Source organism: Diadema antillarum, unplaced genomic scaffold, assembly GCF_040938485.1.
Source record: "Diadema antillarum isolate AM-2024a unplaced genomic scaffold, OU_Dant_1.0 scf00000131, whole genome shotgun sequence".
Lineage (NCBI taxonomy): Eukaryota > Metazoa > Echinodermata > Echinoidea > Diadematoida > Diadematidae > Diadema > Diadema antillarum.
In genome coordinates, this window is record NW_027271020.1 from 847918 (window position 1) to 958143 (window position 110226).

At 38.6% G+C, this 110226-nt stretch overlaps 2 protein-coding genes across 2 annotated transcripts; one reads left to right on the forward strand and one right to left on the reverse strand.

The window, feature by feature from the left end:
• Window positions 1-9300: 9300 nt before the first annotated feature.
• On the forward strand, window positions 9301-24423 carry LOC139720617 (PRELI domain-containing protein 1, mitochondrial-like). Its single transcript, XM_071631973.1, has 4 exons — window positions 9301-9384; window positions 17855-18034; window positions 20338-20560; window positions 21170-24423. Exons 2-4 carry the CDS (start codon window positions 17946-17948, stop codon window positions 21470-21472), a joined length of 615 nt encoding a protein of 204 aa, XP_071488074.1. The 5' UTR covers window positions 9301-9384; window positions 17855-17945; the 3' UTR covers window positions 21473-24423.
• Window positions 24424-37089: 12666 nt separating this feature from the next.
• LOC139720618 (bone morphogenetic protein 2-like) lies at window positions 37090-85468 on the reverse strand. The gene is made up of 3 exons (XM_071631974.1): window positions 84988-85468; window positions 64952-65791; window positions 37090-37673 (listed from the first exon to the last, which is right to left on the reverse strand). The coding sequence occupies exons 1-3, from the start codon at window positions 85466-85468 to the stop codon at window positions 37414-37416; spliced, it is 1581 nt and encodes a 526-aa protein (XP_071488075.1). The 3' UTR covers window positions 37090-37413.
• Between the last annotated feature and the right edge of the window lie 24758 nt (window positions 85469-110226).

Consider the following 110226-nt stretch of genomic DNA (forward strand, 5'->3'; position numbering starts at 1 on the left):
TTACACACACACACACACACACACACACACACACACACACAATTATACATACAGTGTACTAGTCTATTTTAAAGATTGGCCAGAAATGAAGCACCAGAATGCTTCTCATACTTGGGGTTGTACAACCATTTATGAAATTTACAGTATGTTTGTTTGCTTTCTCATAAGAATGCAAGTCTTCAAATGAAGATTGTATGCTCCATGTCACCTTATGCTTAGTAATGGCTTCTGTAGTTACCAGTGTCTGCTGCAGCTTTATCTATAAGCTTGACTAGGGATTGTTTTCATGGACTCAAGTTACACACTCCCAGTGATTGTACTTGATTGTGTATTGTGTGATGTGTGCTTATTGATGCTTTCAACACATTTTCATGTACATATGCAGGGGGCGGATCAAGGAATTCCATAAAGGAAGGACCCCTTTACTAAATTAAAGATGACACACCCCTCCATCCTTTTCTTTTTATTTCTTTTGTTATATTAAACAAAAATAAAAGGGGGGGTGCGCCCGATGCACCCCCGCCTGGATCCGCCACTGCATATGTTTCAATATTCAATGGTATATGCACTATAATGCAACATGTGACTTAAAGAATTGGTTGATCTTGTTCTGTAGTGGGACTTTTTCGTAGTTTATGTTCGTAATTTATTTCATTAGCACCTGCGATGTTCCGCACGGGGGTTAACACTCATATAGCGAGTTTGACATAGCAGCGTCACATTTCACACAATAAAGCTGTAGTTTTTCTCATTGCTTATTTTTCGAGTTGGAGAACATCAGTATGTTTTCATGACATTAGCATAATTTATTCCTTTGTAAAGTACTGTGACATCTCCAACATTGCACTTCGCATTCTCGATGTTGATAACGTTTTTTTCTTTTCCACTGCTTCATCAGATTGTCCTTCAAGTGAGCAAGGCTCATTCACTTTGCATTGTCATTAATTAGTTCATTTTGAGAGCAGAATTAAAGTTCAACAAGCTTTTTTAAGAAAAGAGACAAATTTCATCTGCTTATCAGTTCTTTTGCGTGTCAGTGTTGTAGTGGGAGAAGGAGATTTGCTTTTGGAAGTCTTAGAATGAACTGTGGTGGGCTAACGCGTGATTCAAGAGCAGCCTTATTAGCTCTGTAGCCTCTCTATGAGAATATTCATTCATTCTCAGTCAAATCAATGTCAAGCTTGCTCACATTTTTCAAAAAAAAAATGAAAGTCCTCTGTAGCATTGAATTGTACCTGAAGCTGTACTTTTGGTTTTCTAGTTCCAACATTTATGCCATTTGAAATCAGTTCTTCCAAAAGTTAAGTGTAAACCTCAAACTATTAGAAATGACAACTACCGGTACTCATTAACTTGCAGCTTCATGTCTTCACCTAACCATGAGCAGACATGACAGGTACACAACAACACTGTCAAATGTTTCTGTGTTCGACTGTTGGCCAGTATGCTGTTGATGGTAAATGTTCGCTTATTGCTCTAAATTAAACTTGTTTATTGCTGACTGGATCCGTTGGAGGCACGGGAGCAGGGGGAGTGGTTGCTCTGGAGGTCTCGGGCGGCGGTGGACAGCTGGCGGCCCGGCGTCCGAACGTCGCCCTGTAAGTGGTACAGTTGCTCATGGTTCCCGGACTTGACCTAGGACGGATGGAGGGCCGGCAAGACTTTGCTGGCGGGGCAGGCGTGCCCTTGTAATGGGCGCTGGAGGTGGAGGTCCCAAAGAATGGTGCCGTCGGAGGCTTGTAGGTTTTGCAGATCTGCAGTGTGGGAGAAGGTGGAGCAAAATATCATAGTTTCCTCTATGCTCTCGATGTGCTTATGCTGTGAGAGGAGTATTGTGTGATGAGCTGCAATATGTAAAAGATGTAAGTGAATAATATCTACAACTTTGGCATATTGATACCAAAGAGCAATGCAAATTGCAACGTCAGTGCGGCAGTCTTGTCAATGAATATTGGAAGTATTAGTGACAAAATTGCGTGATGTACTACATGTACTACAAATTCTAACCAACTTCAGATCATTCTACACAAATGTACATTGTAAAAACACTTCAGGAATAAAAGTACCTTGTAAGATTCAGCTCGTTTCTCTTTGCCCCAGGGAACATAGCTCAGTCTGTACTGTGTCTTCCCTTCCATGGGCGTTTGCTTGTCCCCACAGGCTCCCAATCCATAAGGCGCATGCTCAACCTTGTAGGTCACACCACGACATTTCTCCCTTGGGATGACTCGATCCGGGTCTTTGAATGCCTCCTGCGGAAAATAAGGCATTGCATTGATTACGAGAGCCATTCCAGTGGACTCCCGTTATTACAAAGTCCTCGGACCGGTAGTTTTATTTTGTTGTATTGAAATTTCGTTATAACCGGACAAATGAACAATAAAAAACCAAGAGCCCATAATGTTGCAGCTTGAAGTTTTGGTTCTTTGTAACCGAAATGTTGTTACAATATAACCGTGTTTGTTATAATGGGAGTGCGCTTTATATATATGTATACATTGTTAATATATATATATATATATATAATATATACTGAAAGAAATTAGACTGAGTCGGACGTTGCCCTCGAACTTGTTCTCCCTTTTAATCAGTCGAGCTTGCGGCCAGTCATCAGGCCTTCCTCAGGATCTACCAACAGAATCGTTATTATCTAAATATCTTGATGCGTCATAATATGTAATGTAATATCACAATTATAATGCCAATATTCTGAAATATTACCTTTATATACACACAAATCAATCATTCAATTCAATACAGAAATCCAATCTAACATCTCATCATCAAAAATACATCATTAATTTAAAAAAAAAAGTATATATAAATTTAGATTCTTATATCAAACCGCTAAAATATGATAACCATATTTTCTTATAATTCTAAGCATAATAATTACAAAAAATAACAGATATAAACATATACATATATATAACATTCATATGTCTATTTACATTGCATTATATATATACATAAACACATACAGTCACACACCCACATTCATACACATATTCACACACACAAGCACACACATATTTCTTATTTAATATTTCAGAGGATTGGCAGTTGATGATGAAGTGAAAATGTTTTGCATTTTTTTGACGATGTGTTTGAGGATATAAAACAAATACCAGGTTATCATGCGCTATTTTGATCCTGCAGTGACAGAAATTGCACTATTTTTTTTCTTTTTTTTTTTACCTCGAAACCCACAATTTTCAACTAAAGGTTGTCAGTGCATGGCATATTGTGTTTACTATTTAAAGGGGTTTGAAAAGCACCAGTACCTGATAGCTCGTAACAAGATCGAGTTTTGCGCGTTGGGCTTTGGAGACAACCACCGTCTTGCCACGGTCTGCCCAGGGAGGGCGTGCTTTCCGATCTCCCACTGGGATCGGCTGGTAAGCCATACGATGTGTCGTTCGCCCATCAAACTTTGAAGCTGTATATATCGGTAAGAAACAAAATATGTATGTACAACAAAATAAGAAATTACCTCAATTGCCATTACTCCGATGTGACAACTACCCATCGGCGATCCTTATGTTAGGTTGTCTACCGATTCATAGTTTTGGTACTTTATAATGCCACCTCCCCAAAGGAGGCATTAGTTCTCAGCTTGTCCATCCGTGCAACGTTCTTTTCAAAACTGTAAATGCCAGCCAGAGATTGGTTTGCAGACAACCATGCCACAAGTTTGTAAGTGATTAATCAGTACAATATCCATATTCTTAATCATAACGGGAACCGTGAAAACTTGTAAAAGTGCGCAACTTATTTTTGCATGTCAAATTTCTTGAGTACAATGAAGATCTTATTCCAACATAATATTTTAAATCGATGGATTTGGGGCTAGATATTCATCATTGCTTGAATTGGGAATCTATGTGAGGGCTACAATTGCGCACAGTTAAAGTTTTTTTTTTTCTGCAGAAATGATAATATAACAATCTATTGAAATTAATCTTGGACTTACGACATATTTCAGCTTTGTTTTATTTTGCACAGCGAGATATTTTACTTCTTGCTAACAAACCGAATTTTTAGATATTAGAAGTGCTTGGGGTTAACAGGATGTCGAATTTGTTGAAATGCCGTAATTTAAGTTAGCAAATATTGCTTATATTTTGCTAGTCATAAGGTGCTGTTTAGTTGTTGTTGATGTTGTTTTTTTCGTTGACTGATCATCATTTTAACTGTCTCTCACTTTCCATAATCCACAGCTATAAAATACAAAATATTACAGGAGGAATTCTCACTTACGATTTCTCCTGTATGTCTGTTTTGGTTTGTAGCTCTGCTGGATATACGACATTTTGTGATTGACGAAGTCACGCCTAAAGACGGTGAGGCCGTCGAACGGTTCCCGCACGGCCTTCAACTTGCTCATGGCAGGTGGCGTTCTCTTGGGCGAAAGCTCTCGAGTAAAGGGCGCCACCTCTCGGGCCGGCATGGTCTTGGCCGTGAACTCGGCCCGGTGAGTCGTTTCGGTCTCGAACGGTTTGGAGTGATCAATGTGAGAGTTTTCCTCTGGTTTTAACGATGAGGCAGGGACAACGTTGCCGGGAGGACGAAAGGAATCCTGCAGAGGAAGCGTGGTACACAGACATACAAAATGGGAAATAAACGCCAGATGATCTGGACTGTCAAAGGCAACATAATGTGAACAATAAAGTGAAAACTCTGGTCCACGGTCCTGCTAAACTTGACATCATTACCCCGTGACCTTAATTCTTCTTATAACTAAGTTTGTCCGTGTTTTTTATATCAAATAAACGAAGTGATTAGACCGTTCGAAACGTTTTCCATACAGTCAAGTTCTTTTCATCATAGTATTTATAATTTGTTTTCTATAGTCTTACGGTCGGTATAGAGGACTACAGTACACGATTTTTTGTAAAGCAGCTCTTTAGCTACACTCCACTCACTCCCCCCAAAATAATATTACATTTCCATGTGACGTGGACATCCTGATACCTGTGCAGTGCTCTGGGCGCTGAACGGCGGTTTCTCCTCCTTGCCCAGATTATCGGCATGGCGTCGCGTCTCCACCTTGCACGCATCAAGCTCTTCGCGGTTAAACTCGGTGAAGTGCGCCTGATACACCGTCTTGGCGTTAAATGGCATAGCCACGGCGTGCTATAAGATGATAATGATATATCATACAAAATGTGCACCAACTTGTGATTACATTTCAAAGTAGATATGGCCATCGCGATTGCATATTAAGTAAATTTACGCAAAAGAAAAAAAAAAGACTTTGCAAAGACGAATCACTTAACAACTGATCGAGATGCACATGTTACGGGTATACAAAACTAAGAAGAAAGAGGACATAGGGAAGAGGTAAGTCGAGGGAAAATGAACGGAAATTAAAAAATAAAAGGAGGAGAATGAGCAGAAAAAGAAGAGAATTAGGAAACGGCAAAAACTGGAAAAGAGATGGGGGATTGGGGAGGAAAAGAAAGAGGACGAGAGTAGGACGAGGAAAGGAAGAAATAGAGGGGGATGCTCACCTTCATATCGTTAGGTTTGAAGGCAGGAGGTCGAAGACTTCCCCCTTTCTCCTGGAATTCGATCGAATAGGTTGTTGAGCTGTTCATCTTGATGTCGGGTTTGGTGAAGTCGGCATTTTTTGGCTTGTAGCTTCTCGGTTTTCCCTTCGGCTAAACATTCAAGTATAAGTCATTACAGTGTTATGCGCCGGACATTCAACCAAAAAAAAAAAAAGACCAAAAAAAAAAAATTTTCGATGATAGGCCTATCTATCTCTCATCATTAAGATTTGGAACCCTCGGACCAAAACAGTCAATACCGGTAACGTTTCGGCTACATTGTGATTACTAGTAGCATTGCTATAAACTTTAACTTTCATGATAACGATGATAACATTAAAACATCAACATTTACATTGGCACTTGCATAAGCGTTACAACAGGAACATTCTTGGAGTAAGTTATCAAGCTCTTATTGAGGTCACACTGAGTTTAACTTTTTTTTTATTGGACCCATTTCACGATACTCTATTCCCTTTCAAATTATTTTCTTACTTGAGATATTTTGATTTGGAACTTGCCTTGTGAGGGACAAAGGATCGATGAGTGCAGGAGACCATGTCTGTGGGGTAGCTCAGGGTTGACACACCTCGTATAACCGTAGGCCGCATTGACTTTCGTGGGGCCTGCCATTGGTGCGATTTGTATGCCTGCATGCAATTGACATGTAATAGTGGTTGCAGTCACAGGGCATATACACATTAAAAAAAAATAATGATATGGTCTCTGGTACAAATGTAACAGGGATCACATCATTTTAGGCACTAAAACAAAGGAAAAACAAGAGGCACATAGGAACGACAAAGAAGGGGAACGGAGAAGATGAAATGGGGGGGGGAGAGAAGAGGGCACACGAGGGAGAAGGAATAATGACGATGGTAATGATGATGGTGGTGATGATGATGATGATGAAACAAATATGAAGAAGATGAAGACAGTATACAAAAATAAAGAGAAAAGGTTTTCTACCATTCGCCGATTCGCTATACCATAGCAGTACATCTTAATGAGAACAGTGCTTCCCTAATGGTAGAAGCCTCCTAGTGCAGTCATCCTTAGAAGAAGAAAGTTAACTGCTACCAATCATACTGCTTGCATCATATGTAAACACAAGTCAATATCTCGCTTGAATTCCTTTTTTTTTTTCTTCTGAAGATATAAGCCAGTCTCTCAGCATTTGGGAACAAAATTGGTCTACGTTTGAAGAGTTTGAAGAGAGTAAAATGTGACACATCGTTAGGTGGCGGTATACCGGCCGTGGCTCAGGTAGATCATGATACTTACATCTTGATACTCCGTCTTGTAAATCTTTGCCTGGACTTCCGGGTTTCTGATGTTCGCCATCCGCTTACTAATCACAGCTTTTCGACTGCAGCCATAATTGGAAAGTAGACATCAACTGTTGCGATAGACAACTTAACTTGATGTAGTTGTATGTAAGCATAATTTTTCTAACAGGGTTTTTTTTTTTCAGAAGGGCCTAATTATAGCTTGCCCAATGTTTAGCTGAGGTTTTCTTGATATTAAAGAGCCATAAGATAATGTACACACTATATATTGCGGCAGCAAAATAGAACTGAAATAAGGCCATGTGGAATTAATGCTTTTTTACTAGGTGCTTATATGAAACTCGTTCACGAATGTGAACATATATATGCACAGATACGTTTGTAATCTTCATAAGTTATTATGAGTGATGTTACCAGAACTTTGAGAAACAAGTTTTACAATGTATTCAAGCATAGCGTCGATCCTTTCTCAACTCATGATAGCAAGTGACCTCAAGAACTCGTTGCGAACAATTCCAACTTTACAGACAAAATGCGGATTTCAATAAATTGCTAAATTATTACCATGTAGGGGAAACTTCAAGCCTCGAAACAAACGATGCAAATGCTGTGACCCTTGATGATAGACTTATAACTAAAATTAGATAGGCCTACTAAACTGTATTATTCAGTTATCAAAAATTTATAAACATAAAGAGAATGGGAATATATTTAGGGCTTAATTATATGAGCATCTCTGTGTAGGCAACTTAATGACGAGCTGAATTCACCACGAAAATAAATGAATAATGAAAAGATATAATGGCTTATTGCCCCCCCCCCCCCTGCAGAATATATTTCATCAACTGCTGACAGTAAATTTTTGATTCAGGGTGTCTCGTTGTTTTTTAAAACACAATTACTATTTCTTTCAGGAATTGTAATGCTTCGTTGAATGATAGTGTATGTAAATCATATTTGTTAGTCTAGATAGGCTGTTCATAACTTATCTGGTGATTTCTGCTTTCATTAAATCTTACTAACTTTTCTGTTTCCTTCGTGTATTCTTTACTTGTCACACTTATAAAATACCATGGTTCAATGATTGATCTGTACTCTACTTACCTCATCTTGTCTTCTCCTCTGTTTTCCCCGTTCTCTTGGTGGCTTTTTTTTTTTCAGGGCTACACTTCTCACAGCTATCACAGAAATATGAATGCTCCTTTACCGTTAACAAGCTTTGATAATGTCTTCCATGTATTGGCATGTAGTACAGTATGTTATTCCTGTCGCCATGCGCGATTGCGCGCTGGATGAACATGACATCACAATGGAGCATTTTTCAGCCGGAATCCCGTGCGTCTGTGATGCTATCACTTTTATTGTGACGTCACAAAGTAAATTCCATCTTTGCGCGTACATCGGCGTACCATATTGTGACGTTTTACTCAGGGTTAATACTAGTACAGGAGCTGGATTTTTCCTTCTCCGGGGCGCGTGTTTTCATTAAAGTGATCACATAAAAATCATTTTACATTATAAATCTCAGAATGGGGTGAGAGACTTTCAAAGAGAAGTAAAATCCATTTCATAAAGTCTCTCATAATTAATTGCATGTGTCTTTTGAGCGAAAAACCTCATAAGACTTTCATGAAACGGACCCCAGGATTTTAAAACCAGTGGCGGTTAAATAAAAGAAAAAAAAATGGGGGGGGGGGGGAGTCTCGTCCGCTCCCTTTAATTTTGTAAAGGTGCCTCCCCTTCCTGGATCCGCCACGGCTGAAAATGGAAATCTCTTTCATGAAACACCGACATTGTGCAGGGCACAGTGTCAGCGATGGCATCAAAGGGGACCATACATTGGAAACGATCATGACTGATGCATGCATCTCTTTTTGAAACTTTCGGATGTTTTCACGGTTCGCCAAATTTTAGTTTTTCTTGGATGTGAGAGTTGTCCCGAAAAGGGTCTACTCATCCACTGCGCTCCCCTGAGTGTAAAACAACAGTTTATCTATGTTAAAGATATGAATGTGAATATCCAAATAGTGACACTTTTGAAAAAAAGTTTTGGCTGAGAGAGAGAAAAAGAGGACGAATCCTGCATTATTCTTCCAATTTCAAGATTCCTTTCCTCAATTTGAGTCATGACACACTAGTCTGGACTGCGATGAAAAGCAATAAATACTTCTCCAGTCTTCTACAAAATTCCAACCAGAAAAGATTTGCTGCCTGCTCCTCGAAATGCCCCCCCCCCCCCACACACACACACACACACAATGTCCTAGGCTAGGCTGCATGCATGCACAGAACAGCGCACGCAGCCAGCTACGCCTTCTCTCCCCACCCCCATCCCAAGGTACAAAAAAGGGGCATTTACGAGTACTGTATTCGGTTCGACCATGCATATTATAAGTACATGTACATGTATGTACGGATTAATAAACGTAAAAACGTGCACGTACATCGAGTGCTGTCGCTTGACCCGACAGAGTAGGTGGAACAGAGCTTCTTAACTTGACTGGGAAAATAATGTTGCAGAAATCACTTATTTAAAGTACGAGGTGAGTTTTGGAGTTTGGAAGGATTTTCATATTCTACTCAGTTTGTGTGGAAATGCCGACAGTATCACTAAAAATTGACGCCGAGTACTGGCGCACGTGCTGTAGGGCTGCACGGCAATGGAGGCACTGCACTTAGAAGTCTGTGGTCCCTTGCCTATGGAATTGTGATGTACAAGTGTAGTAGACGAGCTATAGTACGAGTACAGTACCACCGGCACCGCAATAATTAGCCAACACTGCACTGTGTCGCATCGCCTCATGTCGGTCAGCGGCACACAGTAGCGTATGGGACTTTTGGCGGATTAAAGTGTTCTCATTCTCTAGTTTCTATATCCTTTCATTTCATTTACAAACAAAGAGCAAAACGTGGGTATAATTTACTCGGCAATCTTGTCATTGACACGACTGTTCTGTGGAGCTATGCATGGAGTGTGGTAGACTAGTCGACGACGTGTTTATAAATTTATTGCATTGCCATTGGCCATTATTGGCATTGCACTGCATGAAAAGTATTTTAAATTTTATAGAGTAAAAGTTACCGGCATTAAAGTAAAACCACCAGTTTTCGGACACTTGTTAAAGCTTTTCTGCAATATTTATTGAACTCAATTTCTCAAATAAACTAATACCGTAGTTATGGGTAAACTCGGCCTAGCGGGTAAAGTCGGCCGCCAGCGCGCACAGTACAATTTTATGTACTGTGCGCGCTGGCGGCCGACTTTACCCGCTAGGCCGAGTTTACCCATAACTACGGTACATAAATTTACAAAATTATATATATATCTACAACAATGTCAAACTACTTTTATCTCAGCAATGACAATGTTGGTTTTGTTAAATACATCATGAAATTTCACAAAATCCCAAAATATTATCACCTTGATAATCCACCAAAATTTGACCGGCCTTTCTAGAATCCGGACAGGTGCTATGCGCGTTCAATGTCAATGCACGTATTTAGGCCGCTGAAAAATTAGCCCTGCCATACCTTGTTGGCGCAAGGACAAGGTTGCATTGGGAATGTTGCGGCGCCTGTTGGTGTCCGAATTCTAGCGAGACGGCAAGCATTCTCTGTTGTGTGTAATGTTTGTGCCTGCCTGCCTGTTCTGTTCCTGAATGCCTATCTCTCCTAACATTAAATAAGTTCAAGACTTTGTAAGTTTAGCCATCTACAGTATGTTGTACCAATAGATCTACCTGTATTAAAATCCCCTGTATTTTTTTTCTGGTGCAGCTGAAGTTAGGATATATATATATTTTTTTAATTTCTGTCCATGCCACGGCCAGTGCAAGGGAAACAGCTACACTGTGATTTCAATTTGACATTTATGTTGATGCTTGAATATTGATTTTGGTACATTTGGTCGCCTCATAAGAAATGAGGTAGAGGTTGTACTACACACATTTTGCATACATACAGCTGTACATTAAAAAAAAAAAAGCCGCTGCACCATGGTTTGACCTCCTGTGCCAAAATTGGACAGCATGCAAACGCATACACTTTCACATAGGTTTCTATGTGTAATTGGCAGTCAAATTATGGGCAGCTTGCTTTACTAAGTGTTTTAAAGTGTGCATTATTTGCTTTGCAGGATATAACATTTTATAAATGAAAAGAAAAATTTTTACACATTATTGTATTTCTAGACATCTGTAAATAAGGTTATTAGACATTATATTCCACATACTAAGAATCTTGCTATAGGATTGGTCAAGAGCTGATCAGGTGATAAAGCGTAGTTTTGCCCATCACATCACCTGAGAAGAACAAGGTCACTTGATAGTACACAGTGCAACGCACTTTCCCTTCAGTGTCGCGCGATGCGCGCAGCAAATTCATTATTTTGTTATCTGCGTGCACATGTAGCCTAAGCCCTAAGGATACCTATAAAAGACAGCTATAAAACGGTTTCAGATATGGAATAAAATGGGAATTTCTAGGACCCTAGATGTAGAATATAAAGCAAATAATCAACTTTTAGTTTCAGGCAATGAGACAAACTATCACTTCCTCGGCGATCTGAATGTGTACGCTATCTTTCCTCAGCTGCACTTCGGAAAAATAGCTACATCCAGATTGCCTCGGAAGTGATAGTTTGCCCCATCACCTTCACCAACGTTGATTATTTGCTTACTAACTAGACTAGGTGACAGGGCTATCATGCTAATTTAAGTTTTTCTAGACCTCTATATTGTTACGTGAATTCTTAATAGATCTTTTGGTCATGGATACAACCGAATACCCAAGTTGAAGTACTCTGTAAACTTAGTAGTTAAGTGTTGATGATATTAAGCAATTGATGGTCTCGCGATAATTATTCAAAACTGAATTATGTCAAATCAGAATTTTTATATGTTCATTCTCAGTTCAGGCGGGGTAGTTCTCTCACAGAATTTTCTCTTGAAGATACAGGTAGTACTATCCCCATCTCTCAGTCCGTCAGAGATCTCAGAGTTATTGTAGATAAGCATTTGAACTTTCAACAACACATTTAAAAACTCATGTCCTGCTGCTTGGGGTATTTGTAAAATTGGTGAAATCGGCAAATTATTGGATCAGTCTTCCGCTGAACGTCTTTTTCGGGTATTGTATCTTCTCATCTTGATTACTGCAATTCCCTTCTTGTTAGTCTCCCTGCTTCGAGTATCACACCACTCCAAAGGATTCAAAATACAGCTGCTAGGCTTGTCACCATTACAGAAAGATCTGACCACATTACTCCAGTTCTCCAATCCCTCCACTGGCTCCCCATACATCAACATATCACCTTTAAAATCCCTCTCATTATTTATTATCATCTTGCCCCATTTTGTCATAAAGACTTGATTTCCTTCTGCTCCTCCACTTCAGCCCGTTTACGTTCTTCCTCCACTCTCCAATTATCACATGGTCCCTGCACCCGTACCCATTATGGTGATAGAGCTTTTTCTGTTATTTCTCCATCTCTTTGGAACAAACTCCCTCTCTACATTCGTAATGCTGAAAGTGTTGATAAGTTTATATCATTGCTGAAAACTTACACTTGTATCTGTTAACTCAAACCTAATTTTTGTTGTTGTTGTTGTTGTTATATCATATGTACATAATGCTGTATTTTACTTCAATATTTTTTTCCAGATTAATGCGCTTAGAAACGTCAGTGTTAAGCGCTATATAAGTGTTATTCATTGTCATTAGATAATTTTTCTAAAGGATGGGGTTAGGATAAGGCTTAGAGTTGAGGTTAGCTTGTTTATTGCATTTTTTTTGGAGGGGGGGGGTTGGCTGCCTCAAAGGAATTCTTTCAAATGAGACTGGGAGATGCTTTTAAATCTATACGTAAATCAATTTTACTTGAAAACAATTATGTAAGACCAGAAGTGAAGTAACATGTCCTTAGTCAGGATGTAGAACAAGATGCTTACAATTTGCATCTAGTTGTTTCAAGAGGCAAATCACTCTATACCCGTTTTGAGTCATGTAAACATCATATTTTTAGCAAAAACTGTTCCAGTATGTGGAAGGTTACATACGGGTAATCACTCTGTTGCAAAAGATGCAATGTATATGAGCCAAATTGTTTCTTTTGATCACGCATTTTGTTGAAAAGTTGTTTGTAATTCATTTGCACATAAAAGGACCGGTGTACTTGAAAAATCCAGCACTTAAAAGCATTGTGACGAGAAATGCAAACGTTGTGTTTGAGTGCTTCAGTGCTTCCTGAGGTGAAGTTTGTTTGTTTATTAGTGGGGAAGGAAAAAGCAATAGTTGTGCTTCATGGAAGACATTTAGAGTTGACAGTGGGGAGGGAAAAAAATTGCTCTGTACTACAGTATGTCCCAAAAAATATTACAACAGGGCCCTCCGCAATGATATCTTTCAAAATAGTGAATCAATCTAAATACAAATTCAGGATATGAAACTATAACTCCTTGCCCACATCTTACAGAAAACCCCATTCGATTTGCTTCAATGGTCAAAGAGAAATGAGGAATTTTATAGAGGATGTCGGGAATCTCTTCTGTCCAAGTTCTATTATTCACACACAAGATCATCGAAATGCTAAACTCGGAAGAATCTGATTCATGACAGGCTTTACAACAATCCACATTATATCTCTACGACCGCTTAACCAAATCGAATGGGGATTTCTGCAAAATAGAGCTAAGATGTTATATTTTAAGACCCTGAAGTAGCATTTAAGAAATGTAATCATATTTGGCGTTATCAATGCGAAAATCTGATTGTAATTTTTGGGGGGACATACCACAGTAAGTCGCCCCAAAAATTACAATCAGATTTTCGAATTGAAAGCACCCAATATGATCAACCTGTCTAAGTGCTACTTCAGGGTCTTAAAATATAACATCTTAGCTCTATTTTGCAGAAAACCCCATTCAATTGGGTTAAGGGGTCACAGAGAAATGTGGATTGTTTTTAAGCATGTCATGAGTCTCATTCTTCCAATTTTAGCAATTCAATGCTCTTGTGTGTGAATAAGACAGAACTTGGACAGAAGAGATTCCCGACATCCTCTACAAAATTCCTCATTTCTCTTTGACCACTGAAGCAAATCGAATGGGGTTTTCTGTAAGATGTGGGCAAGGAGTTATAGTTTCCATACCCTGAATTTGTGTTTAGAGTGATTCACTATTTTTAAAGATATCATTGCGGAGGGCCCCTTTGTAATTTTTTTTGGGACATACTGTAAATTGAATGCCTACGGTTGAGGTGGGTGGGAAGTGCAAAGACTCGCGCTCCAAGGAGCAGAAAAACACATTTTTTCTATTCTCTTCTTCATGCCATTGTGATGTCTGATATCTAAAAAGCACTTCATTTGTTTTCATTGGTCAACCATGCATTTAATACTTGGCAGTGTGGTACACTGTACCTTGTTCAACCAGGGAGGTGTTAGAAAAGGAGAGACAACTCTTGCTCTCCTTTGAAGTCATGCGCGGCACCGCTGAGAAGAAATGCGCTTAACTACAGGTGGGAATCAGGTGCTTTGACAAAAGAGAGCATCAATAATCGGGACTAGCACTCTCACATCTAGAAATACTTGCCCCTACTGCATTTCGCTCTCTCTCTTTCAATGTGATGGCAACAATGAATTTGTGTACCTCGAATTGGAGCAGGGAATCAAAAATGCAGTGTAAAACTGACAATTTTAACAGCAAATAGTTTAAAGGCACGCTGGTGCACGCTTTAGCGGAGTACTTTATTTGAAAGATCAAAATATCCCAGATTAAAGGATAGAAAACTAACATGCGGAAATGTGGGCATTATAGAAAAATATTAGGTTTTTAAGATGGCCTAATTTTCATTTCATTTCAATTTGCGCATTATGAAGAAACTAGAAATACATGTTTATAATATGGAATTCTTTCCTAAACTACTCTTAATCAATTTGAGTATTTCATTTAAAATTTTACGGGGAAATAAAGCTTGTAATTCAACGAAAGGTGAAATGCGTTCTTCGTCTCCGAACTTCGCCTTGCAACTAGAGCGGTGCAGCGCATGACTTCAAAGCGTATAGCGAAATGCTAGACATCCCATTGTAACGCTTTGAACCAAAACATGTGTTTGCATGAATTACGAAGAGTTGTCTCTCCTTTTCTAACACCTCCCTGGTTCAACCTACAGTGTATGTATAATGTCTCTACCACAGACTTTTGATATGAACATCATAACATGTGTGTGCAAAGTGGTAGTTAGACTATCCGACCATCATACTTGATCATTATGCCATTAGTGTATTAACCTGGTTCCTTGGTGCTATTTGGGCTTTGCTCAGTAAGAAGATGCAAGTCATTTTATGAAACTCTAATAAAGCCATGCTTCATTTTCTGTTGTTTGTAATTTTTTATTTATTTTTTTTTTTGTTGCATTCTTGTTATCAGAACTAAACAAAACCCAAGTACACAACCTCAGGATATTTTTGCAACCCTGATACACAAACATGCCTAATGTAACACACACACACACACACACACACACACACACAAATGTTGGCTGTCATCTGTACAAAAATGTAATTGTTCAACCATGTTGACATCTTAATGTGCCCTTAGGTGGTGCTGACCGTTTGCTTGGGATTTGTAGGATTTGACAGGCACATTTGAACTCAAAATGTTCCCAAGGCCAAAAGCATGCTGTTCTTTCAAGAGCCCCTTGAAATGATTAGTAGTGCTTTGTATTTTGTCGGTGATGGTACAATGGTACACATTGCCACCTCATACTGATTTATTATGCGTTTGTGCTCCCCCACCCACAAGGTGTATTTAGCCTCTTGGGTGGCGACGAGTAGGGCACAATAACACTTATGATGGCATGATTGTTCACAGACACATTCTACTCATTTCCAAATTTTCAATGGCTCTGAATCTCACCAGCAATCACATGATAGGCCTCAGCATTCACATTTTAGATTTACATTTAAAATTCAAACATTTACTGTTTATTTGTTTGGGGTTTTGGGGAGGGTTTGGGGGTTGGTTTGTTTTTTTGGTGGTGAGTTGTCAGGAATAGGCCACTTGGCAAAATACACTGAGGAAATAAATAAAAAGCATGTTTTTTAGTATTTTACCAGTATCAATTCAAAATTGTGCAGCTCATCTTCTCCATGTAAGTCAAGTACATATGTATAATATATCACTTTTCAGTCTCAGTTTAGATGACATATTTTTTATGCCTCCGCCACGAAGTGGTGCCGGAGGCATTATGTTTTCGGGTTGTCCGTCCGTCCGTCCGTCCGTCCGTCTGTCCGTCCGTCCGTCCGTCCGTCCGTCCGTCCGTCCGTCCGTCCGTCCTTCCGTCCGTCCGTCCGTCCTTCCGTCCGTCCGTCCGTCTTTCCGTCCGTCCGTAATGAATTTTGTGGACAAGGTAACTATCAAAAGCTGTTGAGGTATCCTAATGAAACTTGGCATGTATGTGTATTAGGGGGTGAAGTTGTGCCTATCAACTTTTGGGTGCACGTGCTCAAGGTCAAAGGTCAAAAGGTCAAGGTCAAATACATAAAATTTCACTATTTCCACCATATCTATGCAATGCCTGAAGATATTTTCTTGAAACTTAGTGTATGCATGTATTACCCAATTTAGATTCTCTGGTGAAAGTTTGGGTCATGAGGTCAAAGGTCAAAGGTCAAAAGGTTGAGTAAAAGTATTAAAACTTCTTTTTTTTCTCTGTAAATTGGAAAATTGTTCAAGGTATCTTCATGGAACATAGTATATATACATGTACTGACTGGCAGTGATTATCTAGAGAATGTAGGGTTCATGGGGTCAAAGGTCAGGGGTCAAAGGTCAAGTGCAACACTTCAAAATTTTACTATTTCCCTTATGTTCATGCAATGCCAGCAGGATTAGTATTTTTTTTTTTAGCACTTGGTGTATGCATGTGTAACCTAATAGAAATTCTCTGGAGAGTTTTTTTTCTTTTTCTTTTTTATTGCCTCAAAGGTCAAAAGGTCAAAGATCAAGTGAAAGTGCTGAACTAACTTTTTCCTCCATATCTCGGAAGTGGCTCAATTTATCGTGAAACTTACTGCATATCTATGCATGTTCTACCTGAAAGTGATTATCTTATGAATTTTAGGGTCAAAGGCCAGATGAACATGGTAACAATTTACTATTCAGTACAGAAATTGCACTTTTTCTCCATACTGGTACCATGAAAATTACTCAATGCATAAATGTATGAATGGGTCAAAGTCAAGTTAAAGTCCTTAAATCCCCAAATACATGCTCTCTTATTCATCCAATTAAACCAAGGTCAAGGAAGGTGAACATTCAACACATTTGTGACAAACTTGTCATTTCAATATTTTGCCAGTTTTGTGAAAATGTAATCACACATTGTCCACATGTACTATCTAGACCTATTAGGAGAATGATGCATTATGGCGGAGGCATAACAGTCGCCATAGCGACATTTCTAGTTTCACAGAACAACAAGGCCAGTCTAGAGCCACAAGCTGCTGTAGCCATACTATATATGTAGGGCCTACATTCTACGTATACTAGCTTAGCTTGCTTTTGTTCACAAGAGTATTATAACATTTGGCGCAGGCAGTGTATTGACCTGTATTTCATTTCAATTCCCACAATAATTTGCTTGGATGACAGATTAGCATAGATTTTTTTTTTTTTTTTTTTAAAGAAATCGGTAGGAACATGTAGCTGAAATCTCTCAAAAGTCATAGAGTTAGCTAGTATTTACTATCAAATGCTCTTTTCAGGGTAAATCATATGGAATGTGCAAATATCAGACACAACTTTCTTGTTGATGTTGTATGTGAATGCACTGAATATTGAAATTGCATTCTGAAATGTGTTGATGACTTTGTAAAAATCTTCCCCAAAGTTTCTCTCAATTTGAACGCAGACTGCTTTCCTCCACCTTTCTGTAATATTTTCCTTGAACTCAGTACTATCTATTTCAATGACATTTTATCCTCTCTTTTTTTTTTCTCTCTCTCACCCATCACAGGTTGGGAGAAAAAGGTGCATGTAGATCTGAAATATTCTGCTGTGAGAGTGAACAAGCCATAACACTAGTTGCAACTGTGCTTTCTAGAAGGATGAAGTACTTCACTTCAGCAACCATCTTCAAAAATTCATGGGACCAAGTTACATCAGCATTCTGGCAAAAGTATCCAGGACCATACAGGTATTGTTGTATGTGAAAAAGCAAACAAACAAACAAACAGACTGAAAAACAAGCAGTTATCTTTATCATGCTGCAGAATTTTAAGTCAAACTCTCCTCTGTATCATTTTTTTTTTCCCACCCAATTACAAGTAACTGTGCTCTGAATCTTATGCAGTACATGGCTGAAAGAATGCACAAGGATATGACCAGTACAGTGCACTCTCGTTATAACGAAATGCTCGGGACCGGCAGTTTTCTTTCGTTATAACGAAATTTCGTATTAACCGAACAAATACAATACATAAAAAAAAAACCAAGGAAACCACGCATATATCATGTTCAGTTTGTTTAATACTCATCTTACACTGTGCAGCTATGTGAAACGGGATGGTGCACTGTGCCTTTTAAATTTTGTTTGGATATTACATTAAAAGAGAGCATAAAATTTATGGAAACTGTGCGTGACACACGGAGCGAACACACCGTGATGTGAAGCGTTCGCCCATGCTTGTTCCGCTAGTATTTTCGAAAGCGATCCGCATTTCGTTGTAACGGAGCACATTTCTTTTGTTTTTCTTTGTCCGTGGGGCTTGGAAAAGACTTCGTTATAACGAAAATTTCGCTATAACCGTGTTCGTTATAAGCGAATTTTGTACCATGGACATTAATAGCGATAATATGGGACCAGAAGTTTTACTTCGTTATAACGAAATTTCGTTATAACCGTGTTCGTTGTAACGGGAGTGCACTGTATTTTATTGGTAATGCATTTATTATGACAACTAACTTGTAGTAACAATGTAAATGCAGTACATTTTTATTCAGTTTCTAATCTTTTTTTTTAAAGATTAGTAAATCCATGGCAGAAATGATTTCCTTAACCCTAACTAGGCCAGGCTATTTAGGGAGATGATAGAGCCGGGGGGGCTCCCAGGCCCCCCCCCCCTCCAGATCTCGGCCGTCGACCGCACGATCGCGACGAAAATTGGCACACACATTGCCTATGATGTAATCTAAAGTACCATGAAGTTAATTTTTTCAAAAATTATCATTTATACTAAATTATGCTAATTTATGCATAATGATGCATGAAATCAGACAATTTGGTATAAATCACTAAATAAAGCTCATAACAGGCACATTTTTTGTGTAAATATTTTTTTTAGTGTCCTTAGCAAATGTAAAAGAAAAAAATAGTGCAATCAGAAAAATTTCCTAAGTATTTTATTGTTTTTTGAATTTCTTATGTATTTCCTTGTTTTTTCGACTTTATGTTTTTCATTGTTTTTTCAATGAAATTTGTCCACGACATTGTTCCGAACAAGAAAATATGTTATTAATTGATTTTAATCGATAAAACCCCAAAATAATCATGCTTTTATGAAATTTGCCTGTAAACACAGTTTGCATACAAATTGTACACAAATTCACGTTTTTGAGCAATTTTTGGTCTGACATGCACGTGCATATTTATGCGCAACTTCGGAACCGCGCGTCCGGGCATCGCAAATTTGGTGTCAAAAGATGCGGGAGACTCGAAAGAAAAAAGGTCATGAAATGTCGCAGCGATAGCTTCTTGCGATAGCAATACATCGCGCGAAACGTCGCGGGGGGGGGGGGCCTTGGAGGCCCCCCCCCCCCCCCCCCCCCCCCCCCCCGGGCCTAGTTAGGGTTAAGACTGTAATTTTTGGTTTGCTATGTTTTGGCAAGGAGCTTGAAGCTCCTTGGTTTTGGTTAAGAAGTGTGTGGCTGATTGATACAACACAGTACATTGTACTAAGGGGGGATAGAAAAAAATATGTGAGGCAAAGGACGGGCTCATATAAGTGCTTTTAGACCACACCCCTATTTGAGAAGCAAATAACGAGCTAATCAAACTGTTCTGTGGCAGGAAATACATGTCTGTTCTGTGAATGTTTAGTGTCCCAAACTTGGCAACCGAATGAAATGCCTGCTTTTTCCATGCTAATAAGAACAAGCAACTACTGTAAAACGAGAAATTTTCGCGTGCATTTTAATTTCGCGAATTTCGCGAGCGCCAAAATTCGCGAAATTAAAATGCACGCGAAAGTTTTTGTCTACACTACATGCATTGAACACCAGGGGCAATTTGCGAAAATTTCATGCCACGAAAAGGGCTGTCAGCTCCAATTCGCGAAAATTTCATGCCGCGAATATATCATGTTTTACAGTATTGTATGTGGGCGGAATAATGGGTATGGATATTCATGTTGTGCAAAGTTTCTATGTTCATTCGGTTTTGTTTTGTTTTGTTTGTTTTTTTGTTGTTGCTTTATTCTCCCTGTGTCACTTACATTTCAGTAAGCATGTTCTGTCTGAAGACGTAGTCGCGCGCCATGTGGGGGCAGACTCCAAGCTGTACAGCATAAGGCTTCTGACCAAGACCAATCGAATGCCAAAGTGGGGCAGTTTCATCTTCGGGAATTACTCCAGATTTGTCTCCATTGTCGAAGAGAGCATTGTGGATCCAAAGGCCAGAACATTGACTACCTACACCAGAAACATTGGCTATACAAACTTCATGGTAAGCATGTCACATGGCTGAATATGATGGTAGGATAGGTCTGTGAGTCTGCAAAGGTCCATTCATCTATTTGTTCTTTTGTATAGTGAAAGAATATTTTGTACACGTAGCTTTAATATTTCTCTGTGTCAGGGAAGAATCAAGACGTACAGGCTCCAGCAAGTTTTTGAGACTTCCTCATGAGTTTCTAGTTTGTTCTTTTATGGGTAATGATATTTTTTTCATGTATTGCTTGAAGTGAGATGATAATTTTTTTTTCTCATGTACACTGATTTTCCTGTAATTGTCAGTATGAAAGAAAGAATAGTTTGGTACGTATATTATCAGTGGTATGTTAGTGAAATGTTGAGTTTTATGTTGACTGTAATGCATACAGCAGTTGTTGGAACAGATTGTCATGGAACATAAAAATCAGTAAGAGACATACGACTAGAGACAATCAAAAGAAATGATTAAAAATAAAAGGTATGCAGTTCATACATTCCCAACTTTCTGTTCAGAATGTTCATTCAATTATGACTCTAGTAGGAGTGAATCTGGTAGTAACAGACTAATGAAATGCCCGCTGTTTGCATGTTTGTTTTTCCAATGTTGTTTGTTGCAATACAGGTATTGGAGGAGAAGTGTGTGTTCAAGCCGTCACAGGACAATCATAGCTGGACAGAGCTTCACCGGTCCATCTGGGTTAACTCCAGCCTCTACGGTGTCTCCCGGGCCCTCATTGCTTTCGGGGTGGAGCGCTACAAGGCCAACATGGCCAAGTCGAACAAAGCGCTGCAGCACATCATTGATAAGCTCTACATGCCAGAAACTGTCCAAGACACACTACCTCAGGAGATGTCCAAACTCAGGAACCAGGCAACGGCCAAAGCCCAGGACATGGCGGCCCAGGCCCGGGGGGTCGTCCAGTGAAGTGCACCAGTGCGCCCCAATTGGCAGTGAATTGCACAGAGATTCAATATGTATATTTATATAGAGATGTATATGTGCGCGAGTACGACTATCAATCAATGCAAGTAGAGTGGAAGGCAGGTGGAGAATAATGATTTCAGTATGAGCAGAAGGAACATACAATCAAACCTGTCTTAGTGGCCATCTGTCTGTAGTGGCCATTTTTGTCATTTCCCTTGGGTGGCTGCTATTGACAGGTTTGACTGTACTGTAAAACAAAATTTTCACATGCATTTTAATTTCACGAATTTCAGGAGAGCCCAGATTCGCGAAATTTAAATGCGTGCAAAAGTTCTTGTCTACACTGTATGCATTGAATGCCAGTGGCAATTTGCAAAAATTTCATGCCACCAAAATGTCTTGCTTTACTGCAGTCTTTGGAGTGAGCTGAGGGCAACAAGCTTTGCTTGGCACTCAGGATACCATGATGTCTGTAACCAGCTCATGCGTCTGATTTCAAGACAAATGGAGAAATGAGTGAAATAACTGTGTTTCTCATTGCCAAAAACACAGGTTTTTGTACTTTATTTAACATCATTACAATTCTGTGGAGAGCTCAATATCCATACATAAAAATACACGCAACATAATACTTCTATTCCATAGAACCCTTTTTTTTTCTCTCGTATGCTACACTTTATATGTGATATATTTCACAATGTTTTAAATTTTCATGAACTTTGCAGATATGCAGTTATTTGAGAAATTTACATCTCATGGTCATATTGCCTCTCATAAGGAAGATGCCATGCATTGTCTTCAGGGTGGGGAATCACTCACTTTTCTCATGAATGGGGAAAATAATTGTTCCTCCTTCATTCACTGTGATTCTCAATCTCAAATTCAACCACACTCATTATTTACTTAGTTCCAATTTGCAAAATGTTATACTTGTGAAATATTCTGCATGTACAGCAAGAAATTAATCAGCTCATTTACTCTTATTAACTATCAAAGCCAAAGAAGTTGTATTTCAGTTACATGTATGACAAGAGAATACACCAGCTAACTATTCCTATTTGCTAAGAATTGCTTTAATTTTTTCTTTTCCTTTTTTTCTTTATTTTTGAACAGCGTCTTATTGCATAAAAAGATGAAATCAAACATGAGTCAGTTGTCAGCAAATCAGAATTGAGTATTCTGTTTGATTTCTGACTTCAAATTTTGATCTCAAGTTTTATGCAAAAGGGACCTCAAGAAGTTTTATTCAACCTTGTATTCCAATTTTTATACCCACCCGCTGATAGTAATATGCTGAAAGTGGGTAAAAATTCCAACCTGTAAGAATTTTCTCCCATTTATTCCTGTTCATAGAATTTTCTCCCATTTATTCCTGTTCGTAGAATTTCAAGGATGGCTTGTATGCAACAACTTATAGTGATATTTCCATTATTTGATTACAATGTGACTCTATGTTATAAGTAATTTCATTTCCACATATATGTGAATACAAATTGTATGTTACACCTCAAAGCTGATTTTCATACATTGCTCTTGATAACAAACACTATACAAATTGTACGACGAAATTCTGTTACAACAAAGCAAGAGTTCATGTCCCAAGATTATGTTCAGCTGTAGTGAAATTTTGGTTTAACAAAAACTGCTGGTTCCAAGAACTTCATAGTAATGGGAGTCAACTGTACAAATAAACCAATCAAACAAGCGAAAACCATTTCTCAGTATGATACATAATGAATAAAGTCATACCATCATATCATGTTGATTATTATGAAGTCATGTGTATACTGATACCGGTATATATTGCCATCTGTCATAATATATCTGTCACATTTCAGATATGAATTAATGGTAGCTTGCAAAAGCCCAGTTATAGAGCAAATATTTAGCAAAGAGAAGCGGTTTGTTTTCTACAGTGGAAGTAACTTCCTCTGGCGTGACTTGGTACAGTCATACTGTGTGATGCCAGATTGCGTAGTGTGCATTTGACAAATGAGGCAAGTCAGATTTTTGTATGTATACTGTAATATGTAGAGAGCAAAATAGCTTAAGTTGCAACTTGCCTTTGTCAGCACAAACGGCTAAAACAAATGTAAGCCAGAGTTAAGTTTTATTTAGTTCATTTCATTTCTTTTGTTTTCTCTTTAAAAAATAGGATTAAATGATGAAATGTCACAGATTTCAAGTTTGAATTTGAAGATCAAATATGACAGTGCAATGTGCTGGTGCAATTGTGCAACCAGCACCAAGTAAGGTGATTGGTCAGGTTACCAATGGAGCATTTCTTTCACCCCTCGAAGGAAATACAAATTGTACACTCATATTATGATCTTGGAAGCAAAAGCTGCATGATACAGGTAAGTAGCATGGTCTCATGGTTTGAAATACAATTTGTATATGTTGGTGTTTGCCCTTAAAGGGACATTCCAGGCGATTTTCATAATTTCACATCATGTAGTACATAAATCAACAGCTCCATGTGTAGATTTGTGGAATTTATTGTGGTTCTAGAGCAGAGAAACAATACTTTGAAAAACCTTAAACGAATTACACTGAACAAGGATGATGACATAGGAGGTTCACATATTCCAGAAATGTAGCAGTGTAATTCCATTACAATACCGCTTGCTTGCGAGTTCACCTGTTTATAATCTATGCATGCTTTCTTCTTTTGTTCTGCTTCCAAGAGCCCCAAGTCATGCATTCTAATGGGGAACCTGCCATGTCATCATCCTTGTTATAAATTTTGAAAATATTCTTATTTTTCATCCCAATTATCATAAATATTGAAACTCTTTCCTTAGTATAACTAATTTATAGTGGTTCAAATGTAAAGATATGAAAATCATCTGGAGGTCTCCTTTAATGGTTGTCACTTGGAAGTGTCTTCTGTTTCTCATGCCAATTTTTGATGAAACCTGTATGTTTTTAACATGTCAGGTGCTGATAGTTCTGAGGATTTGAAATTATGAGTCAAGCTCTGTTTGTTTCAAGCTCTGTAAAAGTTCTGATTTTTTTTTTGATTTTTTTAAATCAGATTTCAACTACCCAATGAGTCATGCACAGATATATAAGTCTGTGCTACTTCATGGGTCTCAGCAGGTTGTAACAAATGTGATGTTTGACCATATTATGTTTCATGACTGTTATCACATGGTTCATAATTCCCACTGTACAGTTTATACATTTTTGTCAATGACATGCTGCATTTGATGAAACAATTTATGTTATACAATTATCAATTTCTTCTTCATGTATGTAAGACGTCCTGAATGTACCAAAGTTGAAATATAACATTCAGTAAAGTGATCATTCAAATTTTGTTCTGTGTCTTCCAAAGCCTCTTACCAAGGATGTCAAATGTGTCTCTGCGTTTTGCCGCTACATGTACCATCCATTCCACCCACAGTCTTATGTCAGTAAATAAGGGACATTTCATCAAGTGTTTTGTCAGTGATTTTCACTGAAAAATTTGCTTTCAGCTAGTCAGATGCAAGGATTCCTGTAGCTTAAAGGGGCATTCCAGACGATTTTCATAATTTCATTGTGTAGTCCATAAATCAACAGTTCCATGTGTAGATTTGGGGAATTTATTGTGGTCCGTGAGCAGAGGAACCAATACTCTGAAAAATCTTAAACAAATTACACTGAACAATGTTGGTGACATAGGAGCCTCACATATTTCAGAAATGTAGCAGTGTAATTCCATTACAATACCACTTGCTTAACAAGGTCACCTGTGTAGAATGTATGCATGCCATCTTCTTTTGTTCTGCTTCCTTGACCCCCAACTCATGCATTCTTATGGTGAGGCTGCAATGTCATCATCCTTGTTCATTGCAATTTGTTGTAAATTTTGAAGACATTCTTAATCCTCAATCCAATCACTATGAATTCTGAAATTCTCTACTCAGTACAACTAATAGTTGTTCAAATTAATGTAAAAGTCTGAAAATCATCTGGAGGTCTCCTTTAAGAACAGTTGTCAGTGACTGACAAATTTTATGCAATGCTGCTCAGGTGAATTTACTCTCTCTCACACACACACACACACACACACACACACACACACACACACACACACACACACACACACACACAGAACAGAAAAAGAGGGAGATATAAGCATTCTGTGCATATGCAATTTAGGTAAGATACTGTTGCCTGACAAATGCTGGTGTACCGACACTCAATTAAGTGGAAATGGACTCATGTAAAGGACTTTACGACATGAATGTTGACGTAGTTGAATTGGCAGGTACCACAAGGGTGTCATTTCAAAGCTCTTGAGCAAGCTTCACGTCACCTCGCTGGTCCAATACAGGAATCAAGAACCACGCCATCCCAAGCTTGATGTTGTCCCTTATCTGTAGTGGTGCTCTTGACTGTGTGAGCATACTGCTCTATTGTCATTTATATCAGGAGAACAAGCATATTGCTTGTCTAGCAGCCAAACTTTGGAATTACCATAAGAAATTAAATTAGGAAATCCCCAACTGTGGCATTCGTTAAATCAAGATTCATTTTTTTTTTTTTTTTGGTCATTTAAATGTTCGTTATTGTTTATCAGGAGCTTTTGCAGTACAGAAGAATATGTTTTCATTGGTTCTCTGCTTTATGAATTGATATCAATTATCATTATATTCACCCAACTCTTCAACCTTAACTTGTTGGATAGAAATGCTTAAAGATACTATGCAGTGCAAAAAAAAAGTGTTGACTTGTATTGATTCATAATACAAGTACGTCGATCATCACTCGTGTAGCCAAAAGAGTATACAGCCGTATAGATATGTGCTATGTATTTTATAAAAATTTTTCTACAACTTCTTCAGATGACTTGGATACACCCACAGAATTACAGACTTTCCAACCAAGATTCTGTCAATGACATTATCTGCCAATCACTGGTTAAGTGCTATGATTAATAAAAGACAATTGAATGCACCTTCCCTGTTATGTACTGAACATAACTAATTGTATTTTTCTCTGCAATGTCTTTGTTACATCATTTAAGTAATTTGTAAACATGCAAGTTATACTCGTCTAGGGAATGGTGCATTTCAGCATCTTCCGTTCATAAAGTCCATTGTAAATATTTGCGCAATGATTGACAGATGATGCCATTGACAGAATCTTGGTTTTGAAGTTTGTTTTGAAGTTTGTTTGTTTGTTTTTGAGGGCGTATCCAAATAATCTAAAGGAAAATAGTGTAAAATTATTGTCAAATATAATTATGACACGCATTTAGATATTCATGTGGCCACTTAAGTAATGTTGAGGGTATCATGAATCGACACAAGTCAACATGCATTTGCGTTACACAGTTCCTTTAAAGCATACATCAAGCTTTCAAGGAGTTAATGTGTTCTCTGACGGTAAAAGTGGATATGAATGAAGTCATGCTTCAAAAAAACAAAACTCTTCCTCTGGTGAGAGAGGAGGGGAGGAGAGAGAAAAATGTGAATAAATGCACTTGTGCTTTTATTCACCATACGGGGAAACTGTCACATGTTCAAAGTTGAAGTGAAGAAATTCAATTAAAGAGAAAGTGACAGTTTTATCGAAAGCGGATAAAGAATAAAAAAGAAGTTATAGACGTCACATGTTTTGTAAAACATTAATACAATGTATCAGTCGCATTAACGTAAGCAACTTAACAAATCAGTGGAACCAATAGCCGCGGTTACACTGGCAAAAAAATCGTGTAAAGATCGCGATCTTTACGATCTCGGAGTTTTGCAAGAGTGACCGCAAACTTCCCGCGAAACTTCTCGCACAATTTCTCTCGAAACTTCCCGCTCAAACTAGGAATACTGTATTTGAAAGCTCGGCCTGAACCTTCGCGAAGATTGTCACGTGACTATAGTCCCTCGCAAGCCATGTTTGCGGTATCGATCGATGGTTTTCGGGTGGTGCCTCAATGGGATGTACCTGTGTGCGTTGTTAAGTCACAATTCATTAGCTGTCAGACGGCGTACTCCTTTCTTGCGCACGCGCACTAGTGACCCAAACTTTGAGAAGTTTTACTGTCAGTGTGGACGGACGACAAAAGATCTCGAAGACTTCGCGATCTTTACCACTGTGACCACTGCTATTGTCTCACGAATTTCTCACGAATGTTGCTTTGTAAAAATAATAATAAAAAAAATCGGCAGTTGTAGCCCCTTTCCTTTACTAAGACATTAACTGCTGAATCGCTCCGACTCAAAAACTAATAGTACTTAATGCAAAGTTTTGAACTCTTCATCTAGAATTCATGTGGAAAAGGGGAAAAAATATTGAATACATGTATTTGAGTTAAACACAGTGGGAGACTCATGATGCCATTTGTCAGCGCATCGTCTCATTTACAGATACATTTGTACTGGGAAAACAAGTAGATCGCTAAAACTTTTGAATTTTTGTTTTCAAACTCCTGCCAAACAACTTTTTTTTTTTGGGGGGGGGGGGGTGGGGGGTTACAATAGACAACATTGTATAGGAATCAGCGTGTGGGTTGGGCAGTTGGTCTGTTGCGTATGTTGCGGCAAGGTATAAATTCGGTATGTCACTTTGACAGCTAGTGAAGTGCCTAACCAACTGACAAAAAAAAAGGGAAAAAAAGGTTATTGCCCAAATATCTAGAATGAGCCAGTTATATACGAATTGGCTTATTGATAAATCAAAGAAGTATTTGACGGTATGCGTATATAAATCTATACCACCTCGTGTGCGTGCGTGCATGAGAACACAATGACGGTAGTCTGTTCTTACACAATATGTTCTAGTCCTGCTATCCATCGGGTTCGTGCATAAAATATGGTTAGGGCATGCATTACACCACAGTCACTGATCCAAGGGACAAGGACATAAATCATCACTTCATTCTGAAGTTTATTTTGTTAGAGTTACATGTATTAACATGTCAGAAGTCACAATTACTGTAGTTCCTGTCGTCTATTTTCCCCAAAGTCAATGCGTTTATTTTGTTAGAGTTATGAGTATGTCAAAGAGCACAATTAGTTTCCTGTAGTCAACATTTATTTTCAAAGTCGATGCGTTTGACTGCGTTATAACACAACTTTGATCTATATAAGATGACCTCAGATTGAAATAGCTAAAGATTTGTATTAACTTGGATTTATTAGATTAACTCACAGGCAATTTAAATTCATTGTGTGTGTGTGTGTGTGTGTGTGTGTGTGTGTGTGTGTGTGTGTGTGTGTGTGTGTGTGTGTGTGTGTGTGTGTGTGTGTGTGTGTGTGTGTGTGTGTGTGTGTGTGTGTATGAAAAACAAAAAAGTGTGTGTATGTGTATAAAAACAACAAAAAAGTGTCTGTGTCATCAGATGTGCGTCAGAGGTCCAAGGAAAGGTTAATACATGTATTAGTGAATGCAGATGCATGTGCTGCAAACAAAACACTTTTTTATGGAATGCACGGTCGAAGGATGAAATTAAACGCAATTACTCACCGGAAAAGTTTTCCAATCAAACGTGATGGTTAACTCCTCACCCTTTTATGATTAGGCCCACTGATACAGCTCTGTGGAAAAATAACTGGTGGTGTGGTAGATCGCGTCATAGCATAGGTTCTGTCCCTCTTGAGACGAAATTGTTGATCACAAATCCAAAGGCTCTTTAAAAGTCCATAGTATTAATATTGCTAATGCAGGTGTTTAACAAAATTAGGTGATCAATATAAATTTCTCACGTCTCTCTGTTAAAAAAAAAAAACATTGGAAGAGGTATAGGCGTATTTTACATAAATTTCCCGATATAGGCCTACATAGATTGCCTCTCCAGTGATCGATGACGAAGCATGCGATATCTAGTGCAAGGATATAAATTGTATGTGCAAGGTAATGCTCCGATTGCCTTGTATCGACCTTCATCTATACTTGCGATTAAATCCTGTGAAAGTGTACTTAGCATTATACAATTACATCAATACTTTCCGGTGGAATTTGGAACTATTATAGGCATTCCTAAGCTGTTGCTTAACTTCAATTTGCCTTTAATTCCAGACTGGTTGCAAAATGTCTGAACAGGGAAGGGTAAAAGTTTATGAGTACAACAGTGAAAATTTTGATCAAAATCTGATTCAAATAAGGAGAGTTATATGAAATTGTGAAGTTTCGCTAATTTTTTGCAAAACAGTTAATATGAATATGCAGGACTGAGTTGATGATTTCATCACCTCACAAGTTTCTATTGATCGTGTAAAAAAAGTGAGTTGAAAGTAGTTGAAAACATATCATTCCTGGCTGAATAACTTCAAAATAATGCTGAGTCTGTTTTTTGTTTCCTTTTTTTTCAGGAATGGAGACTAGGGCATAATTGCATTTGAGCAATAAATAGATAACAGGAAATGAGTATAACAAAAGAAATAACCGGAAAGTTCAACATTTCGTGTACGAACTATAAGACAACTTCACAGTAATTTGTTGTTACTAGTGATACAGCCCTAATTCTCGTTTCATTTTAGTGAAGATTTACAGTTCTATCTCTCTTTCTTTCTTTTCTTTTTTTTTTTTTTGGGGGGGGGGGGGGGGGAGGGCCAGGGGCAGATAAACTTGTGAAGCGATGTGGCATCTAATTTGCATTGTGGTCACTATTGATATAGTTTTGTTTCATGAAAACACAAAAGATTTAAGATTTCCATAGATTTTCTGTTTAATGTCATATAGAAACATCTACTGTGTGTGTGTGTGTGTGTGTGTGTGTTATTTTGAATTTCCACCTCCCTTTATGCTTAATGTACTATGTAGGTCTCCTACTTGTATAAATATATATATTGTTTAGAGTAATATAAATAGATTATATATATATATATATATATATATATATATATATATATATATATATATATATATATATATATATCCGTTTGGTATATATCCGTCGGGAATATGTAGTTTGTTGAGGATTGAAAAGTGCTCAATGCTGTAAAGCAGAGCATATTAGGCGTACCTGTGTTTTGGTGCCTTGTCTGCTACCGGCGGTTTCACGCTGTCGCGATCCTCAGGCAGACTGACAAAGTGGTGTGTTTCTGTGCTCATGTGGCGCGGTGGATCGGTTTGACGCATGGATGATTTTTCTTCTTTTCCGGTGTCTGCATTTGGATATAAGCTCTGACCTTTTATTGAGTGCGTTTTTGTTTCGGATAATGATGGCCTTCTCATCGAGGCAGAGGTTGCACAGGCCACTCCTTCTTAGAGTTAAGTTTGACTTTTTTTGGATGTCCCATGTCAGTGTGAACTTCACGCGTTTTTCTTTCAGGCTCCAGATGTATTTTGAGAGTTGGGTTTCGTTTTTGTATTTCTCATTCTTGATGGATTTAACATGATTCCTATATCTGTCTTTGAAGGTACCCCCCGCCAGCCCGTAGTAGCACTACATTACATTATATATATATATATATATATATATATATATATATATATATATATATATATATATATATATAATATAGATATATATACATACAACTTCCGTTTTATATTGCATTTGAGCATTAACTTAATGAAGATCAAACAAAATGATTGCAAAATATGCAGTTTTACGACAAAATTTGAGTAAGTTGATTACTATGCGCAGTGCCAGTAAAGTATTCGCAACTGCAGTGCGGCAACGGAAGTGCCTGACGAAGGACACGCGGTCATAGGTCAAACTCCAGTCATAGGTGAAACTCAGGTCACACGGTTTACACTCGCCGTCACATGCAATCACGTTTGATTAATTAATAGTACTTCGCTCGCCCACGAGTGATTAAGCAGGAGCTGAACCGTGCCTAAACTGGTGCTGCTAGAAAATCGACCTTCGATTGCCATCCAGATTTTATAGAATTGACCCGCGTGTACCGAGCCTTATACAAATTTGCATTTTTAGTTTGGCAACATTCTGGTCTTTGGTGTTGGGAAGTGTAAACTTGCGTGATATTTCAAGAAGTAAACATCTCTAGCGACGTTACTTTCACATGACCGAGATGTATACCTGGGCTTGTCCGTCAGATGCCATGTTTGACATTCATTTAACGTTGAAGGAACTCACGAGATGAGCAAAAGACATACAATATACGGATCATCAGCGAAAGAGGGAGACGTCAATCTAATGACAATTTCTTTCCGCGGCCGCTTTGTAGCTAGGAATGTCCGTTATAGTAATATTGTTTGGTAAGGAAATATATAGGTCAACAATTAATTGCCTAAAATGTGAGAGGGAAGGTCAAAGATCAATGTCAAAGGTCACCAAAAAAAGCTAAAATTGTCAATTTCTGGCACTGAATTCGACGAGGAATACTTTAGTGTAACGGAGAGAAGTAAATAACGAGAAAAAAAAATCCTTTGTGCAGAGAGGGTTAAAGGTCAATCTTCGATTGGTGGTCAAGTTCAGTCTACTTTATCAAAATACAAGTGGCGTGCCATATCTCTGTGACAGCATTGATGATTGTGAGAGAAGCATCCAAGTCGGATTGTGCTCAAAAGTCTTTAGTCAAAACTAATGAAACGAATTGCATTTTCCCCCCGAAATTTTCATTGTTTACACTACAATATCCCATATGGCCCTGATCTGGGCACCACTCACGTCCTGAAGAGACGAGACGGTATATTGTGTCACAGTCTTATAATAGCTTTTGGCTACTTGGACGTGCATGTCTATATAAGTACCGGTATATATATATATATATATATATATATATATATATATATATATATATATATATATATATGCGTATACATTGAACTTGATGGATTTTGGCATGTGGCAATCTATAGTTATGTCATTTAATTTTCTATAATGCAAGCTTATTTTTAGCTTGTTTATATGCCTGCATTGCGAAGCGACAATCAAAAAAAAAAAAAAAGAAAGAAAAAAAGCCCGTAATGATTTACAGTATTATATATGGTCTACGTAAATTCTGTTCGGCTATTGTTCATAATGCAATCACGTGACTAGCGCAGCGAGGATTGCAATTGCTATATCGCGATAAGTGACGTCATGTCAAGCAATATAATTCCAGGATTTGACTGTCTGCCGACAGGACTATAGAGAATGAAGTGATGTGTGTTTATGTAGACCACATACACTATTATACTATTTTATTATACAGTATGTCGCCCCCCCCCCCCCAAAAAAAAAAAAAGAATTACAATCAGATTTTGCATTGAAAACTTCCAATATGATTAAACTGTCTGAATGCTATTTCAGGGTCTAAAAATGTAACATCTTACCTATATTTCGCAGAATACCCCATTCAATTTGGTTAAGTGGTCACAGAGAAATGTGGATATATGTCATGGGTCTGATTCTTCCAAGTTTAGCACTTGGATGCTCTTGGGGATTCCTGACATGCTCTACAAAACTCCTCATTTCTCTTTGACCACTGAAGCAAAGCGGATGGGGTTTTCTGTAAGATGTGGGTAATAAGTTATAGTTTCATGTCCTGAAATTGTATTTGGATTGATTCACGATTTTTCAAGTTATCGTAGCGGAGGGTCCCGTTGACATATGGTCATTGCCATGTCTATCCTTGTAAAAGAAAATGTGTCTGTTCTTTAAGAGGTATATTTTCCCCTCATTACAATATTTTCCCTCAAATCTGTCCCGTTCGGGAAAATACAATCTCTTTGGGAAAATATAACCGCAGCGCGGCCCGCCGGGATGTCAAGTGTAAGATGACACCTCCAAAAAGGCAATATCTATATAATAGTCAATGTTCTAGGGGCGTTCGTTGTGTACCAAATTCAGGGTCGTGTAAGTGTGAGAATGTACGTCCATGTTGTTCGTATATGAGTGTCTTAATGCGATCTTGCTTTTGTTTTCGTATATGGGGGTTATTTTTAGGCAAACGTCCTGTTTCAAATAATCGAGAGATCTATAATCCGTATTCATTGAACTTACTACAATATACAATATTAGAGTCACTATGCATAGGAGGATAACAAAGACAACAAAAGACGCGTAAAGACTGCTAACATATAGTATTTTGAACTTATATATTTCATCTGTATGTTATATTTTTTTCAACATGAATAACATAGTAACTGGTTTACTGTCACGAAGCTTTATCACGAAGCAACATTAGCAAGGTCATTTGAAATTCACACATTTACCGTATCGTTATATTTGAGACTTTATGCCATCATCAGTTACTCTTATCTACAAGGGTCGTGTACACCCACTGACAGAATGTCATCTCGACTAAAGAGTCGATTCTTTTTACTTTTTTTATCACGCAATATAATAACAATAATGACGCCCTGCTACATCGTAACATGTTGATCTTCAAATTATACTGACATAAACGTGGACATTACGTCATAATTTCATCAGTAACTCCGATAGGATTAGAAATAACATCAAAGCCAGACAGAAAAAAAAGCATGTCCAAGTTAAGATACTGGTTACAGACACAGGTGAGAACTGGCCATTCGTAATGAAACATCTCCGATTTCTTCATTGAGAAATACTGCATTGCTTACCCTTCAATGAACTCGTGTCACCTAATAGGGTATATGAGGATTCAATCTCCATACGATTTACCTGTATCGTGCTTGTCCCAATCCGTGACATTTTTAATAATTATTGAAGACATACAGTTGTCATATAGACCTCTTCGAAAATTTTTAAGCCGCAAGTGGTAACACTCTTTTCTTTCTGTTTATCTTCTTCTTCTTCTTTTTTAATACCCAGTAATGATACCATGAGAACTACATACTTAAAGTCACACAATGTATGTCCAAGCTACAGTATGACTTAGTCCACTCCAGTTCTAATAACACGTAAGTGTTATGTGTCGTGTACACATAAAGATGATCTTCGATACATTCGATGATGTACATGTATGTGTTTGGCTGAATATATATATATATATATATATATATATATATATATATATATATATATGTATTCACTGATTATGTATATACAGAAAGGCTAATATACACACATTTTAAATATCCTTACAGAACACGTTCTTTCAGTGACTTGATACATTTAAGTATACATTCATAACATTAAGTACCTCACGTCACTGTTCACGCCTATAGATATAGATTTAACTTTGGTTTGATAATAAATACATCAAAAGCATATGTACATGCTGCTGTGTCTACAACAATGTCAGACTTGTCCGAACCTTGCAAACACGTTATGAGAGAAAAGTGACAGTATGGCAGGCGAAGTGTACACAAAATACCACAATATTAGACAAAACACAAATAGTTGTGTAAGTAGACTAAGTTTGACATTTTTTCTGCTGGTAAACATAATTAAGCGGGCGATGTCGGTGAAGGGATGGGTAAACAATACTAAGTATTACCGGGCCAGTATAATTCCCAATATTCTATAGTGTATGTAGTACTTATTTCACATGGCAGGATACAAATGGTACTGTCATAAGAATACATTAATTGATGAATGACACTCACAGATAATACTTTTCACGTCATAATGCTGACCCGACTTTCTAAAAAATACGAACACGTGTAACACCATGAAGAAGCGCAGTCACATTACCTCACCGTGGCATAATACTTTCCTCTTTAAAATATGATGAATGCGTGATTTTCTTCTCCTTTAACGTTTCCTACTCCTTCAATGTTTTCTACCTTGTCATAATTTCACGAATGCAAAAGGTTTCTCACGACACATCATTACACACCTATAGTTACAATCCAATACCAATGTGCTCGTGGACAACGTCAAAGTAAATAATTTGGCTGTTCCTTCAGGGAACTTCTTACAGTTAACGAAGCAAGAATGTAGTAGCAAAGCAAGATCAAAAAGGACAGCTTTTCACATGCCTTATATACCTCCCTCTTACACATAACTTGTTTGCATGCATCTCTTTTACTTGAAGTATTAAAAAAATCTTAAAAACTGTCTCGACACTCCATCAAATTGGCCTGTACAGAACTGAATAGAACCAGACCATTATGGCACAGTAAGAAGTTTACGTCGTATCACTCGGGTTTATTACCGGCTACATAATGTGCATTTGCGGGAGAATAATTTTGCATATTGCATAATATCGCATAACATTAAATATAATATCATTCAACATCTAAAATTATGGATGTGCTGCGCACAAGCATTTACTCCGAACTGTAAACATGATCATGATTGTGTCTCTTCCATTTGGGCTGAAATAAGGTTGCATACACAGATGCTAAAGTGACGGAAACATCTTTAACACAGTGTAATTCGTACTGGAGACGTGGAAAATTCGGAAAATTATTTACAAGAGGAAAGCGAGTAAGGACCGCCAGACTTATATAAATGTATCAACGTCGATTCGTCGGCAGTGTGTTAATTAAGACTATTAATGTTGATATGTTTGGTTCTTCTCCTGCGCAGTAAGACGTACGGCAAAATTGTTCGACTTGAAAAAAAAAATAGATTGGCAATCATACGCTAAAAATGAAAAATATACTAAAATGCAGTAGTGTCTATAGTCATCTATACGCATTAAATTTCAAGATTGTTCAGGTTACGGTTGTTCGATTCCTATCATCATTAATTTCAAAACCTCTGTGTAGTTGCAACGTCCGTATCAGGAAATTCGTGATTCTTGACGAATTAACGACGAAACGAACAAAACAAAACATGACAGGATGTGACACAATCACATTTTTTTCTTTTTGGTACGAGAGTGAAATTTCGAGAACATCAAATCAAATCACACGGCCCGAGTCTGGTGTAAAGTAATGGCGCAACTGGACGGTAGACATGGAAGCAATGTCAAATCTCTACAAAAATGATTGCTACCTTAGAATACAACTGAAAACTTACGCACAGTAAATGCAAGTGGTGTTGTCAGAGTTATGTCACCAAATATTTGTTGGGGTAAACGCAAGGGCTTCTTAAATTATCTGTGACTTATTTTTCTATTACATCTCACAGGCATCGACAAGAAGAGGGGAGAAAAATCAGATTCCTACATCCCCGGAACATACATCTTTCATAAAACAGGGAACACACCTGTCTTGTTTTTACCAGCAGTGAAATAAGGAATATAAACCTGGGATAAATTAAAAAAATAAAAAAAAAAACAAATGTTTCTAGCTTTTATGTATACATCATAGGCTATTTATCATAAAATGGTTATATGGATCCTACTCAAATGATTGGCCGAGAGCAATCACGTGACTAGTCTTTCACTTTGCCTAACATGCCCAGCGGGCATAAGTTTTACCGTTGACCGCGTACTAACGACCGCTCAGAAATACGCGCGTGATTGTGGCTTGTCGTAATCACGCTCACTGACGTCACATTTGCATACTTTTTAGCAGTGCGCGCTCAATCAGTTATTTACTGTAAACAAGTTCTAAGTTCGTTTTACAAATACACACACACACACATACACACACCAGACAAATACATCAGCAAACAGTAATACTTTAATAGTAGGCCCAAGACACACACACACACACACGCATAAACACTGCGCTTTCTATCAGGACTCCCTTCTCTTGTGGGCGTCCCCTCCCCTTCTCTACTGCGCCCCCTCTGCATGTGGACACATGCACAACACCCCCCCCCACTTCCACACACACACACACACACACACACACATGCACGCAGACACACGCACACACACATACGCAATGCGGCAAAAATATCACAGGTACATAGTAGCTCTAGTCTCTTTAGCGAAGCATGGCTTGTGAAGATTAATCAATAGTCTATCACGCTTTAAAGATGTCGCAAAGTTCGATACAGAATTCTCACGTTGCTCTTCAATGCGACAGAAAAACGGCTCAGATACTGAACTATTGAGGTGAACTAAAAGAGCATGGTTGATATCTCGTTTCCTAATCGGGAGACAGCGTCATCCAAACTTGACCCATGCAATTCTAACACCGACTTTTGTCAAGAAAAAAGTGTACTAGTAATTGACAACGTTGAGAACGTCTGCGAAAGAAGTCTATACACCCAATCGTTGAGGGCGACAGACCTAGTGGCAAGCACAACTCGTCGCGATCATGTCGTCGAACTCCTTGAGGATGACGTTTAACTCGTTGTCCATGTAGAGGACGGAGATTTTGTTGAAGCTGTTGGGCACGCAGCACGGGCTTGGGATGCGGCGTCGATCCCCGGTAGGACGTCGCAGCTTCTTGGTGTGAAGGATCGCCTGCACAGTAGCATGGTTTGTGGCGTTGAAGTGCGAGTCGAGCGGGAACGGACAAAAACCTTCACAGAAATTCCCGTCATATCCTACAAGAAGAAGAAAATAAACAGAGAAAAATAAATCGATGAATTCCACGATGAGAAACTACATTTGTAGCTCCTAATTATTATCATTACTTTTTTTCCCGGCGACTTCTGATAATCACAAAATTTACCAAATATGAATTGTTAGAAGTGATAATTGGCAGGGAAACTTCTCCTGATTTCCAGCACAGACTGTTCACAGGGTTCGCGTATCAAAGCATGGTCTGATTTCATCTTCGAAGCATTTTATTCTATGTCTTATTTTGGGTAAATCTTGGGAATATCACGAAAGTTTGACCACCAGTATCCCAGTATGGATCTTTCATGTGTCTTTTTTTTTTCGAATGGGGATGCATTCCAATCACGACATTTTGAGAGTAATGTGTATGAATTAATTTATATCATTTCGATACTTCACAGTGCATTCGAGTCCCTGTGAGAATGTCTATTTTAAGAGGTATTCAATCATTTTACAAGAATATCTTATCAATAAATCAGTGAATCAATCGATCAATTAATCACTCGATCGATCAATCAATCAATCAATGGATTGTGAAAAAAAATGTATCAGAGTGTGTCAAAACATATGAAACTGATGTAAAGTTTTGGTATAAATTTTGTACCCATTGATGTAAAGGATTATGAAATTGGTCCAGAGAATTTTGTATAAATTTGTTTGTATATTATGTTTCCCATTGATGAAGAGTGAAATATTCTTTAAAACAAAACAAAAATCAATCAATCAATCAATCAATCAATCAATCAATCAATCAATCAATCAATCAATCAATCAATCAATCAATCAATCAATCAATCAATCAATCAATCCAATCAATCAATCAATCAATCAATCAATCAATCAATCAATGTATCTATCAGTCAATCAAGCAAGCAAACAGTGAATCAATGTAAGCCTTAAATGAATGAATCAGTGATAAATGTATACCAGTTGTGTGTGTTTTAAAGAAAGAAGAGAGAAAAAAAAAATTGGGGCACTGTACAACAAATAATTTGCCCCGTATACCAGTTCTAAGCTCTGAAGGATTGTAGGGCCTACACGTGTGCTTAAAGTTATGTGAAAATATCGAATGCTGTCACACTGCCATGGACATGCACTCGGCTCTATCACAAACGGCAGCACACAAAACTTCTACCTTGTGCAGAATAGTTCAGTCATCGCATATCAGTAATGGTCATTGCCGAACCTAAAGCATGCAGACGACCTTTTCAAATGTGATCACAAACCAATCAGGAGGAGGGGAGAAGAAATGAACGTAGCCTGGCTAATAAGCCTGAACCATTGAGAGAGAATAAACCTACACAGATTAATGATGCCCCTTTATCGCCATCATTCTGACTGCTGTCTCCCTCTACGGCAATTAGTCGTGCAATGATGACAGAACGCGGTTCCGAGACTGCGCTGTCCGGGCCTTACACGGTTGGGGAGTGAAGTGGCTGAATCGGGGACAGCTACTGTGTGTGGAATTCAGCCATGGATTTACATTCTTCATGGTATTTAATCCCAATAGTATCATGTTCCATTGTGAAGAAATTCTGCCACCTTGCGATCTCCTACGCCGTAGTGTTTGTGGTCACAGTAGCAAGTTGTACGATTGAAATAATAATGAATCGTGACGAAGCAGAGACAGTGGAAACACAACTGCTAAATGTCCATTTATCATATCGTTTACCACTATCATCCAAGATCATTTGGGTTTGTGTGTGGGCGTGTGTGCAAAATCAATCTCAGAAGGCCCTTGTTATATTTCATGTTAGGAAATGCGATAAGGAAATCGTCAAAAAGATGGTAACCGATAGTCGGAATTAGAAGGAGATTCACTTGTGTGATAAATATTGTGTTGATTTTCAATACAAAGTGGAAAAAAATTGTGAAATAAAAGTCGGCAAAATGTGTGCACAAATCTGCATTTCAATTAATGACTCACCGATATCATCATTTAAACCTTAACCTTAAGATGCAAAAGGTCGCACCGCTACGTGCGTAGACCATCATGATGGTGGGAATGACCAGTATATATAGAAGCGCGATAGTAATTCACCTTCGTTTGAGCATTAGTAGATTGCGTGGGCGGCCATTAACTCGAATAGTATCATCGAGACAAAATTGAATAATGGCAGTACCTGAATCAAGGCAACTTGACTTCGACTACTGAATTTCCGATTTGACATTCTAATGCACATACGAGGGCAGCAATAACTTCATTTTTAATGTACTTTTCACTCTAACAAGTCTGGAGGTCTTATCATCGATATGGGCAATATAGGCACATGCCTCCATTATTACATCGTAATGTGGCGATTTTTGAGTCGCGGATCTGAGAAAAGTCTGCCGAAAAAAATTTGATGGAGGAGACTGTGAGCATCGGGGTTGCTGTGTGACACCAGAGAGCATATTACCATTGCCTCATGTCGATCTCTCTCTTTCTCTTATATATATATATATATATATATATATATATATATATATATATATATATATATATATGTATATATATATATATATATATATATATATATATATATATATATATATATATATATATATATATTGTGCGAGAGATAGTGCCCTTCCCTTAAGATTGATTAAAAGGGAGAACAAGATCGAGAGCAACGCCCGCCTCAAGTCTAATTTCTTTCACTATATATATATATATATATATATATATATATATATATATATATGTATATATTTTTTTTCTCTCTCTCCCTTCCCCTCTCTCCCATTATGTATCTATCTCTACTCTCTTACTTTCCTTTTCTTGACTATATCTTTCTATCTATACATTTATCTATCTATCTTTATCTATATAATTCTATATCTATATAATTATATTCAAATCAATTAGTAATTCTTGAGTCGAGTTGCTTTGTTGCGACTAGTTGACAGATTTACAACTAGCCTATCGTCGACGTAAACTATAACGTCGATGAAGGGCAATATGTCAATCAGTTTGCTGTTGTTGGATATATTATTATCTTAATCATTAATTCCTGTCAGAGCACGATAGTGTGACCACCCGAATCAAAAGAAAGCACTATGAATTAAGATAACTTATTCTTAGGTAATACCGGCCAAGAGGAGTATACCACCAAACTTTCTATAATTTTCAACCGTTGCCTTGAAGAATTCCGTTCAGTTATGAAAAAGGAGCAAAAACAAATACGTGTAATTAGACTTCATTTCAAATCCTTGTTATCTGTAGTGCTATTATTTCTAGAATAAAATCTTTACTTTTGACCCAAGGAAAGAAGAAAAAGTTACGACACCTGGAGAGATTTGCAAACTCTGTAACTGTTAGCCGTATACGTAATAGGGAAACAAACAACATCAGATCATCAAATTAAGCCACGTGATCTTACCTATCAATAGATGTTCAATTTCACAATATCATAAATGATTTATTTAAAAAATGAAATTCCACATGAGGAGGATTTCAACATGTGAAGACTACAAATGTTAAAAGAAACAAACGCAACTAAACAGAATGCGACCAAGACATTGTCCCATATATAGGTACCGACAGCTCAATTTACTACTGCATAGAAATATTCTTGCACTCTGATCCGCTCGTCTAATGTAGAGCCATTCCATTCTTCATCTTATGCCCTGCTAATTTGCCATTTATTTACCCAGTAATTTGTCGTTCATCGCACATTACAACATGAGAGAGACAAATTAAGTTTATCCGGCACCCAGACACACGACCTTTTTGAGCGAATAGCTTTCTCAGTACTGGACTTAGGCACAGACAGACACAATGGGACAGAAAGAAAAAAAAAAGAATTAAAAAAATTTGAGCTACTTTAAGATGGCTAACTTATACAACGTTGCAAAATGTAGGATGAAATAAAGTGAACTTCGAGAACATCGAGGTGGAGCTTTCTGTATGATCTCCACAATTTTGTTCGAGGCTGTTTTTCTCCGGTCACGCTTTAATCAAACATGAAGGGGGAAATGAATCCCGTTGACAGTGAACCTTGTATAACTTTCGACCTTGACCTGTTTCCCACAAAGGCAAATGTTAAAAGCAAAGAGATGACTCAAGAGAGCGGTAATTCTTCGAATCAAGCAAGCTTACAGATGTCTGCTGGGCATGAGCTCCCGAAGTCTGGCTGGCTGGCAACGAAAGATCGATTCCTCATGCAACGCCAGATTCATCGTGTGAGTTTAATGTCCCTTCATGAACTCCGCTTTTTTAATCCTAAACCAAATCTATTAATCGGAGTAAAACCTCCGCAGTATCCACGACGGGGGGAATTTATCACTATTCGTAGTGGGGGAGAAGCGGCCGAAAATCGCGCTCATTTGTCACTGCAGGATCTTCGGAGGACGGGACTAAAGAGTCCATCAGGGCTTCATCCACTTTAAGCTGGGTCCTCTCTTTGGTAAAATTGAACAATGGCAGGGACGAAACTCCCATTTATAGTTACAAGAGTACCACTCAGACATCTTGTCTCACAAAAATTACCCTTTGTAATCCCCTCTAACTGATCCCCCTTAGAGCTCAAGTCACAATATTTCATGGCTAAGTTTTTGGCTTTTTTTTTCTTCTTCTTCTTCAGTTGAGACGGGATGGATACTGATTTCGGCTGAAAGGTCAATTATGAGTAAGGAACTAAAAAAAGATTATCCTGAATAGGCGAAGACGTCGCCATTCACTAACATAAGCTAATCTAATAGCTCTCTCTTTCAGCTACACTAAGAAATGACCATCGATACAAAAATCATAGCGACAAAAAAACAGGCTTACTTATCCCGAGTTCAAACATGATTCAAGGCAGCCAGGGCAACGTGTCAATCAAAACTTTGTATGAAATCAACTTGGATATCTTGAGGGAGATGGACTGCTGGGTAGCAGATTAATTATTGAAATATGTCTTCATGTTCAATCCCATCATCGATATATCCATGTTTTCCTAATGATGATCCTTCATAACATGAAAAAAGCAAATACTCATGATTTCTAGAGAATGATAAAGAGTCACATGTGGTGTAACACTTTCTGTGTACCTCCATTTGTCCTATTTTGATTTCCGTTGGCAGATACAGCAAGGTCACACACGGGTTATGCCATAGTCACATGGCCAAGATGGTAATATCAAGTCCTGGTTTGAATGTCTCGACAGTGACGTCAAAATGCTACGCCAAAACTTTACTTATATTCCATTGCTTTCTTCAGAAATATAAATGGGCAGTTTTTCTCGATGTTACTTCTCTTCTTATGAAGTTGCAATATATATATATATATATATATATATATATATATATATGTACTTGTTCGATATGCTAAAGTGGGTGTATACAGCCTTTCTTCTCACTGCAACCTGACGGAAAGCTTTGATATTGCAAGATACATTGTCTGAACTATGTTGCGCAATATCGACTGGGTGGAAGCGAATACTTACGGTAAATTCCCATATTAGGGAGCTTTAGAGGACGCCCTTAGAGGAAAAATATGTTTTGCGCATGCGCAAAAATCGCTTATCAAAATCGATCTCCTGTCGTCTGAGTTTTAACTGCGCGTTCTAGGCCACTTTTGCGTCCGCAAATTCATGGCGTAGAGAGCTACTTGATGCACTTATCATAAGATGAAATATGGGGGCGCCATTTTACTTTTTGTAGGTGGCGTCTTCGCGTAATCTAAAGCTACTTTGCAACACCGACACGACGCAGGGAGAGTGGAGAAACGCCAACGCAATCGTCGCCTAAACGTCCGTGCCGCAAATCTGAAGCTCCCTATTATGAATCCGAACCAGCAACTGGGGACTTCCTCCCAATCAACGTCATATTGATAGCAGCCATCGATTTTTCCAAAATGCGACATGGTTACCCCTTATAGAAAAACGGGGACTGTTTCTGATTGCAGGTAGGTCCACGATTAGAAGGTGTGTATACCGTGACATAAAAAGGGACACCTTTTGAGCCAATTTACAAACACGCGCACACACACACACACACACACATACACACACATACACCATCGAACTTAATGTGCTGAGGTACGATGTAATAAAGAGTGCAGTCTTTTCTCCCGCAGGTCGTGCAGGTCGAGCACAGGTCTGTTATACTTCGGAGGCATATTGAATGCTTGACCTCGTAGCTATGGCACAAACCTCATCGAACATGTTTATCCTACACCAGCAAACCTTCGCATCTGTAGCCTTTTCTGAAAGGTTTACGGATGGTTCACTGTAGCCAAACCAGGGGTATCAATTGGCAATAGATAGCTTGAACGGTGATAATTGTATTTCAAATAGCACTTTTCACCAATCACGGAGCGCAACACTCTGCAAAATATTTTTCCCTGTGGTCAGAATATCAACCTTGTACTCAAACTTATACCCGCTTGTGGAGCGAGGCGGCCACCTCGTGGGGTAGGACCCTACACATTCTGAATCCAACTGACAATAACATTCAACTGCCAATTATGTACGTGCCCCTAAAGGTAGAGTTCAGTGTTTTTACGACATTGTCTTGCATTGTCGTGTTGTGACGGGTTCAAACCCGGGACCTTCAAACGAATGGCACTTGTGCAACTCACTCGACCACGACGGCATCGCCAACAAATCAAGTTTCAGCGGGTTGGTAGTTCGTCAACATTACTCATGTTTCGCTTGCATTCATCTCCGTGGGGACTGTAGTGTTTGTTCTCTTAATCTTTGTTTCTCTTTCTTAAATGTATTATTCTCTTCTATTTATACGGAAAAAAAGAAGAAGATATTTTTGTGTGCGGCTGACGGATGATTACATCGATTTCTAACTTTGTATGAACCAAGGCTGGTTTCATAACGCAATAACAACACATGTGACAAATCACATTTGTTCGAATGATTAATTCGAAAACAAGATTCAATGAAAAAAAAAAATGAATGAATGAAATTCCAGTTTAGAGGATAGATTAAAAACTATACTCGTAATGGAATTTATCACCCCGGGTGATTTGTTAATCGCGTGATGTGTTATTGCACATTTCTGACTCTCAATTGTGTTGAAAAAATAGATGTAATCTATACGATAAACTCACAAATCACTGTCGCCACAAACTATTGAGGAATTATTTTCGTTCAGTTGTCCTGGATAATACTGCAACTCTAAACAGTATGGGTAACATAGCAAGACCTGAGCTGGATAGCATCGATATTGCACAAGACTGGTGATAATCGCTTCAATAGAGGAGAATTGCCTTGTGTGTGATGTTTGTGTGGGTTAATACCACCCTACAATCTGTACAACACTGCCTTGACGCATTTGAGTTAACTTTTTTTTTTCATTTCTGTGATGGACAGTATGCATGCGCTCCTGCTGCCAAAATGATGTATTTATTAGATTCATCAAGCATCATCTTCAATGTGACATACTCTCCAGACTGCATTTGATATTCATGTGATAATATGAATATCGAATGCATTATCGATAAGTGAGCCAAATAGAATTCATCAGCTGCAATGAAGTCTTATTTGGGGGCCTATCGAGACAGTCATTCAACTCTGTTCAAAGTCAGCCCCATTGTTTGGTCTAGGTGAAACAACAATCGCTTTGTGCCAGTGTCAATAATGGCGGCAATATCGGTGGTGATCCGTGGTGCCCATTGCCATCAGTTTCCTTGAAACGGACCACTTCGTCCTCGCCTGGACTCTTTTCCGAGCTCCGAACCGATGTGACACCTGCTTAACTATGACATTGACCCTTGGTTGCGCCGAATTGTTCTGGGCTTGGTCTCGCCACTCGCTCCACGGCGCTTCCTTGCCCACGACACGCTCCACCCACCCCCAACGAGTTGAACGATTATTCACAAACACCTCAATTGCTATTCATCCTATGGATATATATTTTTTCCTCTCTCTCTCTCTCTCTCTCTCTCTCTCTCTCTCTCTCTCTCTCTCTCTCATCTTGCCGTGTATCATGGGCGATGCATGAAAGAGACAGACGCGCTGTTGTTCGACTGCCGACAGCGCGAAAACGGTCTTATCAGGCTCTCTCATTAATATCATGAGATAACAACGATAAACGCTATTACTACTCTCAATAATTACACTTTGGCCCATTTCTAAAATGCACGTGTTTTTTTTTCTTCTTCTTTCCTCAATCATGAAGAGGTATTAATGCTCATGATTGTGTCAGAAAGGCAAAGATAGTATTTTTGTTTCAAATTACTCGAAATTGCTGGCACAAGTTTTGCGGTAAACGGTAAAGTCGTGTTACTGAGAGCTTTCGTATAGGTGCCAACAGACAAACAATGTCATGTAATTGGGCAGATGTTAACAAGAATTGGGTTTTTGACCAAATTTTCGTCAAAGTGTGGTGAACCTGTATTCTTTACTGTTGTTAGATATACTCCAACTGGTATCACATAATTCTTTTTAACTGTAACTATCAACGGCCGCCGATACACAACGCACGCCACCGTGTTGTCGTGAGTGTTTTACTCTATCATGCCATAAAATAAGTTAAAGATAGAAGCCACCACCTACGACACTATACGGGGCATTATTCTGTAACTGATGTAGAGTTGGCATCCAACCATGAATCAGGGGACTAAAGGTGATCATCTAGCCCAGATTGCTTTGTCTTGCCCAATCTCCAGCAGCCATAGAACCGTTTAAATCCACCAAAGTCGACCATAATCCGTGTGTGACTTTTCCTAAATGAAGGACAGATTCTCACGAAAACAAGGTACCTGCCATTGTCGCTTCACTGCCGAAGTCTAGGTTTGTGATCATCTGCCATTGCTATGTGGAACAAACACTATCAAACCACAACTATAAAGCATCTTTTCAAAGTGCTTCGGTATTCCATATTGGAGTTGAAAAGGAGATAACACGCGTAATCATTATAGGTCCCAATTCAAATAATAGTCCGCCATGCAACAGACTCAACCGACTTGTCTTTATTTACATACAAGATAAAACAGTTATAATTCGCTACCTTGCCAAATATTTTTCGTGTCAGCAGTCGGTTTTGGTCGCAAGTGAGTTACAAAACCACAAGGTCAGTTAACCAGATAGACCGCGTTACTAATGTTTCTAATTTACGGATATTTCCCGTAAGTACCCAGTAGTAACGTACGCCCTATCAGTTCACAGGTTGATACCTGGAATCCAGATCACATGCATTTATTGTCGCTATGCCGGGCGAGCAAGTAACGACACCTTTTTAACAGACTACTGAGTCCTCATTAAGTTTAAATAGGTCACTAAACTAGTCCAATGTGAGAATGTAAGCTGACAACATGGGCAATGGATGGGTACTCGATAAAAGATACTGATGCTAACTGGAATATAAGCTACGCCATCTTAAAGTATACTTATATCCTCACATGTAACAATTACAAGGATTCGCCTGGCTTACCCTGGTTAGTCAGTCACGTTCTTTGAAGACGCGCGATATATTTGAAAATTTCATGCTACCTGTGACAAACTTTAAATGAAGTTATCTATGTCATGGTGTCACGTGCAAAAAGATCATTATTGATTCTGTGAATATAATTCTGCGATGACATTCGTGTCATCTCACTCGTAATTTCAATCTAATTTTAAATCAATATAAATCAAATTCAAATTTAAATTTTGACACCACTCCGAACAATGTTTTGCCTATAAGGTCAAAAAATAAGAAGATAAAGATTATTAACTCTTTAACGATGAACATACCAATCAGGGTTAAAAAAGAGAAAATGATAAAAATGTGTTACGTTTTGTATTACACTTTCCTATACAATAGAGGCGTCGGCTGACTTTCATGACGTGCTCACTTTTCCTGAATATGGTCTGAAGGCCCTCTATACGTACAAGAAGAACACAATTATTGAAAATCACCTCTAATCACTGTAAAAGCCAGAGTTAAACCCCACTATTGACTAAGGATGATAGCCCTTTTTCGTAGCCCTATTTCACATCAAGAACTAGACTACAGAAGTCTTGTCACGCCCTCCCATAGTGTGGCGTTCAGGCAGTGTGACTGTCCTTAGTCCCTCCTGCACTATAAACGTGTTTTTGCTAAATCCGTTACGGTGTACGTGCTGCCTCGCTAATCCGCCTACTTACACTTAAGTTTCCTGCATGACTCCTTGACTTTGTGCTGCATGTCCAAACACCGTTTTCTCTGCTTTGGCTCATTGTGGAGTCAGGCAACCAATACTTGTTGATCAATCGTTCAGATTGTTTCTATTTTTCTTTTCTTTCTTTTCTGTCTTTTCTGTACGCGGGAATGCACTACTAGTACAGTTGTACTTGGCAGTGATATACGCTGTCACAGTATGATTCGTCAAATCTAGATGACGCTGAGTGTGTATGTTTGTGTGTGTGTGTGTGTGTGTGTATGTGTGTGTGTGTGTTGTGTGTGTGTGCGCGCGCGTGCGGGTAAATTGTATATGTAATATGTATAGCCATGTCTTGGTTGATTTATACATTTCTTCATTTACCCACGTGTATACGTGAGGTGCACCCACATCTGAGGTGGACGCAATTAGAACGCTCTTTAAGCCATCATCATTTAAATCTGTCCGTAACACACTTAAAAGCCAGCGATGAAGCCATTATGAGACGTACTTCGTTTAGCTCTTTTCCATAATACACATTCCACGCGCATTATACTTCTCTACTACGGTTGTTAGATATTAGTAGATTGCAGTCGCTCGACGACGCCATTCATCAAAGGATTTTTGGCTGCTCCTCAATGAACAGCTGGCATTAGGATCGCTGCTCCTCTCATCAATGCACTGAACTCTATAATTTTGACAGTGTGCAACCCTCGTCCTCCTACATAGTGCAGATGTCATCATTTTATGCCGCAACGCTATCATATACATGTACTGAATGTATCGAAATCACCATCGCATACTAGTATACACACACTTTCCACACACAAACACACATATATAATTATACATTGTCGTCTTTTGGACTATTCATGACTTCGCGGGGTTCTACGATGAAATATCTAATGCAATAATAGGTGTGCATCGAATTTCGTTCTCCACCGGGCGATTGCTAGTGTGTTAGGGCTTATAGGTGAGAAAAATTTGATCTTGAGTGAAGATAAACCATGGTTAACGATCGTCATACTATTTTGTTATTTACTGGTTGTTATATCTGTTATAAACTTATTCTGGAGATCCAAAGGTTACCATACAAATGCTATCTTCATCTTGTTCTTCTTTGCTGATAGCCCTCTCAGGGTCTATGATCAGCTTCCCAGACTGCGAAACAAACGACAGTGAGACCCCGATTCGTAATTGTGCATCACTTGTTTTGAGCGTTGCATTCAGTGAGATGATCTTTAGATTGTAGAAAATATTGAAGCAGGTAGGTCCGTTGGTTCTCTCATTCAGAAATCATGGTCCAATATTGGTCTCTTCGTCCAAACGAAATGCGAACGGGAATACGATACACACCTTCCCGGGTGAACTTGGATTGATTGACGGTTCGTCATAAATTATTACGAGAGCACGGTCTCACTCACTTCGCTAAGTCTGCGAAGTCGGCCAGCACGTTGGAGCAGACGGCAGAGAACGGGGTCTGGTCAGACGCCAAGATTGTCGAACTTGACTGCCAAGGAGGAATGCGAGACCTTGACTAGCCAGACTGCTCACACCCATTAACATTCCTCGCCTAGGATCGATAACTAATCGTATGAGTAACCCAACCCCCCCCCCCCCCACCCTCGAAAAAAAAAGAAAAACGCGGGAGAAGGGGTTGAGTTGTGGACTGAGCACCCGATGAAGGCTTGTTGGACTTGTTGCGCCACACAGCATGCAGGAAGTCAAAGCGAATCTACGTTGATCATTCTGTCCGTCTGAGATGAAGCTCTGTTTTGACGAGTATAGGTGTATGTGCTGGTTTGTGTGTGTGTGTGTGTGTGTGTGTGTGTGTGTGTGTGTGTGGCAAATGTGTCGTTGTGTACAAGTATTTTTTTTATGCAGGTTGTCATCTTAGAATTGTTTGAATATTAATGTACTGTGGTATTCATTGTTTGAAATGATAATCAAAAACACGCATCCACAAAGTGTATCTAATGTTACATCCTCATTAAAACACCTATACTGGAATTTAAAGTAGTGTAAGTATACATTGAAAGTCCGACTAAGTTTCGAATTTTCTTTCTTTGTGACGCAACTTCTGAAAGTCAACTCTGGCTGATTTATAGCGAGTACCTCTGGTCGGGGGAAGAAGTGGTCTTTGGTCAAGTTGCATATGGCCATCTCTCTCTGCTGTCTGAAGTCGACAGTGATATCTCTGATGAACAGTTGTCTGTGGTCATAAAAGTTTGTCTGCCAAGAGGTCTTCAGTTGTCTCTGGTAGGGAGTGGTTGTCTGTATTAAAAGAGTGACTGTCTGTGGTCGGAAGTGGACGTTTCTGGCCAGCTGCGATTGTCTGTAGAAGACAGTTGCTCTATTGCCGTACAAGCGATTTTCTCTGGTTACGATTGTCTCTAGAAGACAACGGCTCTGATTACAAGCGATTTTCTCAGGTCGGTAACAGACGTTTTTGGTTGGCAGCGATTATCTGTACAGAAGAAAGTAATGTGGTTGTAGTTAGTACCGATTGTCTATCGGAGACAACGACGATTGTCTGATTAAGGGTAATTTGTAAATCAGTCGCAATGTTGACGTACTGGTTTTAAGCGATTCTTCCCTGGTCGGCAACGGACGTTTGTGACTAGCAGCGGTTGTCTGTAGAAGAGAGCTCTATGGTTGTCTGTAGTCGGTAGTGGCTGTTTGGTCAGCTGCGGTTGTCTGCAGATGACAGCGTCCCTCTCGCTACAAGTGATTTTCTCTGATGACGGCTGTCTCTAGTTACCAGTGGTGTCCTAGGTGAGTAGTTGTCAGTAGTCAGCAACTGTAGTGTTTGTCTCTTTTCAGCAGTAGTTGATGAATCCGGTCGGCGGTCAGTAGGCGGAGTTGTATGTTTGCCCATGATTTCTTTTGTCGTGGCTAATACTAAACGCTGATTAATTCAGTGCTTATTTACGTCGATGTAGGGCGATTTGTCAATCAGTTGCATTAAAAAAAAAACATTTGTTTTCATAACGCTTTTGTGCTTCAGCAAATAAAGATGAATATCGATGTTATCTAACATGCACTCCCGTAAGAGGAAACAAGCCGCCCTGACACGCGTGTGACGATATTGTGTTGTTGTTTCAGTTACTTCAGTGAAGTATCGCTACGCATCGAACAGTAGCCATGGTTTCAATTCTAAAGGTACACGACTTGGCAAAGTTCATCTTCATGTAAATGGTACCTCAATTTACAGGAGGAATGTGGAGGAGGAATGCATTCTCTTAAAGTCTGCCAGTCGTTACTGAGAGATGACGTTTTGATATGTGATCATTTAGTGGTAAATCGTGCTTCATTAGACTGAAGTTTGGAGTCTATCTTTGACCTATAGATTCATTTGTGATTGGCATCTCTCAGTGCACAGGACAACAATGTCTGAACACCTGAAATGCTCCGGGTTAAAATCTAAATGTGTGGGTCAAATGTCACAAGTGCAATACATCTGCGGATGATTTTTACATCATTTTCAATGTCCAACTCGTGATTAAATGTTAGGGAGCATTTAAAGAGATATTGTCAGCCACATCGGCACGACATAGTCAGATTGTATCTAAAATTGAAAATGAGAGAAGCGCCAATGAACATGAAGCTGCAACAATATACAGAAGAGTACTAACTACCGTACGTGTGACTAGACGCCATGTTTAAGAACTACACAAACTAATCAGGGAATTGCGCAGTTGTGGAATGATGTCACCAAGGACTGAAAAAATGGAATGCTTGATTGTTTTTGTGCAATTAAATCCCTGTCTATTTTTTTTTTGTTTCGTTGACATTTCATCGATATTAAAGCAAAATTTAAAACAATGGCTCATATACATTCTAAAAACTGTTCTCGCCATGATATCTGGGCCTGCTTAAGCGCCATTGCACACGGTTCTGGTCGTACGTTGCCGGTGACTGAACTAGAAAGTGATAAATACTGGCTGCGTACTATAAGACCCTAACAAATAGGACAGTGACGTTGGCAGACGATAATGGGTCGTGACAGTAGAATTTTCGGCGGCAACCCTTTGAAAGAACAAAACTCTACTGTAACAGTCGGGGATTACGTGGGCGTGGCATGAAACGTCCCTGGCCGATCACGGCGCAGCTTCCCCGCTGTCAACTGACGAAACGGTCACAAGAAATCAATATTGCAGTAATTTGCTGCGTACTTCAGTATCACTCAAGAAGCTCAAACCATGGAGCTACAACAGACGTATAGCCCCATGCTCAAACCGACCATTTTGATGAAAGTACTCGTACCACTCTGTTTAATTTTGTTTTGAGGCGTGGAAGCAATTATATGATCGCTCCCTGCTCCTTGTCCTCATCCCGGGTTTGTTCGAGAGACTACAGAGGTGTAGTTTTGTCCCACCAGTAAAGTCAATCAGTCATGCGTCAGCGCATATCGATGATTTTTTTTTTTTGTGGTAATTTCATCACATTTTTAGGTATTGCATTTGCCAGGAATTGTTTGGAAGATGTGTGGCTTGGGTTTTAGGCACCATCGCTAGTTTGGCGATTTCGATGACATTAAGAAGTTATGTCAACTGACTGCGATACGAGCTTAGCAGCCTGGGACCATGACCCTTTGTTTAGCAACGGAAACCGGTGGTCTAGGTCATTGCAGATCCAGGTGTTGCCAACTTTAGTAATGGAAGAACAAAGAAAGGAATAGGGACGAGGAGAGAGCCGAGGAAAAGGGCAGAGAAAGACGGAAGCTGAGGGAGAGGGAGATGGGGGAGAGGTTGGAGGACGAACAGGAAAAATTCCTGCTTCCGCGCAGTCCGAAGTGTTTGAATTTTATGTTATTTAAAGTTTTTTATCAACTTTAATGCCCTTTTTCATACCAAAGTCTATAGACCCTAGTTTCAGCTCTTTTTTTTTTCTTTCACAAAAGGAAGAAAAATAAGTCAGATAAAATAAAGCGAGAACCAGAAAGAGGTCACCGTTTTTAATGTATAGAATCTGCGTGGTTCGGCTTCATCGATAGTCATTTTCTTTTGCGAGAGTGATATTTCCTTCTGTTCTTCTTTCTTTCTTTCTTTTATATTGGACTGGTTCAAACGTGCTACGAACTTCAAAATAATGTAAAGACGACGATTCAATCTGCAGGGGTGAAATACAAAATTGCGAAGATGCTTTTATCTGTCAATCTGACAGAGATGAATCTGAGAAAACTTTATTCTATTGCAATTCTAACCTTGATACTTGTTCCGAAAAAGGTGAAATGTTGAATAGATGCTTACAACTGAATAGATGCTCTGTCACATTGGCGTGACCAGTAGACCCATCATGCACAGAAGTGGCGTTGAGCCTGACAGTGTAATTGATGGTATTTGTTCTTTCCTCTGATAATAAGGCTCTCTATAGAGCATCAAGTATCAATATTTGCTGCCATTCGTATGAATTTCCACCCAGGAAAGATAAAGACCCACCTCGGATTTTTTTTTTTTTTTACGAAGCAGAAGTTTTCAGCGAAAATATTGATCACTAGTTATCGGGTTTTCTTCTCGAAACTACCGGTGTGTGGCGTGTGTAGTCAATGGGCGCACAGGACACAACAACGCGCTGGTAGAGAGTTGATTGATGAATTTCATTACAGTTCCTAAAGGAAGCCCCTGCTTGTTGACTGTATTTACTTAACCACACTTACAGATTAATTGTCAGCATTGCGTGATCATTGGGCCGTATTCGGTTAGGAGTCAAATTTGATTTACCTCACATCGGGAAATTGTTGCAATGAAAGAGCGCGAAGTATGACATCACCGTCGACAGGAAATGATGAAAAATAAGACCGTCAAAACACATTCTTTGGGGACTGTAAATTATCAGCAATCTACCGGCACTCCGCACAAAGACTTAGCTTTGAAATGTTAACTTTGATATCTAACTTTCACTTTGTTATCAAACGGAACAAGAATTAGTTGACTCCACTGAAAAAAAAAAAAGCTGCTTCGTTCAAATTGAATTTACTCGTAGCATTGTTTCTACGTGAAATGATTTCGAACATTCAAGGCATTTGGTTATACGTTTCAATTTTTCATTTTTTTTTTTTATTTCAGGAATTGTCGTAAAGTTAAATATATCCCCCAGATTCATATCTATCGATGAGATTGATAGATAACCGAACGCATGTTAATGTCAGACTGGCAATTAAGAACACTTCTATAACATAGGCCTACAACATTTCAGGCGACAGAGGAAAACTTACATATGGAGTGATAGCGAGAAAGAACGAAAATAAGAGAGAAAGATAAAAAGATAAAAAGATAGATAGATAGATAGATAGATAGATAGATAGATAGATAGATAGATAGATAGATAGATAAAAAGGACATAGAGAGGAAAGAGAAAGAGAGAAGGAGAGGAAGCACTCGAACTCTCCTGTTGAGAGAACCATGAGCTCTGCAGATTTGAGATGAACTTTACGAAGTCGGCTCTCCGGTAATTGAGGCTGCCACCCACTCGCCAATGTAGGACTTCTACTCGAGACTAACATTAAACTCATTTGCCACCTTTAATTCTCCTGCTAATATATCAAAATTGCATTGCCTTCGTCGATCGAATGGCATTAGGATCAGCCAATAAGGATACAAATATCCGTTAGAGGTATACACTGCTGGTGAAAAACATCGAAGCAACGAGTTTGTTTTTATTTTATTTTTTAAAATCATTTTGTGAGCAATGTTTACAGGCGGAAAGCCAGCGCTCGGGGCACTAACATGTCCGAGTTTGACAGAGAATGGGCAACGAAAAAAACAATCTTATATTCGGTCGTGTTTACAATCAAAGCTTATGGTTTCGCCGACAATGCGAAATTGCCCGATTCAGTCTATATGTTTTGGAGATGATAGCAGCTAATAGATTCCATCTCCTTCCCTCACTGCCCACGACATTTTAGGGAGAAAATGTCTAATTTACAGGGACAATCGTTGATGAGACAATATGATACACTGTCCTTGGTCAACTTCAAACGAAAATATAGGAAATATCGTTGATTTGAAACAGCCACGCGTAAGAAGTGTCCCGTGTGACGTTAGTCTAACTTAACCATGTTATGATTAGAACATTGCACTTAAACAACAACAGCAACAAAACTTTAAATAGCATAGTAGCTGCTGGATATTGTTAGTCTAATCGTGGACTGGTATCGTTTATCCACAATCCTATTACAGTACGGAGATTACGGGACAAAGAGCGCCCGGGACCGACGATCCGACTTGTTCCATCTCGCTGAAAGACTGGTAACGAAACTGACTCTGACAACCTTAAGTCTTCGAAGTTTAAAGTCTACAATGACACTGAGCTCCAAAAGAGGCACAGGCCAGAAAGGAAATGAACTGTAGGAGGGGAGGAGGGGGAGGTTAATGACGCAAAGAACTTTGCACAATACCTCCCCCATCTTTTCAGAACTCTCCGACCGGAAGAGGTCACAGTTTTGCAATTTGTTCGATAGTTACCTTAGTCCGCCCCCGTACATAATATTTCTTTTTAACAAGTCCTTCGTGTGATTCTTTCTTTTGTTTTCATTACTTTTATTCTTTTTTTTTCTTTTTTCGTCCTTCGCTTGCCGAGATACTTTTGACAAATATTAGCCGCGGGAATGAACATAAAAGTCTCATCTTTGTTTTCGTGCGACTGTACGTGTGGGTGTGTTTGTGCGTGTGCTTTCGTCGCTCGGGAGAGAATGAGATTTGTTTTAAAATCTGTCGCCTTGGCGCGGCATTACTCATTGCCGAAATGTAATATTTCAACGTCATGCCCCCCCCCCCCCCATTAGAAATACAACAGGAATATGTTACGAACTCCACATCAATACAAAACATACGGATGTGTGTGGCATATTACTAGTACCATGCCACAGTGAACATTTTGCCCCCTCTCCTCTATACACGCACTCACTCAGACACACACACTCAGACACACACACACACACACACACACACACTTTTTATGATGTTCTTTATTTAAATTTCATTCAATATCAGGCTCATTTTCACAATGAAATTAGTTTGAACAAGAATAAGTAGCTGTTCTTCTGCTGCTGAATAACATTCTTTTTTAAAACATACGATACATTTTTTTTGCAAAACACACACACACACACACACACACACACACACACACACACACACACAGATCTAATCCTGAAACGAACGAAAATACAAAAGCAGTAGATACAATAGCGTTTGCTCCCTGACAGAGCGGACCATGAAGCAAGGTGTATACAGAGAGTTGCCAAAGACCAGCGGCAGCCCATTGGGCATCGATCCTTCACTCCGCAGCTGCCGGGAACTCATCCAGCCAGGACACACCTGGACACACCGGACAACGAGGTGGCCTGGATTCTGCATGGTTTGCAATGTCACTGCGCTTCAACGCAATCGAATTGGACGGTAATCACCTTTCCAGAGAAATCAGTTTAATTCGGTCGAACAAAGTCCCCAAACTGATGGTAGATTAGAAGGTGAAGCATAGGTATCTTGTGATTTTGCAAAATGGGCATACTGAGATGGAGATGATTCAGAACATCTAGACAAACACTTTCCGTTTACTGCGGCACTCAAAAATTCGTTTGAGTAACGATAGACCGATCGATCGCTAAATCGATCAATCGACCGTCACTTGATAAACTTTGGACATACCCATAATCTAAGTCATAACCTCTTCCATTTGACATCTATATGCTAGGTCCAGTCACTGATTTAAACATCTTTGACATACCATTTGCCATTTAACATGTTTACGATGAATGAGCAAAGTTTGCAATCAAGCATATCTGCGTGCAAGCTGATTTAATGACACATCTCATTTTAATTCAGCACAATTCAGCAATTGATAAAAACGATGCAATTTTCCTTCCCCAGGAGTTTGTCCATGCTATACGATACATGAATCACGATAACTTTGACAGTATGATAGTACACTAGCATGCATGCGGAGTCCGAGGGACATGCTGCCGTCCAATTTAATAACTACTAACTCTACCTCTGGCTGAGCCCTCAGTTACTTTCCCCACGAGCTAACATTTCTTATGAAATACTCCTTAATCACCATCCGATTCCACTAAGTTCATATTCCCCGCACTTGAGTTGCCTATTGGGTATTTCGTATCTCTGTGCGGTATTACCCAAAATGTCCCTTACTAAGTCCAAAGTCTCCGAGCTCAAGGTGCCCCCACGGTATCCCGTATCTCCACTCGGTATTATCCAAATGTCCTTAACTAGGCCAATGCCTGGTAATTACCATCCCACTACCAAATTCCGTGATAAGGGAAAAAACTCTGCATATCTTTTCATCATTTTTATTTTGTGTGTGTACATGCATCCAATGAATTTTCGGTCTGTCTTCATTATCGGAGGTGTTAATTACTTCGACCCACGAGACGCGGGAGTGGGCGAGGGTTATTTCGCCAATGAGATAAACATTCGCACAGCAGACCGTCGAAACACAGGGTGACGTCACGCCCCTGCTAAACTTGCGTCGTTTTCAAAACTCAGCGGACAGGGGTGAATGACGGACAAGCAAGGGAGCGTACACTAGTAATTTGCTCCACGGGTCTCCCGCCGAACGCTGATCGTCTTTCTGCGGTTGATGTCATCGGAGAGGCCCGCCCTCTTATCTATCCTTTAAATGCTTCAGGGGATCGAAAATATCACTTCATCGTAATAGCCAGGACTGTAAATACGAACAAGGATTTGATTATTCCTTCGACGCGATTGACGACATTCCGAGTTTCCTGCGTGCGTACGTTTGGGCCACTGGAAAGCGTTCGAAGAAAGAGGCGATATGTAGCCGTATTGGGTGGACAGGGAACTCGCGCTGACGCAATATCCGCTCTCTATCTATTCTAGGGTTATCATTACTACGATGGCATTCCATGACAGTAAACAGACATTACATAAAGTCGTGAGAGATTTCTGATCGAAAAAACAATAGTAGCGAATCTGATGGACGATTATGGCCGTGCTGAAGTATGCTGACATCTCTAGACTCGTAATCAAAATCTATTACTTCTACATAAATTCAACTGCACTTGATGAGAAAATTCCATCACACATTTAACAATTAGACAAAACTGGGCATTTCCGCGAATCTGCTCTCTAAAAAAAAATCGAGTGAAAATTTTCACTCTAAAAAGAGTGAATACAAAAAAGAGTGAATTTCGAGTGAAATTGGAGTGAATTTTGAGTGAAAATGCTCATTTTCACTCATTTTGGAGTGACGTCAGGATCACTCCAAAATCTTCGAGTGATCCCTGACGTCACTCCAAAATGAGTGAAAATGAGCATTTTCACTCAAAATTCACTCCAATTTTACTCGAAATTCACTCTTTTTTGTATTCACTCTTTTTAAGTGAAAATTTTCACTCGATTTTTTTTAGAGAGTGTGTAGTGATATTTTTAACAATTTCTCAAACTTTCTATTGATCTATGTCACTATAGACGATAAATTATTATGTTAAAACAAGAACCATTATTGTTTTCTTCTGCATGTTTCTGTTGTTGTTGTTTTCTAAATGACATAGCGACTGTCCTCTGAAGATATGAATATGGTGGAAAATTACCTTTTCTGAAAAAAGACTTTAAAGACTCAAACACAATTCCAGAGCAACAGAACGGAAATGTTTCTTCAAATCTATGGTCGAATCCATTATTGTCATTCACCTTTCATGCAAGGCAAGGAAGGGTCTTTAGCTATTCATTGTTTACCACATAAAACCGAAAAGATGCATAAATGTTGGACTAATCTCGAAAAATATCAGTGACATTAGTACATAAATTCAAAAGGAATACGTAAGTTAATAAAAATCAATAGTATGCAGTATGTACACTATCAACGTTCAAGAAGTAATCAATAGCAGGGCCCTCTGGTAGAGCAGTGGCAACACTGAAGAGGCTGCCCTGGGTAAATAAGACCTTATTATCATTACTATTATTATTATTATTATTATTATTATTATTATTATTATTATTATTATTATTATTATTATCGTTATTATTATTATTATTATCGTTATTATTATTATTATTATTATTATTATTATTATTATCATTAATAGGTAGTAACAAACATAAAAGAACATTTATCTTCTTTCTATACCTCCAAAAATGTGTAGAGATATGTTATGATACATAAAAAGATAAATATATAAAGAGAGAGGGAGAGAGAGATCATATATTTACACATTTTTGGAGATACAGAAAGAAATTTATAATATGAATAGGCCTAAATATACTTATATATGTTTGTGTGTAAAAGTAGACACATCCATAAACATGATGAGGTGAATTGTATTTGTGTGTGTGTGTGTGTGTGTGTGTGTGTGTGTGTGTGTGTGTGTGTGTGTGTGTAAAAAAAAATTGAGCCGCAATGGGAGACAAGCTACATTTTCTACAAAGTGTTATCTCGTTTGAGATCTGAGAGAATTTGTAATTGCACTATTGGTCATAAAGTCCGAGAGACAGGTGAGCAGTATCCGCTAATAAACAGCTGACCTACGAGTGACCATCCATTTTCCGCGGTCAAGATAAACATGGCGTGTCGTCCATCAGCGTTGAAGAAGAGAAAATGGCATTTTTGTTAAAATATCGCCCACGTTGCAAGCACATCTAAATAATATGTGAAGAGAATCTCACTGTCCCTTCTCTCACCCCTCCTGCACCCCCCACTTTTCCACGGCATATAGCAACAGTTACTTTGTTGTCCAAGCTACGATGCATCTATCTTTGCTTTGCAAAATAATTTACCTCGCATTTCTCAAAGAGTATCAAATACTTCTTCCGATGATTGTCTAGCAAGCGCAGCCGTTCCGATCATCCCAATGATATTTGCCTTTTCAAACCGACGAAAAGGTGGCACAATAAAATTGTCAATCAAATTATTCGCCTCGCAGTTGTCGGTTGAATGCTCGATCCCTTTCACATCTCTCTTTACAGCACAAAGCAGGGGGAATTCTTTGCTGTGACTTTGCTTTCAGTCATAATTTTTTTCCAAGTCTCTCAGGATAATGGGCCACAAATATATTATCAGACCGTCCTTTATTATTCATGAAACTCTTACAATTCCCTTAATACCGCGAAAAATGTTTTGCACGGTTTAGCCTTCCGGCACCTTCTCGGTGTGAGTGCGATCACGTATAGTGATACACACAGCAGGTGGTCCTTTTCTCTGTCATAACGCCAAGTATAACTGCACCTTGTAAGGCACGAACATGGATACACACACAAACCCCCACACAAACCTTGGGTTAACGCATTGATTTGGCCATGTCCTGTTGCACTTATAACATGTTTTATATTTTGCAAACTGGTGGTGGTATAGTCGTAGTGGTTGTGATTGCCTCAAAGGTTTTCGACGCAACTTACTAAATTGGCAAGATTTTCTCTGCTTGTCTGTCTTTTTGTTTTTGAGTCGATTGGATTTGTGTTCATGTATGGCCCGGCAACAAGGGGAAGCACACCTAGAAATTAGATTTATTCGCGCGTAACACCAGTTTAGGGAGATTCTGTGTATTTTAAGTGACGAAAATGACTGTTTTGCTAATGGTAATGATGACTGATCAAACTGGGAAATAGGTTTGTTTGTTTAGTTGTGCGTTGATGAGCCGGAATGGTTTAATTTTCTCGAATGACATTGACCATTTTCATATGCTTATGAACACATACTGCCCTGTATAGAAGTAGAACGGAATGAGTTAAAACAAACATTCTTTCAACCACCCCTCCCCCGTTCCGACGGATCCGGGAACCTGCATTTTGGTGACGGGGCTCCGAGGGGGTTGAGAACCACGCATTGGTGGTGGTTGCTTAACACTGAGGGGTGATCCCAATGCGAGAACTTTTATTGTCAGTATTAGATATGCATGATTATCAAAATGATGCTAATATTGCAATAATAACAAAATTGATCATTGATTGCATGCACGTGACACGTAGCTAATTTCCAGCAGCTATAGGCATGAATCCCACTTTTCATGGTGATCAATGTTGTGGTCGTGGGTCGTATGTCGTTGACTCTCTGATTTCGGGATAAGCTGAAAGCCCCAGTGGCGTTCATACACCTGTTTTCATTTGCAGGTAGAGATATGTAAAGAATATTCTCACTGCCAGTATATCGTCCCATTGACTTGGGGGTAGGTGGAGCAGTGGGATTATTGTGATCTCGGCCTGTCGTGCACAATACCGCGCAATGATCAGATGCATCCATGTGGTTGGTTTCCGAGGGACGTATATCGTCTGATGTCGTTGGGCCTAGTTTAATTGTTCATGAGAACCAACAGATCAGGCATGCTATTGAGTTCACGCGAGGGGGGAAAATATCGTCCATCGCCTTCGCAAAATGGCAGGGGAACATGCCTTCAGGGGTAAAACACTTCACCCGTGGAGAATGGGTGGTTTTTTACAGAGCGATCACACATTTTAGCACCCGCAGCCACCTGATAAGTTTTCATTAACGAGCCATGATTATCACTGCTCTTCATTCGCATCAGGCGTGGATGCCTCTGATAAGAACAGAATTTACTGACACTGACTGTTGTGACGGAGATACTAATGGGCCGGGTAACCACAAGAAACCAATTTAATTAGCGAGTAAAGGTAAAGACGTGACGAGGTTAGGGGTGATCAAGTTTTTTATCCAAGAGTGTGATTGTCCATGAGCTGGTTTTTAAAGAAGGATGAAAAAAGGCGATCAACCGAAGATGATCAATTTTGTGATTACATGGAGAGGAATAGGTGTTGTCTTGCTGGCCCTTTTTCCGAACTTTTTCCCAGAAATGCGTTCGTTGACATATCGTTCAATCAAAATGTTCAAAGATGCCTCCCCCAAAGAATTCAAAGATGCAATCAAACAGATTTCCCACGACCCTGCGGAACACCAAACAGCTCAATGCTGCAGCATACACGTGGAACATTGCTCTACACCCCGTCCTGCCCTAATAATGGTAAACGAAAATTGACCTCTTTATTACCCTAGGCCTAGTCCGCGGACTTCATTCCCGTCTTTCAGCCTGTTTTTCCTAAGCATGATAGAAGTCCACATGGCCATGCCTACATGACGGCGCCTTTTATTCTCAACCAAATAAACAAACAAATAAACAAAAAATAAACAAATAAGAAAAACCCACACGACTTTGTCCATGTAAGATTTTTGCTATCTACGGAAAAATAATGACACTGATAAAAATTTCAAAGCGTTACAAATAATGCTATTTAGTTTCATTTCATTTCATTTCATTTATTTTCCATGTGTATGTTTATATATATATGCATACATACATATGAGAGAGAGAGAGAGAGAGAGAAAGAGGGTGCAGACGTGATAATTTGCGGGTGTGTCTATTGCATTGGTCACACTCAGCCGACACGACGAGGGGATAGCATGCTATTCAGGTTTAGATCAATCATAAATTGGGTCATCGTGACCGGGAAAGCAGTCGCTATTGTCTCTACCTTAAAAGAGAGCAGACGATTTTCATTTCGTCATTGTTTGTTTGTACCGCTCTCTGTATTTCGTTTCCTCTTTCATAATTCGGGTTTTGAAAGTATATGATTTTCGTGTAGAGTATATTTGAGCCAATTACGAATAAAAGTCACCGCTTTCAATAAAGTGGAAATATCAGAACATTCCTCCTTTAAAACGTAAGATATTTTTGGTCATCCCACGTGTACTTACCATTATTGTTAATAATGACACCCCCCCCCCCCCCATAAATAACATTCAAAAGAAAGAGAAAAATATTCCCCACAGAACGATACAAAAATGACAAAAATCAGATAAGAAATAAGGAAGATATAACATTTTTTTAAATTTCACATTTTTTCGGAAAACATTTCTTGACCAGTCCTTATGAATATTCAAATGAGCTAGTTTATGACGTCATACCCTCACAATTTTTCATGTTAGTTGTACATGAAATTCTTTAAAAATATCAGTTTTAGCGAATACAAGTAAAAGCTTGTTCTCATACCAAAATACATCAGAGTTAACAATTTGTTCTTTTTATTTTGGGTGGTTTTAAGGCAAGTTTTACATCTATACAGCTGAAATGTGAGATATTTGTCATTTCTGCATATGAAATGAATAAAAAAAATTTACAAGGACTGTTCAAAAATGTTTTCAGAAAAAAAAAATCAGTCATATTTTCCTTATTTCTTATCCGATTTTTATCATTTTTGTATTGTTCTGTAGTGAATATTTTTCTCTTTCTTCTGAATTTTATTCATTTTTGGGGTGGATTTCCTCTTAAGACTAAGTCTACAAAACTTCAGTTGAAATCTGATAATGATTGTTCCTAGGATAAAGACATAATCATGTGGAACGTTTTGAAGACCAACCAGCAGCCAGCGATGAAAGCAAAAGCGGACCTAATACACTGTATGTAAGAATTAACTCCTGTAGTCTGGTCTCCCATTAATCAGAAGTAAACACTCCCTTGGGACTTGGAGCTATAGCTTTATAGGGGCTTTTCGTTTGCTTGGTATTCTCTTCCAATCTATCAACCAAAAGATGTCAGCTGGCACTCTCTCCTTCTTCTGGTAAGTCACACTAATGCCTTAAGTCTTTGTCTTCTTTTGAGGCAGACTTCCATAACGTTTGTATTATAAATACAACAAGTTGCTCTGACCAAGATCTTTCAGCAATCAGCGATGTCAATGACTTTACAAGAGTGGTTTGTCTTTCGATTGCTGTTATCATAACAGGCTGTATAATAGCTCTTCCGCGCTGCTATGCAAAGGGAAAAATATTTTGAAAAGGATTTGCATGGGAGGAACGGTCCAGTGTGCGCACATTTCGATCTTCATGGAAATTATCACACGGAGTCGACAACTTTCGAGGGCGGTTGCCATGGGAACCTGCCGGATTTTCGACTGATTATTTGTTTCCCAAAACGAAATCGGCTCTACGACAATCTCGATCGAGATTTAGGAGCTATTCGGTTGGATTAGATAGGTTTCAGAAGAGCTTCGTGTCACATTTGACTGTGCAGGTTGAAAGATTCCCCAGTTCTTGCTGGATTAAGGCTTGATAGTGAATAGAGAAGGAGCCATTGTCATAGATTTATGACGTCAGATGGACTTTACAATGAACGGGATGCTGAGGTCATAAAGTGCACTTGTAGAGGTGTCAGTGAAGCAAACGGCAAGTCAACCACATATCCATGATATCAAAAAATCTTTGCGCTTTTACTCTCTCGAACTTAGTTACTCAACGTACACTGAGCCAAGCTCAAATGATTCCTTCATCCACTAATATGATTATTCATTATTTGGAGGTTAGACATCCCAGTGTCGAAGCAAGGATAGGATACACACGTGGATTTAAAATATGCTAGTTCCCATAACAGTGCACAAGAGTTGACATCTTGCAAAGCTGCTAAAATGTATGTATGTTAAATAAATTGAGTGAAAAAAAACCCACTTTTACTTTGCTTTTCGTGGTTTGGTGATAGCAAACTGACTGCGACAAGCATTAATGTTTTCTATGAATGATCTATGATGTCTTCATTTGGAAATTTTTATTTATCATTCTCTCTTCTTTCACTAGTTTGTGCTAGATGGTGTGATGGCGTGCAGTTGTGACACAGCGTGAATGGTACAACTATCACGTCGATTAACACTATGCGTCAGTCTGCTTTTTAGTGATTATAGATGCATTTGTACCACACATATTGATGAAGACATACATAAAGGATTTGTTTTAAACCACTCTTTTTTTAATCTGAAATTGGCTAGATCCAGTAAGGACACCATCTTATGATTTCAATAAAATACATCGTGCCATTGCAGCATAGATTTTATCTTCCTAGAAAAAGGTTGGAATTTGAGGGTCATTTCATACTTTGATTTTTTATTGTTCGTGTTTTGCCAAAATAGTTATATAAACTATCAGCCATTTATTAAAACTGAACTCAGTGGATGACAAAGACCTCTTGAGAGTATTGATTTTTATGAAAATCTATTTTTATAACCATATGAGCATTACCCTTTTGATGCTTGATCACCTTTCAAGACTTGTGATTCATGTCAGACTTTTCATAACACATTGAGATTTAAAAACGAAAAAGTAGTAAATATTCCTGCACTTTCTTGACGTGCTGGAGCACCAGCCACACGCATGGCATGCGCATACATACCATCAGCTTTAAAGTACGTCCATGCAATTTTAATTATTGGCAGTGATTGAAGGCTGCTGGGAATGAGAAATGGAACTTACCCGGTGGAGCTAGAATCCAGCTGGTCCACCCTACTTTCTCAAAGCTGACTCTGTACTTGTGTAGTTGACATCTGACTCTGGCCGGTCTGGATGAAGAAGCGGTCGATCGATTGTTCTCAGCGCGGCGTTTACGTCTTACCGCCGCTGACCCGCTTTCAACCGCGACTTCCGCGTTCCCGACCGCGTCGGCCGCTTCCTCAGTATCGGTCAACTTCTGCGACACGACCGCCGAATCATTCCACGACCTTTCTCCAGTTCGCCTGTCTGGTATGACTGGGTGATGACGCGGCATGAGTTTCCAGCCGCTTGGCGTGTGTGACGCCACCACACCTCGACTTCCCAGCGGCATTCTGATGTCCCGCCGATGGATCATATTATCATTTAGATATAAAACCAAAAGCGGTTGTTTCTCTGGCCTGCCGTCTGCAGGGAATTTGATAAACCGAACCGTCCTTTGGATGTCTTCCCTTGGCGCTCTAACTTTAATTCGAAATGTTCTCCTAATGACACTGGAAGTGTTCGTCGTGCTTAGGTCTAAACTTCTTGCGGCGTGCACGAACGCCCTTGTGACGTTAAACTCTAGATACCCCGAATACGCCACATCTATTATTCTTTGATCCATAAGAGAGCTCTGTCTTCGAATTTCCCCCTTTTTTTCAATTGTATACATATGATAAACTTTGATAAGCGCTCGTTTGTGTTCAGGATTGATGGGATCGGATGCTGAACGCCACTTCGGATGTCGCTTGAAGAGGACAAGCTCCGCCGACACAATGTTTTCTCGATCCAGAATCCCAGTAACGTCAAAGTCATATGACTTCTTACTTGTCGACGGTAGTCCTGCAAAATAGAAACCACAAGAGACAGGGTTTTAGTCAGGCATATTGCTCGGCCATTGACGCATCTGTTGGCATTCTATGAAGACCCAACAAAATTCTACAGGGTCACAAGCACGATCGACACAAATCATACAATACTCCACAGGTACACATTGGTTACATTATTCAGGATGAGTATTGTGTCGCTTTTGTGTAGTGAGAACAAGATGTTCCTTCTTGTATAAATTGTTTGATTGTTTGCTATTTCAGTTTAAAAAAGAACGAAATCACTTAAACCTAATGACCCTATATACACTGATGTATAACAGTCACGTTAGCAGAAAATGTAACATATAAAGCTGCGAGAACGGTGAAAGTGAAGAAAGGTATCATCGTGGTGCACAGACCGCTGTAAAAACAGAAACACATTATGACTTGTATTGATATGCTTCATTGATTACCCAGGAATTTCGAAGGGTACATCTTCTTTTATTGCAACTGATTGACAACTTGCCTGACATTGACGTAACGGATTTGTCGATCAATCACAATGAAAAGCAACTCGAAGCTAAAATTTTATTAATTTAGATACATCTTCTTTTGACCCTTAATGAACTGCCTGAGTGGATCACAAAAAAAAAAAAATAATAATAATAATCATGCTCAGATTTTATTACAAGGAATTGCTACCTGTTGATCAGCAAAAATCTGCATTAACGATCATCTAAATTCATTATTGTCGTAACTACCAGAGGTCCAGTCCAGATAAAAGTACATTTAAACTTGGAGTTTAAGTGAAGGTTGTTTTCGTTTTTCTCCGTCCCTTATGTTCCTTGTTTTCACGTAGTTCGATGAGATGGTGTCTAAATAAGCTACTTGCTCTCTTATGTAACTCGTACACTAAGTCGAACAATTCGCACCCGATTGGCGTATTTCGTCCTATCCCCTTCTTCTTGTGTCTTGCTTAGAAAGCGTATCTTGCTTACAAAGCACCGTGCCTATGATAAGCTTTGTTGTGCCCATTACAAACTGTACCGTCTTAATGTGATTTCTGCGGCTTCCATGCTGGGGAGATATAACGGCTGGTGTAATCGCATATCAAGCAACCGCTAAGAGGCGTTTAGCGGTCACGGCGCATAAGTGGTTGTGCCAATACACTTCATTAGGCCGGATCTCCGATAGGCATTGAAAGGACTTGACTCTTAAACGATGGACCTTAAGTAAGTCGTACCGTGGGGCGCCCTAACAAAAAAGGTGCGCTCTTGCGACTGAATTAGTCTCCATGAAATGACCTTTCACGAAGAAATCAACTTCTGCTACCATTCTGAGAGGGGGCCATAATGACACAGTTCCAACTAGGACTTTGTAGGTCAATAAAACGGACATCGACATAGCGCGAAGGCGGTGACATAATGAACTACGACAAAAAAAAATGACAGAGCTTACGGGGTATAGTGAGTGCAATAATCTTAAGACGTTAATGGCAAAAACAACCTGTTGGATCGCACGAAAATGTCGAATTCAAGTGTAGGAGGCTATCTCAATATCGTTACTGCTTCAATGATGATAAATTAAGGTAGCTTTTATCGTCAGAATTCTTGCTCAAAGCTCACTTGAAACACATTAGTATGTAGTATCTTCGTGGTCATGCTCAATAAGATAAACTTGATGTATTTCACACAGCGTATGTGTAAGCATATCAGGAGTTCGCCCCTCAAAGTATGCTTATCGTACTGGAATCACACAAGTCATAAAGACATAGATTTGACAAAAACACAGATATATTGACGCATTAATGACAGGAAATGGATTGCTCCATCGCCACGTGACGAACCAATTTCTCGTTTTATAATGAACTAGAAGTGACTAAATGCGTTCAAAGAAAAAAGAGACATAATAATGGCATCAGGGAAAGGGATGTGTTTGCTGCTATGAGTATTCAGAAAATGAACACAATTAAAAATCGCATTGTGACGTCAGAGCTGAAAGTTTTACTTATACATAAGATGCATGCAAGACACACTATAGTTTTTTTCCATGAATGACAAAAGAGAACAACTCACGAGAAAGCATGATACATTCTTTCTATGACAGGCTGCGCTCGATTCCAACCATCATCATCAGTAGTTATGAAAACATCGATTTTTACTATTGCTTTACTGCTTAGGGCTTATTCTGAAAAATCATTTTGCTCTTTGACGTTTCTCTATCCTTGCCCGTCTTTAATCAGTTGTTGACCCTGACATAACATGACCGATTCGACCTATATATCTGTCTATCTATCTATCTATCTATCTATCTATCTATCTATCTATCTATCTAACTATTTATTTATCTATCTATCTGTCTATTTATATATATGTCTATCTGTCTATCTATCTATCTATCTATATATCTGTCTATCTATCTATCTCTATACTCTGTCTGTTTTTTTATCTCTCTCTCTCTCTTTCTCTCTCTTTCTTTTCTCAGACATTGCAAATCTCTTAGAACCCGCTTACAAATACAATAGCCCTGGTCTGCTGCGGAGAGATCCAGTCATTCATATTCCTTCTCGGTCTATGTCTTCCCACTCAAAGCAGGTTGTTGATCTTTATCCGGCCTTGAATTGGGCAAGACGGCTTGACATAGGGTCGTCCTATGACCGATTGACAATCTCCAATACATAACAGCGACGATTTCCAAGCCCTCTGCCTTAAAACCATGCGCAAGAAGGAGAAGAAAAGCGCTCGAAAGTATTGCAAATCTCTTTCTCAACGGTGTAACCCAGAACAAAGGCACCAAACAAACGAATAAGGTTAGCGGTCCTTATAGATTTATTTCTCTAACTTGTAAAGAAGATATTGAAACTGCTTAGACAATCGTAGTACAGGATTTGGAGTGATTTGCGGGTTAATGACATCTTAATGGCTGAGCCTTCTAAAGAATCAACCCGCTAGCTATCTTGTTTTTCCCGATGTCCTTGTTGTACAGTTCAATTTTGAACGTTTTGAAGTTGTGTATATCTCATGCTAGGACTTGTGTTAAGGTTATTCATCTTTTGCTCGACTGCCACTGTGTATAGAAAAAGCCATTTATTTGGGAATCGTATCAGACTATATTCCACCAATCATAGCTTAAATAGGCCAAACACTGATGATCGCAAAACCACAGCGTGACCTTTCATTGGATTTGGGGTGTTTTCATATTATTGACAGTGTCAGGGCAGTGTTATCACTTTTTGAGACAGGTTGAAAGCCCGCCACTAGACTTGGGAATACCACTTCGCGCGGTTCACAGAACCGCGAGGAATTAAAACCATTGTAGTGTAATGTAACTGTGTTAACACACTGATTACACATCTGAGAAACTGTATCGTTTTGATATAAGAAGATTCTTGAGAAACCTGGTTGCACCAATTGTTCCGGTGCGTGGAGATTATTCCATTGGGTATATAGGCAGCTGATAACACCTTCACACTCACGCCTTTTAAGATTTACAACTGACTTATAAAAGTTTCCGTTTCGCTCGATTACCAAAGAGAATGTGTGTTCTGTGTCTCCTCCTCAGGTACCCCCCCCCCCCCCCCACCGCGAGTTTGCTATAGTTACCGTATACATACTATGCATTCACACACACAAACACACAAACACACACGCACGCAAACACACATGTATACTATGCATATTATGTACATATTATCATGATAAATTGAATATATCACACACATCCTATTCCACCTTCATAACAACGTAAAATCAATCCAAATAGTAATATGATTCAAATGCGAATACTCAATTCCATAGGAAACATATTACAGGGAGGCTGAGAGATTCTTACGCATGCGTGATATATCAAACCACGTACGCGTTCAGTTTCATATACCGAATACTAGTACCAGAACATACCTGTGTATAGAAGGGAGGACTATTAACAGATGCGGTGACTTGTTCACGGACACAACAGTGCCGAGAAAAGGCTTGAACCCTAGCCGTTTCCGCCGAAAGCGCAGAGCGTTATCCAACAAGACCACGGCACCTTAGTCACTGATCGAGCCAATTAACATGCATAATTGATTTTTTTTTAATATATACAGGTATAGATGGCGATTTCAGGACTGCAATGAAAACAACCAACATAGTTATGCAGCAGCTCGCTTTGTAACTCTTTCATTAATAACTTAACTCCTCTCCATATAGATTATTATCCCCACGGAGATGATATGGAGATGAGTTAAGAATAATTATACCCAGCATGGATACCTATAGCTACGCCTATTTTTCCTCTTACAGAATTCAATTCAGATTAAGGATTACTAGTGCATGATTTTCATGTTTTCTAGTTTTGCATCGCTGACTTTATAGTAATTATATCTTTTCATTGCTGTCTAATCAGAAAAAAAAATCGATTGCTATGGTGTTTCAAAGTTGTATAACTTTTCAAGAAGCTGTAAAAATGGTAACAAGTATCTAATGGACTTGAGTGCAATGTGTTCTTGAACTAAAGTAAAGAAAACAAAACAAACACTGTATTGTTTCATTCCTATCATTTTTTTTTGTAGAGTTACCGCAGCAAAAATTATTTCACGGTGATGGGTTGTATAGTTGTTGACTTATTAACGAAAACATAAGTTGTACAATATTTTCGCATCAAATTTCCCATTTGCTTGTTTACAATTCTCAATTTCATATCATCTTCAGTCAATCCAATCTATTCGATTATAATTTTGTACTAAAAAAACCCATGTAAACTACGGTCAGACATTATCTGCAGGGTATGAAACCCAAGAATGTCAGAGACTTGTTGAATATCGTGCTATCCCCGAAGAATTTGAGAGAAAATTGAACCCTCCACCAAATAATACCCCCCCCAAAAAAAAAACAAACAAAAACAAAAACAAAAACAAAAACAAAAAACAAAAAAACAAAAAAAAAACCAAGACGTAAAGAAGGATTTTATTACTTATTTCTTTGCAAAACGATGACGTGATCGCCTTGTCTAATTTGCATAATATTAGAAGATTGTGACCGGTATCCGTGTTAACGAGTATACACGAAAACACTCAAAACTTCCAAATATCATCATTTTTTGTACCTTTCCAATGACCGTTTAATTTTACTCTCATTATACTTTAGTCAACTCAACTGCAGCACACTAGATTGGAGGAGTTATTTCCTCGTGTATAACTGCGCTTATGTAGGCAAGCACATACAATGCTATACAGTGCATGCGATCTTCTTGTACCCCAGTGAATGTATTGAAAACTGCTTGTTTTGTACGGAGTACGTTACCCCGTCCAGAACAAAATTACCGCGCGGAAACTTTCGAGGCGACATAAAACTACCCCGCAGCGACTTGGCATTGTTCGGCATGAAGTACTAGCCCCCTGCACGCGCAATGCACACGTTGTACCTCTACACCATATCTTCAGCATCTACATTGAGGCTAAGAAGTCATCTCGACCCCATACCGGCTTCACCGCAGGTTTTGGTGCTATCGTGTACCTGACCAATCCACTAAGCAAAGTGTGTGAATATTTGCCTGACAAATCCACGCATCTATACTCCGAGCCACTATTAATATCATAATCGCCGTCTTGAATCACGCAGATTAATTATCATGTATTGTTGTGTTAGGGGACTTTTGTCAAGTTCTTATATTCAATCTGAAATGTCAAAAGAGTTTAAAAATCCCATCGACAACTTTGGAGTGACCTCAAAATTTCACAAACATCTTTTAAAAGAGTCGCAACAAATAGCTTCTTTTTTTCCCTCCTCCTCTCGTTGAATCGAATCAATTTACAAACTCCGAAAAGGATGCCAATCGGTGTACGATGTTATCAGACACGCTCCCTGAATAGCGGGAGTCCCAATTTGATGCTATCTCGCGCACCTTTCTACGCTAATGATGGGTAATCGCCCAGTCGTCTTAATGACCACCGTGGGCAAAGCGACCCCAGGTCGGCTGCTACCCGGCTATGCCTCACTCACGGACGTGTCCTAGCCTACGTCGTGTCACGAGACGGCGCATCGTGAGAAATACGAACTCAGACGAAAACCTTTTTGCTTTCTTTTTTCCTTTTTGTTGTTGTTGTTGAGGACAGTGAATTCGAAAACGGAATCGATACTGCAAAGCGGTTCGGCTTACAGGTGGTATTTTTTTTTCCCATTTTTGTTTTTCTATCTGCTCGTGCCTTTTTTGTTTGTCTCAATTTTTTGCAAAATATATCGAAAAGGCAGGCGTTTACACTGCGAATATGGTGGGATCAACAATCAGAAACAAAGTGTTTAGTTACTGGTCAATGATTTCTTAATTTGTTCCTTTATTTTCAGAGCTATGCAGGAGAGGTATCTTTGCCCACAGTGAGAATTCAAAGAACCGGTAGATACGCGTTAACCTTGTAGCGTGGTGACAATACGGAATTCCAGCAAGTTGGGATTTCTTTCTCAACACATGATGTCCGTAGGTAGTTTGTAATGTGATGCCTACAAATTGGTTAAGTCCATCATGGTGTAAAGTCTTATATTTGCCTTTAGAGAAGCGATTAGGTCACTCTTGCAGAATTCGTTCTCGTAATTCCAACACGCTTAATCCGTTTCGCTGCAAAAAGAAAAAGTTTGCATTGCATTGGGATCAGATTACTCACGCGGTATATTCGGGTCTTTAGGGAAAAAAATGTATTAATTGATTAATCCGATTACATCTAACCAGGATCAACTTAAGGGGTGCGAAGGCTCTAACTTTGGCTGCAACTATGTAAGCAGGACTTTTGCTAAGCTGAAGTCAGGGTATTCCAAGAATTGCATCTACATGTATGTTACTTTTCTTGAGATGGAAGAGCGACAGGGCTCAAGCAACTAAAGACATGTACCATATTCAGCCGAGCCTGCGTAGGAAAAATCGAATGCTTTGAACGATCCAATGGGAAGAGTGTGATGTCCGCTAAAGTCGGGGCAGAGACCGGCCAATCCCGGTAGCATTTGATCAAACTTTCGCTAATAGGTGAGCCTTTGGGATGAAAAAAAAATGGATTTTTGTGTGACGTCAGACCAAAAAACAAAAAAAGAACCCACCAATTGAATTGACGTCTGACAGAATGATCGATTGGAAATCATTTCCACCTATGTGGAACCTGACTTGTTTCAATTCTTCCCCCTCCCTCATTAGTGGCATGAAAGCGAATTTGGTAGACAGAACAAACAAGAATCAGACGGGAAAACTGACGAAGCAGTAGCGGCTTGGCGCCGGTCTACGGTTCCCACTCCCGTCCTCTCTCTCATTCTCTCGCTTTCTTTCCTCACATTAATTTCAAATCATAACGAACCGGTTGACACACAGCTGACTAAAATACACACGTTAATTGACTCTGAGATATATTCCAAGATGGTATATCAACTGCTGCGGTCCCGTAGCTCTGGTTTGGGAGCTCAAGACTGGGGCACGACTGTTTATGCGCGAGGCATTTGTATAGAATGAACATGACCATTAATCAGCGTCCATGTTGTGTCATAGCTTTGCGTATCATCAACAATTGTGTTTTTATTTTTTTCTGCAGTTTCCTCCCTTTTTTTCGCTTCGAAGATGGAACCCTTTAAGGTATTCTCTCTAAGTATCGTATGCTGAGATGAGGGGAAAATCAAAACTGGAATTGAAATCTCATTCTAATAGATTTAAAAGTCAATCTTTTTTCTTAGTCTTATTTTTGGGTTTTTCCTTAACTATAATCTCATATAGATTTATTTCCAATCCAAGGAATTTTGAGAGTTCCCTTGTCTAACTATCTGATCTGTTCATAAAAGCTTAACATGCTATATGACTATAAAAAGAATGAAACAAAACCCAGAACTAGTCATATTTGTATCTAATTCGAATTGTCGCAAATTTACAAATGATAACAAAACTTTTCACATCACTCAATTCCCCTTGCATCAATACTACAAAGCCCACTCAAAAGGACTTTTTGCCCATTCTCGAAGTCTACAAATCTTGAAGCAGTTTAACCCTTTTGTCTTGCTCCACATCTTTAGGTTTCAATTATCTGTCAATGAACACGAATGTTTTAACTATATATATATATATGTATACATATATATATGTATATATATATACACATATATATATATTTATGTATATATAATTTCTATCATATGAACATATACGAAAGTACAATGTACTATGTATGCATGTTTATTTATACGTGATATATACATTCCGTACTTACCGCCCACACTAATAATTACCACTCTCAAAGGCCTTATTAGTTCGTCTTTGTACTTATGCGGATGCTCTCGAGTTCGAAGATTCCCCCATTCGTGTTATCTAATAATGCTTTAATCACTCTCGTGAGTTGCTTCATCTCTTTTGGAATTCGCATCTTGAGATCCATTGATGGAGGTCCCAAAGCACAAGTGACTTTATATAGAATGCCATTTCTAGCCCCAGCTAATGACCACTGAGCGCGGGAATGGCATTGCAGCCAGAATGCTGCCCGTGGAATAGTTGTTATTGAATACTTCTCTTGGACTGATGCTGCTTTGTTTCAGCAATCTTACGTATCAAAAATTACCACATTTTACTTCAGCCTTTGACACATAAGTGTTTCCAGGGACGAAAAGTGAGAAATTATATTCTGAGTACGCTAAGAAAAACATGAGGCTAGCAAAACCAGATTTTTTTTTTTTTTTTTTTGGGGGGGGGATCAAATCGAGCAATCATATATCCTATTTTTTTTTTCACTCCTTTCCTTTCAAGTTTCAAGTTTTTATCTATATCCATAAGTCATGGTACGCCCATTCAATGACACAGTTGTTACATTAGATCATTATCTCGTCTGTTTTCTGATAACATTGTCGATGGTGTTAAATTTGAGTATCAGTTGCTTGAGGTAAGTTCACGCGGCCACTGAGGCAGTAACCACATGCGATTAACCAAGCAACCATGGGACTGTCGACATGGAGCCTCTTCCAATCCACCAGGCAATGAGTGCAGCACCAAAGGGCTCTAACCACTGTTGCCGGCAGAGGTGTCGAACTGAGGACCTCGTGATTAAGTGTCAGTAGTTTAAGCTGGGCAATTACCACGATCGCTCCTCATGACAATAACATTGAATGAATTTATTTTGGAGGTACACGAGGTGAGAGTAATGTATAAATCTATAGAAGTCATTATGTATTTGGTCCCTGAGCTCTCTACTCGTTGCTCTCAAGGCTTGAGTAAATGATATATTGCACTTTTTAATTTCTTCTCTTTCCTTTTTTTTGTGCTGGACTAAAGGGTATGTTTGTTACTTATAAAGAGCGACATCTTGCGGAAGCAAAAATGATGGATAAGTGACAGGAAGAAGAAAAAGAAGGAGAAGGAGAAGAAAAAGAAGAAAAAGAAGAAGAAAAAAAATATGTGGAGGAGGAGGAGAAGTAGAAGAAGGAATATCAGAAGAAACGGTTCTTAAGCTTCCTCGAAGCCGAACACTGCGCCTTACCTGCTTTCACCCGTGTACAGCATTCTGTTACATTTTCATTCACCTCGATGTTAACGTCTCCCCCCTCTTCTCTCTTTCTCTTTCTCTTGTCTGTGAAGAATAAAAGGACCAGCGTCTATTGACCTGATGAGATACATTCTGGGAGATTACATTCGCCCTCACATATCAGACACCTTTAAGCCTCTTGGGCTATAGACTACAAAAACCACCCGGTAAAGAAAGAGAAATTAGGGATTCTCGCCACGTTAGCTGCCTCTCCGCGGAGTGGCATGGTAAATCACATCATCAGCACTCGTACAAACGAACCTCTTAGTTATGGTGTCTTAAACCCAACTACACTATTTTAGGAGGGAGCAACTTGTTCCATGGTGTCAAGCGTCTAAATATAATAGTTTATTACCTCGTATCTGCGGACGCAGAGCGACATGTGTAGTGCCAAACGTATTTTGCGCTGGTTAATTTGCTTTATGTTTACTTATAGAAGTTTTGTATAACAGATTGTAACGATGTACCGTAAGCGAGGGGACCGCATTAAACGAGTTCGCTATATAGCATCCCTTCACAATTTCATTTCCAGTCCTTAATGAAATAAGATGCGTTTCTATGTCAGATGTATGTGATACTATGTCACATACGATGCGTTACTATGTTTTGTGGTCTTTATGTACATTATTTGGAAATTAAGATAAAAAAAACCGGGGGAATGAATTAGAAAAATGAAACGCGTTGCACTCTTAAAATAATTCCAACAAAGTCTTTATCAAACCAAATTAAAAAAATCTCCTCCGGTAATGATAATCAAGAAGGAAATTTAGGAGTTGCATAGTTCTTTTGAACCGTGCATCACATTTATTCATCTAAAGACGTTTGTACAATCTACCATATCCATGAAATACACATGGGGCAATGGTCTGGTAAACTGGACTGTGGAATTTTCTTTCTGCTGTAATACCCTGTATATGAAATACCCTTTGTAAAATGACCATGATCACACATCTGGATAAAACTTCCTTTCTATAGACACACATTGCCGAACGGGTCGTAGTAAGGGCTCCCTTTCATCAGAGATTCCGGGCGTGGCTCTTGTCAAAAGTAATGCCACTCTGAGTTACTTTCGTGATGGCATCGGAGGGGTGCATGGTTTATCGTTTCGACGATTTTGTGTCATTCGTGCGAAGGGTCGGATAAAGAATAATGAATTACCTAAATACTGAAAGCTCACGAGTTAAGACATATTAAGGACGGTGTAAACGTTTTTTTTTTTCGTTGAGTAACATTATGCGATATATCATTTACACACGCAAATAACATGAATAACTTTTCATTTGCATGAACAAGTTTCCACCTTATTTCTACTAAGAATACATTTATTTCGTGGAGTACCTGTATGATAAATGTCTACTCATGTCTACTTCCATTTACTCATTAATTTGATTCGCCAATAGAAATTGAAAGTATATATTCAAATGAATTCCTATTTCTTTTGGATTCTAACCATTTCTATTAATATGAAGATTTCTGCCCAATTTTTTGATTTTTTGATTATTTATTTATTGAAACATATTTATACAGGATAAAAAACGATCAGCTAAAAGCTGTTTTACATCGAAGTCCTGTGTAAAAACAATGCATTTTCCTGCACAGGGGATACCTGTAAAAGAGACAGCATCAACAAACCAAAAAATAAGAATCATTTTCCAACAGATTTAAAACAACGTTGCTAGGAGTTGAATGTTGTTTAGTCGTATATCTCTCTTGAAGATGAGTTGTTTGAGCCATGTATACCATAACAGAGACTGTTTTATTCAGTAACTTCCATGATGAAAAGGTCAGGATAACCTCGTTTAGTTACTTCCTTTCATTTCATTTGATTTCATTTGATTTCATTTCTTTTGTTTCAAATCCATTAAGATACGATTACAGTATAACTTTTCATCCATACATATATGATGTTTTCCGCTGTAGTCTATATGATATTGTTTCAAATAATGAACAGAGTGAAACCAAACTAACAGGTATTGGAACCAACTTTTTTTTGTAATGAAATGGGGTGGAATGAAATGGAATGAAATGAATGAAATGAAGTTAAATAGGATTAAATCTGATTTGATTTGTTGTAGTTGCTAAATCATTGACCAAATCAATAATTAGAGTTGTGAACTGATGGTGTAATCGCGTTTCCAGCGTGATTGCAACCAACATCATTCTTCGGTCAACATATATAAATTCCTAAGATTCCCTGGTCCCCTCATTTTATGCCCGATTTTAATGGAAACTTTTACCATTCTGTTCGTCTGATCTTACTTTGATTACCAATATAAACTTGGACGTTGGACGTTGAACGTACTATGGAGTCACTATATTCATAGTTTGTGTTGATGTCTTAACGGCCAAGAAATAATGCTGACATCGTTTACAAAATCTCTGCACAGACTTTCCTTTGTTAATTCTACGGATTCAAATTTGGTATGAAACGTACTGCAAGATGTCTTGGAAGTTTGTCAAAGTTACTATATCACTCGCACACACTTCACCACATTTCGCTGTCCTATAAAGGTATACAGTTGCTTTTTAATGTTTTTGTGCGTGTTTGGGAATAGTAGTAGTCTTGATACGAGTTGCTTTTTAGGAACAAATTTATCAAGGATACCAGCAAAAAGAAGTAGAGGGGATCGTCTAGCCCCGCCCTGCTCTACCGCAAGTTGACTGCACCAAAATCTCTTTGTACCTCTCCATTTCTGCGGCGCTTAGTGCGGTGACCCACATCTTCCACCCCTTGCCGCACACTTCCCTTCCCTTTCTTCCGTGTTTACGTGACTCCATCACCTTACTTTAAGAACAGCCGATGACTGATTCTCCTGAGTAAAAACATTGGGAGGTGCTAAGCATGACCAGAACTCGCTAAATACATTTGATGACAGCATTTGAACTCGTGGAAAAAAAAAAGCAGAGAAGAGAAAATAATTTTTGCTCTCCTCGAGATTCCGACAAGATACAAACAGATCCCAACGGAGGTAAAACAAAGCGAGCGAACAGTACACAAAGTTGAATAAGACGTTGTGACGAGTGATAGAAGAAAATGACTGGACTTAAATGAAAACAGATTGCAAGATAACGAAATGCGTTTTCATTCAGTTCTGTCGCTGTGTATTTATACATCATCATTTGGGCATATTGCTTGAAATGCAAATATAGACAATTCATTAACACTTCTTGCCAGTTTTGTTTTCTCAAGCAAAAGGTAGTTTGCAATTAGAGAATAACTTTGGAAAGCACCAAGTATGACCTATAAATGACAAAGTTGTCGGGAATCTGATGTGCATTGTTTAGACATTCAGGCAATGAAATGATGGGCTTTTCCAATGAAAATGGTAATTCATGTTGGTAATATTTCCCAACACTAATTCGGCTCAGTCGGTAGCGCGTCTGCCTCCCAAACCAAATGACCAAATGACCAAATGACGATCCCGAGTCGCTAGCGGAGCAATCTTGTGTGTGAGTGTGATCATTAAGATGAAGAAGCACAAGAGCCTATTCCGATGATAGGACATAAAATGGAGGTCCCATGTGTGAGAGAGTCACAACTCATAGCCGTAAAAGATCCCGCTTCATTCATTTATCGCAAAGAACAGGGTGTGTAACCTGGTGAAGTGGTCCCGCCTTACATTCAGAACTGGACCCTATGGAAGACCAGCTATTGTGCAGCTAAATATTGACTATCCAGCAATCTTCTCACATGGAAAAAATGAAACAAACTAACAAAATGGTACCTTGATAAGGATGGCCACCGTTCCAGCTCATTATACTCGAGCTTAACAACTCATTCGATTTTGTATAGTGTATGTGCGCTTCATAAAATGCAATACTAATAACGTTTCTAAGCAAAATCTTTGCTACTTGCAGTGCAGCTGCATACCACACTTGACACGTTGTAAAGCTAATACTTGAATATTAGGTTGCATCTTATTGATGCAACCTTTGGAAGTCGCTGGCGTCATGACACGGCGTGTTTCTTGACTGTTGGTTCTCTTTTTGTCTGTCTTTATCAAGAGAGATGCTTATTGTAATGGCCTAATGTGTTATAATTTGTCATCATAAAATGAATGTTGATTTGACATAAATATATGGAAAATGAAATGTAATTGGTTTGAGCCACATTACTCCTACGTCATTTCGATAGCTATAGAACTCCTTTCTCCGCTGCGTAGGCTTCTCCAAACTGACAAGAAATTGCTTCAATCAGCCTCGGGACGATAATTATTATCATCCTCATAAAATTATGAATATATCATTACACTCAATTAGTTTCTTCAATAGACTGTTTATTACCTTTATGTATGGAAAAGAAATTCAGAAACAAAATCACTCAATCAATCAATCAATCAATTATCATCGCAGGTTTTGAAGGGGTCTCGACTGCTCTAAGTCCCAGAAAACGCATTTCTATGGTTTGGTTATACTCTTGTATTTTAATTTTTAATGTTCATCGTTGTGTTTTATACACTAGAATACTCATTCTTTTTATTTGAGCCCATAACTGTTCTTCTATAATTGTTTCCGTTTCCGGTTTATCAAAAGCCTCATAACGACAAACTTTGTAACTGATTCTTAAGCCGGCCACACGCTTTAGTAGATAAAGTTCATGTTCCTCTTTTTAAATTAGCAAATATTTGTAGATTTCTATCTGACTTTAGAGAGATTCAGTGATAATCTACCAACTCTATCTACTCCGTGTGCGAGGTAAGATATGTGGTGAAATTTAAAAGTGTCGATTGCATGATTGCGATGATCATTGCAGCACAGATCCTTGAAGTGAGTAACGATGAAGTGTAAATGCATCTTGGGCTGCGTATGAATCTCGTCAAACCAGGACCAGCTGATCTCTCTTGGTGTGATAGAAGAGACAGCACAAGAATCATTACGCTTCAGGTTTGTGGAGCTAAGCAAGGACCTTAAAAGAGATAGATTGATGGGAAATCCAAGAGGATGACAGTTTTAGCATATACTTGAGGAACATTTTTCCCACTTTTTCATCATATAAACATTTCAAAGATATAGTCGTTCTACTGTATAGATGTATGGGAGAAGGGATAAGCTGGCTTGGTAATAAGTTGACCACATCGGTATCAGCTGTAGACCAGCTAGGACGTAACATCTACAGTTGTAGAACAACTATATCTTTAAAATATGTTTGATGAAAAGAAAAAGTGGGTAAACATTCCTCAAGTGTGCTAAAACGGTCATCCTCTTAGATTTCCCATCAATCAATCTCTTTTGAGGTCCTTTTCAGCTCTAAAAACCTGATGCAAAATGATTCTAACTTCTCTTCTATCATGCCAAGAGATGTTTATTTGCAAATGGTGTATATACATGACACACAAATATTTACCCGCAGTCTAGTTTATGCATAAATATCAGATCAATCGCGATTTTTTTTTCTCTCTCTGTCTGTCTGATTAAGTCAAATCATTGCTACAATTTCAATGCATGGAATGCGTCTATTTTGCTTGTGTGGGTGAATATGCCTGGAGCTTGCCTCGACAAAGGATTTTTCGCTTTTCTTTTTCTAACTCCCTTACAAAGGCACTGACCCAGTCAAAGAAGCACTTTTATCAGCTCAGCCACGGGGCTTGTTTACTGCCATGCACAGCAAATGAACTTCGAAATTGCACTTGAATAACCTCGTCAATATTGTTTTAGCATTTTCACGCTTTTTGAAGCCTGATGATGCACGTGATACAATACTTTCAATGTAGCCATTCAATGAAAGGGATTTATTTGGATCAATATCGAAACATGTGAAGAAGAAAAAAGGAATAGACTTAAAAAAACCGTTTACACGCAATGTGAAGCCCATTTTAACATAACAACCGTAACGAATCTTCTATTATTCATATAAAAAAGGGAAATATCACGGGGATACCATAAACACAATGGAAAATCTAACTAATGTATATAACTTCCTCATTTACAGCATGGTTAGTATACCTTCGAACACAATTCCTTATACAAACCATGGAAATTTGGCGTCAGGTTACTGTGGTGCCTGTAAGCGTGCACTGAACTCTTACTCCGCCTAGCTGGCAACTTGAGGTGTGTACTTATTTACAGCAGAAGAGCTTGAAGAAATGGTAGTAAAACTTGTACTTGTTGTAGTAGTGGTTACAGTATAGAAGTATAAGTATTAGTAATAAAATATATCAACGATATTAGTCAAAGTAGTAATGGTAGTAGTAGGAGTTGCAACAGAATTAGTTATAGTAATGGTAATAGCGATGGTAGTAGTAATATCTATGATAATATTGATGGTAAGAGTAATAGTGATAGTGAATAGTATGAGTAGTAGTAATAGTAGTAGCAGCATCAGCAGCAGTAGTAGTAGTATAATAGTAAAAACGATAGCAGTAGTAGGCCCAGTCGTGGGAGTAGCAGTGTAGTAACATACTAGAAGTAGTAGTGATAACAGTTATAGTACTTCTACTCTTGCCATGACCATTACCACTATTATTTCTACTTTTACTACTACTACTACTACTACTACTACTACTACTACTATTGCTACTATTACTGCTACTACTGCTACTACCTTTACCAGTAGTAGAAGTAATTACAGTAGTAGACATAGTTATAGTAGTAGTAGTAGCTACTACTAGCCTACTAGGGGCGGGTCCAGGAATTCCATAAAGAGGGGGCGCCTTTACTGAAATTAAAGCCCCCCCCCCCCTCATTTTTTTTTTTAGGGGGGGGGGTATTTCCTTTGTTTTAACAAAAAAGGGGTGCGTCCGGTAGGTTCCGGTGCGCCCCGCCTGGATTCGCCACTGACTACAACAACTACTACTACTACAACTACTATACTACAACATCTACTACTACTACTAGTAGTAGTAGTAGTAGTAGTAGATGTAGTAGTAGTAGTAGTAGTAGTAGTAGTAGTAGTAGTAGTAGTAGTAGTAGTAGTAGTAGTACTAGTTGTTGTAGTAGAAGTAGAAGCAACTGTTGTAACAGTGATGATCGTAATATCACATGTCGAACAAGAGACAAAAATAGAATCAAAACGCAGTAATAAAAGCACTATGTTATGACTGCAGTTGAAGTAATAGTAGCTGATGTAAGATTAAAACTTATACTATTATCATCGATTTGGTCAGTTCATTAGCACAGTGAATTGGGAATGACGCATATTAAGTACTATCAGTAGTGCAAGCTTTAGTAGAAGAAGGAATACTATTGGTTGTAGCAGTTATATAGCAATGATAGTATATCTGGAGTGTGGTGCAGTGGAAGTTAAATGGGGGAATAGTAATAATTGTTGCTGTTCAGGTAGTACTAATAGTGGCAATGGTTCAGGCTGTGGAAAATAGTTCTCGAATTTCAATATAGGTTTGTGCCTGTTTTCTTTTTCTTGAGTGTGTGTGTGTGTATGTGTGTGTTTGCGAGGATGGGCGTGTGTGGTTCCTTTTTACCTGTGATTTCAGCAGATGAACTTTATTTTCAATCTTATATTCGGAATATCTTGTATGTGTGTGAGTGTGTGTGTGTGTGTGTGTGTGTGTGTGTGTGTGTGCGTGTGTGAGAGATAATGTTGAATGTCATTTTCAATGACGCTAGTACTGGCAACTTTTGCTTTTTTAGCTGTTGGTATTGTTGTCTTTTACCATTTTTTCATCAATTTTTAATGTTAGGGTTAGAATTTCAAGGTCATGCGCGCTTTTGACTTCCAATTGTAATAGCGTACGGATAAATACATCAATTTCACTGTGACAGCTGGTGCAATTAAATGCTTCCATCTGTCTACACTGATAAAACATGAACGATTACCGGTATTAAACAGCTAGCTGCGCGACCAACTGTCAGATTATCTAGCGAGCACAAGATTCGACTTCATTAGTCGTACTTCGAAGAAATTTAGCCCTACTTCTTTTTATACTTATTATACCCTAAGATAATAAACAGGGGGAGAGACAAAAAGAATGAGAGAATAGTCACCACCCTCTCTTTTAATTCTGTGTCATGAAAAATCAGTTCATCTGACTATAGGAGAGTCTCCATGACGGGTTACCGAGATATTGGGCTGGATGCTTCGCCTCGCCTTCAGTTACACATTGGAGGTCTCTCAGAATGGCTTGCACGTTTTTAAACTGGCATACATCTGACCCTTTGTCAAATTCCTGTCTATAGGGCGATTATGTCCTTAAGCTAGGATAGAATGCACGTTGCTTTTTCTCTCTCTACTATACCAAGGCACATAAGAGGATATCTGCCATGGTTCAAACGGCCTCGTATGAGATCGCTTGTAACTAGCTGATGCTAGTCAAGGTATGGCGAATACAGACTCCACTCTGATGGTGCTAATGATGGTGTTTATTACTTTGGAAACTTTGTATTACGCTAGATGATCCAAGAAAGGCGGAAAGGTGGAAAGGCGGAAAGGCGAGATGATGATAACATAAACGATATCTCTAGAGAGATACGAAAGAGATGAATTTGAATCGCAATAACTCAGATTTTTGACTCTGATATAAGTTTCAACTGGCATGTCAATCAAAACAAAAACAAGAAAGAAAGACAAACGTGTTGTTGTAAGATGAGATACTTAAAGCTGTAAAAAAAAAAGCACATCGACGTAAGTATGGTGCCGACTTCCCAAATTACCACTCACAAAGACATATAGGAAACATCATGGGAGAAAAATCGAGATTTATAGGTTGAAGATCTCCGTTTGAAATTGTCAATCGACTAAAGAGGACAAGGGAACAATGTAAACGTCTGAACAAGTATCGTTCCTTTAATGCATTATGTCTTTCTAGAATATTTTCCCAATTTTTCCAATGCTTTGACTTCTGTATGTGGCATCCTGCGCTACATGTTGAAGTTGATATATGACAATGATAACATAATAATCATGATTAGGGTACGTTGTATTAGGTGCCATTAGAGTGAGAGACATTATCGCGTCGTTCCGTCGAGTGGTGTGCTATTTTTTCAATAGAATTCCGTGCATATTTTGTGTATCATTGTAACACTCAAACCATGATAAATTGCACAAAGTTGTAAACTTCTGCAATATTCATTTCTCTTGGCGCATAAAATATTCTGGATTTAAGCTATTTCTTCTTTTTTTTAACATTTCTATCCCTACTACGACCAGCCATTCGTCGCGAAGTTCAACATTATGATATTGTGAAGGGAAAAACATGACAGAGACATAACCACAAAGTCGGCATGATTTATGAAAACATATTCAAGTTGAGTTTCTTTTTTTTTGCACTAAAAAAACCGCACGCACAGGCACATACAATCATGTACAGACACGATGCACACACACACACACACACACACACACACACACACACACACACACACACACACGTACGCACGCACTCCTCGGACCGTGTCAGATCAGAATCTCTCACACTAAAATCCGTTTCTCCGTTGCCACAACAGCACAAACCAGGTCATTTTACATGGGGTACACATGTAATGTATAGGATGCGCTTTTCCATTTCTTCTTCAGACTGTTTTGTCTTGTCAAAATTAAAAACGTGATTAACGATATTCATTGTAAAGGGCAGTGATAATGTCTTATAGGAGGGAAGGGGGATATTGCTAGTGGCCGAAAGTTTGTTGGTCTGTTGATCATCTACACACGCACCACACTCACATACATACACACTTAAAGAGAGGGAGAGAGAGAGGGAGAGAGAGATGACAATGCAGGTAATTCCAATAGAAAATGACATTTTTTTCATGTATGAACTCACCTTTTTCCCTAAAACTTCTCACTGTATTAGCTGTTGGCGTATCCTTTTCGCTAAAAGTTAACTCCGAGTCTATCCGATCGTCTTGTGAGCCCTGCAATTTTTCATATAAATCCAACATGAAGGATGGCGTCTCCCCCGCCGCTCTCCTATGCGGTCTCGGGAATGATGTCAAACCAAATGACATTAATAGCCTCTGCGTTTCGGCGTCCTCCTCGTTGTCTGAATTTGAGTAATCCGAGTAATCGTGATCCTCATCCAGGTCGTCGTCGTCGTCGGTTTCATACCCCTGGTCGGTCTCCTCCCATGGCGGTGTTTCGTGCCGCGACCTGACACTCCTGGCAGAGCGGTGCGAGGTGGATCCGCCCCGCCGCCGCTTGGAGTAGTGATCGGCGAGGTCGACTGGTGAGCACGTCACTCGCGAAAGGATAACAAGAATGAAGGAGATCCGTATCGTGGTCAGGGCGAGGTTCGGCATGACCATACTTCATCCAAGTCCAATCCTGGTCAATGAGGTCGTGAGTGGACGAGCTCCACAGTCACTGCATTGGCAGTACTCTATTGTTACAGTCACTGGCTTTGTCGTTTCCAGTGCCTGACTATCAGAGCAACAAGCCCCAGATCTGCCTTGAAAATTTTGGGTGAGCCATCCTGGGCTAAGAAGCTAAGGGCTAAGCTACGAGCTGACAGAAAAAAGGGAAACCAAGAAACGGAACGATCAAGAAAAACAGTTGTCTGTCACGCACAACGATACTTGCAATGCGTGCCCAGCGTTTGTAGTCAGTCCCTGGTAAGCCAATCGATGGAGCTCTGCATGATTCAGTGGTCTGGTCGCGCCTGAACGCTCCTTGCAGCTTGCTCCTCTTTTTGACGACGGCGCTGTATAAGCGGCCGGTTGGTGTGCGAGTTGGATGAGAGACAGAGACAGAGTATGACAGAGAGGCGAGTTTTACGGGCATATTACTCGTGTGTGGCTATATACAAGGGCTATACTCGTCAAATCAAGCAAGCCACAAACAGTCGAAATAAAGGCAGTGTCTTCCTTCGTTGTAACCTTGGAAGAGAAGGTGGACCGGCCGAGAGAAAGGGAGAGACAAGCAGTGACAAGGAGATTGGCCGATTGGAGCAAAGTCTGCGTTGCGCACGCTGGCGCATGCGTGTTGAAGTGACATGTCTTACACTTTTTTTTTTCATGCTTTCTAAATCACATGCACGCATGCATTGATAGTGCACGTGCAATATTCAGAGAGAATGACACTGGCAATACCCCCTCCTCCTCCCCCCCCCCCCCCCACCCTGCCAATTCAAAGAGAAAGAAATAACTTGAAATATTAAAATAAATTCCCTTTCCCTTCACACTGTCTTACACCCTTGGCATTAGATTTGCACGGACTGGAACAGATTTAAGATGCTATTTTCGGTTTCGGCTAGAACTGACTAATCTTGTTGAATCTTTCTACGCATGGCTCCATTAAACCCTCCCTCTCAGAAGAATTGCGGCGTATGAAAGATACCCCTAACAGACTAACAAAGCGAAACAATGGGTATTGTGATCAACTAAGTGAGGTACAAAGCTAAGACCGAATCCCTCGAATGGAGAGGCGCCGAAAGTGCCGCTACGTCTTTTCAGTCCCCCGTAGGTAGTCCAGGGGAGGAAAGCCATCCAGTAACATAGTCCACCAGGTTTTTGGCATGCTTGTTAATTGAGAGATCAATTTCGGCCGTGGAGTCATTTAGACGAAAGAAAGCCGCTAAATAAGGTTTCGGGGTGAATTAGGACGAAGCGGTAATCTGTTAATTTGGATTAATGGCGTGAGCATCAAAAGGGACTAAGCAAAGCTAACGACATCGGAAAGAGTCTTGAAAGGCGCGGACGTGAAAGGGCCGTACAAAGCTGGGAAGAGGTGGAATCTTACCTCTATAACCTTATCTCTTTCTCCCTACCCTGATGTTTCCCTGTCGGTAGTAAAAGAAAAAAAACTACCTACATGTTTGCAAAACATCACCCACTGGACACTACTAATAGGTAGATGAGGCCTTACATAAATCACGGCTGAAGCATTTACTTGCTAGTCTTAACATGTTGGTTAATGATCAAAGTGTGATTAATGTTTTTCACCGTTTGTATTACTAATTCAACTAATGGGCTATTATATCAATTCCTGTTTTCTGGAGTCTTTGGAGTGTGGTCATTGTGTCATTATGCTCTTGTGGAAATAGATATTCTAGCATTTCTCCGAACATATGCTCGACAATTTATTGTCGACTAAAGCCTCCCATAAGAGTATGTAAGCGGCAAAAAACATTATCCTTCAAGGATAGTTCCATCTGATCCAGAGTAAAGTGAGATCGAATAATGGTTACACAACAAATTATAGTCCACTAAAGGATGCGTCATTAATGTCAGATGTCAATACAGTGGGGTTGAGATAATTTGGAATTTGAAAAGCTCTGGTACACTCTATGTCATTATGTCTAAACGACATAGGAACAAGGAGTTATATGCCTGATTATCGACGCAGGGATAATACATTCAATAGATTAAAAGATCTGGACTTGTTCTGTAGCCAAAAAAAATCGAAAAGAAGAAAATAGCTTGGATTGTAACAACCAATAAGAATCCATTTTAAGAGCCATGCTTGATCCTTATACTTATTGAACAGCCTTAAAGAACAGCTTTAAAGACCCGTGTTTGATTGTAATGCTTATTGAACAACAATTTCTCGATGTGTGGGGTCACACGCAAGCACATTCTTATAGATGGGTAAATACAGCATACAGAAGTTCTTGTAGTTCTGAGACATTTTGCGACAGAGTGTAACTGAAGGGGATTGTGCAGTCGGAAGAAGTTGATTTTGATTATTATATGATATCAGGGGCGGATCCAGGAATTCTGTAAACGGGGGGGGGGGGGGCGTAACTAATATTTCTGGTGCCACTTCCGGGTTTCATTTCATTTTTTTCTTTTTATTTCTTTTGTTTTTAACGACAAATAAAGGGGGGGGGGGGCGTGCGCCTCTTGGGCCCCACTCTGGATCCGCCACTGGATATGAGAGAACGACAATCCTGTCTATGGTCAGGGATCTGATTCGGATCAGATTGGATCGATCCGAACAAAGATGTCGGTATTCGCAATACTATATATGTGATTGTTGCACAGCCACAGTTGGATCCTTACCTGTCAACCAGCGGCATGCACCTGGAATCACCACAACTTTTATATCATGTATAATGGGATTTTCTGTTTGTATTCTATGTCCGTTTGTATTTTATGTTGAATCGCAGAATAATTGAATAAATAAATAATAATGATAATAATGATGATAATAATAAAAATAATAATGATAATAATGATTACATGATAATAAGAATTATTATTATTATTATTATTATTATCATTATCAATATTATTATTATATTATTATTATTATTATTATTATTATTATTATTATTATTATCATTATTATTAGTATAATTATAATTATTATTATTATTATTATATTATCATTATTATTATTATTATTATAGTAATAATCATAATAATAATGATAATGATAATAATAATGATAACAGCATCTTGACCAAACCACATTGCGGGATTCGAACCATTAACCCTCTTGTTCAAGTCCTTCGATGCTATGTAAGTGTGTGCTGTGATTGGTGTCTGTGGAGTTTGTTGAGTTTGTATATATGAAGTGGATGTTTAAAAGTGAGTAAAAGTGAAAGAAATTACCCTGACAGAATGAAGAAGAAAAATCATCGAAATGGTTCAAACAATTACGATGATGTAGACTTGTAAACCTGCCAAAACAGTTAAATAAATTCCACGGCCATGCTGGGGGGCATGTCCTCTAGTGGCGTAGTGCACGCATAAACTTGCCAGTTTATGATCCGATGAACAAGGCCGCAGATCTTCTGCCACAAGATGACAAGTCTGCCGTTGTCAGCAATGTATTTAGACAGACAATATCGCTGCGTCATACTAAAGGACTGTGAATCAAGTGCTTTGATAGCGAATAATGAACCCGGCTATCTATTCTGACGGGGATATACATCCACTTCATACTTAAGAGAAGCTTTGTCAATCCGGATGACTTTAAAGTGGACCTTTGTTTGACCACAAACACAGACGCCTGGCACGTAGCTTCTATTGTCACACGTCCTCATGAACTCAGCCATCTACGACATAACCATAATCGAAAGGTTGGGCCCTATAAATCTATGTGGATGCTCCAAGAAGGGAGTGGGATAGGTGGGACAATATTCTCTCTCTGGGTCCCTATATATCTCTTTAGGTCCTCCTCCAGAACCAGTTCAAAGTAGGAGGTTCTGTCGTTACATTTCTCTTCAGCTCGTTACGTCAGAGTATATCAGGGTTAATGACCCTACGTTCAATGGGGAGGGGGGGGGGGGGGGTCCGTGAGCAAAAGAAGCGTACGTCAGTGATCAGAATGGTACGCCCATTTGCATGCAAATGCTCGCTCAGTTATGTGGAATGCATAATCCTTTTTGATTTCTACTGTCCACAGTAATGCCAAAGAATGTCGTCTACAATTACACACATACGTTATCTACATTAGTTGTTTCATAATAGTAGAATCACAATTATTATTGATCTATAGTGTGCTACAACAGGTAAGCCGCTAGAAGGCAAGTTAAATTGCTCAAAGTTAAAGGTCTGTGTCCTCTCCGTGGGATCAGCCAGATCACTGAAAGTTTCTAAATAAAGTGATGCTTGGAATATGGTACGATATGAAATCATCTGAAAAGCTAGGAAAAGACAAGATTAGCCCATCCTTCCACCTATTAGGGCCTGCTTAAACTATATAGGAAGACGGTCCCAAAACAGCTTAATTCAGTGCAGGGGGTATTGACGCTCGGCGCAAATGTTTGTGTGTATTTTAAGCATATACATGAAAATATATAATTGTATGTCAATATATATATAATAAATTATATATATATATATATATATATATATATATATATATATATATATATATATATATATATATATATATATATAAATATATCCGTTATATCAACTTTTATCATTTTGACATCAGTTCTATATGAGATTAAAGGGATGGTACAGTATTGGTGGAGATGAGAATTGGGCTTTTAACTTTTTGCGAGACACCAAGAAAACACTTATGATATAGTACAGAACATACCATTTTAAGAGCAATTCAAAGTTTATTTGATAAAAATCGGGTTTGGAACGACTGAAACATCCAAAAACAAAGTAAAACAAAGGGATCGTTATTAGAATCGCTCTTTTTTGGATATCTCAGTCATTTCAAAACCAATTTTCATCAATTTAATAAAGGTTGAATTCCTCATAGAATTACATGCTCTTTCATATTTCATAAGAGGTTTCTCATTATCTCACCAAAAAATGTTAGAAACCTGAAATTAGGTCTCAACCAAAACTATACGATCCCTTTAAAGCTGCTGAAATAATAAGGAGATATCTAATACAAAGTAGTGATATACATATATATTCGTGTTACGTAACAGGTGCAGTGTAATTGAAAAGATCTTATTTCATTTTGCATTCAAACTTTATATTTACATATATACGGTAAAACGGAAGGAAATAGAAGTTTGTGGATTGTTTCTTGGAAATCAACGCCCTTGCGCAAAAGGTCGAAAGACGTTGGCGGGTAGTTGAGCTCTGTTCATCTAGCCTTTTTTTTTTTCGTCAGCGGTAATTAGATAATCAAGTAATGAAGAGAAAGGGTAAGAGGAACTGAAATAAGGTTTTATGATAAACACAGATACAAAGCAAAGAGCTCCCTTCCGTCTCATCGTACAAAATATGTCATCGACAAGCTAATCAGTGACGTAAGACTGAGGATTAATGTGTTCATGTATCAAAACATACTTTAGAAAAATCCACCTTCAAAAAGCATTTCGTTTGCCATAAAAATAATGAGAGCAGAGTCCCTATTGCAGAAAACTTGAGATCAAGCATAAGTAAGGAAATAAAAAATAAGTCTCTGAAGACTTGATTCTGATTGGCTGATACCCGATTTACGTACTAGTATGATATTCTGACTTACTATGTTTGATTGCATCTCTTAGAGCAACATGAGTCAGATCACTAAAATAGAGCTGAAGTATCTAATCTGAACGACCCCCCCCCCCCCCTTTCCCCCGGAGCTTAAGAAATAATAGATTATGGATACTCGGTAAACATGATAGACAGTGAGTGCACTTAAACCGTTACCCATGTAACCTCTTTAAAGAAAATGCTTAATGCCAGTAGGTACTATGTGCGTTGATGTGCGGCAACAAGCAGCTAAAAGACAATATTTCTCAGAACGTGCTCAGAGAAGGCTTACCGTAGCGATGTTGCAGACAATATTCCTAAGTCAATTAGCCTAGATGTGCCACATCAGGCGGTGTGATCAATTCCATTTGTTGTCATGTTCTCATTAACCCCCAGAATTGGATCTGCATGCTGTGCTGCGGACGCAATGTGGGTGGATATGGGAAAATTCACCAGAGTTTGGAATGGCGTCACTTTTGGCCTTTCTCTCCTTTTGACCTGCTGAAAGCGTTTCGATATGCCCTTGATACTATTTCCCGAAGCCAGGTTTTTTGTTTTTATTTTTTTAGACACTTTGTAATTGATTAGCCACCATTGTTTATCGGATAGTTTTCGCAGACAGCATTGGACGCAAGTGCCAAGAGTCAATTGTGGGCATCGCGTAACGACAGTTACCTTCTGTACTATTTTGGTTGAATAAGTAGATACCAAAAAGTAATACGTCTACTTCAACCCCACTGACAATACAACAGATGGGATAACGTAATGATAAGGTGGGCGTGGGCGAAACCACCCTGGTTCTGGATTATTCATAATTCCAATCTATGTTGTGCAAGACCTCCCACGCTTTGGATTATCAGATACCCTTGTCAAGCTCGCCCACCTCTAGAAAAGATTTTTGGAGTATAGGATCCCAGGAAAACGCATAAAAGAAATCCAGAGAGAAGTGTCAAATAGAATGCAAGTGTAAGTCAATCAATTAAACATCGGGATTGGAAATGCATTCGCTCGTTTGTTTTAATGTACTTTCTTGTATATGATGCAAACTGGGGTGTGTGTGTGTGTGTGTCTGTTTTGTGTTTTCCATGTGATGTGTAATCACCATCATTGTGTATGTTTACTGCATTGGTGAAAATGTCATCCTGTGGAGAAATCTAAAAATACATCAAACTGGAATTGAAGTATTAACTTTTCACAAATCATTATTCCAGAACGAGCGATGATATAAACTATGTTCCTAATTTTCACTTATCCTATTCCCTGGCATTTCCACTCCGTTGCTGTTGTTCTTCTTCTTCTTCTTCTTCTTTTCTTACCAAATCGTTGTTGAGTGGTTTATACACACACACACACACACTCATTCAAATCATTCATAAATCAACCCATTCTGGGTGTACAATGAACATAAAACGGTACAAATGCCATTCAAAACACAAATCCATTTATCAACTTATACTGCCAATCATCTCTCTTCAACATAACAACTCGATTGTAAATCAATCCTACTGACCATTTCTTCACGAGAAAGTATTGACATGTACAAAGAAAATATATTCTTTGACTATACTGAATCTTGTTACTCACACTCACAAGGGTATATACATAAAAAAACAACAAAAATACGTTATACAAAGTTAGAATGAAATCATTTCATTGAAAATCAAATCCCCATCCCCACCAACCCCGACATTGCCCGATTCACTAAAACCTACCCCACACCCACACCCACAACCACCAAACACACACACCCACACACACACCCACACACACACACACACACACACACACATTGAATGAGAAGAGTGCAAGAAATATATATACATATATATATATACATATATATATACATATATATATATATATATATATATATATATATATATATATATACATATAAATACATATATATACATATATATATATATATATATATATATATATATATATATATATATATATATACGTATATATTTATATATATATATATTTCTTGCACTCTTATCATTCAATCCTTGCTAACTGAAATAGAATCATCACCGGTCGGTGCTTAAGTTTTCTATACCGGTTTGTGCGAACACTTTAGTCACTATCATTGATCATCAAAAAAGAAGGAATCATTTTGGCTGGTGTCGTGATACACATCGCAAAATCCATAACTTCCATACTTTTTTTAAATAATTATATTCTCTCTTTTTTTACGTGTTTATATTCGTATGGCTTTCTCTATTTGTTGTTGTTGTTGTTATATGTCTCTAGTCAAGATGAGAACCAGTAAGTGGAATTGTATCACACATAAACAAATATTAGCATGCCGTACCAAGCACTTTTTTTTTGTTTTTCCTTGATATTTATTGATTGATTGATTCAAATCATTAATGAATTAACGCATTCTGGGTGTAACATGAAAAAAAAAACCACAATACAAATACATACAATTAAAAAATGCTCGTACAAACAAATCAATTTTCAATTTTTACTGAAAATAATCTCTGTCTTCAGCATGGATAATAATTCAGTTATAAATCAATCCCACTGGTAAATTCTTCACGAGAAAATACTGACATAATCAAGTCAACATATCCCTTGATTATGTTGGATCATATAAATCATAATTGCATTTATGAGAACATATACATGAAAACAAACACAAACATTATAAAATCTAGAATGAAATCATTAATAAAACCCAACACACACACGCAAACACACACACATACATTATATACAAACCTTTACATTATACATATATTGATTACACAAATCTAGAATTGAATCATTCATAAAACCCACCAACCCACGCGCGCGCGCGCGCACACACACACACACACACACACACACACACACATATTCACACACACGCAAACGCTCAGCCATTTTCTCTCACACGTACGTAATACAAACGTAAATCTGCTGGTGGTGTCTATTCTTTCTCAGCTGTTCTCTTGCTCTTTGTTATATTCCAAGCACTTCAGTGCGTTCGCAATCTAAATTTAATATCTTAATGAATAAACATTTCATAAGTTGTTCTCATGAAGCCAAAATGACCCGGTAGGTCCCCAACCTCGCATCTCGGAGCATGTCGTATAGCAATTACTCAGGTTTCCTCGTTAAGAAGGCCGACATGTAAAGGCTTAAAATAGTTCTTAGACGCTGTATTGCGTCATTTCATCACAAAAGACATAAAACGGTAACGTCATAGAAAAACAACCCAAATATATTCTACGGGAACCTCTACATCGCATCACGGAGACGGTAAAAGATCATGACGCACCACGAAAACGTGATTCAGGGATCACAGCATCACACATATCGTATCTCAGTCTGATCATTTCATTCACAGAATAAAACCACGTGTACATCATGTAAGCCTTGGCAACTTAACGATATTTTTTTTTAACATGACGTAGTTCGGTCATTATCTCTTTTCCTCTACCGATTTGCATCTGTTTTCCGGGGTGCAAGGCCGTCGCAATCTACACCACCGACATAATAGTGTGATTGAAATGATTGTAGTATGATAATGTGTATTGATATGAGAAATACATTAAGGGCGAGTGGAGGGCGGTGGGAACGACTGATAATGATGTTCATGCTGCGAACGCACTTTTCTAATTACAAAGAAACGACGGGGATTCCTCCCTATGAACAAATCTTCTCTTGAGGAGGTGAAAAATGATATTTTAAAAAACCAACAATCTACTGTCATCTGCTTCAAGAACGGTCGACGTTACTACAGTCGTTGTGATCTCATGACATCTTGCGTTGAATTTCACTTTCCTTTGTTGTTTTTGTAAGTTGTCGATACACACATCGCTCTTACTGTTGTCATTTCCAAATATATTAGGCCTCTTTGCTAACTGATATCAGTCACCTAGACAAAATTGAATAATTGGATGAAATTGCCTTCGTGTTTTGCAAAAAGTTTTGATCTAATTCTCTTTGATCGTCTATGACGTGTGCGGGTCTCCTGGCTAACATAAAGTTCACGACACATAGGAAAGTGCATTGCTATGTTTTAGTTGGCCTTGCTAAAGTGAGTACATTCGGAATGGTTAAAATTTTATTAAGATCGGAAGTGGAACAAGCAACCTGTGGAATTTCGAGTCCCACATATCATTCACCGAGTAATAACATTGGTCATACACACAACCGCAAAGTAGAGGATGCGATAGTGCCGTAAATCCCATCTTTTCGACTTGTACACAACCTTAGCTTTAATTTTTTTTTTAGAAATCAACTTTAGGTCCAAATTATGGAAATTCATAGTGAAGTTTAAGTTAAAGTCAGTATGAGAATTGTGATGTTTAGTCATTACTTTATGACCTTTTTCAGTTTGCGTACGTGGTTGCTACTTAGAACAATGATTCGTGAAATACATGGCACAACAAAATTTCAATTTTGATGAAACTTCCATTTTCCAATTCTTCTGGTTTATCTCCATTTTTGAAGGCCGACTTATCAAAAGGGACGAGGTTATGTGTCGTACTCGACATTTAAGATTATTAGTATTTGAGTTGTTTCGTCATCGATTCGAATCAGTGGATGTCACTTAGCAATTTGTGCCCGACTGCAGGTGCATGTGTTGTCCAAATTGTCGCCACAGAGTCTTAATAGGACTCTCTTACATGGACGGAATGATTTCTCATTGGAGTGGGTTATTTATTTATTATGGGGGCGCAATGGAGGCGCAGTGGCATATAGTGGATAGGACTCCCGACTCCCGATCGGAGGACCAGATTTCGAATCCCGCCCAGTGCTTACGTCCTTGCACAAGAGGTTTTACCCACCATGTCTCTCTCGACCCAGGTGTATAAATGGGTACCTGGCAACTCTAGGGTAATAATAATAATGACAGGGCCCTCTGGTAAAGCAGTGGCAACACCGAAGAGGCTACCCTGGGTAAATAAGACCTTATTGTTATTAAATTATATTACTATTATCATTATTTTGTCTAGACACGAAATTCTTCATGGACTTATAACGTTATCTCTTTTGTGGTACTAGATACATTGTTATTACAAGTGCTGGTGTTTCTGCATTTCGGGGTGTGTTATGACTGCATTTACTTGGGATTACCAAATTTAGGAATTTTAGTTTTGCTTTGTTTTGTTTGTTCGTTTGTTTTTTGCTTTGTCTTCGATTCAATCAAGCCCTGCACCAAAGCTTCTGCACATTATGCTATGTACAAAAAAATAACCAAAAATAATGATGTAAACGTGATTCGATAATTTGCCTCTACACCTTCCAAGAGTAAATCCCTTTTGATTAGTTAAACAGTTAGTGTAAAAGGGGTGGGAAAGGGTTATGAAATACAGCCACCCATTGAAAATATAATAAATTGATTTAGATTAGACCGGATGTGCATGAAATTGCAATGGTGCATAACCTTACAACTATACAGCCATACAGGAGCAGCTGCGTTTGTACAGTTTAGATCCAATTAGATAATGTTTATTCCAAAGTCAGTAGGTATAATCCAATCTAATGATGTAATATTATATACTGCTCTTTCTGTCAACAACGCATCTCTCATTGACATCAATATGAACTCTCACTGCTAATGAATACGTTTAACGAAAAAGGACACGCGCCTTTTCATTCTTTCCATTTCTCCGCTCTCTAGCCTTCTCTCTATCTCTCTCTCTCGATCTCTCCCGTCTCTCTTTCTCTCTCTCTCTCTCTCTCTCTCTCCATCTCTTTCTGTCCGCCTCTCTCGTGCTCACCAACTCTCGATTTGTTTGCCTAAATTGCCTGCATTTTGACAGAGATTCCTTAAATCCGAGACAGGGTCATGGACTTAATCACCCTGGACATAATAGCGCATGAAATTAACGATATTCGATGGCTCCATTTAATTCTGGTGGTTCGACATTGGGACATTAATAAATCCATATCTGTTATCACAATAGGACTCCTAGACCCCGTCCTGGGCGTCATATCCTCCGGATACAGTCACATTAACTCTCAACCTGATTAAAAGAACCCTACGTATATACGATCGGGTATCTTGCATTCGTTTATGATTAATAGTTATCATTACAAAGTTGTTGTCGTTGTTGTATGTTTCATAACAAAACCGGGAGAAAGCATACACTGTGTTTGTTTTCGTCGAAAATATCATGCATATTTTGCATATTGAGCATATTGTGCATATCATTGCAAATGGAATGGATAAGTGACGTTATACTGATAAGAAATGTTACATTTGACTGCATGATCGCTGTGTATGTATGTTTACTAAGTAGTTACGTCTTGAGTGTTGTGACATTTTTTTTCGATAAACTCCAGGAAAGAAAATACAATGAGTTAAAATTGAGGTAATCATTTCTTCACAGCAGTTTCCCATTATGTACAGTACAGTGTTAGCACGCACCAGAGTAAAGGAAACGAGTTGTCCGTACTCATTCTCATCGGTCTATTAGACCAGTGCCCCGTTGCATAAAAGTTACTATTGTGGTAACTTTGCCATCCAATGGTAATTACTGTCATGGCAACAATACTCAACAGCCAATCACAATCAAGAATTCCATGGAATTACCATGGATGGTAAAATTACCGCAATACATAACTTTTATGCAACGGGGCCCAGTCTTGGATTTTATCCCCAGCAAGCGACGATAAAGACAGCGTTCCTCTCGGTTTTCTCTCGGTTTTCCTTCCATTTCCTAATTCACATTCATATAAGCCTTCGAGTAACCACAAGACTACATATATATATATATATATATATATATATATATATATATATATATATATATATATATATATATATATATATATAATGTGTAGATAGGTGTATAACAAGCTTAGCACTCGAAGCATAACAAGCTTAGAAAAATCATTGTGATAGAGGGACAGGGTGACATTGGATCTACGAATATTCTGGAGGTTTCTCCACCTCTCTCTTCCTCACACACACACACACACACACACACACACACATCATTACAAGAAGGAAGGTTGTTAACTTTTTCATGAAAAAAATATGATTTATCTAGAGAGTCTGCATTAATATTTAAATCATGAATGTTACATTTCGATTGTATTCCTATAACACAAGAACACGTGGCGACAGAAGTGGAATGCTGACGCCCAATTTCATAATTATATTCATCGCACCATGCAGAAAATCATCAGTAATACCTGCTACATGAAGCATCATGAGTGGACTTAGACTAACGACCATGGTCTTGGGTCAGTGTTGAGGTGAAGGCTGGGTATGTAATGACGTTTGAATCACGTTGCGAGATCATAAATAATTCAGCGCTCAATGGAGCAGAGAATGAAGACAGTGCGAGAGGGGGGCTGATGTACCCCGAGTTGATTCACAATATCGTCAGTGGGAACCGTCAAGTCATTAACCTTTTCCTGCCGTGGTGTCGCAGAGTGCGCAATATGTAGTTCCGCTTCAGGTATTTTTTGGACTCTCACCCGCCTGTACCTAACTGAGGTAATAACTGACCTCAACCCGTTTTGGATTCCAAGGCCGTGCTATCTCCGCCACGATCAGACGGGGTCTTGGGCAGGCTAACCGGAGCTGTCCTAATGACATGAGTGGAGTGGTGGATGGTGGCGCCAAACCGAGCCGTTCCCTTTGTAGTAGCGTTAAATTGTCACTGCTCTTCTTCCCAACATTAATTGTTCCGAAAAAAAAAAGAAGAAATGAATAAAAACGTTGGTCGAGAACAACAGTACAATAACTGGTATATGGTGTATAGCTTTGCGTACATCCTTTACTCTTCGCTCTGAGATTACAATTAAAAGATAAAGCACATGAACCTTAACAATCTATCTTCTTTTTTTTCTGCAATTTTGTGAATGATGTGTGACATATTGTGGAAGACGGGCGCCTTTGAATGCACCTTTGCAGACAAATGGCCCCATATTTTCATGCTTTTCATCACCGCCATCATCTTTCTTTCCAGACATCATCATGCAAGATTCAACATGTCAGTGATGCAAGTACTGAAATAACTTTTCATTGCCTGAGGTCCTGAAAAAGGCCGACTTTTATACCTTACCTGCACTTACATACATACTTAGATACAAACACACACACACACGCGTGCGCGCGCGCGCACACACACACACACACACACATACATGTATACACACCTACATACATACGTACATACACACAGACACACATTCAAACATACTTATACACATACACATGCATACATAGGCTCTAACAATGTTTATACGTATTAGTGCATACATACACACACACATACACACACACACACACACCCAAGTTTTCTATACAATTATCAAAGGCATACATGATTTGGCGCATGTGTGTTTGTGTCCCCAGGAATGTGTCCTTTTTTTACTTGACCCACAGAAAAGCACTCTACAGCAAGAGCCAGTAACCGGTTTCCCTAACCAACACATACACACACTCACACACACCTTACGCCTTACTGATGTTTAAGCTCAGACGTTTTACAGATTTCCACATCATCATGCAGCTTTGTTAACGTTACTTCGGCGTTAGATATAAAATCATCATCAGTCTTAAAAACTATTCGAGGCCGTGTGTGTATGTGTTTGCGCTATTGTTTCTGTGTGAGTTTTCCTTGTTCACAGCCTATTTTGATTCTCTCCTTTTTGCATATTTCTGAGACAGTGTTGTTCTATTTCTCTCTTCTTCTTTTTTTTTTTTCAAACGAAGAAGTACCGTCTCTGGCCAGTTTGTCAATGAGAGTGTTCAGTAAACGATCCTTCTTTCAATAATTATGTCGTTCCTTCAAACTATGTGCGAAACGAATTTCTAGACATCGTGTCTTGCTAATTTCATAGGTTGCACCCTTTTGAAGCGCCGGCATACATTGGCATCCCAACACATCATTAACGCTACCATCCATAATTATCCCTGTCTAGGGCCTTGTCGAGGAGGAACTATAATGGACTTTTTTTTTCGCTAACCCTTTGGCGAACCCTTCGAAATCATAAGGATATGCTGTGTCCACAGACAGACATTTATCTAGTGGTATCACGAGTAACCACCTTACGTCTGCCCTGCACGGTGAATATTTTGTTGGATCATTGTGTGTGTGTGTGTGTGTGTGTGTGTGTGTGTGTGTGTGTGTGTGTGTATGTGTGTGTGTGTGTGAGGGTGCGTGTGGATGTCTATGTGTGTGTGCTTGTGAACACATTTAAAATGCCGTATCATGTTAATTAATTGTGTTGTTATTATGAATAAGACTGTCGTCAACTTAACATTTATATAGCAATCTATTGCAATTCGAGGTGGGTTTTTTTAATTAAGTTTCGCAGTTTAAACCACAAAGGACAACTGCTATATGAATGGATCGCCTATATACAAAATTTATTCAACAATTAACAAAAGCAAAGGAACTATAATATTATGCAGTGCAAATGTATGTTGACTTGTATGGATTCATAATACCCTTATGTGACCAAATGAATATGTAAATAATCCCTATTATATTCTATGATATCATTTTAACTATTTTTCTTCAGATTACTTAGATATAAATTATACGCCCACAAAAATATTTCCATACTAAGATTCAGCCAGTGACATCATCTGTCAATCATTGCTTAAGTACCCATATGATTAACATGACACTGGACTGCACCTTACCCTGATAGACCGGGCATAACTTACATGTTTCCCTGCAATATGTTTTGTTAAAGGTATTGTTTACCGTTGGGAGCAGTGATTTAAAAAAAAAAAAATGTTTTCAAGATATCACTTTTCATGCATATGTGTAGGTCAGTTGTATCACAAAACATCCTACCATATAAATTTTTTGCAATAAAGCCTAAAATCTAAGGAGATGTCACTATTTTTCTCATTAAACTATAACTGCAGACGGTTTAGTCTGGAAACATTTTTATTACAACTATTGTTCACATTTTGTATATCTAACAATACTTAACATCGATTATACTGGTTAATTTTTTTTTTGCATTGGTTGTTTCTATCCCTAACTCACATTTTTGAACTATTTTGGAGCACTAATGCTGGGTTTGTGTTTCATCTGCAAATAGTAAATTATGGCTTTAATCATCATATCAGTTACATGGTAACAAGCAGTCCAGTCTAGGGTAACATGACATGAAGTTAGATATTCATTCTTGGCCACATATTGATGTTGAGGGTATCATAAATTGAAACAAGTCACCATACGTTTGCGCTACTTGATAGTTTCTTTAACTGACTGCTTCGGATATATTATGATGATTCCTTTCATGTATACGTAATGCGAGGTACCTTCGCTTCCCGTGTATGGTAGGTTGAAAAACTATTATCTATAATTTCTAAGTTCTCAACTTGGGATAAGTATTATAGCTTCAATCTCAAATCGACCGATGAGCGAAGTTATATTATACACAAGGACAAACCTTTCATCCGCCCTGTGCCTTAAAGGACAAATTCACCTTCATAAACATAAGGATTGAGAAAATGCAACAATGTTAGTAGAACACATCAGTGAAAGTTTGAGGAAAATTGGACAATCGATGCAAAAGTTATGAATTTTTAAAATTTTTGTGTTGGAACCGCTGGATGAGGAGACTACTACAGCTTGTGAGTCATATGCGTACAACAGTATAAAGAAAATATAAAGAAAATTCAACATATTTTCACTTTTTTCACATAATAAAAGAGCACTTGACTTGGCTCTTTCTAAAGGCAGGGGGAATAATATTACCCATAACATTTGTCGGTAACGAGTCGGGGGAATGTGAACTTTTTTCATAAGATGAAATTTTGTGAAATTCTCTTTATATTTTCCTATATTGTTGTACGCATGTGACATCTAAGTTATTCACACACTGCAGTAGTCTTCTCATCCAGCGGTTACTGCACAAAAACTTCAAAAATTCATAACTTTCGAACGGATTGTCCGATTTTCCTCAAACTTTCAATGATGTGTTCTACTAATATTGCTACATTCTCTCAATCCTTATGTCTATGAAGGTGAACTTGTCCTTTAAATAGTATATATTCTATAGCGAATATATAAGGTACAATGTCGGCATGATCACAAACAAAAATAGTAAGCATAATTCGCCTAGCGAGTTTAAGAAAGTCTAATTCCGAAGAGACAGATATATATATATATATATATATATATATATATATATAGAGAGAGAGAGAGAGAGAGAGAGAGAGAGAGAGAGAGAGAGAGAGAGAGAGAGAGAGAGAGAGAGAAGAGCAAGTGAAAGTCTGTATTACAAAGTGAAATGCCACTTATTCATCGTTAAGTATATAGAGCGTAAGTTTGTAAGACGATGGATATGATTACTTGACAAAACTATGAACCCTCGTAGCTCAAGCAAAACACTGTTTATAATAGCAATACTTACTTGACCACAAATTGCCGTCACACAGGACAATGTTGAGGTCTGAAAGCATGGATATTCATTATCTATATTATCAATGAATTTATGCCGCAAGATATAATTTTCCAAGAACCTAAAAGTAAGTATATCGTACCCCAAAGCACTGTCAAAGAATTTTTCGCTTGATAAAATTTTCCCTCAGTTTATCTTCTGTCTAGGGGAGAATCACTGTACTATAGAACTACTCTATCGTCATTTTGGGGGTTTAAGTATGTCACATCCACGCAAGATTTCACCATGAAAAACTCGGAGTCTACACTATCTTGGCTGTGAATAGATACACGACATTATTCGAACGACAGGTAATTTATAATGTAATTGTTATTGTTGGTGCGAGGAATGGTTTTGTTGGCAAACACAATATTAATGGGATTCCTGGGTGTTTGTGTAGTGCTAAGAATAGGATGATGGTGTGCTCGACCCATCATACGACATAAGTCATCTGTCATACGGGTATGCGAAAAGAAAAAAAAAAAATCCATGACGCGGGCGACTGTTGCAGGCGACATGCAATTGTGTAAGGAACTGCAAAGAGGCCTACAATAGCATCACCCACCAGCAATACCACTGCAAGTAAAGTACTTGTTAGCGTGTTCTAAAGAAACATTCCTCGACGAAATCCATGCTGGCATGACACGTGTGGTGATTGACGTTATCTTACACAAGAGTAAAGGTTGATAACCCTTGAAAGTAAGATTTTTGAAATAGAAAAAAAAATAAATCTCAAAACTAGTCTCTGTCCAAGACGTATTCTCAAGCTAAAGATCACAATACGCATATCATACAGTATACCAAGACTTTATAGGGATCGTATAGTTTTGGTCGAGACCTAATTTCAGGTTTCTAACATTTTTTGGTGAGATAATGAGAAACCTCTTATGAAATATGAAAGAGCATGTAATTCCATGAGGAATTCAACGTTTATTTGATGAAAATTGGTTTTGAAATGGCTGAGACATCCAAAACAGAGCGATTCTAGTGTGGGACCCACACTTTTTTACGATCGCTTTGTTTTACTTTGTTTTTGGATGATTCAGTTATTCCAAACCCGATTTTCATCAGATAAACTTTGAATTCCTCTTAGATGGTATGCTCTGTACTATTTCATAAGTGTTTTTTTGGTATCTCGCAAAAAGTTAAAAGCCCAATTCTCATCTCCACCAATACTGTACCATCCCTTTAATATGCTTCCCGCTCGTTGTTATATCAGTATCTCTTTTCCTCTTTCGCAATTTCGACAGCATGATTGTGAGGGGCATGAATCTTTGCCATCCATTGTAAAGAAAATTGGCTGTACTTTGAAGGTTTGTTTGTCGTATCCCACAATTAAAAACAAAACCATGAAAACGTAACATAATCCCACAGAACACATTGACATCGGTTTCGGAGATGAGAAGTTAGAAAGACGGAAAGACAATTAAAATGGAGTTCTAATGAATGTTTAGAACAATCTTATATATATACACATTAACACAATTTTGTTTCGATTAAAGACCATACAGTAAGAGCTATTTCTGGAAAGAGAGAGGACTGTTGCGAATATACAATCATTTGAGTGGAGCGGGGGATAACGGACGTATCATAGTATATGTATAACAGAAGGAGAGATAGAAAGAGAGGGGAGGGGAAGAAGAAGGGGTATGGGAATTACAAAGGGAAATGTAAGGAAATTCACATCAACACTCGTGATGATAATGCGAGATCGTCAACAAGTAAACTTATCACGTTCTATGAAGATACTTACACCAAAATGAGCGGCAGAAAATGTAATGTTGGTGTGCTCGTGTGTGTGTGTGTGTGTGTGTGCGTGTGTGTGTGTGTGTGTGTGTGTGTGTGTGTGTGAATCGATGGATGTGTGTGTGTGCGCATGTGCGCGTGTGTGTGTGTGTATGTGTGTTGCTGTGTTATTTGTCGTGTTTGCATGCCGTTACACATTTGGTCCCAAGGGGAATGTTGTTCACTTCTGTCTTGTTCAGTGGGGAGTGACCGATTAATATTCATGTGATAAATACGAGAAATTATGATCCTTGTAATATATATAGGTGTTACAAAAAACATTTCCCACTTTTGATCCTTAATAGTTCAAAAACTGTTTATCAGATAACACTGGCATTGATACAAGCAATAGCTGAATAGTGTACAATTTTGTTGGAGGCAATTTTGAAAAATGACAGCATAATTCAGTTTCATTAAATTAAACATTATTTTTTCAGTTAGGTTTCAGATTGTGCTCTATTTCCACCCTATGCACAAAACTTTAACTTTGCACAGAAGTCAATTGATGTGTATGGGTATGTGTAGTTGACACCCAGACAATCAACGACATCACCTCCAACTAAATTGTACACTATTCAGCTATTATTCATATCAATGACAGTTTCATCTGATATGTAGTTTTCGAGCTATTAAACATCAAAAGTGGGAAATGTTTTTTGTAACAACAACTAGTAGTAGTGTACATCAAACACACGTGTTGCTTTGACAGAATATTCTTTCTGTACCGTATCTTAATCGAATTTTATGATCTACAATACATTAAACTTTAGGAATAGAGTCAATACAGCTGTGGCATGTGTGGGACTATGTATCTAATAGTGTGTTAGATATTTCAAGCTAGTGTACGGAATTGACGAACATATAAGTATGATCCTGCTATCCAACATCTCTGACGTATACTGAGTAATATCACTCCATGGTATTATACTGAAAAGGATAACAAGTTGTGAAATTATATCACCGCCACTTAAAAATTCATAACAAACCATTTTTTTTATGCATGCATCAATGTCTTTTAACGCGCCTTCACTTCAGACTTGTTTGTATATTTATGCTGCTTCTTATAGTTATTGGTGAACCAGTTTAAGTGTCGTTTTAACTAGAAGTAATTTAAAGTAATCAAGGATCTGTAATCAGTCATTATCCTGTATAGAAAAGCTCGTCTTTATAAGCACAAATATATTCGACCTAAAATGGAAATGCCATAGATCCAATTTACTTCTTCTTCTTCTTCTTCTTCTTCTTCTTCTTTTGATTCAGCAGAAGAATACGTTTTTGATTGTTTCTTCGTTTATTTGTTTGTTTGTCTGCCTGTTTTTTTTTTCAAAGCTGGCAATAAACTATATCAGTATAACAAGACTATGTGACGTAATTAACATTATGCAAGCGTATATACGCAGTAAAATGCACTGCTTATCTCGTCTTGATAGCAAGTGTGAATGCTGCTCTAAAAAACACAACAGCAACAACAAAAGGACCCCTAATTGTGTTGTTCGATCACGATGCGGAAGAACTGATGTACCCAGACAATATCAGGCTCATTACATTTAACATCTACCAAAGATGGTTTTCCCCGATGATAAAGATAATTAATGCCAATGATTATGATTAGATTGATGGTTGTATCTGATGATAGCCATTGCCTCATAATCAAAGACGGCAGGTCTATATTCTGTCGGATCCCGAATCCAAGAAGCAGGAAGAATTTGTAAAGTTATGTGCATATGGGCGAGAGAAAAAGAGGACGGGGCAAAGGCACTGTTGTGTGGACCGAAACGGTAGATGGCAGCAGATAACTCACTCGCAGCAGTCACACCGACTCCAGTAATATCCGAGATCCGCAGTTGGACCGTCAACAGCGAACACTCCCCACGTCTACGGTACAACCAAGGAGTTTGTGTAATAACTCCTTGGTAAAACCGACAGTTTAGAGTAAGACCTCCTTAATGATCATTATTACAGGTTAAAGTTGCTGGCAGAAAGGTACAAGTTGGGACAAGGGGGGTAATTTTAACTTCCCGAAAGAAAGATTCGTCAGAACTCGGATGCACGAAAGTTTGCTCTATGTCACTTAATCATTTATTTGAGGGGTTTTTTTTTAGTAATGGTAATGACATTTATTTTATTGGTTACTCATCTAGTCAAGTGTCCCTGTAAAGCGAATTCCGTAATAACCACATCAGTTCTTCCAGATGTGCATGATAAATAATTTTCAAGCCCTACAACATTCGATTTTTTTTTTAATGCCGCTATGTATTTCACAGCCTATGCCCGAGTCAAAGTAGAGTGACTGAATGCCTTCCAAATTGATCTCTTTAATCCTTGTAAACATCTCTTTCACAATCACATTCATGTTATCGATGATCAATTCGTGCATCTCGTGCAATAAGTATTTACTGATTATTTGACCGCTGACTCAGAGATTCCTCTGATTTTGATTTGATTTGATTTGATTTGATTTGATTTTTTGGTTTTCTGCATTATCATTGTACATTATACACATTGTTGATAGTATGCATGCATACATACACACATACACCCATACATACATAATATACATATACACATACATACATACATGCATACGATACTTTGCTTACCATGCTGTTTAACAAAAGTGTATACACGGTACAATGATTAACACAGAAGGGTTACAGCTTAAGCATAGCTTGATATATTATGCTTGCAGCTCTTACATACAAAACACGAGAGAGAAAAAAAAAACCGAAGGGAAGAGTAACTTAAGTAGAGAGGTGTTATAGGATACTGCAGTTCTCTGTTCATCTCTAATTGCTTATAATGCGACAAGAAGATAAAAGACGACTCTTGGTTTTTTTTTTAACTGATACTTTACACTATTATTTTGACAAATATAAAGAATTTCTAAGTATTATTTTTATTATCTTCGTCACGTGGTATCTTATCAAATCACCGAGTCCATTCATATGCCTTATAATTAAAATTGTCGTCCATTTGTCATTTCTCCACAAATGATTTATCTCGAGAAATTGGCCAAAACTTACCCTGGTGAGTATAGAAGATATTTTCAGAGCATAACATTGAAAGGCTAAAGTCCCGACTGGTGTTAGTTGTCTGTTCATGTGTGATGGCGAAAGAAACATTACCTTAAGGATGAACATAAAAAGTCATTGATGTTCAATGATGCACGGACTTTTGGAAGAACTGCTTGTGGCTGAAACAAGTGCCCGTGTGGAATGAATGAATGAATGAATGAATGAATAAATGAATGAATGAATGAATGAATGAATGAATGAATGAATGAATGAATGAATGAATGAATGAATGAATGAATGAATGAATGAATGAATGAATGAATGAATGAATGAATGAATGAATGAATGAATGAATGAATGAATTGTCCAATAGAACTATTGGACAGGACTCAACGTGCATGAACAGAGCCCTTGCAAGCTGCGGGCTCTGATAGTGAACAGAGCCTTCTATAAGACTGATAGTGAAGAGAGCTGCGGGTTTAACGGTTGATATCAACCCGCTCTGGTGAAGACAGTATAGCGCCCTCTGATGGGAGACAATGTACATAATAGTGTTATCATCCTTCAAAGCTGAATTTATTGTACACATTCACAAGTATAAATATTTTGAAATTTCACTGTGAATATGCATGTGTGTGTGTAAGTGTATAAGGAACCTCTCGAAGACCTAGTGTTTGAGTTGTGGGCTCGAAAAAAAAAAAGAAGAAGAAAAGAAATATACATGGACAAGGCTTTTAAAGGACAAGTTCACCTTGATAGACATGTGGATTGACATGTACACAACGATAAAGAAAATATAAAGAAAATTCAAGATATTTTCACTTTTCTCGCATAATAAAAGAACACTTGACTTCCCTCTTTCAGAAGACAAGGGGGAATAATATTACCTCTAACATGAGTCAGTGACGAGTCAAAGAAATGTGTACTTTTTTCAAAAAGTTACATTTTGTGAAATTCTCTTTATGTTTTCCTTATATTGTCGTACGCATGTGACATCATACACTGTAGCAGTCTTCTTATCCAGCAGTGACTGTGCAGATACTTTAAAAATTCATAACTTTTGAACAGATTGTCCGATTTTCCCCAAACTTTCGCTGATGTGTTCTACTAATATTGCTGCATTCTCTCAATCCACATGTATTGATGTATATGAAGGTGGACTTGTCCTTTGAGTCATAACTTCTGTTAACAGAACAGTGGCAAAGTTGCCGCTGACTGAGTTACTAAAACTTGTAATAGAACGTTATTTCTAGATTATGATAGTCAGATACACGTATGTACAGTCTCTTCTCTTTTTAACCTGTACCTTCCCCCTCGGAGTCATCCACCTGCGATGAAATCTGGATTCTGATCTTTGCCTATATATAGCAATAATCATGATTAAAACGAAGCCAAACGTGTGAATTTAACCTCAGATTGGGATTGCCACACGATATAGAATACAAAGTAAAGAGTATAACCTTTAGAACGTATAGAGAATGATAGAGATTTCGTGAAACTCGGATCTGAAATGGGATAGTTATTGATCCTTTCTTTAAGTTCCCATGCTTTCTGTTAATCACTGATATTTATAGTCGCAACCACGCGTAATCAAACCAATAGCTGACGTGATCATAATCATCAACTCACTACTAGCAATCTCTCACTGAACTCAAGGCAACATTTTTACTTTATTCCTTTTTCTTTACATGGAATCAGCCCAGCACCCCCCCCCCCCTTAGACGATCATTTGTACCGCATTTTTCGGGATTTTCGGGCGAAAGGGTATATTCTAAAGACTCATTTCGATGAAAAAATCTCTAAAGTCGTTGAAATATGGATTATTTTAGTATTTTCCCGAAGTATATTCATTTAGGGGTAGTCTTCAAAACTTTTCCCGAACAATCCTGAAATATCAGAGTCCCGAATATTGGGACCCCGAAAATGCCGAAATAGGAGAAGTGACGCAATTTATTGTTTGCCCGATTCTCCCATGTACCTATCGTTACTGTGCATGTTTCTCCACAAAAGCATGCCAAGCTGACCTTCTTCAGGGCCGGCGGAACCGGGGTGGGGGCTCAGTCCCCCCCCCCCCCCCCCCCTATGCCTACACTAGTACATCGGGTGTAACCATTACCCCGGAAGTGGCACTTGCTCGTTAGCTGATGAAACCCGGAAGTGGCACCATAGCAGGAATATAAAGTGCCCCCTTTAAACAAAAAAAACAAAACAAAACAAAACAAAAAAAAAAAAAACGTGGCCGGGGCCGGCCATTTCTTTTTGAACGATATTTCGCAACAGCAAGCAAGTACGTCGATCACCTGCTTTAGCTTCCCTTCCAAAAATTTGTGACATGCAGGGGATAAAGTTTTCTTGTTTTCCTGTCAAAAGCCCATGATAGCGGGTCAAAATCCTAACCCATTTCCATCCTTAAAGGGGAAGTCTCTAAGAATCTGGAATGTTAGCATAGGTCCTATGTATAATGATTTAAAGATGACTCCTTCGCATTCAATGTAATACTATCGCAACAATTTGAAATTCATTTGCAATAAATTGTTTGGCAAAGAGAGCAAACAAAAGAAAAAAATACATCTTTTTCATTCAAGTAGGGCCTAATTTCCGCCTGTTTGACTCATTGCATAACCGATTGAAGAGTTTGGTCGCAAAAACCGATAAGTCCATATTTGCCAAATGGAGATATTTGCGATTAAAGGTCAAGAAAAATAAAGAGAATAATAAGACATTTTTTACTTCTTTTGACCATAACTTCAAAAATGTGCCTTTATATGTAGTGACCAATATATCATTTAAAATGTATTATTTTGTACTTTTTGACAGGGACCGTACTTCAAAATCTTCAAAAATGGACTTATCGGTTTTTGCAAACAAACTCTTCGATTGATTGAATAATCTTTTCTCATTATTTTGAAAGTCCCCCCCCCCCTCCCCCCCCCCCCCTCCCCCCCCCCACACACACACACACACACAAACCTAGTAATGGCCGAGTTAAGTTACAGTGTTCTAAAACCGATCTTCATACTG

Bases quoted from the DNA above. Each gene is read 5' to 3' on its own strand.
- LOC139720618 (XM_071631974.1), bottom strand. From the start codon at position 85,468: ATGGTCATGCCGAACCTCGCCCTGACCACGATACGGATCTCCTTCATT. The intron at 65,792-84,987 runs GTGAGTTCATAC...TCTATTTTGCAG, and splicing joins GAGAAGTTTTAGGGAAAAAG to GACTACCGTCGACAAGTAAG. The intron at 37,674-64,951 runs GTAAGTTCCATT...TTCTTCTTGTAG, and splicing joins CTGGATTCTAGCTCCACCGG to GATATGACGGGAATTTCTGT.
- LOC139720617 (XM_071631973.1), top strand. From the start codon at position 17,946: ATGAAGTACTTCACTTCAGCAACCATCTTCAAAAATTCATGGGACCAA. The intron at 18,035-20,337 runs GTATTGTTGTAT...CTTACATTTCAG, and splicing joins AAGTATCCAGGACCATACAG to TAAGCATGTTCTGTCTGAAG. The intron at 20,561-21,169 runs GTAAGCATGTCA...GTTGCAATACAG, and splicing joins TTGGCTATACAAACTTCATG to GTATTGGAGGAGAAGTGTGT.